The sequence below is a fragment of the Eucyclogobius newberryi genome, unplaced genomic scaffold, assembly GCF_026437365.1.
Source record: "Eucyclogobius newberryi isolate DKJ021-1_F unplaced genomic scaffold, fEucNew1.0.hap1 SCAF_3, whole genome shotgun sequence".
NCBI classification, from domain to species: Eukaryota; Metazoa; Chordata; class Actinopteri; order Gobiiformes; family Gobiidae; genus Eucyclogobius; species Eucyclogobius newberryi.
Genome location: NW_027315945.1, coordinates 7,595,529 through 7,739,707, shown reverse-complemented (window position 1 = coordinate 7,739,707; position 144,179 = coordinate 7,595,529).

The window sequence follows — 144,179 nt, the reverse complement described above, 5'->3', positions numbered from 1 at the left end:
TTTCTGTGCAAGAGGGGCTTGTACATCTGCACAACATGTCTTTTAAAGTTTGAACCTATCCTATTGCATTTTTGAGTTATAGCAGTTTTTACTGTTTTATTGCTCCAAAAGCCTTTTCAGCCCATGAACAGTTGTTTGTGAGTTTCGAAAAAAGTGCAAGAGCTATTCGAACCCTTTTTGCTGGACAAGTAGGACCTGTAAATCTACACAATATATAGTTTAAAGTTTGAGTCTATCATATTAGGTTTTGGATTTATAGCTGTTTTTGTGTCTATTGCTTCAAAAGCATTTTCAGATAATTTGTGTGTTCTGAAGAAACTACAAGAGATATCTAACCCATACTTTCTGTGCAAGAGGGGCTTGTACATCTGCACAACATGTCTTTTAAAGTTTGAACCTATCTTATTGCATTTTTGAGTTATAGCAGTTTTTACTGTTTTATTGCTCCAAAAGCCTTTTCAGCCCATGAACAGTTGTTTGTGAGTTTCGAAAAAAGTGCAAGAGCTATTCGAACCCTTTTTGCTGGGCAAGTAGGACCTGTAAATCTACACAATATATAGTTTAAAGTTTGTGTCTATCATATTAGGTTTTGGATTTATAGCTGTTTTTGTGTCTATTGCTTCAAAAGCATTTTCAGATAATTTGTGTGTTCTGAAGAAACTACAAGAGATATCTAACCCATACTTTCTGTGCAAGAGGGGCTTGTACATCTGCACAACATGTCTTTTAAAGTTTGAACCTATCTTATTGCATTTTTGAGTTATAGCAGTTTTTACTGTTTTATTGCTCCAAAAGCCTTTTCAGCCCATGAACAGTTGTTTGTGAGTTTCGAAAAAAGTGCAAGAGCTATTCGAACCCTTTTTGCTGGGCAAGTAGGACCTGTAAATCTACACAATATATAGTTTAAAGTTTGAGTCTATCATATTAGGTTTTGGATTTATAGCTGTTTTTGTGTCTATTGCTTCAAAAACATTTTCAGATAATTTGTGTGTTCTGAAGAAACTACAAGAGATATCTAGCCCATACTTTCTGTGCAAGAGGGGCTTGTACATCTGCACAACATGTCTTTTAAAGTTTGAACCTATCCTATTGCATTTTTGAGTTATAGCAGTTTTTACTGTTTTATTGCTCCAAAAGCCTTTTCAGCCCATGAACAGTTGTTTGTGAGTTTCGAAAAAAGTGCAAGAGCTATTCGAACCCTTTTTGCTGGGCAAGTAGGACCTGTAAATCTACACAATATATAGTTTAAAGTTTGAGTCTATAATATTAGGTTTTGGATTTATGGCTGTTTTTGTGTCTATTGCTTCAAAAGCATTTTCAGATAATTTGTGTTTTCTGAAGAAACTACAAGAGATATCAAACCCATACTTTCTGTGCAAGAGGGGCTTGTACATCTGCACAACATGTCTTTTAAAGTTTGAACCTATCTTATTGCATTTTTGAGTTATAGCAGTTTTTACTGTTTTATTGCTCCAAAAGCCTTTTCAGCCCATGAACAGTTGTTTGTGAGTTTCGAAAAAAGTGCAAGAGCTATTCGAACCCTTTTTGCTGGACAAGTAGGACCTGTAAATCTACACAATATATAGTTTAAAGTTTGAGTCTATCATATTAGGTTTTGGATTTATAGCTGTTTTTGTGTCTATTGCTTCAAAAACATTTTCAGATAATTTGTGTGTTCTGAAGAAACTACAAGAGATATCTAGCCCATACTTTCTGTGCAAGAGGGGCTTGTACATCTGCACAACATGTCTTTTAAAGTTTGAACCTATCCTATTGCATTTTTGAGTTATAGCAGTTTTTACTGTTTTATTGCTCCAAAAGCCTTTTCAGCCCATGAACAGTTGTTTGTGAGTTTCGAAAAAAGTGCAAGAGCTATTCGAACCCTTTTTGCTGGGCAAGTAGGACCTGTAAATCTACACAATATATAGTTTAAAGTTTGAGTCTATAATATTAGGTTTTGGATTTATGGCTGTTTTTGTGTCTATTGCTTCAAAAGCATTTTCAGATAATTTGTGTTTTCTGAAGAAACTACAAGAGATATCAAACCCATACTTTCTGTGCAAGAGGGGCTTGTACATCTGCACAACATGTCTTTTAAAGTTTGAACCTATCTTATTGCATTTTTGAGTTATAGCAGTTTTTACTGTTTTATTGCTCCAAAAGCCTTTTCAGCCCATGAACAGTTGTTTGTGAGTTTCGAAAAAAGTGCAAGAGCTATTCGAACCCTTTTTGCTGGGCAAGTAGGGCCTGTAAATCTACACAATATATAGTTTAAAGTTTGAGTCTATCATATTAGGTTTTGGATTTATAGCTGTTTTTGTGTCTATTGCTTCAAAAGCATTTTCAGATAATTTGTGTGTTCTGAAGAAACTATAAGAGATATCTAGCCCATACTTTCTGTGCAAGAGGGGCTTGTACATCTGCACAACATGTCTTTTAAAGTTTGAACCTATCCTATTGCATTTTTGAGTTATAGCAGTTTTTACTGTTTTATTGCTCCAAAAGCCTTTTCAGCCCATGAACAGTTGTTTGTGAGTTTCGAAAAAAGTGAAAGAGCTATTCGAACCCTTTTTGCTGGGCAAGTAGGACCTGTAAATCTACACAATATATAGTTTAAAGTTTGAGTCTATCATATTAGGTTTTGGATTTATGGCTGTTTTTGTGTCTATTGCTTCAAAAGCATTTTCAGATAATTTGTGTTTTCTGAAGAAACTACAAGAGATATCAAACCCATACTTTCTGTGCAAGAGGGGCTTGTACATCTGCACAACATGTCTTTTAAAGTTTGAACCTATCTTATTGCATTTTTGAGTTATAGCAGTTTTTACTGTTTTATTGCTCCAAAAGCCTTTTCAGCCCATGAACAGTTGTTTGTGAGTTTCGAAAAAAGGGCAAGAGCTATTCGAACCCTTTTTGCTGGGCAAGTAGGACCTGTAAATCTACACAATATATAGTTTAAAGTTTGAGTCTATCATATTAGGTTTTGGATTTATGGCTGTTTTTGTGTCTATTGCTTCAAAAGCATTTTCAGATAATTTGTGTTTTCTGAAGAAACTACAAGAGATATCAAACCCATACTTTCTGTGCAAGAGGGGCTTGTACATCTGCACAACATGTCTTTTAAAGTTTGAACCTATCTTATTGCATTTTTGAGTTATAGCAGTTTTTACTGTTTTATTGCTCCAAAAGCCTTTTCAGCCCATGAACAGTTGTTTGTGAGTTTCGAAAAAAGTGAAAGAGCTATTCGAACCCTTTTTGCTGGGCAAGTAGGACCTGTAAATCTACACAATATATAGTTTAAAGTTTGAGTCTATCATATTAGGTTTTGGATTTATAGCTGTTTTTGTGTCTATTGCTTCAAAAGCATTTTCAGATAATTTGTGTTTTCTGAAGAAACTACAAGAGATATCTAGCCCATACTTTCTGTGCAAGAGGGGCTTGTACATCTGCACAACATGTCTTTTAAAGTTTGAACCTATCTTATTGCATTTTTGAGTTATAGCAGTTTTTACTGTTTTATTGCTCCAAAAGCCTTTTCAGCCCATGAACAGTTGTTTGTGAGTTTCGAAAAAAGTGCAAGAGCTATTCGAACCCTTTTTGCTGGGCAAGTAGGACCTGTAAATCTACACAATATATAGTTTAAAGTTTGAGTCTATCATATTAGGTTTTGGATTTATAGCTGTTTTGTGTCTATTGCTTCAAAAGCATTTTCAGATAATTTGTGTGTTCTGAAGAAACTACAAGAGATATCTAACCCATACTTTCTGTGCAAGAGGGGCTTGTACATCTGCACAACATGTCTTTTAAAGTTTGAACCTATCTTATTGCATTTTTGAGTTATAGCAGTTTTTACTGTTTTATTGCTCCAAAAGCCTTTTCAGCCCATGAACAGTTGTTTGTGAGTTTCGAAAAAAGTGCAAGAGCTATTCGAACCCTTTTTGCTGGACAAGTAGGACCTGTAAATCTACACAATATATAGTTTAAAGTTTGAGTCTATCATATTAGGTTTTGAATTTATAGCTGTTTTTGTGTCTATTGCTTCAAAAGCATTTTCAGATAATTTGTGTGTTCTGAAGAAACTACAAGAGATATGTAACCCATACTTTCTGTGCAAGAGGGGCTTGTACATCTGCACAACATGTCTTTTAAAGTTTGAACCTATCCTATTGCATTTTTGAGTTATAGCAGTTTTTACTGTTTTATTGCTCCAAAAGCCTTTTCAGCCCATGAACAGTTGTTTGTGAGTTTCGAAAAAAGTGCAAGAGCTATTCGAACCCTTTTTGCTGGACAAGTAGGACCTGTAAATCTACACAATATATAGTTTAAAGTTTGAGTCTATCATATTAGGTTTTGGATTTATAGCTGTTTTTGTGTCTATTGCTTCAAAAGCATTTTCAGATAATTTGTGTGTTCTGAAGAAACTACAAGAGATATCTAACCCATACTTTCTGTGCAAGAGGGGCTTGTACATCTGCACAACATGTCTTTTAAAGTTTGAACCTATCTTATTGCATTTTTGAGTTATAGCAGTTTTTACTGTTTTATTGCTCCAAAAGCCTTTTCAGCCCATGAACAGTTGTTTGTGAGTTTCGAAAAAAGTGCAAGAGCTATTCGAACCCTTTTTGCTGGACAAGTAGGACCTGTAAATCTACACAATATATAGTTTAAAGTTTGAGTCTATCATATTAGGTTTTGGATTTATAGCTGTTTTTGTGTCTATTGCTTCAAAAGCATTTTCAGATAATTTGTGTTTTCTGAAGAAACTACAAGAGATATCAAACCCATACTTTCTGTGCAAGAGGGGCTTGTACATCTGCACAACATGTCTTTTAAAGTTTGAACCTATCTTATTGCATTTTTGAGTTATAGCAGTTTTTACTGTTTTATTGCTCCAAAAGCCTTTTCAGCCCATGAACAGTTGTTTGTGAGTTTCGAAAAAAGTGCAAGAGCTATTCGAACCCTTTTTGCTGGGCAAGTAGGACCTGTAAATCTACACAATATATAGTTTAAAGTTTGAGTCTATCATATTAGGTTTTGGATTTATAGCTGTTTTTGTGTCTATTGCTTCAAAAACATTTTCAGATAATTTGTGTGTTCTGAAGAAACTACAAGAGATATCTAGCCCATACTTTCTGTGCAAGAGGGGCTTGTACATCTGCACAACATGTCTTTTAAAGTTTGAACCTATCCTATTGCATTTTTGAGTTATAGCAGTTTTTACTGTTTTATTGCTCCAAAAGCCTTTTCAGCCCATGAACAGTTGTTTGTGAGTTTCGAAAAAAGTGCAAGAGCTATTCGAACCCTTTTTGCTGGGCAAGTAGGACCTGTAAATCTACACAATATATAGTTTAAAGTTTGAGTCTATAATATTAGGTTTTGGATTTATGGCTGTTTTTGTGTCTATTGCTTCAAAAGCATTTTCAGATAATTTGTGTTTTCTGAAGAAACTACAAGAGATATCAAACCCATACTTTCTGTGCAAGAGGGGCTTGTACATCTGCACAACATGTCTTTTAAAGTTTGAACCCATCTTATTGCATTTTTGAGTTATAGCAGTTTTTACTGTTTTATTGCTCCAAAAGCCTTTTCAGCCCATGAACAGTTGTTTGTGAGTTTCGAAAAAAGTGAAAGAGCTATTCGAACCCTTTTTGCTGGGCAAGTAGGACCTGTAAATCTACACAATATATAGTTTAAAGTTTGAGTCTATCATATTAGGTTTTGGATTTATAGCTGTTTTTGTGTCTATTGCTTCAAAAGCATTTTCAGATAATTTGTGTTTTCTGAAGAAACTACAAGAGATATCTAGCCCATACTTTCTGTGCAAGAGGGGCTTGTACATCTGCACAACATGTCTTTTAAAGTTTGAACCTATCTTATTGCATTTTTGAGTTATAGCAGTTTTTACTGTTTTATTGCTCCAAAAGCCTTTTCAGCCCATGAACAGTTGTTTGTGAGTTTCGAAAAAAGTGCAAGAGCTATTCGAACCCTTTTTGCTGGGCAAGTAGGACCTGTAAATCTACACAATATATAGTTTAAAGTTTGAGTCTATCATATTAGGTTTTGGATTTATAGCTGTTTTGTGTCTATTGCTTCAAAAGCATTTTCAGATAATTTGTGTGTTCTGAAGAAACTACAAGAGATATCTAACCCATACTTTCTGTGCAAGAGGGGCTTGTACATCTGCACAACATGTCTTTTAAAGTTTGAACCTATCTTATTGCATTTTTGAGTTATAGCAGTTTTTACTGTTTTATTGCTCCAAAAGCCTTTTCAGCCCATGAACAGTTGTTTGTGAGTTTCGAAAAAAGTGCAAGAGCTATTCGAACCCTTTTTGCTGGACAAGTAGGACCTGTAAATCTACACAATATATAGTTTAAAGTTTGAGTCTATCATATTAGGTTTTGAATTTATAGCTGTTTTTGTGTCTATTGCTTCAAAAGCATTTTCAGATAATTTGTGTGTTCTGAAGAAACTACAAGAGATATGTAACCCATACTTTCTGTGCAAGAGGGGCTTGTACATCTGCACAACATGTCTTTTAAAGTTTGAACCTATCCTATTGCATTTTTGAGTTATAGCAGTTTTTACTGTTTTATTGCTCCAAAAGCCTTTTCAGCCCATGAACAGTTGTTTGTGAGTTTCGAAAAAAGTGCAAGAGCTATTCGAACCCTTTTTGCTGGACAAGTAGGACCTGTAAATCTACACAATATATAGTTTAAAGTTTGAGTCTATCATATTAGGTTTTGGATTTATAGCTGTTTTTGTGTCTATTGCTTCAAAAGCATTTTCAGATAATTTGTGTGTTCTGAAGAAACTACAAGAGATATCTAACCCATACTTTCTGTGCAAGAGGGGCTTGTACATCTGCACAACATGTCTTTTAAAGTTTGAACCTATCTTATTGCATTTTTGAGTTATAGCAGTTTTTACTGTTTTATTGCTCCAAAAGCCTTTTCAGCCCATGAACAGTTGTTTGTGAGTTTCGAAAAAAGTGCAAGAGCTATTCGAACCCTTTTTGCTGGACAAGTAGGACCTGTAAATCTACACAATATATAGTTTAAAGTTTGAGTCTATCATATTAGGTTTTGGATTTATAGCTGTTTTTGTGTCTATTGCTTCAAAAGCATTTTCAGATAATTTGTGTTTTCTGAAGAAACTACAAGAGATATCAAACCCATACTTTCTGTGCAAGAGGGGCTTGTACATCTGCACAACATGTCTTTTAAAGTTTGAACCTATCTTATTGCATTTTTGAGTTATAGCAGTTTTTACTGTTTTATTGCTCCAAAAGCCTTTTCAGCCCATGAACAGTTGTTTGTGAGTTTCGAAAAAAGTGCAAGAGCTATTCGAACCCTTTTTGCTGGGCAAGTAGGACCTGTAAATCTACACAATATATAGTTTAAAGTTTGAGTCTATCATATTAGGTTTTGGATTTATAGCTGTTTTTGTGTCTATTGCTTCAAAAACATTTTCAGATAATTTGTGTGTTCTGAAGAAACTACAAGAGATATCTAGCCCATACTTTCTGTGCAAGAGGGGCTTGTACATCTGCACAACATGTCTTTTAAAGTTTGAACCTATCCTATTGCATTTTTGAGTTATAGCAGTTTTTACTGTTTTATTGCTCCAAAAGCCTTTTCAGCCCATGAACAGTTGTTTGTGAGTTTCGAAAAAAGTGCAAGAGCTATTCGAACCCTTTTTGCTGGGCAAGTAGGACCTGTAAATCTACACAATATATAGTTTAAAGTTTGAGTCTATAATATTAGGTTTTGGATTTATGGCTGTTTTTGTGTCTATTGCTTCAAAAGCATTTTCAGATAATTTGTGTTTTCTGAAGAAACTACAAGAGATATCAAACCCATACTTTCTGTGCAAGAGGGGCTTGTACATCTGCACAACATGTCTTTTAAAGTTTGAACCCATCTTATTGCATTTTTGAGTTATAGCAGTTTTTACTGTTTTATTGCTCCAAAAGCCTTTTCAGCCCATGAACAGTTTTTTGTGAGTTTCGAAAAAAGTGCAAGAGCTATTCGAACCCTTTTTGCTGGGCAAGTAGGACCTGTAAATCTACACAATATATAGTTTAAAGTTTGAGTCTATCATATTAGGTTTTGGATTTATAGCTGTTTTTGTGTCTATTGCTTCAAAAGCATTTTCAGATAATTTGTGTGTTCTGAAGAAACTATAAGAGATATCTAGCCCATACTTTCTGTGCAAGAGGGGCTTGTACATCTGCACAACATGTCTTTTAAAGTTTGAACCTATCCTATTGCATTTTTGAGTTATAGCAGTTTTTACTGTTTTATTGCTCCAAAAGCCTTTTCAGCCCATGAACAGTTGTTTGTGAGTTTCGAAAAAAGTGAAAGAGCTATTCGAACCCTTTTTGCTGGGCAAGTAGGACCTGTAAATCTACACAATATATAGTTTAAAGTTTGAGTCTATCATATTAGGTTTTGGATTTATGGCTGTTTTTGTGTCTATTGCTTCAAAAGCATTTTCAGATAATTTGTGTTTTCTGAAGAAACTACAAGAGATATCAAACCCATACTTTTTGTGCAAGAGGGGCTTGTACATCTGCACAACATGTCTTTTAAAGTTTGAACCTATCTTATTGCATTTTTGAGTTATAGCAGTTTTTACTGTTTTATTGCTCCAAAAGCCTTTTCAGCCCATGAACAGTTGTTTGTGAGTTTCGAAAAAAGGGCAAGAGCTATTCGAACCCTTTTTGCTGGGCAAGTAGGACCTGTAAATCTACACAATATATAGTTTAAAGTTTGAGTCTATCATATTAGGTTTTGGATTTATGGCTGTTTTTGTGTCTATTGCTTCAAAAGCATTTTCAGATAATTTGTGTTTTCTGAAGAAACTACAAGAGATATCAAACCCATACTTTCTGTGCAAGAGGGGCTTGTACATCTGCACAACATGTCTTTTAAAGTTTGAACCTATCTTATTGCATTTTTGAGTTATAGCAGTTTTTACTGTTTTATTGCTCCAAAAGCCTTTTCAGCCCATGAACAGTTGTTTGTGAGTTTCGAAAAAAGTGCAAGAGCTATTCGAACCCTTTTTGCTGGGCAAGTAGGACCTGTAAATCTACACAATATATAGTTTAAAGTTTGAGTCTATCATATTAGGTTTTGGATTTATAGCTGTTTTTGTGTCTATTGCTTCAAAAGCATTTTCAGATAATTTGTGTGTTCTGAAGAAACTACAAGAGATATCTAACCCATACTTTCTGTGCAAGAGGGGCTTGTACATCTGCACAACATGTCTTTTAAAGTTTGAACCTATCTTATTGCATTTTTGAGTTATAGCAGTTTTTACTGTTTTATTGCTCCAAAAGCCTTTTCAGCCCATGAACAGTTGTTTGTGAGTTTCGAAAAAAGTGCAAGAGCTATTTGAACCCTTTTTGCTGGACAAGTAGGACCTGTAAATCTACACAATATATAGTTTAAAGTTTGAGTCTATCATATTAGGTTTTGGATTTATAGCTGTTTTTTGTGTCTATTGCTTCAAAAGCATTTTCAGATAATTTGTGTGTTCTGAAGAAACTACAAGAGATATGTAACCCATACTTTCTGTGCAAGAGGGGCTTGTACATCTGCACAACATGTCTTTTAAAGTTTGAACCTATCTTATTGCATTTTTGAGTTCTAGCAGTTTTTACTGTTTTATTGCTCCAAAAGCCTTTTCAGCCCATGAACAGTTGTTTGTGAGTTTCGAAAAAAGTGCAAGAGCTATTCGAACCCTTTTTGCTGGACAAGTAGGACCTGTAAATCTACACAATATATAGTTTAAAGTTTGAGTCTATCATATTAGGTTTTGGATTTATAGCTGTTTTTGTGTCTATTGCTTCAAAAGCATTTTCAGATAATTTGTGTGTTCTGAAGAAACTACAAGAGATATGTAACCCATACTTTCTGTGCAAGAGGGGCTTGTACATCTGCACAACATGTCTTTTAAAGTTTGAACCTATCCTATTGCATTTTTGAGTTATAGCAGTTTTTACTGTTTTATTGCTCCAAAAGCCTTTTCAGCCCATGAACAGTTGTTTGTGAGTTTCGAAAAAAGTGCAAGAGCTATTCGAACCCTTTTTGCTGGACAAGTAGGACCTGTAAATCTACACAATATATAGTTTAAAGTTTGAGTCTATCATATTAGGTTTTGGATTTATAGCTGTTTTTGTGTCTATTGCTTCAAAAGCATTTTCAGATAATTTGTGTGTTCTGAAGAAACTACAAGAGATATCTAACCCATACTTTCTGTGCAAGAGGGGCTTGTACATCTGCACAACATGTCTTTTAAAGTTTGAACCTATCTTATTGCATTTTTGAGTTATAGCAGTTTTTACTGTTTTATTGCTCCAAAAGCCTTTTCAGCCCATGAACAGTTGTTTGTGAGTTTCGAAAAAAGTGCAAGAGCTGTTCGAACCCTTTTTGCTGGACAAGTAGGACCTGTAAATCTACACAATATATAGTTTAAAGTTTGAGTCTATCATATTAGGTTTTGGATTTATAGCTGTTTTTGTGTCTATTGCTTCAAAAGCATTTTCAGATAATTTGTGTTTTCTGAAGAAACTACAAGAGATATCAAACCCATACTTTCTGTGCAAGAGGGGCTTGTACATCTGCACAACATGTCTTTTAAAGTTTGAACCTATCTTATTGCATTTTTGAGTTATAGCAGTTTTTACTGTTTTATTGCTCCAAAAGCCTTTTCAGCCCATGAACAGTTGTTTGTGAGTTTCGAAAAAAGTGCAAGAGCTATTCGAACCCTTTTTGCTGGGCAAGTAGGACCTGTAAATCTACACAATATATAGTTTAAAGTTTGAGTCTATCATATTAGGTTTTGGATTTATAGCTGTTTTTGTGTCTATTGCTTCAAAAACATTTTCAGATAATTTGTGTGTTCTGAAGAAACTACAAGAGATATCTAGCCCATACTTTCTGTGCAAGAGGGGCTTGTACATCTGCACAACATGTCTTTTAAAGTTTGAACCTATCCTATTGCATTTTTGAGTTATAGCAGTTTTTACTGTTTTATTGCTCCAAAAGCCTTTTCAGCCCATGAACAGTTGTTTGTGAGTTTCGAAAAAAGTGCAAGAGCTATTCGAACCCTTTTTGCTGGGCAAGTAGGACCTGTAAATCTACACAATATATAGTTTAAAGTTTGAGTCTATAATATTAGGTTTTGGATTTATGGCTGTTTTTGTGTCTATTGCTTCAAAAGCATTTTCAGATAATTTGTGTTTTCTGAAGAAACTACAAGAGATATCAAACCCATACTTTCTGTGCAAGAGGGGCTTGTACATCTGCACAACATGTCTTTTAAAGTTTGAACCTATCTTATTGCATTTTTGAGTTATAGCAGTTTTTACTGTTTTATTGCTCCAAAAGCCTTTTCAGCCCATGAACAGTTTTTTGTGAGTTTCGAAAAAAGTGCAAGAGCTAATCGAACCCTTTTTGCTGGGCAAGTAGGACCTGTAAATCTACACAATATATAGTTTAAAGTTTGAGTCTATCATATTAGGTTTTGGATTTATAGCTGTTTTTGTGTCTATTGCTTCAAAAGCATTTTCAGATAATTTGTGTGTTCTGAAGAAACTACAAGAGATATGTAACCCATACTTTCTGTGCAAGAGGGGCTTGTACATCTGCACAACATGTCTTTTAAAGTTTGAACCTATCCTATTGCATTTTTGAGTTATAGCAGTTTTTACTGTTTTATTGCTCCGAAAGCCTTTTCAGCCCATGAACAGTTGTTTGTGAGTTTCGAAAAAAGTGCAAGAGCTATTCGAACCCTTTTTGCTGGACAAGTAGGACCTGTAAATCTACACAATATATAGTTTAAAGTTTGAGTCTATCATATTAGGTTTTGGATTTATAGCTGTTTTTGTGTCTATTGCTTCAAAAGCATTTTCAGATAATTTGTGTGTTCTGAAGAAACTACAAGAGATATCTAACCCATACTTTCTGTGCAAGAGGGGCTTGTACATCTGCACAACATGTCTTTTAAAGTTTGAACCTATCTTATTGCATTTTTGAGTTATAGCAGTTTTTACTGTTTTATTGCTCCAAAAGCCTTTTCAGCCCATGAACAGTTGTTTGTGAGTTTCGAAAAAAGTGCAAGAGCTATTCGAACCCTTTTTGCTGGACAAGTAGGACCTGTAAATCTACACAATATATAGTTTAAAGTTTGAGTCTATCATATTAGGTTTTGGATTTATAGCTGTTTTTGTGTCTATTGCTTCAAAAGCATTTTCAGATAATTTGTGTTTTCTGAAGAAACTACAAGAGATATCAAACCCATACTTTCTGTGCAAGAGGGGCTTGTACATCTGCACAACATGTATTTTAAAGTTTGAACCTATCTTATTGCATTTTTGAGTTATAGCAGTTTTTACTGTTTTATTGCTCCAAAAGCCTTTTCAGCCCATGAACAGTTGTTTGTGAGTTTCGAAAAAAGTGCAAGAGCTATTCGAACCCTTTTTGCTGGGCAAGTAGGACCTGTAAATCTACACAATATATAGTTTAAAGTTTGAGTCTATCATATTAGGTTTTGGATTTATAGCTGTTTTTGTGTCTATTGCTTCAAAAACATTTTCAGATAATTTGTGTGTTCTGAAGAAACTACAAGAGATATCTAGCCCATACTTTCTGTGCAAGAGGGGCTTGTACATCTGCACAACATGTCTTTTAAAGTTTGAACCTATCCTATTGCATTTTTGAGTTATAGCAGTTTTTACTGTTTTATTGCTCCAAAAGCCTTTTCAGCCCATGAACAGTTGTTTGTGAGTTTCGAAAAAAGTGCAAGAGCTATTCGAACCCTTTTTGCTGGGCAAGTAGGACCTGTAAATCTACACAATATATAGTTTAAAGTTTGAGTCTATAATATTAGGTTTTGGATTTATGGCTGTTTTTGTGTCTATTGCTTCAAAAGCATTTTCAGATAATTTGTGTTTTCTGAAGAAACTACAAGAGATATCAAACCCATACTTTCTGTGCAAGAGGGGCTTGTACATCTGCACAACATGTCTTTTAAAGTTTGAACCTATCTTATTGCATTTTTGAGTTATAGCAGTTTTTACTGTTTTATTGCTCCAAAAGCCTTTTCAGCCCATGAACAGTTTTTTGTGAGTTTCGAAAAAAGTGCAAGAGCTAATCGAACCCTTTTTGCTGGGCAAGTAGGACCTGTAAATCTACACAATATATAGTTTAAAGTTTGAGTCTATCATATTAGGTTTTGGATTTATAGCTGTTTTTGTGTCTATTGCTTCAAAAGCATTTTCAGATAATTTGTGTTTTCTGAAGAAACTACAAGAGATATCTAGCCCATACTTTCTGTGCAAGAGGGGCTTGTACATCTGCACAACATGTCTTTTAAAGTTTGAACCTATCTTATTGCATTTTTGAGTTATAGCAGTTTTTACTGTTTTATTGCTCCAAAAGCCTTTTCAGCCCATGAACAGTTGTTTGTGAGTTTCGAAAAAAGTGCAAGAGCTATTCGAACCCTTTTTGCTGGGCAAGTAGGACCTGTAAATCTACACAATATATAGTTTAAAGTTTGAGTCTATCATATTAGGTTTTGGATTTATAGCTGTTTTTGTGTCTATTGCTTCAAAAGCATTTTCAGATAATTTGTGTGTTCTGAAGAAACTACAAGAGATATCTAACCCATACTTTCTGTGCAAGAGGTGCTTGTACATCTGCACAACATGTCTTTTAAAGTTTGAACCTATCTTATTGCATTTTTGAGTTATAGCAGTTTTTACTGTTTTATTGCTCCAAAAGCCTTTTCAGCCCATGAACAGTTGTTTGTGAGTTTCGAAAAAAGTGCAAGAGCTATTCGAACCCTTTTTGCTGGACAAGTTGGACCTGTAAATCTACACAATATATAGTTTAAAGTTTGAGTCTATCATATTAGGTTTTGGATTTATAGCTGTTTTTGTGTCTATTGCTTCAAAAGCATTTTCAGATAATTTGTGTGTTCTGAAGAAACTACAAGAGATATGTAACCCATACTTTCTGTGCAAGAGGGGCTTGTACATCTGCACAACATGTCTTTTAAAGTTTGAACCTATCTTATTGCATTTTTGAGTTATAGCAGTTTTTACTGTTTTATTGCTCCAAAAGCCTTTTCAGCCCATGAACAGTTGTTTGTGAGTTTCGAAAAAAGGGCAAGAGCTATTCGAACCCTTTTTGCTGGGCAAGTAGGACCTGTAAATCTACACAATATATAGTTTAAAGTTTGAGTCTATCATATTAGGTTTTGGATTTATGGCTGTTTTTGTGTCTATTGCTTCAAAAGCATTTTCAGATAATTTGTGTTTTCTGAAGAAACTACAAGAGATATCAAACCCATACTTTCTGTGCAAGAGGGGCTTGTACATCTGCACAACATGTCTTTTAAAGTTTGAACCTATCTTATTGCATTTTTGAGTTATAGCAGTTTTTACTGTTTTATTGCTCCAAAAGCCTTTTCAGCCCATGAACAGTTGTTTGTGAGTTTCGAAAAAAGGGCAAGAGCTATTCGAACCCTTTTTGCTGGGCAAGTAGGACCTGTAAATCTACACAATATATAGTTTAAAGTTTGAGTCTATCATATTAGGTTTTTGATTTATGGCTGTTTTTGTGTCTATTGCTTCAAAAGCATTTTCAGATAATTTGTGTTTTCTGAAGAAACTACAAGAGATATCAAACCCATACTTTCTGTGCAAGAGGGGCTTGTACATCTGCACAACATGTCTTTTAAAGTTTGAACCTATCTTATTGCATTTTTGAGTTATAGCAGTTTTTACTGTTTTATTGCTCCAAAAGCCTTTTCAGCCCATGAACAGTTGTTTGTGAGTTTCGAAAAAAGTGCAAGAGCTATTCGAACCCTTTTTGCTGGGCAAGTAGGACCTGTAAATCTACACAATATATAGTTTAAAGTTTGAGTCTATCATATTAGGTTTTGGATTTATAGCTGTTTTTGTGTCTATTGCTTCAAAAGCATTTTCAGATAATTTGTGTGTTCTGAAGAAACTACAAGAGATATGTAACCCATACTTTCTGTGCAAGAGGGGCTTGTACATCTGCACAACATGTCTTTTAAAGTTTGAACCTATCTTATTGCATTTTTGAGTTATAGCAGTTTTTACTGTTTTATTGCTCCAAAAGCCTTTTCAGCCCATGAACAGTTGTTTGTGAGTTTCGAAAAAAGTGCAAGAGCTATTCGAACCCTTTTTGCTGGACAAGTAGGACCTGTAAATCTACACAATATATAGTTTAAAGTTTGAGTCTATCATATTAGGTTTTGGATTTATAGCTGTTTTTGTGTCTCTTGCTTCAAAAGCATTTTCAGATAATTTGTGTGTTCTGAAGAAACTACAAGAGATATCTAACCCATACTTTCTGTGCAAGAGGGGCTTGTACATCTGCACAACATGTCTTTTAAAGTTTGAACCTATCTTATTGCATTTTTGAGTTATAGCAGTTTTTACTGTTTTATTGCTCCAAAAGCCTTTTCAGCCCATGAACAGTTGTTTGTGAGTTTCGAAAAAAGTGCAAGAGCTATTCGAACCCTTTTTGCTGGGCAAGTAGGACCTGTAAATCTACACAATATATAGTTTAAAGTTTGAGTCTATCATATTAGGTTTTGGATTTATAGCTGTTTTTGTGTCTATTGCTTCAAAAACATTTTCAGATAATTTGTGTGTTCTGAAGAAACTACAAGAGATATCTAGCCCATACTTTCTGTGCAAGAGGGGCTTGTACATCTGCACAACATGTCTTTTAAAGTTTGAACCTATCCTATTGCATTTTTGAGTTATAGCAGTTTTTACTGTTTTATTGCTCCAAAAGCCTTTTCAGCCCATGAACAGTTGTTTGTGAGTTTCGAAAAAAGTGCAAGAGCTATTCGAACCCTTTTTGCTGGGCAAGTAGGACCTGTAAATCTACACAATATATAGTTTAAAGTTTGAGTCTATAATATTAGGTTTTGGATTTATGGCTGTTTTTGTGTCTATTGCTTCAAAAGCATTTTCAGATAATTTGTGTTTTCTGAAGAAACTACAAGAGATATCAAACCCATACTTTCTGTGCAAGAGGGGCTTGTACATCTGCACAACATGTCTTTTAAAGTTTGAACCTATCTTATTGCATTTTTGAGTTATAGCAGTTTTTACTGTTTTATTGCTCCAAAAGCCTTTTCAGCCCATGAACAGTTTTTTGTGAGTTTCGAAAAAAGTGCAAGAGCTAATCGAACCCTTTTTGCTGGGCAAGTAGGACCTGTAAATCTACACAATATATAGTTTAAAGTTTGAGTCTATCATATTAGGTTTTGGATTTATAGCTGTTTTTGTGTCTATTGCTTCAAAAGCATTTTCAGATTATTTGTGTTTTCTGAAGAAACTACAAGAGATATCTAGCCCATACTTTCTGTGCAAGAGGGGCTTGTACATCTGCACAACATGTCTTTTAAAGTTTGAACCTATCTTATTGCATTTTTGAGTTATAGCAGTTTTTACTGTTTTATTGCTCCAAAAGCCTTTTCAGCCCATGAACAGTTGTTTGTGAGTTTCGAAAAAAGTGCAAGAGCTATTCGAACCCTTTTTGCTGGGCAAGTAGGACCTGTAAATCTACACAATATATAGTTTAAAGTTTGAGTCTATCATATTAGGTTTTGGATTTATAGCTGTTTTTGTGTCTATTGCTTCAAAAGCATTTTCAGATAATTTGTGTGTTCTGAAGAAACTACAAGAGATATCTAACCCATACTTTCTGTGCAAGAGGGGCTTGTACATCTGCACAACATGTCTTTTAAAGTTTGAACCTATCTTATTGCATTTTTGAGTTATAGCAGTTTTTACTGTTTTATTGCTCCAAAAGCCTTTTCAGCCCATGAACAGTTGTTTGTGAGTTTCGAAAAAAGGGCAAGAGCTATTCGAACCCTTTTTGCTGGACAAGTAGGACCTGTAAATCTACACAATATATAGTTTAAAGTTTGAGTCTATCATATTAGGTTTTGGATTTATAGCTGTTTTTGTGTCTATTGCTTCAAAAGCATTTTCAGATAATTTGTGTGTTCTGAAGAAACTACAAGAGATATGTAACCCATACTTTCTGTGCAAGAGGGGCTTGTACATCTGCACAACATGTCTTTTAAAGTTTGAACCTATCCTATTGCATTTTTGAGTTATAGCAGTTTTTACTGTTTTATTGCTCCAAAAGCCTTTTCAGCCCATGAACAGTTGTTTGTGAGTTTCGAAAAAAGTGCAAGAGCTATTCGAACCCTTTTTGCTGGACAAGTAGGACCTGTAAATCTACACAATATATAGTTTAAAGTTTGAGTCTATCATATTAGGTTTTGGATTTATAGCTGTTTTTGTGTCTATTGCTTCAAAAGCATTTTCAGATAATTTGTGTGTTCTGAAGAAACTACAAGAGATATCTAACCCATACTTTCTGTGCAAGAGGGGCTTGTACATCTGCACAACATGTCTTTTAAAGTTTGAACCTATCTTATTGCATTTTTGAGTTATAGCAGTTTTTACTGTTTTATTGCTCCAAAAGCCTTTTCAGCCCATGAACAGTTGTTTGTGAGTTTCGAAAAAAGTGCAAGAGCTATTCGAACCCTTTTTGCTGGACAAGTAGGACCTGTAAATCTACACAATATATAGTTTAAAGTTTGAGTCTATCATATTAGGTTTTGGATTTATAGCTGTTTTTGTGTCTATTGCTTCAAAAGCATTTTCAGATAATTTGTGTTTTCTGAAGAAACTACAAGAGATATCAAACCCATACTTTCTGTGCAAGAGGGGCTTGTACATCTGCACAACATGTCTTTTAAAGTTTGAACCTATCTTATTGCATTTTTGAGTTATAGCAGTTTTTACTGTTTTATTGCTCCAAAAGCCTTTTCAGCCCATGAACAGTTGTTTGTGAGTTTCGAAAAAAGTGCAAGAGCTATTCGAACCCTTTTTGCTGGGCAAGTAGGACCTGTAAATCTACACAATATATAGTTTAAAGTTTGAGTCTATCATATTAGGTTTTGGATTTATAGCTGTTTTTGTGTCTATTGCTTCAAAAACATTTTCAGATAATTTGTGTGTTCTGAAGAAACTACAAGAGATATCTAGCCCATACTTTCTGTGCAAGAGGGGCTTGTACATCTGCACAACATGTCTTTTAAAGTTTGAACCTATCCTATTGCATTTTTGAGTTATAGCAGTTTTTACTGTTTTATTGCTCCAAAAGCCTTTTCAGCCCATGAACAGTTGTTTGTGAGTTTCGAAAAAAGTGCAAGAGCTATTCGAACCCTTTTTGCTGGGCAAGTAGGACCTGTAAATCTACACAATATATAGTTTAAAGTTTGAGTCTATAATATTAGGTTTTGGATTTATGGCTGTTTTTGTGTCTATTGCTTCAAAAGCATTTTCAGATAATTTGTGTTTTCTGAAGAAACTACAAGAGATATCAAACCCATACTTTCTGTGCAAGAGGGGCTTGTACATCTGCACAACATGTCTTTTAAAGTTTGAACCTATCTTATTGCATTTTTGAGTTATAGCAGTTTTTACTGTTTTATTGCTCCAAAAGCCTTTTCAGCCCATGAACAGTTGTTTGTGAGTTTCGAAAAAAGTGCAAGAGCTATTCGAACCCTTTTTGCTGGGCAAGTAGGGCCTGTAAATCTACACAATATATAGTTTAAAGTTTGAGTCTATCATATTAGGTTTTGGATTTATAGCTGTTTTTGTGTCTATTGCTTCAAAAGCATTTTCAGATAATTTGTGTGTTCTGAAGAAACTACAAGAGATATCTAGCCCATACTTTCTGTGTAAGAGGGGCTTGTACATCTGCACAACATGTCTTTTAAAGTTTGAACCTATCTTATTGCATTTTTGAGTTATAGCAGTTTTTACTGTTTTATTGCTCCAAAAGCCTTTTCAGCCCATGAACAGTTGTTTGTGAGTTTCGAAAAAAGTGCAAGAGCTATTCGAACCCTTTTGGCTGGGCAAGTAGGACCTGTAAATCTACACAATATATAGTTTAAAGTTTGAGTCTATCATATTAGGTTTTGGATTTATGGCTGTTTTTGTGTCTATTGCTTCAAAAGCATTTTCAGATAATTTGTGTTTTCTGAAGAAACTACAAGAGATATCAAACCCATACTTTCTGTGCAAGAGGGGCTTGTAAATCTGCACAACATGTCTTTTAAAGTTTGAACCTATCTTATTGCATTTTTGAGTTATAGCAGTTTTTACTGTTTTATTGCTCCAAAAGCCTTTTCAGCCCATGAACAGTTGTTTGTGAGTTTCGAAAAAAGTGAAAGAGCTATTCGAACCCTTTTTGCTGGGCAAGTAGGACCTGTAAATCTACACAATATATAGTTTAAAGTTTGAGTCTATCATATTAGGTTTTGGATTTATAGCTGTTTTTGTGTCTATTGCTTCAAAAGCATTTTCAGATAATTTGTGTGTTCTGAAGAAACTATAAGAGATATCTAGCCCATACTTTCTGTGCAAGAGGGGCTTGTACATCTGCACAACATGTCTTTTAAAGTTTGAACCTATCTTATTGCATTTTTGAGTTATAGCAGTTTTTACTGTTTTATTGCTCCAAAAGCCTTTTCAGCCCATGAACAGTTGTTTGTGAGTTTCGAAAAAAGTGCAAGAGCTATTCGAACCCTTTTTGCTGGGCAAGTAGGACCTGTAAATCTACACAATATATAGTTTAAAGTTTGAGTCTATAATATTAGGTTTTGGATTTATGGCTGTTTTTGTGTCTATTGCTTCAAAAGCATTTTCAGATAATTTGTGTGTTCTGAAGAAACTACAAGAGATATCTAGCCCATACTTTCTGTGTAAGAGGGGCTTGTACATCTGCACAACATGTCTTTTAAAGTTTGAACCTATCTTATTGCATTTTTGAGTTATAGCAGTTTTTACTGTTTTATTGCTCCAAAAGCCTTTTCAGCCCATGAACAGTTGTTTGTGAGTTTCGAAAAAAGTGCAAGAGCTATTCGAACCCTTTTTGCTGGGCAAGTAGGACCTGTAAATCTACACAATATATAGTTTAAAGTTTGAGTCTATCATATTAGGTTTTGGATTTATGGCTGTTTTTGTGTCTATTGCTTCAAAAACATTTTCAGATAATTTTTGTGTTCTGAAGAAACTACAAGAGATATCTAGCCCATACTTTCTGTGCAAGAGGGGCTTGTACATCTGCACAACATGTCTTTTAAAGTTTGAACCTATCCTATTGCATTTTTGAGTTATAGCAGTTTTTACTGTTTTATTGCTCCAAAAGCCTTTTCAGCCCATGAACAGTTGTTTGTGAGTTTCGAAAAAAGTGCAAGAGCTATTCGAACCCTTTTTGCTGGGCAAGTAGGACCTGTAAATCTACACAATATATAGTTTAAAGTTTGAGTCTATAATATTAGGTTTTGGATTTATGGCTGTTTTTGTGTCTATTGCTTCAAAAGCATTTTCAGATAATTTGTGTTTTCTGAAGAAACTACAAGAGATATCAAACCCATACTTTCTGTGCAAGAGGGGCTTGTACATCTGCACAACATGTCTTTTAAAGTTTGAACCTATCTTATTGTATTTTTGAGTTATAGCAGTTTTTACTGTTTTATTGCTCCAAAAGCCTTTTCAGCCCATGAACAGTTGTTTGTGAGTTTCGAAAAAAGTGCAAGAGCTATTCGAACCCTTTTTGCTGGGCAAGTAGGGCCTGTAAATCTACACAATATATAGTTTAAAGTTTGAGTCTATCATATTAGGTTTTGGATTTATAGCTGTTTTTGTGTCTATTGCTTCAAAAGCATTTTCAGATAATTTGTGTGTTCTGAAGAAACTACAAGAGATATCTAGCCCATACTTTCTGTGCAAGAGGGGCTTGTACATCTGCACAACATGTCTTTTAAAGTTTGAACCTATCTTATTGCATTTTTGAGTTATAGCAGTTTTTACTGTTTTATTGCTCCAAAAGCCTTTTCAGCCCATGAACAGTTGTTTGTGAGTTTCGAAAAAAGTGCAAGAGCTATTCGAACCCTTTTTGCTGGGCAAGTAGGACCTGTAAATCTACACAATATATAGTTTAAAGTTTGAGTCTATCATATTAGGTTTTGGATTTATGGCTGTTTTTGTGTCTATTGCTTCAAAAGCATTTTCAGATAATTTGTGTTTTCTGAAGAAACTACAAGAGATATCAAACCCATACTTTCTGTGCAAGAGGGGCTTGTAAATCTGCACAACATGTCTTTTAAAGTTTGAACCTATCTTATTGCATTTTTGAGTTATAGCAGTTTTTACTGTTTTATTGCTCCAAAAGCCTTTTCAGCCCATGAACAGTTTTTTGTGAGTTTCGAAAAAAGTGCAAGAGCTATTCGAACCCTTTTTGCTGGGCAAGTAGGACCTGTAAATCTACACAATATATAGTTTAAAGTTTGAGTCTATCATATTAGGTTTTGGATTTATAGCTGTTTTTGTGTCTATTGCTTCAAAAGCATTTTCAGATAATTTGTGTGTTCTGAAGAAACTATAAGAGATATCTAGCCCATACTTTCTGTGCAAGAGGGGCTTGTACATCTGCACAACATGTCTTTTAAAGTTTGAACCTATCCTATTGCATTTTTGAGTTATAGCAGTTTTTACTGTTTTATTGCTCCAAAAGCCTTTTCAGCCCATGAACAGTTGTTTGTGAGTTTCGAAAAAAGTGAAAGAGCTATTCGAACCCTTTTTGCTGGGCAAGTAGGACCTGTAAATCTACACAATATATAGTTTAAAGTTTGAGTCTATCATATTAGGTTTTGGATTTATGGCTGTTTTTGTGTCTATTGCTTCAAAAGCATTTTCAGATAATTTGTGTTTTCTGAAGAAACTACAAGAGATATCAAACCCATACTTTCTGTGCAAGAGGGGCTTGTACATCTGCACAACATGTCTTTTAAAGTTTGAACCTATCTTATTGCATTTTTGAGTTATAGCAGTTTTTACTGTTTTATTGCTCCAAAAGCCTTTTCAGCCCATGAACAGTTGTTTGTGAGTTTCGAAAAAAGGGCAAGAGCTATTCGAACCCTTTTTGCTGGGCAAGTAGGACCTGTAAATCTACACAATATATAGTTTAAAGTTTGAGTCTATCATATTAGGTTTTGGATTTATGGCTGTTTTTGTGTCTATTGCTTCAAAAGCATTTTCAGATAATTTGTGTTTTCTGAAGAAACTACAAGAGATATCAAACCCATACTTTCTGTGCAAGAGGGGCTTGTACATCTGCACAACATGTCTTTTAAAGTTTGAACCTATCTTATTGCATTTTTGAGTTATAGCAGTTTTTACTGTTTTATTGCTCCAAAAGCCTTTTCAGCCCATGAACAGTTGTTTGTGAGTTTCGAAAAAAGTGCAAGAGCTATTCGAACCCTTTTTGCTGGGCAAGTAGGACCTGTAAATCTACACAATATATAGTTTAAAGTTTGAGTCTATCATATTAGGTTTTGGATTTATAGCTGTTTTTGTGTCTATTGCTTCAAAAGCATTTTCAGATAATTTGTGTTTTCTGAAGAAACTACAAGAGATATCTAGCCCATACTTTCTGTGCAAGAGGGGCTTGTACATCTGCACAACATGTCTTTTAAAGTTTGAACCTATCTTATTGCATTTTTGAGTTATAGCAGTTTTTACTGTTTAATTGCTCCAAAAGCCTTTTCAGCCCATGAACAGTTGTTTGTGAGTTTCGAAAAAAGTGCAAGAGCTATTCGAACCCTTTTTGCTGGGCAAGTAGGACCTGTAAATCTACACAATATATAGTTTAAAGTTTGAGTCTATCATATTAGGTTTTGGATTTATAGCTGTTTTTGTGTCTATTGCTTCAAAAGCATTTTCAGATAATTTGTGTGTTCTGAAGAAACTACAAGAGATATCTAACCCATACTTTCTGTGCAAGAGGGGCTTGTACATCTGCACAACATGTCTTTTAAAGTTTGAACCTATCTTATTGCATTTTTGAGTTATAGCTGTTTTTACTGTTTTATTGCTCCAAAAGCCTTTTCAGCCCATGAACAGTTGTTTGTGAGTTTCGAAAAAAGTGCAAGAGCTATTCGAACCCTTTTTGCTGGACAAGTAGGACCTGTAAATCTACACAATATATAGTTTAAAGTTTGAGTCTATCATATTAGGTTTTGGATTTATAGCTGTTTTTGTGTCTATTGCTTCAAAAGCATTTTCAGATAATTTGTGTGTTCTGAAGAAACTACAAGAGATATCTAGCCCATACTTTCTGTGCAAGAGGGGCTTGTACATCTGCACAACATGTCTTTTAAAGTTTGAACCTATCCTATTGCATTTTTGAGTTATAGCAGTTTTTACTGTTTTATTGCTCCAAAAGCCTTTTCAGCCCATGAACAGTTGTTTGTGAGTTTCGAAAAAAGTGCAAGAGCTATTCGAACCCTTTTTGCTGGGCAAGTAGGACCTGTAAATCTACACAATATATAGTTTAAAGTTTGAGTCTATAATATTAGGTTTTGGATTTATGGCTGTTTTTGTGTCTATTGCTTCAAAAGCATTTTCAGATAATTTGTGTTTTCTGAAGAAACTACAAGAGATATCAAACCCATACTTTCTGTGCAAGAGTGGCTTGTACATCTGCACAACATGTCTTTTAAAGTTTGAACCTATCTTATTGCATTTTTGAGTTATAGCAGTTTTTACTGTTTTATTGCTCCAAAAGCCTTTTCAGCCCATGAACAGTTGTTTGTGAGTTTCGAAAAAAGTGCAAGAGCTATTCGAACCCTTTTTGCTGGGCAAGTAGGGCCTGTAAATCTACACAATATATAGTTTAAAGTTTGAGTCTATCATATTAGGTTTTGGATTTATGGCTGTTTTTGTGTCTATTGCTTCAAAAGCATTTTCAGATAATTTGTGTTTTCTGAAGAAACTACAAGAGATATCAAACCCATACTTTCTGTGCAAGAGGGGCTTGTAAATCTGCACAACATGTCTTTTAAAGTTTGAACCTATCTTATTGCATTTTTGAGTTATAGCAGTTTTTACTGTTTTATTGCTCCAAAAGCCTTTTCAGCCCATGAACAGTTGTTTGTGAGTTTCGAAAAAAGTGCAAGAGCTATTCGAACCCTTTTTGCTGGGCAAGTAGGACCTGTAAATCTACACAATATATAGTTTAAAGTTTGAGTCTATCATATTAGGTTTTGGATTTATAGCTGTTTTTGTGTCTATTGCTTCAAAAACATTTTCAGATAATTTGTGTGTTCTGAAGAAACTACAAGAGATATCTAGCCCATAACTTCTGTGCAAGAGGGGCTTGTACATCTGCACAACATGTCTTTTAAAGTTTGAACCTATCCTATTGCATTTTTGAGTTATAGCAGTTTTTACTGTTTTATTGCTCCAAAAGCCTTTTCAGCCCATGAACAGTTGTTTGTGAGTTTCGAAAAAAGTGCAAGAGCTATTCGAACCCTTTTTGCTGGGCAAGTAGGACCTGTAAATCTACACAATATATAGTTTAAAGTTTGAGTCTATCATATTAGGTTTTGGATTTATAGCTGTTTTTGTGTCTATTGCTTCAAAAGCATTTTCAGATAATTTGTGTTTTCTGAAGAAACTACAAGAGATATCTAGCCCATACTTTCTGTGCAAGAGGGGCTTGTACATCTGCACAACATGTCTTTTAAAGTTTGAACCTATCTTATTGCATTTTTGAGTTATAGCAGTTTTTACTGTTTTATTGCTCCAAAAGCCTTTTCAGCCCATGAACAGTTGTTTGTGAGTTTCGAAAAAAGTGCAAGAGCTATTCGAACCCTTTTTGCTGGGCAAGTAGGACCTGTAAATCTACACAATATATAGTTTAAAGTTTGAGTCTATCATATTAGGTTTTGGATTTATAGCTGTTTTTGTGTCTATTGCTTCAAAAGCATTTTCAGATAATTTGTGTGTTCTGAAGAAACTACAAGAGATATCTAACCCATACTTTCTGTGCAAGAGGGGCTTGTACATCTGCACAACATGTCTTTTAAAGTTTGAACCTATCTTATTGCATTTTTGAGTTATAGCAGTTTTTACTGTTTTATTGCTCCAAAAGCCTTTTCAGCCCATGAACAGTTGTTTGTGAGTTTCGAAAAAAGTGCAAGAGCTATTCGAACCCTTTTTGCTGGACAAGTAGGACCTGTAAATCTACACAATATATAGTTTAAAGTTTGAGTCTATCATATTAGGTTTTGGATTTATAGCTGTTTTTGTGTCTATTGCTTCAAAAGCATTTTCAGATAATTTGTGTGTTCTGAAGAAACTACAAGAGATATCTAACCCATACTTTCTGTGCAAGAGGGGCTTGTACATCTGCACAACATGTCTTTTAAAGTTTGAACCTATCTTATTGCATTTTTGAGTTATAGCAGTTTTTACTGTTTTATTGCTCCAAAAGCCTTTTCAGCCCATGAACAGTTGTTTGTGAGTTTCGAAAAAAGTGCAAGAGCTATTCGAACCCTTTTTGCTGGACAAGTAGGACCTGTAAATCTACACAATATATAGTTTAAAGTTTGAGTCTATCATATTAGGTTTTGGATTTATAGCTGTTTTTGTGTCTATTGCTTCAAAAACATTTTCAGATAATTTGTGTGTTCTGAAGAAACTACAAGAGATATCTAGCCCATACTTTCTGTGCAAGAGGGGCTTGTACATCTGCACAACATGTCTTTTAAAGTTTGAACCTATCTTATTGCATTTTTGAGTTATAGCAGTTTTTACTGTTTTATTGCTCCAAAAGCCTTTTCAGCCCATGAACAGTTGTTTGTGAGTTTCGAAAAAAGTGCAAGAGCTATTCGAACCCTTTTTGCTGGGCAAGTAGGACCTGTAAATCTACACAATATATAGTTTAAAGTTTGAGTCTATCATATTAGGTTTTGGATTTATAGCTGTTTTTGTGTCTATTGCTTCAAAAGCATTTTCAGATAATTTGTGTGTTCTGAAGAAACTACAAGAGATATCTAACCCATACTTTCTGTGCAAGAGGGGCTTGTACATCTGCACAACATGTCTTTTAAAGTTTGAACCTATCTTATTGCATTTTTGAGTTATAGCAGTTTTTACTGTTTTATTGCTCCAAAAGCCTTTTCAGCCCATGAACAGTTGTTTGTGAGTTTCGAAAAAAGTGCAAGAGCTATTCGAACCCTTTTTGCTGGACAAGTAGGACCTGTAAATCTACACAATATATAGTTTAAAGTTTGAGTCTATCATATTAGGTTTTGGATTTATAGCTGTTTTTGTGTCTATTGCTTCAAAAGCATTTTCAGATAATTTGTGTGTTCTGAAGAAACTACAAGAGATATCTAACCCATACTTTCTGTGCAAGAGGGGCTTGTACATCTGCACAACATGTCTTTTAAAGTTTGAACCTATCTTATTGCATTTTTGAGTTATAGCAGTTTTTACTGTTTTATTGCTCCAAAAGCCTTTTCAGCCCATGAACAGTTGTTTGTGAGTTTCGAAAAAAGTGCAAGAGCTATTCGAACCCTTTTTGCTGGACAAGTAGGACCTGTAAATCTACACAATATATAGTTTAAAGTTTGAGTCTATCATATTAGGTTTTGGATTTATAGCTGTTTTTGTGTCTATTGCTTCAAAAACATTTTCAGATAATTTGTGTGTTCTGAAGAAACTACAAGAGATATCTAGCCCATACTTTCTGTGCAAGAGGGGCTTGTACATCTGCACAACATGTCTTTTAAAGTTTGAACCTATCCTATTGCATTTTTGAGTTATAGCAGTTTTTACTGTTTTATTGCTCCAAAAGCCTTTTCAGCCCATGAACAGTTGTTTGTGAGTTTCGAAAAAAGTGCAAGAGCTATTCGAACCCTTTTTGCTGGGCAAGTAGGACCTGTAAATCTACACAATATATAGTTTAAAGTTTGAGTCTATAATATTAGGTTTTGGATTTATGGCTGTTTTTGTGTCTATTGCTTCAAAAGCATTTTCAGATAATTTGTGTTTTCTGAAGAAACTACAAGAGATATCAAACCCATACTTTCTGTGCAAGAGGGGCTTGTACATCTGCACAACATGTCTTTTAAAGTTTGAACCTATCTTATTGCATTTTTGAGTTATAGCAGTTTTTACTGTTTTATTGCTCCAAAAGCCTTTTCAGCCCATGAACAGTTGTTTGTGAGTTTCGAAAAAAGTGCAAGAGCTATTTGAACCCTTTTTGCTGGGCAAGTAGGGCCTGTAAATCTACACAATATATAGTTTAAAGTTTGAGTCTATCATATTAGGTTTTGGATTTATAGCTGTTTTTGTGTCTATTGCTTCAAAAACATTTTCAGATAATTTTTGTGTTCTGAAGAAACTACAAGAGATATCTAGCCCATACTTTCTGTGCAAGAGGGGCTTGTACATCTGCACAACATGTCTTTTAAAGTTTGAACCTATCCTATTGCATTTTTGAGTTATAGCAGTTTTTACTGTTTTATTGCTCCAAAAGCCTTTTCAGCCCATGAACAGTTGTTTGTGAGTTTCGAAAAAAGTGCAAGAGCTATTCGAACCCTTTTTGCTGGGCAAGTAGGACCTGTAAATCTACACAATATATAGTTTAAAGTTTGAGTCTATAATATTAGGTTTTGGATTTATGGCTGTTTTTGTGTCTATTGCTTCAAAAGCATTTTCAGATAATTTGTGTTTTCTGAAGAAACTACAAGAGATATCAAACCCATACTTTCTGTGCAAGAGGGGCTTGTACATCTGCACAACATGTCTTTTAAAGTTTGAACCTATCTTATTGTATTTTTGAGTTATAGCAGTTTTTACTGTTTTATTGCTCCAAAAGCCTTTTCAGCCCATGAACAGTTGTTTGTGAGTTTCGAAAAAAGTGCAAGAGCTATTCGAACCCTTTTTGCTGGGCAAGTAGGGCCTGTAAATCTACACAATATATAGTTTAAAGTTTGAGTCTATCATATTAGGTTTTGGATTTATAGCTGTTTTTGTGTCTATTGCTTCAAAAGCATTTTCAGATAATTTGTGTGTTCTGAAGAAACTACAAGAGATATCTAGCCCATACTTTCTGTGCAAGAGGGGCTTGTACATCTGCACAACATGTCTTTTAAAGTTTGAACCTATCTTATTGCATTTTTGAGTTATAGCAGTTTTTACTGTTTTATTGCTCCAAAAGCCTTTTCAGCCCATGAACAGTTGTTTGTGAGTTTCGAAAAAAGTGCAAGAGCTATTCGAACCCTTTTTGCTGGGCAAGTAGGACCTGTAAATCTACACAATATATAGTTTAAAGTTTGAGTCTATCATATTAGGTTTTGGATTTATGGCTGTTTTTGTGTCTATTGCTTCAAAAGCATTTTCAGATAATTTGTGTTTTCTGAAGAAACTACAAGAGATATCAAACCCATACTTTCTGTGCAAGAGGGGCTTGTAAATCTGCACAACATGTCTTTTAAAGTTTGAACCTATCTTATTGCATTTTTGAGTTATAGCAGTTTTTACTGTTTTATTGCTCCAAAAGCCTTTTCAGCCCATGAACAGTTTTTTGTGAGTTTCGAAAAAAGTGCAAGAGCTATTCGAACCCTTTTTGCTGGGCAAGTAGGACCTGTAAATCTACACAATATATAGTTTAAAGTTTGAGTCTATCATATTAGGTTTTGGATTTATAGCTGTTTTTGTGTCTATTGCTTCAAAAGCATTTTCAGATAATTTGTGTGTTCTGAAGAAACTATAAGAGATATCTAGCCCATACTTTCTGTGCAAGAGGGGCTTGTACATCTGCACAACATGTCTTTTAAAGTTTGAACCTATCCTATTGCATTTTTGAGTTATAGCAGTTTTTACTGTTTTATTGCTCCAAAAGCCTTTTCAGCCCATGAACAGTTGTTTGTGAGTTTCGAAAAAAGTGAAAGAGCTATTCGAACCCTTTTTGCTGGGCAAGTAGGACCTGTAAATCTACACAATATATAGTTTAAAGTTTGAGTCTATCATATTAGGTTTTGGATTTATGGCTGTTTTTGTGTCTATTGCTTCAAAAGCATTTTCAGATAATTTGTGTTTTCTGAAGAAACTACAAGAGATATCAAACCCATACTTTCTGTGCAAGAGGGGCTTGTACATCTGCACAACATGTCTTTTAAAGTTTGAACCTATCTTATTGCATTTTTGAGTTATAGCAGTTTTTACTGTTTTATTGCTCCAAAAGCCTTTTCAGCCCATGAACAGTTGTTTGTGAGTTTCGAAAAAAGGGCAAGAGCTATTCGAACCCTTTTTGCTGGGCAAGTAGGACCTGTAAATCTACACAATATATAGTTTAAAGTTTGAGTCTATCATATTAGGTTTTGGATTTATGGCTGTTTTTGTGTCTATTGCTTCAAAAGCATTTTCAGATAATTTGTGTTTTCTGAAGAAACTACAAGAGATATCAAACCCATACTTTCTGTGCAAGAGGGGCTTGTACATCTGCACAACATGTCTTTTAAAGTTTGAACCTATCTTATTGCATTTTTGAGTTATAGCAGTTTTTACTGTTTTATTGCTCCAAAAGCCTTTTCAGCCCATGAACAGTTGTTTGTGAGTTTCGAAAAAAGTGCAAGAGCTATTCGAACCCTTTTTGCTGGGCAAGTAGGACCTGTAAATCTACACAATATATAGTTTAAAGTTTGAGTCTATCATATTAGGTTTTGGATTTATAGCTGTTTTTGTGTCTATTGCTTCAAAAGCATTTTCAGATAATTTGTGTTTTCTGAAGAAACTACAAGAGATATCTAGCCCATACTTTCTGTGCAAGAGGGGCTTGTACATCTGCACAACATGTCTTTTAAAGTTTGAACCTATCTTATTGCATTTTTGAGTTATAGCAGTTTTTACTGTTTAATTGCTCCAAAAGCCTTTTCAGCCCATGAACAGTTGTTTGTGAGTTTCGAAAAAAGTGCAAGAGCTATTCGAACCCTTTTTGCTGGGCAAGTAGGACCTGTAAATCTACACAATATATAGTTTAAAGTTTGAGTCTATCATATTAGGTTTTGGATTTATAGCTGTTTTTGTGTCTATTGCTTCAAAAGCATTTTCAGATAATTTGTGTGTTCTGAAGAAACTACAAGAGATATCTAACCCATACTTTCTGTGCAAGAGGGGCTTGTACATCTGCACAACATGTCTTTTAAAGTTTGAACCTATCTTATTGCATTTTTGAGTTATAGCTGTTTTTACTGTTTTATTGCTCCAAAAGCCTTTTCAGCCCATGAACAGTTGTTTGTGAGTTTCGAAAAAAGTGCAAGAGCTATTCGAACCCTTTTTGCTGGACAAGTAGGACCTGTAAATCTACACAATATATAGTTTAAAGTTTGAGTCTATCATATTAGGTTTTGGATTTATAGCTGTTTTTGTGTCTATTGCTTCAAAAGCATTTTCAGATAATTTGTGTGTTCTGAAGAAACTACAAGAGATATCTAGCCCATACTTTCTGTGCAAGAGGGGCTTGTACATCTGCACAACATGTCTTTTAAAGTTTGAACCTATCCTATTGCATTTTTGAGTTATAGCAGTTTTTACTGTTTTATTGCTCCAAAAGCCTTTTCAGCCCATGAACAGTTGTTTGTGAGTTTCGAAAAAAGTGCAAGAGCTATTCGAACCCTTTTTGCTGGGCAAGTAGGACCTGTAAATCTACACAATATATAGTTTAAAGTTTGAGTCTATAATATTAGGTTTTGGATTTATGGCTGTTTTTGTGTCTATTGCTTCAAAAGCATTTTCAGATAATTTGTGTTTTCTGAAGAAACTACAAGAGATATCAAACCCATACTTTCTGTGCAAGAGGGGCTTGTACATCTGCACAACATGTCTTTTAAAGTTTGAACCTATCTTATTGCATTTTTGAGTTATAGCAGTTTTTACTGTTTTATTGCTCCAAAAGCCTTTTCAGCCCATGAACAGTTGTTTGTGAGTTTCGAAAAAAGTGCAAGAGCTATTCGAACCCTTTTTGCTGGGCAAGTAGGGCCTGTAAATCTACACAATATATAGTTTAAAGTTTGAGTCTATCATATTAGGTTTTGGATTTATGGCTGTTTTTGTGTCTATTGCTTCAAAAGCATTTTCAGATAATTTGTGTTTTCTGAAGAAACTACAAGAGATATCAAACCCATACTTTCTGTGCAAGAGGGGCTTGTAAATCTGCACAACATGTCTTTTAAAGTTTGAACCTATCTTATTGCATTTTTGAGTTATAGCAGTTTTTACTGTTTTATTGCTCCAAAAGCCTTTTCAGCCCATGAACAGTTGTTTGTGAGTTTCGAAAAAAGTGCAAGAGCTATTCGAACCCTTTTTGCTGGGCAAGTAGGACCTGTAAATCTACACAATATATAGTTTAAAGTTTGAGTCTATCATATTAGGTTTTGGATTTATAGCTGTTTTTGTGTCTATTGCTTCAAAAACATTTTCAGATAATTTGTGTGTTCTGAAGAAACTACAAGAGATATCTAGCCCATACTTTCTGTGCAAGAGGGGCTTGTACATCTGCACAACATGTCTTTTAAAGTTTGAACCTATCCTATTGCATTTTTGAGTTATAGCAGTTTTTACTGTTTTATTGCTCCAAAAGCCTTTTCAGCCCATGAACAGTTGTTTGTGAGTTTCGAAAAAAGTGCAAGAGCTATTCGAACCCTTTTTGCTGGGCAAGTAGGACCTGTAAATCTACACAATATATAGTTTAAAGTTTGAGTCTATCATATTAGGTTTTGGATTTATAGCTGTTTTTGTGTCTATTGCTTCAAAAGCATTTTCAGATAATTTGTGTTTTCTGAAGAAACTACAAGAGATATCTAGCCCATACTTTCTGTGCAAGAGGGGCTTGTACATCTGCACAACATGTCTTTTAAAGTTTGAACCTATCTTATTGCATTTTTGAGTTATAGCAGTTTTTACTGTTTTATTGCTCCAAAAGCCTTTTCAGCCCATGAACAGTTGTTTGTGAGTTTCGAAAAAAGTGCAAGAGCTATTCGAACCCTTTTTGCTGGGCAAGTAGGACCTGTAAATCTACACAATATATAGTTTAAAGTTTGAGTCTATCATATTAGGTTTTGGATTTATAGCTGTTTTTGTGTCTATTGCTTCAAAAGCATTTTCAGATAATTTGTGTGTTCTGAAGAAACTACAAGAGATATCTAACCCATACTTTCTGTGCAAGAGGGGCTTGTACATCTGCACAACATGTCTTTTAAAGTTTGAACCTATCTTATTGCATTTTTGAGTTATAGCAGTTTTTACTGTTTTATTGCTCCAAAAGCCTTTTCAGCCCATGAACAGTTGTTTGTGAGTTTCGAAAAAAGTGCAAGAGCTATTCGAACCCTTTTTGCTGGACAAGTAGGACCTGTAAATCTACACAATATATAGTTTAAAGTTTGAGTCTATCATATTAGGTTTTGGATTTATAGCTGTTTTTGTGTCTATTGCTTCAAAAGCATTTTCAGATAATTTGTGTGTTCTGAAGAAACTACAAGAGATATCTAACCCATACTTTCTGTGCAAGAGGGGCTTGTACATCTGCACAACATGTCTTTTAAAGTTTGAACCTATCTTATTGCATTTTTGAGTTATAGCAGTTTTTACTGTTTTATTGCTCCAAAAGCCTTTTCAGCCCATGAACAGTTGTTTGTGAGTTTCGAAAAAAGTGCAAGAGCTATTCGAACCCTTTTTGCTGGACAAGTAGGACCTGTAAATCTACACAATATATAGTTTAAAGTTTGAGTCTATCATATTAGGTTTTGGATTTATAGCTGTTTTTGTGTCTATTGCTTCAAAAACATTTTCAGATAATTTGTGTGTTCTGAAGAAACTACAAGAGATATCTAGCCCATACTTTCTGTGCAAGAGGGGCTTGTACATCTGCACAACATGTCTTTTAAAGTTTGAACCTATCCTATTGCATTTTTGAGTTATAGCAGTTTTTACTGTTTTATTGCTCCAAAAGCCTTTTCAGCCCATGAACAGTTGTTTGTGAGTTTCGAAAAAAGTGCAAGAGCTATTCGAACCCTTTTTGCTGGGCAAGTAGGACCTGTAAATCTACACAATATATAGTTTAAAGTTTGAGTCTATAATATTAGGTTTTGGATTTATGGCTGTTTTTGTGTCTATTGCTTCAAAAGCATTTTCAGATAATTTGTGTTTTCTGAAGAAACTACAAGAGATATCAAACCCATACTTTCTGTGCAAGAGGGGCTTGTACATCTGCACAACATGTCTTTTAAAGTTTGAACCTATCTTATTGCATTTTTGAGTTATAGCAGTTTTTACTGTTTTATTGCTCCAAAAGCCTTTTCAGCCCATGAACAGTTGTTTGTGAGTTTCGAAAAAAGTGCAAGAGCTATTCGAACCCTTTTTGCTGGGCAAGTAGGGCCTGTAAATCTACACAATATATAGTTTAAAGTTTGAGTCTATCATATTAGGTTTTGGATTTATAGCTGTTTTTGTGTCTATTGCTTCAAAAGCATTTTCAGATAATTTGTGTGTTCTGAAGAAACTACAAGAGATATCTAGCCCATACTTTCTGTGCAAGAGGGGCTTGTACATCTGCACAACATGTCTTTTAAAGTTTGAACCTATCTTATTGCATTTTTGAGTTATAGCAGTTTTTACTGTTTTATTGCTCCAAAAGCCTTTTCAGCCCATGAACAGTTGTTTGTGAGTTTCGAAAAAAGTGCAAGAGCTATTCGAACCCTTTTTGCTGGGCAAGTAGGACCTGTAAATCTACACAATATATAGTTTAAAGTTTGAGTCTATCATATTAGGTTTTGGATTTATGGCTGTTTTTGTGTCTATTGCTTCAAAAGCATTTTCAGATAATTTGTGTTTTCTGAAGAAACTACAAGAGATATCAAACCCATACTTTCTGTGCAAGAGGGGCTTGTAAATCTGCACAACATGTCTTTTAAAGTTTGAACCTATCTTATTGCATTTTTGAGTTATAGCAGTTTTTACTGTTTTATTGCTCCAAAAGCCTTTTCAGCCCATGAACAGTTGTTTGTGAGTTTCGAAAAAAGTGCAAGAGCTATTCGAACCCTTTTTGCTGGGCAAGTAGGACCTGTAAATCTACACAATATATAGTTTAAAGTTTGAGTCTATAATATTAGGTTTTGGATTTATGGCTGTTTTTGTGTCTATTGCTTCAAAAGCATTTTCAGATAATTTGTGTTTTCTGAAGAAACTACAAGAGATATCAAACCCATACTTTCTGTGCAAGAGGGGCTTGTACATCTGCACAACATGTCTTTTAAAGTTTGAACCTATCTTATTGCATTTTTGAGTTATAGCAGTTTTTACTGTTTTATTGCTCCAAAAGCCTTTTCAGCCCATGAACAGTTGTTTGTGAGTTTCGAAAAAAGTGCAAGAGCTATTCGAACCCTTTTTGCTGGGCAAGTAGGGCCTGTAAATCTACACAATATATAGTTTAAAGTTTGAGTCTATCATATTAGGTTTTGGATTTATAGCTGTTTTTGTGTCTATTGCTTCAAAAGCATTTTCAGATAATTTGTGTGTTCTGAAGAAACTACAAGAGATATCTAGCCCATACTTTCTGTGCAAGAGGGGCTTTTACATCTGCACAACATGTCTTTTAAAGTTTGAACCTATCTTATTGCATTTTTGAGTTATAGCAGTTTTTACTGTTTTATTGCTCCAAAAGCCTTTTCAGCCCATGAACAGTTGTTTGTGAGTTTCGAAAAAAGTGCAAGAGCTATTCGAACCCTTTTTGCTGGGCAAGTAGGACCTGTAAATCTACACAATATATAGTTTAAAGTTTGAGTCTATCATATTAGGTTTTGGATTTATGGCTGTTTTTGTGTCTATTGCTTCAAAAGCATTTTCAGATAATTTGTGTTTTCTGAAGAAACTACAAGAGATATCAAACCCATACTTTCTGTGCAAGAGGGGCTTGTAAATCTGCACAACATGTCTTTTAAAGTTTGAACCTATCTTATTGCATTTTTGAGTTATAGCAGTTTTTACTGTTTTATTGCTCCAAAAGCCTTTTCAGCCCATGAACAGTTGTTTGTGAGTTTCGAAAAAAGTGCAAGAGCTATTCGAACCCTTTTTGCTGGGCAAGTAGGACCTGTAAATCTACACAATATATAGTTTAAAGTTTGAGTCTATCATATTAGGTTTTGGATTTATAGCTGTTTTTGTGTCTATTGCTTCAAAAGCATTTTCAGATAATTTGTGTGTTCTGAAGAAACTATAAGAGATATCTAGCCCATACTTTCTGTGCAAGAGGGGCTTGTACATCTGCACAACATGTCTTTTAAAGTTTGAACCTATCTTATTGCATTTTTGAGTTATAGCAGTTTTTACTGTTGTATTGCTCCAAAAGCCTTTTCAGCCCATGAACAGTTGTTTGTGAGTTTCGAAAAAAGTGCAAGAGCTATTCGAACCCTTTTTGCTGGGCAAGTAGGACCTGTAAATCTACACAATATATAGTTTAAAGTTTGAGTCTATCATATTAGGTTTTGGATTTATAGCTGTTTTTGTGTCTATTGCTTCAAAAACATTTTCAGATAATTTGTGTGTTCTGAAGAAACTACAAGAGATATCTAGCCCATACTTTCTGTGCAAGAGGGGCTTGTACATCTGCACAACATGTCTTTTAAAGTTTGAACCTATCCTATTGCATTTTTGAGTTATAGCAGTTTTTACTGTTTTATTGCTCCAAAAGCCTTTTCAGCCCATGAACAGTTGTTTGTGAGTTTCGAAAAAAGTGCAAGAGCTATTCGAACCCTTTTTGCTGGGCAAGTAGGACCTGTAAATCTACACAATATATAGTTTAAAGTTTGAGTCTATAATATTAGGTTTTGGATTTATGGCTGTTTTTGTGTCTATTGCTTCAAAAGCATTTTCAGATAATTTGTGTTTTCTGAAGAAACTACAAGAGATATCAAACCCATACTTTCTGTGCAAGAGGGGCTTGTACATCTGCACAACATGTCTTTTAAAGTTTGAACCTATCTTATTGCATTTTTGAGTTATAGCAGTTTTTACTGTTTTATTGCTCCAAAAGCCTTTTCAGCCCATGAACAGTTGTTTGTGAGTTTCGAAAAAAGTGCAAGAGCTATTCGAACCCTTTTTGCTGGGCAAGTAGGGCCTGTAAATCTACACAATATATAGTTTAAAGTTTGAGTCTATCATATTAGGTTTTGGATTTATAGCTGTTTTTGTGTCTATTGCTTCAAAAGCATTTTCAGATAATTTGTGTGTTCTGAAGAAACTACAAGAGATATCTAGCCCATACTTTCTGTGCAAGAGGGGCTTGTACATCTGCACAACATGTCTTTTAAAGTTTGAACCTATCTTATTGCATTTTTGAGTTATAGCAGTTTTTACTGTTTTATTGCTCCAAAAGCCTTTTCAGCCCATGAACAGTTGTTTGTGAGTTTCGAAAAAAGTGCAAGAGCTATTCGAACCCTTTTTGCTGGGCAAGTAGGACCTGTAAATCTACACAATATATAGTTTAAAGTTTGAGTCTATCATATTAGGTTTTGGATTTATAGCTGTTTTTGTGTCAATTGCTTCAAAAACATTTTCAGATAATTTGTGTGTTCTGAAGAAACTACAAGAGATATCTAGCCCATACTTTCTGTGCAAGAGGGGCTTGTACATCTGCACAACATGTCTTTTAAAGTTTGAACCTATCCTATTGCATTTTTGAGTTATAGCAGTTTTTACTGTTTTATTGCTCCAAAAGCCTTTTCAGCCCATGAACAGTTGTTTGTGAGTTTCGAAAAAAGTGCAAGAGCTATTCGAACCCTTTTTGCTGGGCAAGTAGGACCTGTAAATCTACACAATATATAGTTTAAAGTTTGAGTCTATAATATTAGGTTTTGGATTTATGGCTGTTTTTGTGTCTATTGCTTCAAAAGCATTTTCAGATAATTTGTGTTTTCTGAAGAAACTACAAGAGATATCAAACCCATACTTTCTGTGCAAGAGGGGCTTGTACATCTGCACAACATGTCTTTTAAAGTTTGAACCTATCTTATTGCATTTTTGAGTTATAGCAGTTTTTACTGTTTTATTGCTCCAAAAGCCTTTTCAGCCCATGAACAGTTGTTTGTGAGTTTCGAAAAAAGTGAAAGAGCTATTCGAACCCTTTTTGCTGGGCAAGTAGGACCTGTAAATCTACACAATATATAGTTTAAAGTTTGAGTCTATCATATTAGGTTTTGGATTTATGGCTGTTTTTGTGTCTATTGCTTCAAAAGCATTTTCAGATAATTTGTGTTTTCTGAAGAAACTACAAGAGATATCAAACCCATACTTTCTGTGCAAGAGGGGCTTGTACATCTGCACAACATGTCTTTTAAAGTTTGAACCTATCTTATTGCATTTTTGAGTTATAGCAGTTTTTACTGTTTTATTGCTCCAAAAGCCTTTTCAGCCCATGAACAGTTGTTTGTGAGTTTCGAAAAAAGTGCAAGAGCTATTCGAACCCTTTTTGCTGGGCAAGTAGGACCTGTAAATCTACACAATATATAGTTTAAAGTTTGAGTCTATCATATTAGGTTTTGGATTTATGGCTGTTTTTGTGTCTATTGCTTCAAAAGCATTTTCATATAATTTGTGTTTTCTGAAGAAACTACAAGAGATATCAAACCCATACTTTCTGTGCAAGAGGGGCTTGTACATCTGCACAACATGTCTTTTAAAGTTTGAACCTATCTTATTGCATTTTTGAGTTATAGCAGTTTTTACTGTTTTATTGCTCCAAAAGCCTTTTCAGCCCATGAACAGTTGTTTGTGAGTTTCGAAAAAAGTGCAAGAGCTATTCGAACCCTTTTTGCTGGACAAGTAGGACCTGTAAATCTACACAATATATAGTTTAAAGTTTGAGTCTATCATATTAGGTTTTGGATTTATAGCTGTTTTTGTGTCTATTGCTTCAAAAGCATTTTCAGATAATTTGTGTTTTCTGAAGAAACTACAAGAGATATCAAACCCATACTTTCTGTGCAAGAGGGGCTTGTACATCTGCACAACATGTCTTTTAAAGTTTGAACCTATCTTATTGCATTTTTGAGTTATAGCAGTTTTTACTGTTTTATTGCTCCAAAAGCCTTTTCAGCCCATGAACAGTTGTTTGTGAGTTTCGAAAAAAGTGCAAGAGCTATTCGAACCCTTTTTGCTGGGCAAGTAGGACCTGTAAATCTACACAATATATAGTTTAAAGTTTGAGTCTATCATATTAGGTTTTGGATTTATAGCTGTTTTTGTGTCTATTGCTTCAAAAACATTTTCAGATAATTTGTGTGTTCTGAAGAAACTACAAGAGATATCTAGCCCATACTTTCTGTGCAAGAGGGGCTTGTACATCTGCACAACATGTCTTTTAAAGTTTGAACCTATCCTATTGCATTTTTGAGTTATAGCAGTTTTTACTGTTTTATTGCTCCAAAAGCCTTTTCAGCCCATGAACAGTTGTTTGTGAGTTTCGAAAAAAGTGCAAGAGCTATTCGAACCCTTTTTGCTGGGCAAGTAGGACCTGTAAATCTACACAATATATAGTTTAAAGTTTGAGTCTATAATATTAGGTTTTGGATTTATGGCTGTTTTTGTGTCTATTGCTTCAAAAGCATTTTCAGATAATTTGTGTTTTCTGAAGAAACTACAAGAGATATCAAACCCATACTTTCTGTGCAAGAGGGGCTTGTACATCTGCACAACATGTCTTTTAAAGTTTGAACCTATCTTATTGCATTTTTGAGTTATAGCAGTTTTTACTGTTTTATTGCTCCAAAAGCCTTTTCAGCCCATGAACAGTTGTTTGTGAGTTTCGAAAAAAGTGCAAGAGCTATTCGAACCCTTTTTGCTGGGCAAGTAGGGCCTGTAAATCTACACAATATATAGTTTAAAGTTTGAGTCTATCATATTAGGTTTTGGATTTATAGCTGTTTTTGTGTCTATTGCTTCAAAAGCATTTTCAGATAATTTGTGTGTTCTGAAGAAACTACAAGAGATATCTAGCCCATACTTTCTGTGCAAGAGGGGCTTGTACATCTGCACAACATGTCTTTTAAAGTTTGAACCTATCTTATTGCATTTTTGAGTTATAGCAGTTTTTACTGTTTTATTGCTCCAAAAGCCTTTTCAGCCCATGAACAGTTGTTTGTGAGTTTCGAAAAAAGTGCAAGAGCTATTCGAACCCTTTTTGCTGGACAAGTAGGACCTGTAAATCTACACAATATATAGTTTAAAGTTTGAGTCTATCATATTAGGTTTTGGATTTATAGCTGTTTTTGTGTCTATTGCTTCAAAAGCATTTTCAGATAATTTGTGTGTTCTGAAGAAACTACAAGAGATATCTAACCCATACTTTCTGTGCAAGAGGGGCTTGTACATCTGCACAACATGTCTTTTAAAGTTTGAACCTATCCTATTGCATTTTTGAGTTATAGCAGTTTTTACTGTTTTATTGCTCCAAAAGCCTTTTCAGCCCATGAACAGTTGTTTGTGAGTTTCGAAAAAAGTGAAAGAGCTATTCGAACCCTTTTTGCTGGGCAAGTAGGACCTGTAAATCTACACAATATATAGTTTAAAGTTTGAGTCTATCATATTAGGTTTTGGATTTATGGCTGTTTTTGTGTCTATTGCTTCAAAAGCATTTTCAGATAATTTGTGTTTTCTGAAGAAACTACAAGAGATATCAAACCCATACTTTCTGTGCAAGAGGGGCTTGTACATCTGCACAACATGTCTTTTAAAGTTTGAACCTATCTTATTGCATTTTTGAGTTATAGCAGTTTTTACTGTTTTATTGCTCCAAAAGCCTTTTCAGCCCATGAACAGTTGTTTGTGAGTTTCGAAAAAAGTGCAAGAGCTATTCGAACCCTTTTTGCTGGGCAACTAGGACCTGTAAATCTACACAATATATAGTTTAAAGTTTGAGTCTATCATATTAGGTTTTGGATTTATGGCTGTTTTTGTGTCTATTGCTTCAAAAGCATTTTCAGATAATTTGTGTGTTCTGAAGAAACTACAAGAGATATGTAACCCATACTTTCTGTGCAAGAGGGGCTTGTACATCTGCACAACATGTCTTTTAAAGTTTGAACCTATCCTATTGCATTTTTGAGTTATAGCAGTTTTTACTGTTTTATTGCTCCAAAAGCCTTTTCAGCCCATGAACAGTTGTTTGTGAGTTTCGAAAAAAGTGCAAGAGCTATTCGAACCCTTTTTGCTGGACAAGTAGGACCTGTAAATCTACACAATATATAGTTTAAAGTTTGAGTCTATCATATTAGGTTTTGGATTTATAGCTGTTTTTGTGTCTATTGCTTCAAAAGCATTTTCAGATAATTTGTGTGTTCTGAAGAAACTACAAGAGATATCTAACCCATACTTTCTGTGCAAGAGGGGCTTGTACATCTGCACAACATGTCTTTTAAAGTTTGAACCTATCTTATTGCATTTTTGAGTTATAGCAGTTTTTACTGTTTTATTGCTCCAAAAGCCTTTTCAGCCCATGAACAGTTGTTTGTGAGTTTCGAAAAAAGTGCAAGAGCTATTCGAACCCTTTTTGCTGGACAAGTAGGACCTGTAAATCTACACAATATATAGTTTAAAGTTTGAGTCTATCATATTAGGTTTTGGATTTATAGCTGTTTTTGTGTCTATTGCTTCAAAAGCATTTTCAGATAATTTGTGTTTTCTGAAGAAACTACAAGAGATATCAAACCCATACTTTCTGTGCAAGAGGGGCTTGTACATCTGCACAACATGTCTTTTAAAGTTTGAACCTATCTTATTGCATTTTTGAGTTATAGCAGTTTTTACTGTTTTATTGCTCCAAAAGCCTTTTCAGCCCATGAACAGTTGTTTGTGAGTTTCGAAAAAAGTGCAAGAGCTATTCGAACCCTTTTTGCTGGGCAAGTAGGACCTGTAAATCTACACAATATATAGTGTAAAGTTTGAGTCTATCATATTAGGTTTTGGATTTATAGCTGTTTTTGTGTCTATTGCTTCAAAAACATTTTCAGATAATTTGTGTGTTCTGAAGAAACTACAAGAGATATCTAGCCCATACTTTCTGTGCAAGAGGGGCTTGTACATCTGCACAACATGTCTTTTAAAGTTTGAACCTATCCTATTGCATTTTTGAGTTATAGCAGTTTTTACTGTTTTATTGCTCCAAAAGCCTTTTCAGCCCATGAACAGTTGTTTGTGAGTTTCGAAAAAAGTGCAAGAGCTATTCGAACCCTTTTTGCTGGGCAAGTAGGACCTGTAAATCTACACAATATATAGTTTAAAGTTTGAGTCTATAATATTAGGTTTTGGATTTATGGCTGTTTTTGTGTCTATTGCTTCAAAAGCATTTTCAGATAATTTGTGTTTTCTGAAGAAACTACAAGAGATATCAAACCCATACTTTCTGTGCAAGAGGGGCTTGTACATCTGCACAACATGTCTTTTAAAGTTTGAACCTATCTTATTGCATTTTTGAGTTATAGCAGTTTTTACTGTTTTATTGCTCCAAAAGCCTTTTCAGCCCATGAACAGTTGTTTGTGAGTTTCGAAAAAAGTGCAAGAGCTATTCGAACCCTTTTTGCTGGGCAAGTAGGGCCTGTAAATCTACACAATATATAGTTTAAAGTTTGAGTCTATCATATTAGGTTTTGGATTTATAGCTGTTTTTGTGTCTATTGCTTCAAAAGCATTTTCAGATAATTTGTGTGTTCTGAAGAAACTACAAGAGATATCTAGCCCATACTTTCTGTGCAAGAGGGGCTTGTACATCTGCACAACATGTCTTTTAAAGTTTGAACCTATCTTATTGCATTTTTGAGTTATAGCAGTTTTTACTGTTTTATTGCTCCAAAAGCCTTTTCAGCCCATGAACAGTTGTTTGTGAGTTTCGAAAAAAGTGCAAGAGCTATTCGAACCCTTTTTGCTGGGCAAGTAGGACCTGTAAATCTACACAATATATAGTTTAAAGTTTGAGTCTATAATATTAGGTTTTGGATTTATGGCTGTTTTTGTGTCTATTGCTTCAAAAGCATTTTCAGATAATTTGTGTTTTCTGAAGAAACTACAAGAGATATCAAACCCATACTTTCTGTGCAAGAGGGGCTTGTACATCTGCACAACATGTCTTTTAAAGTTTGAACCTATCTTATTGCATTTTTGAGTTATAGCAGTTTTTACTGTTTTATTGCTCCAAAAGCCTTTTCAGCCCATGAACAGTTGTTTGTGAGTTTCGAAAAAAGTGCAAGAGCTATTCGAACCCTTTTTGCTGGGCAAGTAGGACCTGTAAATCTACACAATATATAGTTTAAAGTTTGAGTCTATCATATTAGGTTTTGGATTTATGGCTGTTTTTGTGTCTATTGCTTCAAAAGCATTTTCAGATAATTTGTGTGTTCTGAAGAAACTACAAGAGATATCTAACCCATACTTTCTGTGCAAGAGGGGCTTGTACATCTGCACAACATGTCTTTTAAAGTTTGAACCTATCTTATTGCATTTTTGAGTTATAGCAGTTTTTACTGTTTTATTGCTCTAAAAGCCTTTTCAGCCCATGAACAGTTGTTTGTGAGTTTCGAAAAAAGTGCAAGAGCTATTCGAACCCTTTTTGCTGGGCAAGTAGGACCTGTAAATCTACACAATATATAGTTTAAAGTTTGAGTCTATCATATTAGGTTTTGGATTTATGGCTGTTTTTGTGTCTATTGCTTCAAAAGTATTTTCAGATCATTTGTGTTTTCTGAAGAAACTACAAGAGATATCAAACCCATACTTTCTGTGCAAGAGGGGCTTGTACATCTGCACAACATGTCTTTCAAAGTTTGAACTTATCTTATTGCATTTTTGAGTTATAGCAGTTTTTACTGTTTTATTGCTCCAAAAGCCTTTTCAGCCCATGAACAGTTGTTTGTGAGTTTCGAAAAAAGTGCAAGAGCTATTCGAACCCTTTTTGATGGGCAAGTAGGACCTGTAAATCTACACAATATATAGTTTAAAGTTTGAGTCTATCATATTAGGTTTTGGATTTATGGCAGTTTTTGTGTCTATTGCTTCAAAAGCATTTTCAGATAATTTGTGTTTTCTGAAGAAACTACAAGCGATATCAAACCCATACTTTCTGTGCAAGAGGGGCTTGTACATCTGCACAACATGTATTTTAAAGTTTGAACCTTTCTTATTGCATTTTTGAGTTATAGCAGTTTTTACTGTTTTATTGCTCCAAAAGCCTTTTCAGCCCATGAACAGTTGTTTGTGAGTTTCGAAAAAAGTGCAAGAGCTATTCGAACCCTTTTTGCTGGGCAAGTAGGACCTGTAAATCTACACAATATATAGTTTAAAGTTTGAGTCTATCATATTAGGTTTTGGATTTATAGCTGTTTTTGTGTCTATTGCTTCAAAAGCATTTTCAGATAATTTGTGTGTTCTGAAGAAACTACAAGAGATATCTAGCCCATACTTTCTGTGCAAGAGGGGCTTGTACATCTGCACAACATGTCTTTTAAAGTTTGAACCTATCTTATTGCATTTTTGAGTTATAGCAGTTTTTACTGTTTTATTGCTCCAAAAGCCTTTTCAGCCCATGAACAGTTGTTTGTGAGTTTCGAAAAAAGTGCAAGAGCTATTCGAACCCTTTTTGCTGGGCAAGTAGGACCTGTAAATCTACACAATATATAGTTTAAAGTTTGAGTCTATAATATTAGGTTTTGGATTTATGGCTGTTTTTGTGTCTATTGCTTCAAAAGCATTTTCAGATAATTTGTGTTTTCTGAAGAAACTACAAGAGATATCAAACCCATACTTTCTGTGCAAGAGGGGCTTGTACATCTGCACAACATGTCTTTTAAAGTTTGAACCTATCTTATTGCATTTTTGAGTTATAGCAGTTTTTACTGTTTTATTGCTCCAAAAGCCTTTTCAGCCCATGAACAGTTGTTTGTGAGTTTCGAAAAAAGTGCAAGAGCTATTCGAACCCTTTTTGCTGGGCAAGTAGAGCCTGTAAATCTACACAATATATAGTTTAAAGTTTGAGTCTATCATATTAGGTTTTGGATTTATAGCTGTTTTTGTGTCTATTGCTTCAAAAGCATTTTCAGATAATTTGTGTGTTCTGAAGAAACTACAAGAGATATCTAGCCCATACTTTCTGTGCAAGAGGGGCTTGTACATCTGCACAACATGTCTTTTAAAGTTTGAACCTATCTTATTGCATTTTTGAGTTATAGCAGTTTTTACTGTTTTATTGCTCCAAAAGCCTTTTCAGCCCATGAACAGTTGTTTGTGAGTTTCGAAAAAAGTGCAAGAGCTATTCGAACCCTTTTTGCTGGGCAAGTAGGACCTGTAAATCTACACAATATATAGTTTAAAGTTTGAGTCTATCATATTAGGTTTTGGATTTATAGCTGTTTTTGTGTCTATTGCTTCAAAAGCATTTTCAGATAATTTGTGTGTTCTGAAGAAACTATAAGAGATATCTAGCCCATACTTTCTGTGCAAGAGGGGCTTGTACATCTGCACAACATGTCTTTTAAAGTTTGAACCTATCCTATTGCATTTTTGAGTTATAGCAGTTTTTACTGTTTTATTGCTCCAAAAGCCTTTTCAGCCCATGAACAGTTGTTTGTGAGTTTCGAAAAAAGTGAAAGAGCTATTCGAACCCTTTTTGCTGGGCAAGTAGGACCTGTAAATCTACACAATATATAGTTTAAAGTTTGAGTCTATCATATTAGGTTTTGGATTTATGGCTGTTTTTGTGTCTATTGCTTCAAAAGCATTTTCAGATAATTTGTGTTTTCTGAAGAAACTACAAGAGATATCAAACCCATACTTTCTGTGCAAGAGGGGCTTGTACATCTGCACAACATGTCTTTTAAAGTTTGAACCTATCTTATTGCATTTTTGAGTTATAGCAGTTTTTACTGTTTTATTGCTCCAAAAGCCTTTTCAGCCCATGAACAGTTGTTTGTGAGTTTCGAAAAAAGTGCAAGAGCTATTCGAACCCTTTTTGCTGGGCAAGTAGGACCTGTAAATCTACACAATATATAGTTTAAAGTTTGAGTCTATCATATTAGGTTTTGGATTTATGGCTGTTTTTGTGTCTATTGCTTCAAAAGCATTTTCATATAATTTGTGTTTTCTGAAGAAACTACAAGAGATATCAAACCCATACTTTCTGTGCAAGAGGGGCTTGTACATCTGCACAACATGTCTTTTAAAGTTTGAACCTATCTTATTGCATTTTTGAGTTATAGCAGTTTTTACTGTTTTATTGCTCCAAAAGCCTTTTCAGCCCATGAACAGTTGTTTGTGAGTTTCGAAAAAAGTGCAAGAGCTATTCGAACCCTTTTTGCTGGACAAGTAGGACCTGTAAATCTACACAATATATAGTTTAAAGTTTGAGTCTATCATATTAGGTTTTGGATTTATAGCTGTTTTTGTGTCTATTGCTTCAAAAGCATTTTCAGATAATTTGTGTTTTCTGAAGAAACTACAAGAGATATCAAACCCATACTTTCTGTGCAAGAGGGGCTTGTACATCTGCACAACATGTCTTTTAAAGTTTGAACCTATCTTATTGCATTTTTGAGTTATAGCAGTTTTTACTGTTTTATTGCTCCAAAAGCCTTTTCAGCCCATGAACAGTTGTTTGTGAGTTTCGAAAAAAGTGCAAGAGCTATTAGAACCCTTTTTGCTGGGCAAGTAGGACCTGTAAATCTACACAATATATAGTTTAAAGTTTGAGTCTATCATATTAGGTTTTGGATTTATAGCTGTTTTTGTGTCTATTGCTTCAAAAGCATTTTCAGATAATTTGTGTGTTCTGAAGAAACTACAAGAGATATCTAACCCATACTTTCTGTGCAAGAGGGGCTTGTACATCTGCACAACATGTCTTTTAAAGTTTGAACCTATCCTATTGCATTTTTGAGTTATAGCAGTTTTTACTGTTTTATTGCTCCAAAAGCCTTTTCAGCCCATGAACAGTTGTTTGTGAGTTTCGAAAAAAGTGAAAGAGCTATTCGAACCCTTTTTGCTGGGCAAGTAGGACCTGTAAATCTACACAATATATAGTTTAAAGTTTGAGTCTATCATATTAGGTTTTGGATTTATGGCTGTTTTTGTGTCTATTGCTTCAAAAGCATTTTCAGATAATTTGTGTTTTCTGAAGAAACTACAAGAGATATCAAACCCATACTTTCTGTGCAAGAGGGGCTTGTACATCTGCACAACATGTCTTTTAAAGTTTGAACCTATCTTATTGCATTTTTGAGTTATAGCAGTTTTTACTGTTTTATTGCTCCAAAAGCCTTTTCAGCCCATGAACAGTTGTTTGTGAGTTTCGAAAAAAGTGCAAGAGCTATTCGAACCCTTTTTGCTGGGCAACTAGGACCTGTAAATCTACACAATATATAGTTTAAAGTTTGAGTCTATCATATTAGGTTTTTGATTTATGGCTGTTTTTGTGTCTATTGCTTCAAAAGCATTTTCAGATAATTTGTGTGTTCTGAAGAAACTACAAGAGATATGTAACCCATACTTTCTGTGCAAGAGGGGCTTGTACATCTGCACAACATGTCTTTTAAAGTTTGAACCTATCCTATTGCATTTTTGAGTTATAGCAGTTTTTACTGTTTTATTGCTCCAAAAGCCTTTTCAGCCCATGAACAGTTGTTTGTGAGTTTCGAAAAAAGTGCAAGAGCTATTCGAACCCTTTTTGCTGGACAAGTAGGACCTGTAAATCTACACAATATATAGTTTAAAGTTTGAGTCTATCATATTAGGTTTTGGATTTATAGCTGTTTTTGTGTCTATTGCTTCAAAAGCATTTTCAGATAATTTGTGTGTTCTGAAGAAACTACAAGAGATATCTAACCCATACTTTCTGTGCAAGAGGGGCTTGTACATCTGCACAACATGTCTTTTAAAGTTTGAACCTATCTTATTGCATTTTTGAGTTATAGCAGTTTTTACTGTTTTATTGCTCCAAAAGCCTTTTCAGCCCATGAACAGTTGTTTGTGAGTTTCGAAAAAAGTGCAAGAGCTATTCGAACCCTTTTTGCTGGACAAGTAGGACCTGTAAATCTACACAATATATAGTTTAAAGTTTGAGTCTATCATATTAGGTTTTGGATTTATAGCTGTTTTTGTGTCTATTGCTTCAAAAGCATTTTCAGATAATTTGTGTTTTCTGAAGAAACTACAAGAGATATCAAACCCATACTTTCTGTGCAAGAGGGGCTTGTACATCTGCACAACATGTCTTTTAAAGTTTGAACCTATCTTATTGCATTTTTGAGTTATAGCAGTTTTTACTGTTTTATTGCTCCAAAAGCCTTTTCAGCCCATGAACAGTTGTTTGTGAGTTTCGAAAAAAGTGCAAGAGCTATTCGAACCCTTTTTGCTGGGCAAGTAGGACCTGTAAATCTACACAATATATAGTGTAAAGTTTGAGTCTATCATATTAGGTTTTGGATTTATAGCTGTTTTTGTGTCTATTGCTTCAAAAACATTTTCAGATAATTTGTGTGTTCTGAAGAAACTACAAGAGATATCTAGCCCATACTTTCTGTGCAAGAGGGGCTTGTACATCTGCACAACATGTCTTTTAAAGTTTGAACCTATCCTATTGCATTTTTGAGTTATAGCAGTTTTTACTGTTTTATTGCTCCAAAAGCCTTTTCAGCCCATGAACAGTTGTTTGTGAGTTTCGAAAAAAGTGCAAGAGCTATTCGAACCCTTTTTGCTGGGCAAGTAGGACCTGTAAATCTACACAATATATAGTTTAAAGTTTGAGTCTATAATATTAGGTTTTGGATTTATGGCTGTTTTTGTGTCTATTGCTTCAAAAGCATTTTCAGATAATTTGTGTTTTCTGAAGAAACTACAAGAGATATCAAACCCATACTTTCTGTGCAAGAGGGGCTTGTACATCTGCACAACATGTCTTTTAAAGTTTGAACCTATCTTATTGCATTTTTGAGTTATAGCAGTTTTTACTGTTTTATTGCTCCAAAAGCCTTTTCAGCCCATGAACAGTTGTTTGTGAGTTTCGAAAAAAGTGCAAGAGCTATTCGAACCCTTTTTGCTGGGCAAGTAGGGCCTGTAAATCTACACAATATATAGTTTAAAGTTTGAGTCTATCATATTAGGTTTTGGATTTATAGCTGTTTTTGTGTCTATTGCTTCAAAAGCATTTTCAGATAATTTGTGTGTTCTGAAGAAACTACAAGAGATATCTAGCCCATACTTTCTGTGCAAGAGGGGCTTGTACATCTGCACAACATGTCTTTTAAAGTTTGAACCTATCTTATTGCATTTTTGAGTTATAGCAGTTTTTACTGTTTTATTGCTCCAAAAGCCTTTTCAGCCCATGAACAGTTGTTTGTGAGTTTCGAAAAAAGTGCAAGAGCTATTCGAACCCTTTTTGCTGGGCAAGTAGGACCTGTAAATCTACACAATATATAGTTTAAAGTTTGAGTCTATAATATTAGGTTTTGGATTTATGGCTGTTTTTGTGTCTATTGCTTCAAAAGCATTTTCAGATAATTTGTGTTTTCTGAAGAAACTACAAGAGATATCAAACCCATACTTTCTGTGCAAGAGGGGCTTGTACATCTGCACAACATGTCTTTTAAAGTTTGAACCTATCTTATTGCATTTTTGAGTTATAGCAGTTTTTACTGTTTTATTGCTCCAAAAGCCTTTTCAGCCCATGAACAGTTGTTTGTGAGTTTCGAAAAAAGTGCAAGAGCTATTCGAACCCTTTTTGCTGGGCAAGTAGGGCCTGTAAATCTACACAATATATAGTTTAAAGTTTGAGTCTATCATATTAGGTTTTGGATTTATAGCTGTTTTTGTGTCTATTGCTTCAAAAGCATTTTCAGATAATTTGTGTGTTCTGAAGAAACTACAAGAGATATCTAGCCCATACTTTCTGTGCAAGAGGGGCTTGTACATCTGCACAACATGTCTTTTAAAGTTTGAACCTATCTTATTGCATTTTTGAGTTATAGCAGTTTTTACTGTTTTATTGCTCCAAAAGCCTTTTCAGCCCATGAACAGTTGTTTGTGAGTTTCGAAAAAAGTGCAAGAGCTATTCGAACCCTTTTTGCTGGGCAAGTAGGACCTGTAAATCTACACAATATATAGTTTAAAGTTTGAGTCTATAATATTAGGTTTTGGATTTATGGCTGTTTTTGTGTCTATTGCTTCAAAAGCATTTTCAGATAATTTGTGTTTTCTGAAGAAACTACAAGAGATATCAAACCCATACTTTCTGTGCAAGAGGGGCTTGTACATCTGCACAACATGTCTTTTAAAGTTTGAACCTATCTTATTGCATTTTTGAGTTATAGCAGTTTTTACTGTTTTATTGCTCCAAAAGCCTTTTCAGCCCATGAACAGTTGTTTGTGAGTTTCGAAAAAAGTGCAAGAGCTATTCGAACCCTTTTTGCTGGGCAAGTAGGACCTGTAAATCTACACAATATATAGTTTAAAGTTTGAGTCTATCATATTAGGTTTTGGATTTATGGCTGTTTTTGTGTCTATTGCTTCAAAAGCATTTTCAGATAATTTGTGTGTTCTGAAGAAACTACAAGAGATATCTAACCCATACTTTCTGTGCAAGAGGGGCTTGTACATCTGCACAACATGTCTTTTAAAGTTTGAACCTATCTTATTGCATTTTTGAGTTATAGCAGTTTTTACTGTTTTATTGCTCTAAAAGCCTTTTCAGCCCATGAACAGTTGTTTGTGAGTTTCGAAAAAAGTGCAAGAGCTATTCGAACCCTTTTTGCTGGGCAAGTAGGACCTGTAAATCTACACAATATATAGTTTAAAGTTTGAGTCTATCATATTAGGTTTTGGATTTATGGCTGTTTTTGTGTCTATTGCTTCAAAAGTATTTTCAGATCATTTGTGTTTTCTGAAGAAACTACAAGAGATATCAAACCCATACTTTCTGTGCAAGAGGGGCTTGTACATCTGCACAACATGTCTTTCAAAGTTTGAACTTATCTTATTGCATTTTTGAGTTATAGCAGTTTTTACTGTTTTATTGCTCCAAAAGCCTTTTCAGCCCATGAACAGTTGTTTGTGAGTTTCGAAAAAAGTGCAAGAGCTATTCGAACCCTTTTTGATGGGCAAGTAGGACCTGTAAATCTACACAATATATAGTTTAAAGTTTGAGTCTATCATATTAGGTTTTGGATTTATGGCAGTTTTTGTGTCTATTGCTTCAAAAGCATTTTCAGATAATTTGTGTTTTCTGAAGAAACTACAAGCGATATCAAACCCATACTTTCTGTGCAAGAGGGGCTTGTACATCTGCACAACATGTATTTTAAAGTTTGAACCTTTCTTATTGCATTTTTGAGTTATAGCAGTTTTTACTGTTTTATTGCTCCAAAAGCCTTTTCAGCCCATGAACAGTTGTTTGTGAGTTTCGAAAAAAGTGCAAGAGCTATTCGAACCCTTTTTGCTGGGCAAGTAGGACCTGTAAATCTACACAATATATAGTTTAAAGTTTGAGTCTATCATATTAGGTTTTGGATTTATAGCTGTTTTTGTGTCTATTGCTTCAAAAGCATTTTCAGATAATTTGTGTGTTCTGAAGAAACTACAAGAGATATCTAGCCCATACTTTCTGTGCAAGAGGGGCTTGTACATCTGCACAACATGTCTTTTAAAGTTTGAACCTATCTTATTGCATTTTTGAGTTATAGCAGTTTTTACTGTTTTATTGCTCCAAAAGCCTTTTCAGCCCATGAACAGTTGTTTGTGAGTTTCGAAAAAAGTGCAAGAGCTATTCGAACCCTTTTTGCTGGGCAAGTAGGACCTGTAAATCTACACAATATATAGTTTAAAGTTTGAGTCTATAATATTAGGTTTTGGATTTATGGCTGTTTTTGTGTCTATTGCTTCAAAAGCATTTTCAGATAATTTGTGTTTTCTGAAGAAACTACAAGAGATATCAAACCCATACTTTCTGTGCAAGAGGGGCTTGTACATCTGCACAACATGTCTTTTAAAGTTTGAACCTATCTTATTGCATTTTTGAGTTATAGCAGTTTTTACTGTTTTATTGCTCCAAAAGCCTTTTCAGCCCATGAACAGTTGTTTGTGAGTTTCGAAAAAAGTGCAAGAGCTATTCGAACCCTTTTTGCTGGGCAAGTAGGGCCTGTAAATCTACACAATATATAGTTTAAAGTTTGAGTCTATCATATTAGGTTTTGGATTTATAGCTGTTTTTGTGTCTATTGCTTCAAAAGCATTTTCAGATAATTTGTGTGTTCTGAAGAAACTACAAGAGATATCTAGCCCATACTTTCTGTGCAAGAGGGGCTTGTACATCTGCACAACATGTCTTTTAAAGTTTGAACCTATCTTATTGCATTTTTGAGTTATAGCAGTTTTTACTGTTTTATTGCTCCAAAAGCCTTTTCAGCCCATGAACAGTTGTTTGTGAGTTTCGAAAAAAGTGCAAGAGCTATTCGAACCCTTTTTGCTGGGCAAGTAGGACCTGTAAATCTACACAATATATAGTTTAAAGTTTGAGTCTATCATATTAGGTTTTGGATTTATAGCTGTTTTTGTGTCTATTGCTTCAAAAGCATTTTCAGATAATTTGTGTGTTCTGAAGAAACTATAAGAGATATCTAGCCCATACTTTCTGTGCAAGAGGGGCTTGTACATCTGCACAACATGTCTTTTAAAGTTTGAACCTATCCTATTGCATTTTTGAGTTATAGCAGTTTTTACTGTTTTATTGCTCCAAAAGCCTTTTCAGCCCATGAACAGTTGTTTGTGAGTTTCGAAAAAAGTGAAAGAGCTATTCGAACCCTTTTTGCTGGGCAAGTAGGACCTGTAAATCTACACAATATATAGTTTAAAGTTTGAGTCTATCATATTAGGTTTTGGATTTATGGCTGTTTTTGTGTCTATTGCTTCAAAAGCATTTTCAGATAATTTGTGTTTTCTGAAGAAACTACAAGAGATATCAAACCCATACTTTCTGTGCAAGAGGGGCTTGTACATCTGCACAACATGTCTTTTAAAGTTTGAACCTATCTTATTGCATTTTTGAGTTATAGCAGTTTTTACTGTTTTATTGCTCCAAAAGCCTTTTCAGCCCATGAACAGTTGTTTGTGAGTTTCGAAAAAAGTGCAAGAGCTATTCGAACCCTTTTTGCTGGGCAAGTAGGACCTGTAAATCTACACAATATATAGTTTAAAGTTTGAGTCTATCATATTAGGTTTTGGATTTATGGCTGTTTTTGTGTCTATTGCTTCAAAAGCATTTTCATATAATTTGTGTTTTCTGAAGAAACTACAAGAGATATCAAACCCATACTTTCTGTGCAAGAGGGGCTTGTACATCTGCACAACATGTCTTTTAAAGTTTGAACCTATCTTATTGCATTTTTGAGTTATAGCAGTTTTTACTGTTTTATTGCTCCAAAAGCCTTTTCAGCCCATGAACAGTTGTTTGTGAGTTTCGAAAAAAGTGCAAGAGCTATTCGAACCCTTTTTGCTGGACAAGTAGGACCTGTAAATCTACACAATATATAGTTTAAAGTTTGAGTCTATCATATTAGGTTTTGGATTTATAGCTGTTTTTGTGTCTATTGCTTCAAAAGCATTTTCAGATAATTTGTGTTTTCTGAAGAAACTACAAGAGATATCAAACCCATACTTTCTGTGCAAGAGGGGCTTGTACATCTGCACAACATGTCTTTTAAAGTTTGAACCTATCTTATTGCATTTTTGAGTTATAGCAGTTTTTACTGTTTTATTGCTCCAAAAGCCTTTTCAGCCCATGAACAGTTGTTTGTGAGTTTCGAAAAAAGTGCAAGAGCTATTAGAACCCTTTTTGCTGGGCAAGTAGGACCTGTAAATCTACACAATATATAGTTTAAAGTTTGAGTCTATCATATTAGGTTTTGGATTTATAGCTGTTTTTGTGTCTATTGCTTCAAAAGCATTTTCAGATAATTTGTGTGTTCTGAAGAAACTACAAGAGATATCTAACCCATACTTTCTGTGCAAGAGGGGCTTGTACATCTGCACAACATGTCTTTTAAAGTTTGAACCTATCCTATTGCATTTTTGAGTTATAGCAGTTTTTACTGTTTTATTGCTCCAAAAGCCTTTTCAGCCCATGAACAGTTGTTTGTGAGTTTCGAAAAAAGTTAAAGAGCTATTCGAACCCTTTTTGCTGGGCAAGTAGGACCTGTAAATCTACACAATATATAGTTTAAAGTTTGAGTCTATCATATTAGGTTTTGGATTTATGGCTGTTTTTGTGTCTATTGCTTCAAAAGCATTTTCAGATAATTTGTGTTTTCTGAAGAAACTACAAGAGATATCAAACCCATACTTTCTGTGCAAGAGGGGCTTGTACATCTGCACAACATGTCTTTTAAAGTTTGAACCTATCTTATTGCATTTTTGAGTTATAGCAGTTTTTACTGTTTTATTGCTCCAAAAGCCTTTTCAGCCCATGAACAGTTGTTTGTGAGTTTCGAAAAAAGTGCAAGAGCTATTCGAACCCTTTTTGCTGGGCAACTAGGACCTGTAAATCTACACAATATATAGTTTAAAGTTTGAGTCTATCATATTAGGTTTTGGATTTATGGCTGTTTTTGTGTCTATTGCTTCAAAAGCATTTTCAGATAATTTGTGTGTTCTGAAGAAACTACAAGAGATATGTAACCCATACTTTCTGTGCAAGAGGGGCTTGTACATCTGCACAACATGTCTTTTAAAGTTTGAACCTATCCTATTGCATTTTTGAGTTATAGCAGTTTTTACTGTTTTATTGCTCCAAAAGCCTTTTCAGCCCATGAACAGTTGTTTGTGAGTTTCGAAAAAAGTGCAAGAGCTATTCGAACCCTTTTTGCTGGACAAGTAGGACCTGTAAATCTACACAATATATAGTTTAAAGTTTGAGTCTATCATATTAGGTTTTGGATTTATAGCTGTTTTTGTGTCTATTGCTTCAAAAGCATTTTCAGATAATTTGTGTGTTCTGAAGAAACTACAAGAGATATCTAACCCATACTTTCTGTGCAAGAGGGGCTTGTACATCTGCACAACATGTCTTTTAAAGTTTGAACCTATCTTATTGCATTTTTGAGTTATAGCAGTTTTTACTGTTTTATTGCTCCAAAAGCCTTTTCAGCCCATGAACAGTTGTTTGTGAGTTTCGAAAAAAGTGCAAGAGCTATTCGAACCCTTTTTGCTGGACAAGTAGGACCTGTAAATCTACACAATATATAGTTTAAAGTTTGAGTCTATCATATTAGGTTTTGGATTTATAGCTGTTTTTGTGTCTATTGCTTCAAAAGCATTTTCAGATAATTTGTGTTTTCTGAAGAAACTACAAGAGATATCAAACCCATACTTTCTGTGCAAGAGGGGCTTGTACATCTGCACAACATGTCTTTTAAAGTTTGAACCTATCTTATTGCATTTTTGAGTTATAGCAGTTTTTACTGTTTTATTGCTCCAAAAGCCTTTTCAGCCCATGAACAGTTGTTTGTGAGTTTCGAAAAAAGTGCAAGAGCTATTCGAACCCTTTTTGCTGGGCAAGTAGGACCTGTAAATCTACACAATATATAGTGTAAAGTTTGAGTCTATCATATTAGGTTTTGGATTTATAGCTGTTTTTGTGTCTATTGCTTCAAAAACATTTTCAGATAATTTGTGTGTTCTGAAGAAACTACAAGAGATATCTAGCCCATACTTTCTGTGCAAGAGGGGCTTGTACATCTGCACAACATGTCTTTTAAAGTTTGAACCTATCCTATTGCATTTTTGAGTTATAGCAGTTTTTACTGTTTTATTGCTCCAAAAGCCTTTTCAGCCCATGAACAGTTGTTTGTGAGTTTCGAAAAAAGTGCAAGAGCTATTCGAACCCTTTTTGCTGGGCAAGTAGGACCTGTAAATCTACACAATATATAGTTTAAAGTTTGAGTCTATAATATTAGGTTTTGGATTTATGGCTGTTTTTGTGTCTATTGCTTCAAAAGCATTTTCAGATAATTTGTGTTTTCTGAAGAAACTACAAGAGATATCAAACCCATACTTTCTGTGCAAGAGGGGCTTGTACATCTGCACAACATGTCTTTTAAAGTTTGAACCTATCTTATTGCATTTTTGAGTTATAGCAGTTTTTACTGTTTTATTGCTCCAAAAGCCTTTTCAGCCCATGAACAGTTGTTTGTGAGTTTCGAAAAAAGTGCAAGAGCTATTCGAACCCTTTTTGCTGGGCAAGTAGGGCCTGTAAATCTACACAATATATAGTTTAAAGTTTGAGTCTATCATATTAGGTTTTGGATTTATAGCTGTTTTTGTGTCTATTGCTTCAAAAGCATTTTCAGATAATTTGTGTGTTCTGAAGAAACTACAAGAGATATCTAGCCCATACTTTCTGTGCAAGAGGGGCTTGTACATCTGCACAACATGTCTTTTAAAGTTTGAACCTATCTTATTGCATTTTTGAGTTATAGCAGTTTTTACTGTTTTATTGCTCCAAAAGCCTTTTCAGCCCATGAACAGTTGTTTGTGAGTTTCGAAAAAAGTGCAAGAGCTATTCGAACCCTTTTTGCTGGGCAAGTAGGACCTGTAAATCTACACAATATATAGTTTAAAGTTTGAGTCTATAATATTAGGTTTTGGATTTATGGCTGTTTTTGTGTCTATTGCTTCAAAAGCATTTTCAGATAATTTGTGTTTTCTGAAGAAACTACAAGAGATATCAAACCCATACTTTCTGTGCAAGAGGGGCTTGTACATCTGCACAACATGTCTTTTAAAGTTTGAACCTATCTTATTGCATTTTTGAGTTATAGCAGTTTTTACTGTTTTATTGCTCCAAAAGCCTTTTCAGCCCATGAACAGTTGTTTGTGAGTTTCGAAAAAAGTGCAAGAGCTATTCGAACCCTTTTTGCTGGGCAAGTAGGGCCTGTAAATCTACACAATATATAGTTTAAAGTTTGAGTCTATCATATTAGGTTTTGGATTTATAGCTGTTTTTGTGTCTATTGCTTCAAAAGCATTTTCAGATAATTTGTGTGTTCTGAAGAAACTACAAGAGATATCTAGCCCATACTTTCTGTGCAAGAGGGGCTTGTACATCTGCACAACATGTCTTTTAAAGTTTGAACCTATCTTATTGCATTTTTGAGTTATAGCAGTTTTTACTGTTTTATTGCTCCAAAAGCCTTTTCAGCCCATGAACAGTTGTTTGTGAGTTTCGAAAAAAGTGCAAGAGCTATTCGAACCCTTTTTGCTGGGCAAGTAGGACCTGTAAATCTACACAATATATAGTTTAAAGTTTGAGTCTATCATATTAGGTTTTGGATTTATAGCTGTTTTTGTGTCTATTGCTTCAAAAGCATTTTCAGATAATTTGTGTGTTCTGAAGAAACTATAAGAGATATCTAGCCCATACTTTCTGTGCAAGAGGGGCTTGTACATCTGCACAACATGTCTTTTAAAGTTTGAACCCCTATCCTATTGCATTTTTGAGTTATAGCAGTTTTTACTGTTTTATTGCTCCAAAAGCCTTTTCAGCCCATGAACAGTTGTTTGTGAGTTTCGAAAAAAGTGAAAGAGCTATTCGAACCCTTTTTGCTGGGCAAGTAGGACCTGTAAATCTACACAATATATAGTTTAAAGTTTGAGTCTATCATATTAGGTTTTGGATTTATGGCTGTTTTTGTGTCTATTGCTTCAAAAGCATTTTCAGATAATTTGTGTTTTCTGAAGAAACTACAAGAGATATCAAACCCATACTTTCTGTGCAAGAGGGGCTTGTACATCTGCACAACATGTCTTTTAAAGTTTGAACCTATCTTATTGCATTTTTGAGTTATAGCAGTTTTTACTGTTTTATTGCTCCAAAAGCCTTTTCAGCCCATGAACAGTTGTTTGTGAGTTTCGAAAAAAGTGCAAGAGCTATTCGAACCCTTTTTGCTGGGCAAGTAGGACCTGTAAATCTACACAATATATAGTTTAAAGTTTGAGTCTATCATATTAGGTTTTGGATTTATAGCTGTTTTTGTGTCTATTGCTTCAAAAGCATTTTCAGATAATTTGTGTGTTCTGAAGAAACTACAAGAGATATCTAGCCCATACTTTCTGTGCAAGAGGGGCTTGTACATCTGCACAACATGTCTTTTAAAGTTTGAACCTATCTTATTGCATTTTTGAGTTATAGCAGTTTTTACTGTTTTATTGCTCCAAAAGCCTTTTCAGCCCATGAACAGTTGTTTGTGAGTTTCGAAAAAAGTGCAAGAGCTATTCGAACCCTTTTTGCTGGACAAGTAGGACCTGTAAATCTACACAATATATAGTTTAAAGTTTGAGTCTATCATATTAGGTTTTGGATTTATAGCTGTTTTTGTGTCTATTGCTTCAAAAGCATTTTCAGATAATTTGTGTGTTCTGAAGAAACTATAAGAGATATCTAGCCCATACTTTCTGTGCAAGAGGGGCTTGTACATCTGCACAACATGTCTTTTAAAGTTTGAACCTATCCTATTGCATTTTTGAGTTATAGCAGTTTTTACTGTTTTATTGCTCCAAAAGCCTTTTCAGCCCATGAACAGTTGTTTGTGAGTTTCGAAAAAAGTGAAAGAGCTATTCGAACCCTTTTTGCTGGGCAAGTAGGACCTGTAAATCTACACAATATATAGTTTAAAGTTTGAGTCTATCATATTAGGTTTTGGATTTATGGCTGTTTTTGTGTCTATTGCTTCAAAAGCATTTTCAGATAATTTGTGTTTTCTGAAGAAACTACAAGAGATATCAAACCCATACTTTCTGTGCAAGAGGGGCTTGTACATCTGCACAACATGTCTTTTAAAGTTTGAACCTATCTTATTGCATTTTTGAGTTATAGCAGTTTTTACTGTTTTATTGCTCCAAAAGCCTTTTCAGCCCATGAACAGTTGTTTGTGAGTTTCGAAAAAAGTGCAAGAGCTATTCGAACCCTTTTTGCTGGGCAAGTAGGACCTGTAAATCTACACAATATATAGTTTAAAGTTTGAGTCTATCATATTAGGTTTTGGATTTATGGCTGTTTTTGTGTCTATTGCTTCAAAAGCATTTTCAGATAATTTGTGTGTTCTGAAGAAACTACAAGAGATATCTAACCCATACTTTCTGTGCAAGAGGGGCTTGTACATCTGCACAACATGTCTTTTAAAGTTTGAACCTATCTTATTGCATTTTTGAGTTATAGCAGTTTTTACTGTTTTATTGCTCCAAAAGCCTTTTCAGCCCATGAACAGTTGTTTGTGAGTTTCGAAAAAAGTGCAAGAGCTATTCGAACCCTTTTTGCTGGACAAGTAGGACCTGTAAATCTACACAATATATAGTTTAAAGTTTGAGTCTATCATATTAGGTTTTGGATTTATAGCTGTTTTTGTGTCTATTGCTTCAAAAGCATTTTCAGATAATTTGTGTGTTCTGAAGAAACTACAAGAGATATCTAACCCATACTTTCTGTGCAAGAGGGGCTTGTACATCTGCACAACATGTCTTTTAAAGTTTGAACCTATCCTATTGCATTTTTGAGTTATAGCAGTTTTTACTGTTTTATTGCTCCAAAAGCCTTTTCAGCCCATGAACAGTTGTTTGTGAGTTTCGAAAAAAGTGAAAGAGCTATTCGAACCCTTTTTGCTGGGCAAGTAGGACCTGTAAATCTACACAATATATAGTTTAAAGTTTGAGTCTATCATATTAGGTTTTGGATTTATAGCTGTTTTTGTGTCTATTGCTTCAAAAGCATTTTCAGATAATTTGTGTGTTCTGAAGAAACTATAAGAGATATCTAGCCCATACTTTCTGTGCAAGAGGGGCTTGTACATCTGCACAACATGTCTTTTAAAGTTTGAACCTATCCTATTGCATTTTTGAGTTATAGCAGTTTTTACTGTTTTATTGCTCCAAAAGCCTTTTCAGCCCATGAACAGTTGTTTGTGAGTTTCGAAAAAAGTGAAAGAGCTATTCGAACCCTTTTTGCTGGGCAAGTAGGACCTGTAAATCTACACAATATATAGTTTAAAGTTTGAGTCTATCATATTAGGTTTTGGATTTATGGCTGTTTTTGTGTCTATTGCTTCAAAAGCATTTTCAGATAATTTGTGTTTTCTGAAGAAACTACAAGAGATATCAAACCCATACTTTCTGTGCAAGAGGGGCTTGTACATCTGCACAACATGTCTTTTAAAGTTTGAACCTATCTTATTGCATTTTTGAGTTATAGCAGTTTTTACTGTTTTATTGCTCCAAAAGCCTTTTCAGCCCATGAACAGTTGTTTGTGAGTTTCGAAAAAAGTGCAAGAGCTATTCGAACCCTTTTTGCTGGGCAAGTAGGACCTGTAAATCTACACAATATATAGTTTAAAGTTTGAGTCTATCATATTAGGTTTTGGATTTATGGCTGTTTTTGTGTCTATTGCTTCAAAAGCATTTTCATATAATTTGTGTTTTCTGAAGAAACTACAAGAGATATCAAACCCATACTTTCTGTGCAAGAGGGGCTTGTACATCTGCACAACATGTCTTTTAAAGTTTGAACCTATCTTATTGCATTTTTGAGTTATAGCAGTTTTTACTGTTTTATTGCTCCAAAAGCCTTTTCAGCCCATGAACAGTTGTTTGTGAGTTTCGAAAAAAGTGCAAGAGCTATTCGAACCCTTTTTGCTGGACAAGTAGGACCTGTAAATCTACACAATATATAGTTTAAAGTTTGAGTCTATCATATTAGGTTTTGGATTTATAGCTGTTTTTGTGTCTATTGCTTCAAAAGCATTTTCAGATAATTTGTGTTTTCTGAAGAAACTACAAGAGATATCAAACCCATACTTTCTGTGCAAGAGGGGCTTGTACATCTGCACAACATGTCTTTTAAAGTTTGAACCTATCTTATTGCATTTTTGAGTTATAGCAGTTTTTACTGTTTTATTGCTCCAAAAGCCTTTTCAGCCCATGAACAGTTGTTTGTGAGTTTCGAAAAAAGTGCAAGAGCTATTCGAACCCTTTTTGCTGGGCAAGTAGGACCTGTAAATCTACACAATATATAGTTTAAAGTTTGAGTCTATCATATTAGGTTTTGGATTTATAGCTGTTTTTGTGTCTATTGCTTCAAAAGCATTTTCAGATAATTTGTGTGTTCTGAAGAAACTACAAGAGATATCTAACCCATACTTTCTGTGCAAGAGGGGCTTGTACATCTGCACAACATGTCTTTTAAAGTTTGAACCTATCCTATTGCATTTTTGAGTTATAGCAGTTTTTACTGTTTTATTGCTCCAAAAGCCTTTTCAGCCCATGAACAGTTGTTTGTGAGTTTCGAAAAAAGTGAAAGAGCTATTCGAACCCTTTTTGCTGGGCAAGTAGGACCTGTAAATCTACACAATATATAGTTTAAAGTTTGAGTCTATCATATTAGGTTTTGGATTTATGGCTGTTTTTGTGTCTATTGCTTCAAAAGCATTTTCAGATAATTTGTGTTTTCTGAAGAAACTACAAGAGATATCAAACCCATACTTTCTGTGCAAGAGGGGCTTGTACATCTGCACAACATGTCTTTTAAAGTTTGAACCTATCCTATTGCATTTTTGAGTTATAGCAGTTTTTACTGTTTTATTGCTCCAAAAGCCTTTTCAGCCCATGAACAGTTGTTTGTGAGTTTCGAAAAAAGTGCAAGAGCTATTCGAACCCTTTTTGCTGGGCAAGTAGGACCTGTAAATCTACACAATATATAGTTTAAAGTTTGAGTCTATAATATTAGGTTTTGGATTTATGGCTGTTTTTGTGTCTATTGCTTCAAAAGCATTTTCAGATAATTTGTGTTTTCTGAAGAAACTACAAGAGATATCAAACCCATACTTTCTGTGCAAGAGGGGCTTGTACATCTGCACAACATGTCTTTTAAAGTTTGAACCTATCTTATTGCATTTTTGAGTTATAGCAGTTTTTACTGTTTTATTGCTCCAAAAGCCTTTTCAGCCCATGAACAGTTGTTTGTGAGTTTCGAAAAAAGTGCAAGAGCTATTCGAACCCTTTTTGCTGGACAAGTAGGACCTGTAAATCTACACAATATATAGTTTAAAGTTTGAGTCTATCATATTAGGTTTTGGATTTATAGCTGTTTTTGTGTCTATTGCTTCAAAAGCATTTTCAGATAATTTGTGTTTTCTGAAGAAACTACAAGAGATATCAAACCCATACTTTCTGTGCAAGAGGGGCTTGTACATCTGCACAACATGTCTTTTAAAGTTTGAACCTATCTTATTGCATTTTTGAGTTATAGCAGTTTTTACTGTTTTATTGCTCCAAAAGCCTTTTCAGCCCATGAACAGTTGTTTGTGAGTTTCGAAAAAAGTGCAAGAGCTATTCGAACCCTTTTTGCTGGGCAAGTAGGACCTGTAAATCTACACAATATATAGTTTAAAGTTTGAGTCTATCATATTAGGTTTTGGATTTATAGCTGTTTTTGTGTCTATTGCTTCAAAAGCATTTTCAGATAATTTGTGTGTTCTGAAGAAACTACAAGAGATATCTAACCCATACTTTCTGTGCAAGAGGGGCTTGTACATCTGCACAACATGTCTTTTAAAGTTTGAACCTATCCTATTGCATTTTTGAGTTATAGCAGTTTTTACTGTTTTATTGCTCCAAAAGCCTTTTCAGCCCATGAACAGTTGTTTGTGAGTTTCGAAAAAAGTGCAAGAGCTATTCGAACCCTTTTTGCTGGGCAAGTAGGACCTGTAAATCTACACAATATATAGTTTAAAGTTTGAGTCTATAATATTAGGTTTTGGATTTATGGCTGTTTTTGTGTCTATTGCTTCAAAAGCATTTTCAGATAATTTGTGTTTTCTGAAGAAACTACAAGAGATATCAAACCCATACTTTCTGTGCAAGAGGGGCTTGTACATCTGCACAACATGTCTTTTAAAGTTTGAACCTATCCTATTGCATTTTTGAGTTATAGCAGTTTTTACTGTTTTATTGCTCCAAAAGCCTTTTCAGCCCATGAACAGTTGTTTGTGAGTTTCGAAAAAAGTGCAAGAGCTATTCGAACCCTTTTTGCTGGGCAAGTAGGACCTGTAAATCTACACAATATATAGTTTAAAGTTTGAGTCTATAATATTAGGTTTTGGATTTATGGCTGTTTTTGTGTCTATTGCTTCAAAAGCATTTTCAGATAATTTGTGTTTTCTGAAGAAACTACAAGAGATATCTAACCCATACTTTCTGTGCAAGAGGGGCTTGTACATCTGCACAACATGTCTTTTAAAGTTTGAACCTATCCTATTGCATTTTTGAGTTATAGCAGTTTTTACTGTTTTATTGCTCCAAAAGCCTTTTCAGCCCATGAACAGTTGTTTGTGAGTTTCGAAAAAAGTGCAAGAGCTATTCGAACCCTTTTTGCTGGGCAAGTAGGACCTGTAAATCTACACAATATATAGTTTAAAGTTTGAGTCTATAATATTAGGTTTTGGATTTATGGCTGTTTTTGTGTCTATTGCTTCAAAAGCATTTTCAGATAATTTGTGTTTTCTGAAGAAACTACAAGAGATATCAAACCCATACTTTCTGTGCAAGAGGGGCTTGTACATCTGCACAACATGTCTTTTAAAGTTTGAACCTATCTTATTGCATTTTTGAGTTATAGCAGTTTTTACTGTTTTATTGCTCCAAAAGCCTTTTCAGCCCATGAACAGTTGTTTGTGAGTTTCGAAAAAAGTGCAAGAGCTATTCGAACCCTTTTTGCTGGACAAGTAGGACCTGTAAATCTACACAATATATAGTTTAAAGTTTGAGTCTATCATATTAGGTTTTGGATTTATAGCTGTTTTTGTGTCTATTGCTTCAAAAGCATTTTCAGATAATTTGTGTTTTCTGAAGAAACTACAAGAGATATCAAACCCATACTTTCTGTGCAAGAGGGGCTTGTACATCTGCACAACATGTCTTTTAAAGTTTGAACCTATCTTATTGCATTTTTGAGTTATAGCAGTTTTTACTGTTTTATTGCTCCAAAAGCCTTTTCAGCCCATGAACAGTTGTTTGTGAGTTTCGAAAAAAGTGCAAGAGCTATTCGAACCCTTTTTGCTGGGCAAGTAGGACCTGTAAATCTACACAATATATAGTTTAAAGTTTGAGTCTATCATATTAGGTTTTGGATTTATAGCTGTTTTTGTGTCTATTGCTTCAAAAGCATTTTCAGATAATTTGTGTGTTCTGAAGAAACTACAAGAGATATCTAACCCATACTTTCTGTGCAAGAGGGGCTTGTACATCTGCACAACATGTCTTTTAAAGTTTGAACCTATCCTATTGCATTTTTGAGTTATAGCAGTTTTTACTGTTTTATTGCTCCAAAAGCCTTTTCAGCCCATGAACAGTTGTTTGTGAGTTTCGAAAAAAGTGCAAGAGCTATTCGAACCCTTTTTGCTGGGCAAGTAGGACCTGTAAATCTACACAATATATAGTTTAAAGTTTGAGTCTATAATATTAGGTTTTGGATTTATGGCTGTTTTTGTGTCTATTGCTTCAAAAGCATTTTCAGATAATTTGTGTTTTCTGAAGAAACTACAAGAGATATCAAACCCATACTTTCTGTGCAAGAGGGGCTTGTACATCTGCACAACATGTCTTTTAAAGTTTGAACCTATCCTATTGCATTTTTGAGTTATAGCAGTTTTTACTGTTTTATTGCTCCAAAAGCCTTTTCAGCCCATGAACAGTTGTTTGTGAGTTTCGAAAAAAGTGCAAGAGCTATTCGAACCCTTTTTGCTGGGCAAGTAGGACCTGTAAATCTACACAATATATAGTTTAAAGTTTGAGTCTATAATATTAGGTTTTGGATTTATGGCTGTTTTTGTGTCTATTGCTTCAAAAGCATTTTCAGATAATTTGTGTTTTCTGAAGAAACTACAAGAGATATCAAACCCATACTTTCTGTGCAAGAGGGGCTTGTACATCTGCACAACATGTCTTTTAAAGTTTGAACCTATCTTATTGCATTTTTGAGTTATAGCAGTTTTTACTGTTTTATTGCTCCAAAAGCCTTTTCAGCCCATGAACAGTTGTTTGTGAGTTTCGAAAAAAGTGCAAGAGCTATTCGAACCCTTTTTGCTGGGCAAGTAGGGCCTGTAAATCTACACAATATATAGTTTAAAGTTTGAGTCTATCATATTAGGTTTTGGATTTATAGCTGTTTTTGTGTCTATTGCTTCAAAAGCATTTTCAGATAATTTGTGTTTTCTGAAGAAACTACAAGAGATATCAAACCCATACTTTCTGTGCAAGAGGGGCTTGTACATCTGCACAACATGTCTTTTAAAGTTTGAACCTATCTTATTGCATTTTTGAGTTATAGCAGTTTTTACTGTTTTATTGCTCCAAAAGCCTTTTCAGCCCATGAACAGTTGTTTGTGAGTTTCGAAAAAAGTGCAAGAGCTATTCGAACCCTTTTTGCTGGGCAAGTAGGACCTGTAAATCTACACAATATATAGTGTAAAGTTTGAGTCTATCATATTAGGTTTTGGATTTATAGCTGTTTTTGTGTCTATTGCTTCAAAAACATTTTCAGATAATTTGTGTGTTCTGAAGAAACTACAAGAGATATCTAGCCCATACTTTCTGTGCAAGAGGGGCTTGTACATCTGCACAACATGTCTTTTAAAGTTTGAACCTATCCTATTGCATTTTTGAGTTATAGCAGTTTTTACTGTTTTATTGCTCCAAAAGCCTTTTCAGCCCATGAACAGTTGTTTGTGAGTTTCGAAAAAAGTGCAAGAGCTATTCGAACCCTTTTTGCTGGGCAAGTAGGACCTGTAAATCTACACAATATATAGTTTAAAGTTTGAGTCTATAATATTAGGTTTTGGATTTATGGCTGTTTTTGTGTCTATTGCTTCAAAAGCATTTTCAGATAATTTGTGTTTTCTGAAGAAACTACAAGAGATATCTAACCCATACTTTCTGTGCAAGAGGGGCTTGTACATCTGCACAACATGTCTTTTAAAGTTTGAACCTATCCTATTGCATTTTTGAGTTATAGCAGTTTTTACTGTTTTATTGCTCCAAAAGCCTTTTCAGCCCATGAACAGTTGTTTGTGAGTTTCGAAAAAAGTGAAAGAGCTATTCGAACCCTTTTTGCTGGGCAAGTAGGACCTGTAAATCTACACAATATATAGTTTAAAGTTTGAGTCTATCATATTAGGTTTTGGATTTATGGCTGTTTTTGTGTCTATTGCTTCAAAAGCATTTTCAGATAATTTGTGTTTTCTGAAGAAACTACAAGAGATATCAAACCCATACTTTCTGTGCAAGAGGGGCTTGTACATCTGCACAACATGTCTTTTAAAGTTTGAACCTATCCTATTGCATTTTTGAGTTATAGCAGTTTTTACTGTTTTATTGCTCCAAAAGCCTTTTCAGCCCATGAACAGTTGTTTGTGAGTTTCGAAAAAAGTGCAAGAGCTATTCGAACCCTTTTTGCTGGGCAAGTAGGACCTGTAAATCTACACAATATATAGTTTAAAGTTTGAGTCTATAATATTAGGTTTTGGATTTATGGCTGTTTTTGTGTCTATTGCTTCAAAAGCATTTTCAGATAATTTGTGTTTTCTGAAGAAACTACAAGAGATATCAAACCCATACTTTCTGTGCAAGAGGGGCTTGTACATCTGCACAACATGTCTTTTAAAGTTTGAACCTATCTTATTGCATTTTTGAGTTATAGCAGTTTTTACTGTTTTATTGCTCCAAAAGCCTTTTCAGCCCATGAACAGTTGTTTGTGAGTTTCGAAAAAAGTGCAAGAGCTATTCGAACCCTTTTTGCTGGGCAAGTAGGGCCTGTAAATCTACACAATATATAGTTTAAAGTTTGAGTCTATCATATTAGGTTTTGGATTTATAGCTGTTTTTGTGTCTATTGCTTCAAAAGCATTTTCAGATAATTTGTGTTTTCTGAAGAAACTACAAGAGATATCAAACCCATACTTTCTGTGCAAGAGGGGCTTGTACATCTGCACAACATGTCTTTTAAAGTTTGAACCTATCTTATTGCATTTTTGAGTTATAGCAGTTTTTACTGTTTTATTGCTCCAAAAGCCTTTTCAGCCCATGAACAGTTGTTTGTGAGTTTCGAAAAAAGTGCAAGAGCTATTCGAACCCTTTTTGCTGGGCAAGTAGGACCTGTAAATCTACACAATATATAGTGTAAAGTTTGAGTCTATCATATTAGGTTTTGGATTTATAGCTGTTTTTGTGTCTATTGCTTCAAAAACATTTTCAGATAATTTGTGTGTTCTGAAGAAACTACAAGAGATATCTAGCCCATACTTTCTGTGCAAGAGGGGCTTGTACATCTGCACAACATGTCTTTTAAAGTTTGAACCTATCCTATTGCATTTTTGAGTTATAGCAGTTTTTACTGTTTTATTGCTCCAAAAGCCTTTTCAGCCCATGAACAGTTGTTTGTGAGTTTCGAAAAAAGTGCAAGAGCTATTCGAACCCTTTTTGCTGGGCAAGTAGGACCTGTAAATCTACACAATATATAGTTTAAAGTTTGAGTCTATAATATTAGGTTTTGGATTTATGGCTGTTTTTGTGTCTATTGCTTCAAAAGCATTTTCAGATAATTTGTGTTTTCTGAAGAAACTACAAGAGATATCAAACCCATACTTTCTGTGCAAGAGGGGCTTGTACATCTGCACAACATGTCTTTTAAAGTTTGAACCTATCCTATTGCATTTTTGAGTTATAGCAGTTTTTACTGTTTTATTGCTCCAAAAGCCTTTTCAGCCCATGAACAGTTGTTTGTGAGTTTCGAAAAAAGTGAAAGAGCTATTCGAACCCTTTTTGCTGGGCAAGTAGGACCTGTAAATCTACACAATATATAGTTTAAAGTTTGAGTCTATCATATTAGGTTTTGGATTTATGGCTGTTTTTGTGTCTATTGCTTCAAAAGCATTTTCAGATAATTTGTGTTTTCTGAAGAAACTACAAGAGATATCAAACCCATACTTTCTGTGCAAGAGGGGCTTGTACATCTGCACAACATGTCTTTTAAAGTTTGAACCTATCCTATTGCATTTTTGAGTTATAGCAGTTTTTACTGTTTTATTGCTCCAAAAGCCTTTTCAGCCCATGAACAGTTGTTTGTGAGTTTCGAAAAAAGTGCAAGAGCTATTCGAACCCTTTTTGCTGGGCAAGTAGGACCTGTAAATCTACACAATATATAGTTTAAAGTTTGAGTCTATAATATTAGGTTTTGGATTTATGGCTGTTTTTGTGTCTATTGCTTCAAAAGCATTTTCAGATAATTTGTGTTTTCTGAAGAAACTACAAGAGATATCAAACCCATACTTTCTGTGCAAGAGGGGCTTGTACATCTGCACAACATGTCTTTTAAAGTTTGAACCTATCTTATTGCATTTTTGAGTTATAGCAGTTTTTACTGTTTTATTGCTCCAAAAGCCTTTTCAGCCCATGAACAGTTGTTTGTGAGTTTCGAAAAAAGTGCAAGAGCTATTCGAACCCTTTTTGCTGGACAAGTAGGACCTGTAAATCTACACAATATATAGTTTAAAGTTTGAGTCTATCATATTAGGTTTTGGATTTATAGCTGTTTTTGTGTCTATTGCTTCAAAAGCATTTTCAGATAATTTGTGTTTTCTGAAGAAACTACAAGAGATATCAAACCCATACTTTCTGTGCAAGAGGGGCTTGTACATCTGCACAACATGTCTTTTAAAGTTTGAACCTATCTTATTGCATTTTTGAGTTATAGCAGTTTTTACTGTTTTATTGCTCCAAAAGCCTTTTCAGCCCATGAACAGTTGTTTGTGAGTTTCGAAAAAAGTGCAAGAGCTATTCGAACCCTTTTTGCTGGGCAAGTAGGACCTGTAAATCTACACAATATATAGTTTAAAGTTTGAGTCTATCATATTAGGTTTTGGATTTATAGCTGTTTTTGTGTCTATTGCTTCAAAAGCATTTTCAGATAATTTGTGTGTTCTGAAGAAACTACAAGAGATATCTAACCCATACTTTCTGTGCAAGAGGGGCTTGTACATCTGCACAACATGTCTTTTAAAGTTTGAACCTATCCTATTGCATTTTTGAGTTATAGCAGTTTTTACTGTTTTATTGCTCCAAAAGCCTTTTCAGCCCATGAACAGTTGTTTGTGAGTTTCGAAAAAAGTGCAAGAGCTATTCGAACCCTTTTTGCTGGGCAAGTAGGACCTGTAAATCTACACAATATATAGTTTAAAGTTTGAGTCTATAATATTAGGTTTTGGATTTATGGCTGTTTTTGTGTCTATTGCTTCAAAAGCATTTTCAGATAATTTGTGTTTTCTGAAGAAACTACAAGAGATATCAAACCCATACTTTCTGTGCAAGAGGGGCTTGTACATCTGCACAACATGTCTTTTAAAGTTTGAACCTATCCTATTGCATTTTTGAGTTATAGCAGTTTTTACTGTTTTATTGCTCCAAAAGCCTTTTCAGCCCATGAACAGTTGTTTGTGAGTTTCGAAAAAAGTGCAAGAGCTATTCGAACCCTTTTTGCTGGGCAAGTAGGACCTGTAAATCTACACAATATATAGTTTAAAGTTTGAGTCTATAATATTAGGTTTTGGATTTATGGCTGTTTTTGTGTCTATTGCTTCAAAAGCATTTTCAGATAATTTGTGTTTTCTGAAGAAACTACAAGAGATATCAAACCCATACTTTCTGTGCAAGAGGGGCTTGTACATCTGCACAACATGTCTTTTAAAGTTTGAACCTATCTTATTGCATTTTTGAGTTATAGCAGTTTTTACTGTTTTATTGCTCCAAAAGCCTTTTCAGCCCATGAACAGTTGTTTGTGAGTTTCGAAAAAAGTGCAAGAGCTATTCGAACCCTTTTTGCTGGGCAAGTAGGGCCTGTAAATCTACACAATATATAGTTTAAAGTTTGAGTCTATCATATTAGGTTTTGGATTTATAGCTGTTTTTGTGTCTATTGCTTCAAAAGCATTTTCAGATAATTTGTGTTTTCTGAAGAAACTACAAGAGATATCAAACCCATACTTTCTGTGCAAGAGGGGCTTGTACATCTGCACAACATGTCTTTTAAAGTTTGAACCTATCTTATTGCATTTTTGAGTTATAGCAGTTTTTACTGTTTTATTGCTCCAAAAGCCTTTTCAGCCCATGAACAGTTGTTTGTGAGTTTCGAAAAAAGTGCAAGAGCTATTCGAACCCTTTTTGCTGGGCAAGTAGGACCTGTAAATCTACACAATATATAGTGTAAAGTTTGAGTCTATCATATTAGGTTTTGGATTTATAGCTGTTTTTGTGTCTATTGCTTCAAAAACATTTTCAGATAATTTGTGTGTTCTGAAGAAACTACAAGAGATATCTAGCCCATACTTTCTGTGCAAGAGGGGCTTGTACATCTGCACAACATGTCTTTTAAAGTTTGAACCTATCCTATTGCATTTTTGAGTTATAGCAGTTTTTACTGTTTTATTGCTCCAAAAGCCTTTTCAGCCCATGAACAGTTGTTTGTGAGTTTCGAAAAAAGTGCAAGAGCTATTCGAACCCTTTTTGCTGGGCAAGTAGGACCTGTAAATCTACACAATATATAGTTTAAAGTTTGAGTCTATAATATTAGGTTTTGGATTTATGGCTGTTTTTGTGTCTATTGCTTCAAAAGCATTTTCAGATAATTTGTGTTTTCTGAAGAAACTACAAGAGATATCTAACCCATACTTTCTGTGCAAGAGGGGCTTGTACATCTGCACAACATGTCTTTTAAAGTTTGAACCTATCCTATTGCATTTTTGAGTTATAGCAGTTTTTACTGTTTTATTGCTCCAAAAGCCTTTTCAGCCCATGAACAGTTGTTTGTGAGTTTCGAAAAAAGTGAAAGAGCTATTCGAACCCTTTTTGCTGGGCAAGTAGGACCTGTAAATCTACACAATATATAGTTTAAAGTTTGAGTCTATCATATTAGGTTTTGGATTTATGGCTGTTTTTGTGTCTATTGCTTCAAAAGCATTTTCAGATAATTTGTGTTTTCTGAAGAAACTACAAGAGATATCAAACCCATACTTTCTGTGCAAGAGGGGCTTGTACATCTGCACAACATGTCTTTTAAAGTTTGAACCTATCCTATTGCATTTTTGAGTTATAGCAGTTTTTACTGTTTTATTGCTCCAAAAGCCTTTTCAGCCCATGAACAGTTGTTTGTGAGTTTCGAAAAAAGTGCAAGAGCTATTCGAACCCTTTTTGCTGGGCAAGTAGGACCTGTAAATCTACACAATATATAGTTTAAAGTTTGAGTCTATAATATTAGGTTTTGGATTTATGGCTGTTTTTGTGTCTATTGCTTCAAAAGCATTTTCAGATAATTTGTGTTTTCTGAAGAAACTACAAGAGATATCAAACCCATACTTTCTGTGCAAGAGGGGCTTGTACATCTGCACAACATGTCTTTTAAAGTTTGAACCTATCTTATTGCATTTTTGAGTTATAGCAGTTTTTACTGTTTTATTGCTCCAAAAGCCTTTTCAGCCCATGAACAGTTGTTTGTGAGTTTCGAAAAAAGTGCAAGAGCTATTCGAACCCTTTTTGCTGGGCAAGTAGGGCCTGTAAATCTACACAATATATAGTTTAAAGTTTGAGTCTATCATATTAGGTTTTGGATTTATAGCTGTTTTTGTGTCTATTGCTTCAAAAGCATTTTCAGATAATTTGTGTTTTCTGAAGAAACTACAAGAGATATCAAACCCATACTTTCTGTGCAAGAGGGGCTTGTACATCTGCACAACATGTCTTTTAAAGTTTGAACCTATCTTATTGCATTTTTGAGTTATAGCAGTTTTTACTGTTTTATTGCTCCAAAAGCCTTTTCAGCCCATGAACAGTTGTTTGTGAGTTTCGAAAAAAGTGCAAGAGCTATTCGAACCCTTTTTGCTGGGCAAGTAGGACCTGTAAATCTACACAATATATAGTGTAAAGTTTGAGTCTATCATATTAGGTTTTGGATTTATAGCTGTTTTTGTGTCTATTGCTTCAAAAACATTTTCAGATAATTTGTGTGTTCTGAAGAAACTACAAGAGATATCTAGCCCATACTTTCTGTGCAAGAGGGGCTTGTACATCTGCACAACATGTCTTTTAAAGTTTGAACCTATCCTATTGCATTTTTGAGTTATAGCAGTTTTTACTGTTTTATTGCTCCAAAAGCCTTTTCAGCCCATGAACAGTTGTTTGTGAGTTTCGAAAAAAGTGCAAGAGCTATTCGAACCCTTTTTGCTGGGCAAGTAGGACCTGTAAATCTACACAATATATAGTTTAAAGTTTGAGTCTATAATATTAGGTTTTGGATTTATGGCTGTTTTTGTGTCTATTGCTTCAAAAGCATTTTCAGATAATTTGTGTTTTCTGAAGAAACTACAAGAGATATCAAACCCATACTTTCTGTGCAAGAGGGGCTTGTACATCTGCACAACATGTCTTTTAAAGTTTGAACCTATCTTATTGCATTTTTGAGTTATAGCAGTTTTTACTGTTTTATTGCTCCAAAAGCCTTTTCAGCCCATGAACAGTTGTTTGTGAGTTTCGAAAAAAGTGCAAGAGCTATTCGAACCCTTTTTGCTGGGCAAGTAGGGCCTGTAAATCTACACAATATATAGTTTAAAGTTTGAGTCTATCATATTAGGTTTTGGATTTATAGCTGTTTTTGTGTCTATTGCTTCAAAAGCATTTTCAGATAATTTGTGTGTTCTGAAGAAACTACAAGAGATATCTAGCCCATACTTTCTGTGCAAGAGGGGCTTGTACATCTGCACAACATGTCTTTTAAAGTTTGAACCTATCTTATTGCATTTTTGAGTTATAGCAGTTTTTACTGTTTTATTGCTCCAAAAGCCTTTTCAGCCCATGAACAGTTGTTTGTGAGTTTCGAAAAAAGTGCAAGAGCTATTCGAACCCTTTTTGCTGGGCAAGTAGGACCTGTAAATCTACACAATATATAGTTTAAAGTTTGAGTCTATAATATTAGGTTTTGGATTTATGGCTGTTTTTGTGTCTATTGCTTCAAAAGCATTTTCAGATAATTTGTGTTTTCTGAAAAAACTACAAGAGATATCAAACCCATACTTTCTGTGCAAGAGGGGCTTGTACATCTGCACAACATGACTTTTAAAGTTTGAACCTATCTTATTGCATTTTTGAGTTATAGCAGTTTTTACTGTTTTATTGCTCCAAAAGCCTTTTCAGCCCATGAACAGTTGTTTGTGAGTTTCGAAAAAAGTGCAAGAGCTATTCGAACCCTTTTTGCTGGGCAAGTAGGGCCTGTAAATCTACACAATATATAGTTTAAAGTTTGAGTCTATCATATTAGGTTTTGGATTTATAGCTGTTTTTGTGTCTATTGCTTCAAAAGCATTTTCAGATAATTTGTGTGTTCTGAAGAAACTACAAGAGATATCTAGCCCATACTTTCTGTGCAAGAGGGGCTTGTACATCTGCACAACATGTCTTTTAAAGTTTGAACCTATCTTATTGCATTTTTGAGTTATAGCAGTTTTTACTGTTTTATTGCTCCAAAAGCCTTTTCAGCCCATGAACAGTTGTTTGTGAGTTTCGAAAAAAGTGCAAGAGCTATTCGAACCCTTTTTGCTGGGCAAGTAGGACCTGTAAATCTACACAATATATAGTTTAAAGTTTGAGTCTATCATATTAGGTTTTGGATTTATAGCTGTTTTTGTGTCTATTGCTTCAAAAGCATTTTCAGATAATTTGTGTGTTCTGAAGAAACTACAAGAGATATCTAGCCCATACTTTCTGTGCAAGAGGGGCTTGTACATCTGCACAACATGTCTTTTAAAGTTTGAACCTATCTTATTGCATTTTTGAGTTATAGCAGTTTTTACTGTTTTATTGCTCCAAAAGCCTTTTCAGCCCATGAACAGTTGTTTGTGAGTTTCGAAAAAAGTGCAAGAGCTATTCGAACCCTTTTTGCTGGGCAAGTAGGACCTGTAAATCTACACAATATATAGTTTAAAGTTTGAGTCTATAATATTAGGTTTTGGATTTATGGCTGTTTTTGTGTCTATTGCTTCAAAAGCATTTTCAGATAATTTGTGTTTTCTGAAGAAACTACAAGAGATATCAAACCCATACTTTCTGTGCAAGAGGGGCTTGTACATCTGCACAACATGTCTTTTAAAGTTTGAACCTATCTTATTGCATTTTTGAGTTATAGCAGTTTTTACTGTTTTATTGCTCCAAAAGCCTTTTCAGCCCATGAACAGTTGTTTGTGAGTTTCGAAAAAAGTGCAAGAGCTATTCGAACCCTTTTTGCTGGGCAAGTAGGACCTGTAAATCTACACAATATATAGTTTAAAGTTTGAGTCTATCATATTAGGTTTTGGATTTATAGCTGTTTTTGTGTCTATTGCTTCAAAAGCATTTTCAGATAATTTGTGTGTTCTGAAGAAACTATAAGAGATATCTAGCCCATACTTTCTGTGCAAGAGGGGCTTGTACATCTGCACAACATGTCTTTTAAAGTTTGAACCTATCCTATTGCATTTTTGAGTTATAGCAGTTTTTACTGTTTTATTGCTCCAAAAGCCTTTTCAGCCCATGAACAGTTGTTTGTGAGTTTCGAAAAAAGTGCAAGAGCTATTCGAACCCTTTTTGCTGGGCAAGTAGGACCTGTAAATCTACACAATATATAGTTTAAAGTTTGAGTCTATAATATTAGGTTTTGGATTTATGGCTGTTTTTGTGTCTATTGCTTCAAAAGCATTTTCAGATAATTTGTGTTTTCTGAAGAAACTACAAGAGATATCAAACCCATACTTTCTGTGCAAGAGGGGCTTGTACATCTGCACAACATGTCTTTTAAAGTTTGAACCTATCTTATTGCATTTTTGAGTTATAGCAGTTTTTACTGTTTTATTGCTCCAAAAGCCTTTTCAGCCCATGAACAGTTGTTTGTGAGTTTCGAAAAAAGTGCAAGAGCTATTCGAACCCTTTTTGCTGGGCAAGTAGGGCCTGTAAATCTACACAATATATAGTTTAAAGTTTGAGTCTATCATATTAGGTTTTGGATTTATAGCTGTTTTTGTGTCTATTGCTTCAAAAGCATTTTCAGATAATTTGTGTGTTCTGAAGAAACTACAAGAGATATCTAGCCCATACTTTCTGTGCAAGAGGGGCTTGTACATCTGCACAACATGTCTTTTAAAGTTTGAACCTATCTTATTGCATTTTTGAGTTATAGCAGTTTTTACTGTTTTATTGCTCCAAAAGCCTTTTCAGCCCATGAACAGTTGTTTGTGAGTTTCGAAAAAAGTGCAAGAGCTATTCGAACCCTTTTTGCTGGGCAAGTAGGACCTGTAAATCTACACAATATATAGTTTAAAGTTTGAGTCTATCATATTAGGTTTTGGATTTATAGCTGTTTTTGTGTCTATTGCTTCAAAAGCATTTTCAGATAATTTGTGTGTTCTGAAGAAACTACAAGAGATATCTAGCCCATACTTTCTGTGCAAGAGGGGCTTGTACATCTGCACAACATGTCTTTTAAAGTTTGAACCTATCTTATTGCATTTTTGAGTTATAGCAGTTTTTACTGTTTTATTGCTCCAAAAGCCTTTTCAGCCCATGAACAGTTGTTTGTGAGTTTCGAAAAAAGTGCAAGAGCTATTCGAACCCTTTTTGCTGGGCAAGTAGGACCTGTAAATCTACACAATATATAGTTTAAAGTTTGAGTCTATAATATTAGGTTTTGGATTTATGGCTGTTTTTGTGTCTATTGCTTCAAAAGCATTTTCAGATAATTTGTGTTTTCTGAAGAAACTACAAGAGATATCAAACCCATACTTTCTGTGCAAGAGGGGCTTGTACATCTGCACAACATGTCTTTTAAAGTTTGAACCTATCTTATTGCATTTTTGAGTTATAGCAGTTTTTACTGTTTTATTGCTCCAAAAGCCTTTTCAGCCCATGAACAGTTGTTTGTGAGTTTCGAAAAAAGTGCAAGAGCTATTCGAACCCTTTTTGCTGGGCAAGTAGGACCTGTAAATCTACACAATATATAGTTTAAAGTTTGAGTCTATCATATTAGGTTTTGGATTTATAGCTGTTTTTGTGTCTATTGCTTCAAAAGCATTTTCAGATAATTTGTGTGTTCTGAAGAAACTATAAGAGATATCTAGCCCATACTTTCTGTGCAAGAGGGGCTTGTACATCTGCACAACATGTCTTTTAAAGTTTGAACCTATCCTATTGCATTTTTGAGTTATAGCAGTTTTTACTGTTTTATTGCTCCAAAAGCCTTTTCAGCCCATGAACAGTTGTTTGTGAGTTTCGAAAAAAGTGAAAGAGCTATTCGAACCCTTTTTGCTGGGCAAGTAGGACCTGTAAATCTACACAATATATAGTTTAAAGTTTGAGTCTATCATATTAGGTTTTGGATTTATGGCTGTTTTTGTGTCTATTGCTTCAAAAGCATTTTCAGATAATTTGTGTTTTCTGAAGAAACTACAAGAGATATCAAACCCATACTTTCTGTGCAAGAGGGGCTTGTACATCTGCACAACATGTCTTTTAAAGTTTGAACCTATCTTATTGCATTTTTGAGTTATAGCAGTTTTTACTGTTTTATTGCTCCAAAAGCCTTTTCAGCCCATGAACAGTTGTTTGTGAGTTTCGAAAAAAGTGCAAGAGCTATTCGAACCCTTTTTGCTGGGCAAGTAGGACCTGTAAATCTACACAATATATAGTTTAAAGTTTGAGTCTATCATATTAGGTTTTGGATTTATAGCTGTTTTTGTGTCTATTGCTTCAAAAGCATTTTCAGATAATTTGTGTGTTCTGAAGAAACTACAAGAGATATCTAGCCCATACTTTCTGTGCAAGAGGGGCTTGTACATCTGCACAACATGTCTTTTAAAGTTTGAACCTATCTTATTGCATTTTTGAGTTATAGCAGTTTTTACTGTTTTATTGCTCCAAAAGCCTTTTCAGCCCATGAACAGTTGTTTGTGAGTTTCGAAAAAAGTGCAAGAGCTATTCGAACCCTTTTTGCTGGACAAGTAGGACCTGTAAATCTACACAATATATAGTTTAAAGTTTGAGTCTATCATATTAGGTTTTGGATTTATAGCTGTTTTTGTGTCTATTGCTTCAAAAGCATTTTCAGATAATTTGTGTGTTCTGAAGAAACTATAAGAGATATCTAGCCCATACTTTCTGTGCAAGAGGGGCTTGTACATCTGCACAACATGTCTTTTAAAGTTTGAACCTATCCTATTGCATTTTTGAGTTATAGCAGTTTTTACTGTTTTATTGCTCCAAAAGCCTTTTCAGCCCATGAACAGTTGTTTGTGAGTTTCGAAAAAAGTGAAAGAGCTATTCGAACCCTTTTTGCTGGGCAAGTAGGACCTGTAAATCTACACAATATATAGTTTAAAGTTTGAGTCTATCATATTAGGTTTTGGATTTATGGCTGTTTTTGTGTCTATTGCTTCAAAAGCATTTTCAGATAATTTGTGTTTTCTGAAGAAACTACAAGAGATATCAAACCCATACTTTCTGTGCAAGAGGGGCTTGTACATCTGCACAACATGTCTTTTAAAGTTTGAACCTATCTTATTGCATTTTTGAGTTATAGCAGTTTTTACTGTTTTATTGCTCCAAAAGCCTTTTCAGCCCATGAACAGTTGTTTGTGAGTTTCGAAAAAAGTGCAAGAGCTATTCGAACCCTTTTTGCTGGGCAAGTAGGACCTGTAAATCTACACAATATATAGTTTAAAGTTTGAGTCTATCATATTAGGTTTTGGATTTATAGCTGTTTTTGTGTCTATTGCTTCAAAAGCATTTTCAGATAATTTGTGTGTTCTGAAGAAACTACAAGAGATATCTAGCCCATACTTTCTGTGCAAGAGGGGCTTGTACATCTGCACAACATGTCTTTTAAAGTTTGAACCTATCTTATTGCATTTTTGAGTTATAGCAGTTTTTACTGTTTTATTGCTCCAAAAGCCTTTTCAGCCCATGAACAGTTGTTTGTGAGTTTCGAAAAAAGTGCAAGAGCTATTCGAACCCTTTTTGCTGGACAAGTAGGACCTGTAAATCTACACAATATATAGTTTAAAGTTTGAGTCTATCATATTAGGTTTTGGATTTATAGCTGTTTTTGTGTCTATTGCTTCAAAAGCATTTTCAGATAATTTGTGTGTTCTGAAGAAACTACAAGAGATATCTAACCCATACTTTCTGTGCAAGAGGGGCTTGTACATCTGCACAACATGTCTTTTAAAGTTTGAACCTATCCTATTGCATTTTTGAGTTATAGCAGTTTTTACTGTTTTATTGCTCCAAAAGCCTTTTCAGCCCATGAACAGTTGTTTGTGAGTTTCGAAAAAAGTGAAAGAGCTATTCGAACCCTTTTTGCTGGGCAAGTAGGACCTGTAAATCTACACAATATATAGTTTAAAGTTTGAGTCTATCATATTAGGTTTTGGATTTATGGCTGTTTTTGTGTCTATTGCTTCAAAAGCATTTTCAGATAATTTGTGTTTTCTGAAGAAACTACAAGAGATATCAAACCCATACTTTCTGTGCAAGAGGGGCTTGTACATCTGCACAACATGTCTTTTAAAGTTTGAACCTATCTTATTGCATTTTTGAGTTATAGCAGTTTTTACTGTTTTATTGCTCCAAAAGCCTTTTCAGCTCATGAACAGTTGTTTGTGAGTTTCGAAAAAAGTGCAAGAGCTATTCGAACCCTTTTTGCTGGGCAACTAGGACCTGTAAATCTACACAATATATAGTTTAAAGTTTGAGTCTATCATATTAGGTTTTGGATTTATGGCTGTTTTTGTGTCTATTGCTTCAAAAGCATTTTCAGATAATTTGTGTGTTCTGAAGAAACTACAAGAGATATGTAACCCATACTTTCTGTGCAAGAGGGGCTTGTACATCTGCACAACATGTCTTTTAAAGTTTGAACCTATCCTATTGCATTTTTGAGTTATAGCAGTTTTTACTGTTTTATTGCTCCAAAAGCCTTTTCAGCCCATGAACAGTTGTTTGTGAGTTTCGAAAAAAGTGCAAGAGCTATTCGAACCCTTTTTGCTGGGCAAGTAGGACCTGTAAATCTACACAATATATAGTTTAAAGTTTGAGTCTATCATATTAGGTTTTGGATTTATAGCTGTTTTTGTGTCTATTGCTTCAAAAGCATTTTCAGATAATTTGTGTGTTCTGAAGAAACTATAAGAGATATCTAGCCCATACTTTCTGTGCAAGAGGGGCTTGTACATCTGCACAACATGTCTTTTAAAGTTTGAACCTATCCTATTGCATTTTTGAGTTATAGCAGTTTTTACTGTTTTATTGCTCCAAAAGCCTTTTCAGCCCATGAACAGTTGTTTGTGAGTTTCGAAAAAAGTGAAAGAGCTATTCGAACCCTTTTTGCTGGGCAAGTAGGACCTGTAAATCTACACAATATATAGTTTAAAGTTTGAGTCTATCATATTAGGTTTTGGATTTATGGCTGTTTTTGTGTCTATTGCTTCAAAAGCATTTTCAGATAATTTGTGTTTTCTGAAGAAACTACAAGAGATATCAAACCCATACTTTCTGTGCAAGAGGGGCTTGTACATCTGCACAACATGTCTTTTAAAGTTTGAACCTATCTTATTGCATTTTTGAGTTATAGCAGTTTTTACTGTTTTATTGCTCCAAAAGCCTTTTCAGCCCATGAACAGTTGTTTGTGAGTTTCGAAAAAAGTGCAAGAGCTATTCGAACCCTTTTTGCTGGGCAAGTAGGACCTGTAAATCTACACAATATATAGTTTAAAGTTTGAGTCTATCATATTAGGTTTTGGATTTATAGCTGTTTTTGTGTCTATTGCTTCAAAAGCATTTTCAGATAATTTGTGTGTTCTGAAGAAACTACAAGAGATATCTAGCCCATACTTTCTGTGCAAGAGGGGCTTGTACATCTGCACAACATGTCTTTTAAAGTTTGAACCTATCTTATTGCATTTTTGAGTTATAGCAGTTTTTACTGTTTTATTGCTCCAAAAGCCTTTTCAGCCCATGAACAGTTGTTTGTGAGTTTCGAAAAAAGTGCAAGAGCTATTCGAACCCTTTTTGCTGGACAAGTAGGACCTGTAAATCTACACAATATATAGTTTAAAGTTTGAGTCTATCATATTAGGTTTTGGATTTATAGCTGTTTTTGTGTCTATTGCTTCAAAAGCATTTTCAGATAATTTGTGTGTTCTGAAGAAACTATAAGAGATATCTAGCCCATACTTTCTGTGCAAGAGGGGCTTGTACATCTGCACAACATGTCTTTTAAAGTTTGAACCTATCCTATTGCATTTTTGAGTTATAGCAGTTTTTACTGTTTTATTGCTCCAAAAGCCTTTTCAGCCCATGAACAGTTGTTTGTGAGTTTCGAAAAAAGTGAAAGAGCTATTCGAACCCTTTTTGCTGGGCAAGTAGGACCTGTAAATCTACACAATATATAGTTTAAAGTTTGAGTCTATCATATTAGGTTTTGGATTTATGGCTGTTTTTGTGTCTATTGCTTCAAAAGCATTTTCAGATAATTTGTGTTTTCTGAAGAAACTACAAGAGATATCAAACCCATACTTTCTGTGCAAGAGGGGCTTGTACATCTGCACAACATGTCTTTTAAAGTTTGAACCTATCTTATTGCATTTTTGAGTTATAGCAGTTTTTACTGTTTTATTGCTCCAAAAGCCTTTTCAGCCCATGAACAGTTGTTTGTGAGTTTCGAAAAAAGTGCAAGAGCTATTCGAACCCTTTTTGCTGGGCAAGTAGGACCTGTAAATCTACACAATATATAGTTTAAAGTTTGAGTCTATCATATTAGGTTTTGGATTTATAGCTGTTTTTGTGTCTATTGCTTCAAAAGCATTTTCAGATAATTTGTGTGTTCTGAAGAAACTACAAGAGATATCTAGCCCATACTTTCTGTGCAAGAGGGGCTTGTACATCTGCACAACATGTCTTTTAAAGTTTGAACCTATCTTATTGCATTTTTGAGTTATAGCAGTTTTTACTGTTTTATTGCTCCAAAAGCCTTTTCAGCCCATGAACAGTTGTTTGTGAGTTTCGAAAAAAGTGCAAGAGCTATTCGAACCCTTTTTGCTGGACAAGTAGGACCTGTAAATCTACACAATATATAGTTTAAAGTTTGAGTCTATCATATTAGGTTTTGGATTTATAGCTGTTTTTGTGTCTATTGCTTCAAAAGCATTTTCAGATAATTTGTGTGTTCTGAAGAAACTACAAGAGATATCTAACCCATACTTTCTGTGCAAGAGGGGCTTGTACATCTGCACAACATGTCTTTTAAAGTTTGAACCTATCCTATTGCATTTTTGAGTTATAGCAGTTTTTACTGTTTTATTGCTCCAAAAGCCTTTTCAGCCCATGAACAGTTGTTTGTGAGTTTCGAAAAAAGTGAAAGAGCTATTCGAACCCTTTTTGCTGGGCAAGTAGGACCTGTAAATCTACACAATATATAGTTTAAAGTTTGAGTCTATCATATTAGGTTTTGGATTTATGGCTGTTTTTGTGTCTATTGCTTCAAAAGCATTTTCAGATAATTTGTGTTTTCTGAAGAAACTACAAGAGATATCAAACCCATACTTTCTGTGCAAGAGGGGCTTGTACATCTGCACAACATGTCTTTTAAAGTTTGAACCTATCTTATTGCATTTTTGAGTTATAGCAGTTTTTACTGTTTTATTGCTCCAAAAGCCTTTTCAGCTCATGAACAGTTGTTTGTGAGTTTCGAAAAAAGTGCAAGAGCTATTCGAACCCTTTTTGCTGGGCAACTAGGACCTGTAAATCTACACAATATATAGTTTAAAGTTTGAGTCTATCATATTAGGTTTTGGATTTATGGCTGTTTTTGTGTCTATTGCTTCAAAAGCATTTTCAGATAATTTGTGTGTTCTGAAGAAACTACAAGAGATATGTAACCCATACTTTCTGTGCAAGAGGGGCTTGTACATCTGCACAACATGTCTTTTAAAGTTTGAACCTATCCTATTGCATTTTTGAGTTATAGCAGTTTTTACTGTTTTATTGCTCCAAAAGCCTTTTCAGCCCATGAACAGTTGTTTGTGAGTTTCGAAAAAAGTGCAAGAGCTATTCGAACCCTTTTTGCTGGACAAGTAGGACCTGTAAATCTACACAATATATAGTTTAAAGTTTGAGTCTATCATATTAGGTTTTGGATTTATAGCTGTTTTTGTGTCTATTGCTTCAAAAGCATTTTCAGATAATTTGTGTGTTCTGAAGAAACTACAAGAGATATCTAACCCATACTTTCTGTGCAAGAGGGGCTTGTACATCTGCACAACATGTCTTTTAAAGTTTGAACCTATCTTATTGCATTTTTGAGTTATAGCAGTTTTTACTGTTTTATTGCTCCAAAAGCCTTTTCAGCCCATGAACAGTTGTTTGTGAGTTTCGAAAAAAGTGCAAGAGCTATTCGAACCCTTTTTGCTGGACAAGTAGGACCTGTAAATCTACACAATATATAGTTTAAAGTTTGAGTCTATCATATTAGGTTTTGGATTTATAGCTGTTTTTGTGTCTATTGCTTCAAAAGCATTTTCAGATAATTTGTGTTTTCTGAAGAAACTACAAGAGATATCAAACCCATACTTTCTGTGCAAGAGGGGCTTGTACATCTGCACAACATGTCTTTTAAAGTTTGAACCTATCTTATTGCATTTTTGAGTTATAGCAGTTTTTACTGTTTTATTGCTCCAAAAGCCTTTTCAGCCCATGAACAGTTGTTTGTGAGTTTCGAAAAAAGTGCAAGAGCTATTCGAACCCTTTTTGCTGGGCAAGTAGGACCTGTAAATCTACACAATATATAGTGTAAAGTTTGAGTCTATCATATTAGGTTTTGGATTTATAGCTGTTTTTGTGTCTATTGCTTCAAAAACATTTTCAGATAATTTGTGTGTTCTGAAGAAACTACAAGAGATATCTAGCCCATACTTTCTGTGCAAGAGGGGCTTGTACATCTGCACAACATGTCTTTTAAAGTTTGAACCTATCCTATTGCATTTTTGAGTTATAGCAGTTTTTACTGTTTTATTGCTCCAAAAGCCTTTTCAGCCCATGAACAGTTGTTTGTGAGTTTCGAAAAAAGTGCAAGAGCTATTCGAACCCTTTTTGCTGGGCAAGTAGGACCTGTAAATCTACACAATATATAGTTTAAAGTTTGAGTCTATAATATTAGGTTTTGGATTTATGGCTGTTTTTGTGTCTATTGCTTCAAAAGCATTTTCAGATAATTTGTGTTTTCTGAAGAAACTACAAGAGATATCAAACCCATACTTTCTGTGCAAGAGGGGCTTGTACATCTGCACAACATGTCTTTTAAAGTTTGAACCTATCTTATTGCATTTTTGAGTTATAGCAGTTTTTACTGTTTTATTGCTCCAAAAGCCTTTTCAGCCCATGAACAGTTGTTTGTGAGTTTCGAAAAAAGTGCAAGAGCTATTCGAACCCTTTTTGCTGGGCAAGTAGGGCCTGTAAATCTACACAATATATAGTTTAAAGTTTGAGTCTATCATATTAGGTTTTGGATTTATAGCTGTTTTTGTGTCTATTGCTTCAAAAGCATTTTCAGATAATTTGTGTGTTCTGAAGAAACTACAAGAGATATCTAGCCCATACTTTCTGTGCAAGAGGGGCTTGTACATCTGCACAACATGTCTTTTAAAGTTTGAACCTATCTTATTGCATTTTTGAGTTATAGCAGTTTTTACTGTTTTATTGCTCCAAAAGCCTTTTCAGCCCATGAACAGTTGTTTGTGAGTTTCGAAAAAAGTGCAAGAGCTATTCGAACCCTTTTTGCTGGGCAAGTAGGACCTGTAAATCTACACAATATATAGTTTAAAGTTTGAGTCTATAATATTAGGTTTTGGATTTATGGCTGTTTTTGTGTCTATTGCTTCAAAAGCATTTTCAGATAATTTGTGTTTTCTGAAGAAACTACAAGAGATATCAAACCCATACTTTCTGTGCAAGAGGGGCTTGTACATCTGCACAACATGTCTTTTAAAGTTTGAACCTATCTTATTGCATTTTTGAGTTATAGCAGTTTTTACTGTTTTATTGCTCCAAAAGCCTTTTCAGCCCATGAACAGTTGTTTGTGAGTTTCGAAAAAAGTGCAAGAGCTATTCGAACCCTTTTTGCTGGGCAAGTAGGGCCTGTAAATCTACACAATATATAGTTTAAAGTTTGAGTCTATCATATTAGGTTTTGGATTTATAGCTGTTTTTGTGTCTATTGCTTCAAAAGCATTTTCAGATAATTTGTGTGTTCTGAAGAAACTACAAGAGATATCTAGCCCATACTTTCTGTGCAAGAGGGGCTTGTACATCTGCACAACATGTCTTTTAAAGTTTGAACCTATCTTATTGCATTTTTGAGTTATAGCAGTTTTTACTGTTTTATTGCTCCAAAAGCCTTTTCAGCCCATGAACAGTTGTTTGTGAGTTTCGAAAAAAGTGCAAGAGCTATTCGAACCCTTTTTGCTGGGCAAGTAGGACCTGTAAATCTACACAATATATAGTTTAAAGTTTGAGTCTATCATATTAGGTTTTGGATTTATAGCTGTTTTTGTGTCTATTGCTTCAAAAGCATTTTCAGATAATTTGTGTGTTCTGAAGAAACTACAAGAGATATCTAGCCCATACTTTCTGTGCAAGAGGGGCTTGTACATCTGCACAACATGTCTTTTAAAGTTTGAACCTATCTTATTGCATTTTTGAGTTATAGCAGTTTTTACTGTTTTATTGCTCCAAAAGCCTTTTCAGCCCATGAACAGTTGTTTGTGAGTTTCGAAAAAAGTGCAAGAGCTATTCGAACCCTTTTTGCTGGGCAAGTAGGACCTGTAAATCTACACAATATATAGTTTAAAGTTTGAGTCTATAATATTAGGTTTTGGATTTATGGCTGTTTTTGTGTCTATTGCTTCAAAAGCATTTTCAGATAATTTGTGTTTTCTGAAGAAACTACAAGAGATATCAAACCCATACTTTCTGTGCAAGAGGGGCTTGTACATCTGCACAACATGTCTTTTAAAGTTTGAACCTATCTTATTGCATTTTTGAGTTATAGCAGTTTTTACTGTTTTATTGCTCCAAAAGCCTTTTCAGCCCATGAACAGTTGTTTGTGAGTTTCGAAAAAAGTGCAAGAGCTATTCGAACCCTTTTTGCTGGGCAAGTAGGGCCTGTAAATCTACACAATATATAGTTTAAAGTTTGAGTCTATCATATTAGGTTTTGGATTTATAGCTGTTTTTGTGTCTATTGCTTCAAAAGCATTTTCAGATAATTTGTGTGTTCTGAAGAAACTACAAGAGATATCTAGCCCATACTTTCTGTGCAAGAGGGGCTTGTACATCTGCACAACATGTCTTTTAAAGTTTGAACCTATCTTATTGCATTTTTGAGTTATAGCAGTTTTTACTGTTTTATTGCTCCAAAAGCCTTTTCAGCCCATGAACAGTTGTTTGTGAGTTTCGAAAAAAGTGCAAGAGCTATTCGAACCCTTTTTGCTGGGCAAGTAGGACCTGTAAATCTACACAATATATAGTTTAAAGTTTGAGTCTATCATATTAGGTTTTGGATTTATAGCTGTTTTTGTGTCTATTGCTTCAAAAGCATTTTCAGATAATTTGTGTGTTCTGAAGAAACTATAAGAGATATCTAGCCCATACTTTCTGTGCAAGAGGGGCTTGTACATCTGCACAACATGTCTTTTAAAGTTTGAACCTATCCTATTGCATTTTTGAGTTATAGCAGTTTTTACTGTTTTATTGCTCCAAAAGCCTTTTCAGCCCATGAACAGTTGTTTGTGAGTTTCGAAAAAAGTGAAAGAGCTATTCGAACCCTTTTTGCTGGGCAAGTAGGACCTGTAAATCTACACAATATATAGTTTAAAGTTTGAGTCTATCATATTAGGTTTTGGATTTATGGCTGTTTTTGTGTCTATTGCTTCAAAAGCATTTTCAGATAATTTGTGTTTTCTGAAGAAACTACAAGAGATATCAAACCCATACTTTCTGTGCAAGAGGGGCTTGTACATCTGCACAACATGTCTTTTAAAGTTTGAACCTATCTTATTGCATTTTTGAGTTATAGCAGTTTTTACTGTTTTATTGCTCCAAAAGCCTTTTCAGCCCATGAACAGTTGTTTGTGAGTTTCGAAAAAAGTGCAAGAGCTATTCGAACCCTTTTTGCTGGGCAAGTAGGACCTGTAAATCTACACAATATATAGTTTAAAGTTTGAGTCTATCATATTAGGTTTTGGATTTATGGCTGTTTTTGTGTCTATTGCTTCAAAAGCATTTTCAGATAATTTGTGTTTTCTGAAGAAACTACAAGAGATATCAAACCCATACTTTCTGTGCAAGAGGGGCTTGTACATCTGCACAACATGTCTTTTAAAGTTTGAACCTATCTTATTGCATTTTTGAGTTATAGCAGTTTTTACTGTTTTATTGCTCCAAAAGCCTTTTCAGCCCATGAACAGTTGTTTGTGAGTTTCGAAAAAAGTGCAAGAGCTATTCGAACCCTTTTTGCTGGACAAGTAGGACCTGTAAATCTACACAATATATAGTTTAAAGTTTGAGTCTATCATATTAGGTTTTGGATTTATAGCTGTTTTTGTGTCTATTGCTTCAAAAGCATTTTCAGATAATTTGTGTTTTCTGAAGAAACTACAAGAGATATCAAACCCATACTTTCTGTGCAAGAGGGGCTTGTACATCTGCACAACATGTCTTTTAAAGTTTGAACCTATCTTATTGCATTTTTGAGTTATAGCAGTTTTTACTGTTTTATTGCTCCAAAAGCCTTTTCAGCCCATGAACAGTTGTTTGTGAGTTTCGAAAAAAGTGCAAGAGCTATTCGAACCCTTTTTGCTGGGCAAGTAGGACCTGTAAATCTACACAATATATAGTTTAAAGTTTGAGTCTATCATATTAGGTTTTGGATTTATAGCTGTTTTTGTGTCTATTGCTTCAAAAGCATTTTCAGATAATTTGTGTTTTCTGAAGAAACTACAAGAGATATCAAACCCATACTTTCTGTGCAAGAGGGGCTTGTACATCTGCACAACATGTCTTTTAAAGTTTGAACCTATCCTATTGCATTTTTGAGTTATAGCAGTTTTTACTGTTTTATTGCTCCAAAAGCCTTTTCAGCCCATGAACAGTTGTTTGTGAGTTTCGAAAAAAGTGCAAGAGCTATTCGAACCCTTTTTGCTGGACAAGTAGGACCTGTAAATCTACACAATATATAGTTTAAAGTTTGAGTCTATAATATTAGGTTTTGGATTTATGGCTGTTTTTGTGTCTATTGCTTCAAAAGCATTTTCAGATAATTTGTGTTTTCTGAAGAAACTACAAGAGATATCAAACCCATACTTTCTGTGCAAGAGGGGCTTGTACATCTGCACAACATGTCTTTTAAAGTTTGAACCTATCTTATTGCATTTTTGAGTTATAGCAGTTTTTACTGTTTTATTGCTCCAAAAGCCTTTTCAGCCCATGAACAGTTGTTTGTGAGTTTCGAAAAAAGTGCAAGAGCTATTCGAACCCTTTTTGCTGGGCAAGTAGGGCCTGTAAATCTACACAATATATAGTTTAAAGTTTGAGTCTATCATATTAGGTTTTGGATTTATAGCTGTTTTTGTGTCTATTGCTTCAAAAGCATTTTCAGATAATTTGTGTGTTCTGAAGAAACTACAAGAGATATCTAGCCCATACTTTCTGTGCAAGAGGGGCTTGTACATCTGCACAACATGTCTTTTAAAGTTTGAACCTATCTTATTGCATTTTTGAGTTATAGCAGTTTTTACTGTTTTATTGCTCCAAAAGCCTTTTCAGCCCATGAACAGTTGTTTGTGAGTTTCGAAAAAAGTGCAAGAGCTATTCGAACCCTTTTTGCTGGGCAAGTAGGACCTGTAAATCTACACAATATATAGTTTAAAGTTTGAGTCTATCATATTAGGTTTTGGATTTATAGCTGTTTTTGTGTCTATTGCTTCAAAAGCATTTTCAGATAATTTGTGTGTTCTGAAGAAACTATAAGAGATATCTAGCCCATACTTTCTGTGCAAGAGGGGCTTGTACATCTGCACAACATGTCTTTTAAAGTTTGAACCTATCCTATTGCATTTTTGAGTTATAGCAGTTTTTACTGTTTTATTGCTCCAAAAGCCTTTTCAGCCCATGAACAGTTGTTTGTGAGTTTCGAAAAAAGTGCAAGAGCTATTCGAACCCTTTTTGCTGGGCAAGTAGGACCTGTAAATCTACACAATATATAGTTTAAAGTTTGAGTCTATCATATTAGGTTTTGGATTTATAGCTGTTTTTGTGTCTATTGCTTCAAAAGCATTTTCAGATAATTTGTGTGTTCTGAAGAAACTACAAGAGATATCTAGCCCATACTTTCTGTGCAAGAGGGGCTTGTACATCTGCACAACATGTCTTTTAAAGTTTGAACCTATCTTATTGCATTTTTGAGTTATAGCAGTTTTTACTGTTTTATTGCTCCAAAAGCCTTTTCAGCCCATGAACAGTTGTTTGTGAGTTTCGAAAAAAGTGCAAGAGCTATTCGAACCCTTTTTGCTGGGCAAGTAGGACCTGTAAATCTACACAATATATAGTTTAAAGTTTGAGTCTATCATATTAGGTTTTGGATTTATGGCTGTTTTTGTGTCTATTGCTTCAAAAGCATTTTCAGATAATTTGTGTGTTCTGAAGAAACTACAAGAGATATGTAACCCATACTTTCTGTGCAAGAGGGGCTTGTACATCTGCACAACATGTCTTTTAAAGTTTGAACCTATCCTATTGCATTTTTGAGTTATAGCAGTTTTTACTGTTTTATTGCTCCAAAAGCCTTTTCAGCCCATGAACAGTTGTTTGTGAGTTTCGAAAAAAGTGCAAGAGCTATTCGAACCCTTTTTGCTGGACAAGTAGGACCTGTAAATCTACACAATATATAGTTTAAAGTTTGAGTCTATCATATTAGGTTTTGGATTTATAGCTGTTTTTGTGTCTATTGCTTCAAAAGCATTTTCAGATAATTTGTGTTTTCTGAAGAAACTACAAGAGATATCAAACCCATACTTTCTGTGCAAGAGGGGCTTGTACATCTGCACAACATGTCTTTTAAAGTTTGAACCTATCTTATTGCATTTTTGAGTTATAGCAGTTTTTACTGTTTTATTGCTCCAAAAGCCTTTTCAGCCCATGAACAGTTGTTTGTGAGTTTCGAAAAAAGTGCAAGAGCTATTCGAACCCTTTTTGCTGGGCAAGTAGGGCCTGTAAATCTACACAATATATAGTTTAAAGTTTGAGTCTATCATATTAGGTTTTGGATTTATAGCTGTTTTTGTGTCTATTGCTTCAAAAGCATTTTCAGATAATTTGTGTTTTCTGAAGAAACTACAAGAGATATCAAACCCATACTTTCTGTGCAAGAGGGGCTTGTACATCTGCACAACATGTCTTTTAAAGTTTGAACCTATCTTATTGCATTTTTGAGTTATAGCAGTTTTTACTGTTTTATTGCTCCAAAAGCCTTTTCAGCCCATGAACAGTTGTTTGTGAGTTTCGAAAAAAGTGCAAGAGCTATTCGAACCCTTTTTGCTGGGCAAGTAGGACCTGTAAATCTACACAATATATAGTGTAAAGTTTGAGTCTATCATATTAGGTTTTGGATTTATAGCTGTTTTTGTGTCTATTGCTTCAAAAACATTTTCAGATAATTTGTGTGTTCTGAAGAAACTACAAGAGATATCTAGCCCATACTTTCTGTGCAAGAGGGGCTTGTACATCTGCACAACATGTCTTTTAAAGTTTGAACCTATCCTATTGCATTTTTGAGTTATAGCAGTTTTTACTGTTTTATTGCTCCAAAAGCCTTTTCAGCCCATGAACAGTTGTTTGTGAGTTTCGAAAAAAGTGCAAGAGCTATTCGAACCCTTTTTGCTGGGCAAGTAGGACCTGTAAATCTACACAATATATAGTTTAAAGTTTGAGTCTATAATATTAGGTTTTGGATTTATGGCTGTTTTTGTGTCTATTGCTTCAAAAGCATTTTCAGATAATTTGTGTTTTCTGAAGAAACTACAAGAGATATCAAACCCATACTTTCTGTGCAAGAGGGGCTTGTACATCTGCACAACATGTCTTTTAAAGTTTGAACCTATCTTATTGCATTTTTGAGTTATAGCAGTTTTTACTGTTTTATTGCTCCAAAAGCCTTTTCAGCCCATGAACAGTTGTTTGTGAGTTTCGAAAAAAGTGCAAGAGCTATTCGAACCCTTTTTGCTGGGCAAGTAGGGCCTGTAAATCTACACAATATATAGTTTAAAGTTTGAGTCTATCATATTAGGTTTTGGATTTATAGCTGTTTTTGTGTCTATTGCTTCAAAAGCATTTTCAGATAATTTGTGTGTTCTGAAGAAACTACAAGAGATATCTAGCCCATACTTTCTGTGCAAGAGGGGCTTGTACATCTGCACAACATGTCTTTTAAAGTTTGAACCTATCTTATTGCATTTTTGAGTTATAGCAGTTTTTACTGTTTTATTGCTCCAAAAGCCTTTTCAGCCCATGAACAGTTGTTTGTGAGTTTCGAAAAAAGTGCAAGAGCTATTCGAACCCTTTTTGCTGGGAAAGTAGGACCTGTAAATCTACACAATATATAGTTTAAAGTTTGAGTCTATAATATTAGGTTTTGGATTTATGGCTGTTTTTGTGTCTATTGCTTCAAAAGCATTTTCAGATAATTTGTGTTTTCTGAAGAAACTACAAGAGATATCAAACCCATACTTTCTGTGCAAGAGGGGCTTGTACATCTGCACAACATGTCTTTTAAAGTTTGAACCTATCTTATTGCATTTTTGAGTTATAGCAGTTTTTACTGTTTTATTGCTCCAAAAGCCTTTTCAGCCCATGAACAGTTGTTTGTGAGTTTCGAAAAAAGTGCAAGAGCTATTCGAACCCTTTTTGCTGGGCAAGTAGGGCCTGTAAATCTACACAATATATAGTTTAAAGTTTGAGTCTATCATATTAGGTTTTGGATTTATAGCTGTTTTTGTGTCTATTGCTTCAAAAGCATTTTCAGATAATTTGTGTGTTCTGAAGAAACTACAAGAGATATCTAGCCCATACTTTCTGTGCAAGAGGGGCTTGTACATCTGCACAACATGTCTTTTAAAGTTTGAACCTATCTTATTGCATTTTTGAGTTATAGCAGTTTTTACTGTTTTATTGCTCCAAAAGCCTTTTCAGCCCATGAACAGTTGTTTGTGAGTTTCGAAAAAAGTGCAAGAGCTATTCGAACCCTTTTTGCTGGGCAAGTAGGACCTGTAAATCTACACAATATATAGTTTAAAGTTTGAGTCTATCATATTAGGTTTTGGATTTATAGCTGTTTTTGTGTCTATTGCTTCAAAAGCATTTTCAGATAATTTGTGTGTTCTGAAGAAACTATAAGAGATATCTAGCCCATACTTTCTGTGCAAGAGGGGCTTGTACATCTGCACAACATGTCTTTTAAAGTTTGAACCTATCCTATTGCATTTTTGAGTTATAGCAGTTTTTACTGTTTTATTGCTCCAAAAGCCTTTTCAGCCCATGAACAGTTGTTTGTGAGTTTCGAAAAAAGTGCAAGAGCTATTCGAACCCTTTTTGCTGGGCAAGTAGGACCTGTAAATCTACACAATATATAGTTTAAAGTTTGAGTCTATCATATTAGGTTTTGGATTTATAGCTGTTTTTGTGTATATTGCTTCAAAAGCATTTTCAGATAATTTGTGTGTTCTGAAGAAACTACAAGAGATATCTAGCCCATACTTTCTGTGCAAGAGGGGCTTGTACATCTGCACAACATGTCTTTTAAAGTTTGAACCTATCTTATTGCATTTTTGAGTTATAGCAGTTTTTACTGTTTTATTGCTCCAAAAGCCTTTTCAGCCCATGAACAGTTGTTTGTGAGTTTCGAAAAAAGTGCAAGAGCTATTCGAACCCTTTTTGCTGGGCAAGTAGGACCTGTAAATCTACACAATATATAGTTTAAAGTTTGAGTCTATCATATTAGGTTTTGGATTTATGGCTGTTTTTGTGTCTATTGCTTCAAAAGCATTTTCAGATAATTTGTGTGTTCTGAAGAAACTACAAGAGATATGTAACCCATACTTTCTGTGCAAGAGGGGCTTGTACATCTGCACAACATGTCTTTTAAAGTTTGAACCTATCCTATTGCATTTTTGAGTTATAGCAGTTTTTACTGTTTTATTGCTCCAAAAGCCTTTTCAGCCCATGAACAGTTGTTTGTGAGTTTCGAAAAAAGTGCAAGAGCTATTCGAACCCTTTTTGCTGGACAAGTAGGACCTGTAAATCTACACAATATATAGTTTAAAGTTTGAGTCTATCATATTAGGTTTTGGATTTATAGCTGTTTTTGTGTCTATTGCTTCAAAAGCATTTTCAGATAATTTGTGTTTTCTGAAGAAACTACAAGAGATATCAAACCCATACTTTCTGTGCAAGAGGGGCTTGTACATCTGCACAACATGTCTTTTAAAGTTTGAACCTATCTTATTGCATTTTTGAGTTATAGCAGTTTTTACTGTTTTATTGCTCCAAAAGCCTTTTCAGCCCATGAACAGTTGTTTGTGAGTTTCGAAAAAAGTGCAAGAGCTATTCGAACCCTTTTTGCTGGGCAAGTAGGACCTGTAAATCTACACAATATATAGTTTAAAGTTTGAGTCTATAATATAAGGTTTTGGATTTATGGCTGTTTTTGTGTCTATTGCTTCAAAAGCATTTTCAGATAATTTGTGTTTTCTGAAGAAACTACAAGAGATATCAAACCCATACTTTCTGTGCAAGAGGGGCTTGTACATCTGCACAACATGTCTTTTAAAGTTTGAACCTATCTTATTGCATTTTTGAGTTATAGCAGTTTTTACTGTTTTATTGCTCCAAAAGCCTTTTCAGCCCATGAACAGTTGTTTGTGAGTTTCGAAAAAAGTGCAAGAGCTATTCGAACCCTTTTTGCTGGGCAAGTAGGGCCTGTAAATCTACACAATATATAGTTTAAAGTTTGAGTCTATCATATTAGGTTTTGGATTTATAGCTGTTTTTGTGTCTATTGCTTCAAAAGCATTTTCAGATAATTTGTGTGTTCTGAAGAAACTACAAGAGATATCTAGCCCATACTTTCTGTGCAAGAGGGGCTTGTACATCTGCACAACATGTCTTTTAAAGTTTGAACCTATCTTATTGCATTTTTGAGTTATAGCAGTTTTTACTGTTTTATTGCTCCAAAAGCCTTTTCAGCCCATGAACAGTTGTTTGTGAGTTTCGAAAAAAGTGCAAGAGCTATTCGAACCCTTTTTGCTGGGCAAGTAGGACCTGTAAATCTACACAATATATAGTTTAAAGTTTGAGTCTATCATATTAGGTTTTGGATTTATAGCTGTTTTTGTGTCAATTGCTTCAAAAACATTTTCAGATAATTTGTGTGTTCTGAAGAAACTACAAGAGATATCTAGCCCATACTTTCTGTGCAAGAGGGGCTTGTACATCTGCACAACATGTCTTTTAAAGTTTGAACCTATCCTATTGCATTTTTGAGTTATAGCAGTTTTTACTGTTTTATTGCTCCAAAAGCCTTTTCAGCCCATGAACAGTTGTTTGTGAGTTTCGAAAAAAGTGCAAGAGCTATTCGAACCCTTTTTGCTGGGCAAGTAGGACCTGTAAATCTACACAATATATAGTTTAAAGTTTGAGTCTATAATATTAGGTTTTGGATTTATGGCTGTTTTTGTGTCTATTGCTTCAAAAGCATTTTCAGATAATTTGTGTTTTCTGAAGAAACTACAAGAGATATCAAACCCATACTTTCTGTGCAAGAGGGGCTTGTACATCTGCACAACATGTCTTTTAAAGTTTGAACCTATCTTATTGCATTTTTGAGTTATAGCAGTTTTTACTGTTTTATTGCTCCAAAAGCCTTTTCAGCCCATGAACAGTTGTTTGTGAGTTTCGAAAAAAGTGAAAGAGCTATTCGAACCCTTTTTGCTGGGCAAGTAGGACCTGTAAATCTACACAATATATAGTTTAAAGTTTGAGTCTATCATATTAGGTTTTGGATTTATGGCTGTTTTTGTGTCTATTGCTTCAAAAGCATTTTCAGATAATTTGTGTTTTCTGAAGAAACTACAAGAGATATCAAACCCATACTTTCTGTGCAAGAGGGGCTTGTAAATCTGCACAACATGTCTTTTAAAGTTTGAACCTATCTTATTGCATTTTTGAGTTATAGCAGTTTTTACTGTTTTATTGCTCCAAAAGCCTTTTCAGCCCATGAACAGTTGTTTGTGAGTTTCGAAAAAAGTGCAAGAGCTATTCGAACCCTTTTTGCTGGGCAAGTAGGACCTGTAAATCTACACAATATATAGTTTAAAGTTTGAGTCTATCATATTAGGTTTTGGATTTATAGCTGTTTTTGTGTCTATTGCTTCAAAAGCATTTTCAGATAATTTGTGTGTTCTGAAGAAACTATAAGAGATATCTAGCCCATACTTTCTGTGCAAGAGGGGCTTGTACATCTGCACAACATGTCTTTTAAAGTTTGAACCTATCCTATTGCATTTTTGAGTTATAGCAGTTTTTACTGTTTTATTGCTCCAAAAGCCTTTTCAGCCCATGAACAGTTGTTTGTGAGTTTCGAAAAAAGTGAAAGAGCTATTCGAACCCTTTTTGCTGGGCAAGTAGGACCTGTAAATCTACACAATATATAGTTTAAAGTTTGAGTCTATCATATTAGGTTTTGGATTTATGGCTGTTTTTGTGTCTATTGCTTCAAAAGCATTTTCAGATAATTTGTGTTTTCTGAAGAAACTACAAGAGATATCAAACCCATACTTTCTGTGCAAGAGGGGCTTGTACATCTGCACAACATGTCTTTTAAAGTTTGAACCTATCTTATTGCATTTTTGAGTTATAGCAGTTTTTACTGTTTTATTGCTCCAAAAGCCTTTTCAGCCCATGAACAGTTGTTTGTGAGTTTCGAAAAAAGTGCAAGAGCTATTCGAACCCTTTTTGCTGGGCAAGTAGGACCTGTAAATCTACACAATATATAGTTTAAAGTTTGAGTCTATCATATTAGGTTTTGGATTTATGGCTGTTTTTGTGTCTATTGCTTCAAAAGCATTTTCAGATAATTTGTGTTTTCTGAAGAAACTACAAGAGATATCAAACCCATACTTTCTGTGCAAGAGGGGCTTGTACATCTGCACAACATGTCTTTTAAAGTTTGAACCTATCTTATTGCATTTTTGAGTTATAGCAGTTTTTACTGTTTTATTGCTCCAAAAGCCTTTTCAGCCCATGAACAGTTGTTTGTGAGTTTCGAAAAAAGTGCAAGAGCTATTCGAACCCTTTTTGCTGGGCAAGTAGGACCTGTAAATCTACACAATATATAGTTTAAAGTTTGAGTCTATCATATTAGGTTTTGGATTTATGGCTGTTTTTGTGTCTATTGCTTCAAAAGCATTTTCATATAATTTGTGTTTTCTGAAGAAACTACAAGAGATATCAAACCCATACTTTCTGTGCAAGAGGGGCTTGTACATCTGCACAACATGTCTTTTAAAGTTTGAACCTATCTTATTGCATTTTTGAGTTATAGCAGTTTTTACTGTTTTATTGCTCCAAAAGCCTTTTCAGCCCATGAACAGTTGTTTGTGAGTTTCGAAAAAAGTGCAAGAGCTATTCGAACCCTTTTTGCTGGGCAAGTAGGACCTGTAAATCTACACAATATATAGTTTAAAGTTTGAGTCTATCATATTAGGTTTTGGATTTATGGCTGTTTTTGTGTCTATTGCTTCAAAAGCATTTTCAGATAATTTGTGTTTTCTGAAGAAACTACAAGAGATATCAAACCCATACTTTCTGTGCAAGAGGGGCTTGTAAATCTGCACAACATGTCTTTTAAAGTTTGAACCTATCTTATTGCATTTTTGAGTTATAGCAGTTTTTACTGTTTTATTGCTCCAAAAGCCTTTTCAGCCCATGAACAGTTGTTTGTGAGTTTCGAAAAAAGTGCAAGAGCTATTCGAACCCTTTTTGCTGGGCAAGTAGGACCTGTAAATCTACACAATATATAGTTTAAAGTTTGAGTCTATCATATTAGGTTTTGGATTTATAGCTGTTTTTGTGTCTATTGCTTCAAAAGCATTTTCAGATAATTTGTGTGTTCTGAAGAAACTATAAGAGATATCTAGCCCATACTTTCTGTGCAAGAGGGGCTTGTACATCTGCACAACATGTCTTTTAAAGTTTGAACCTATCCTATTGCATTTTTGAGTTATAGCAGTTTTTACTGTTTTATTGCTCCAAAAGCCTTTTCAGCCCATGAACAGTTGTTTGTGAGTTTCGAAAAAAGTGAAAGAGCTATTCGAACCCTTTTTGCTGGGCAAGTAGGACCTGTAAATCTACACAATATATAGTTTAAAGTTTGAGTCTATCATATTAGGTTTTGGATTTATGGCTGTTTTTGTGTCTATTGCTTCAAAAGCATTTTCAGATAATTTGTGTTTTCTGAAGAAACTACAAGAGATATCAAACCCATACTTTCTGTGCAAGAGGGGCTTGTACATCTGCACAACATGTCTTTTAAAGTTTGAACCTATCTTATTGCATTTTTGAGTTATAGCAGTTTTTACTGTTTTATTGCTCCAAAAGCCTTTTCAGCCCATGAACAGTTGTTTGTGAGTTTCGAAAAAAGTGCAAGAGCTATTCGAACCCTTTTTGCTGGGCAAGTAGGACCTGTAAATCTACACAATATATAGTTTAAAGTTTGAGTCTATCATATTAGGTTTTGGATTTATGGCTGTTTTTGTGTCTATTGCTTCAAAAGCATTTTCAGATAATTTGTGTTTTCTGAAGAAACTACAAGAGATATCAAACCCATACTTTCTGTGCAAGAGGGGCTTGTACATCTGCACAACATGTCTTTTAAAGTTTGAACCTATCTTATTGCATTTTTGAGTTATAGCAGTTTTTACTGTTTTATTGCTCCAAAAGCCTTTTCAGCCCATGAACAGTTGTTTGTGAGTTTCGAAAAAAGTGCAAGAGCTATTCGAACCCTTTTTGCTGGGCAAGTAGGACCTGTAAATCTACACAATATATAGTTTAAAGTTTGAGTCTATCATATTAGGTTTTGGATTTATGGCTGTTTTTGTGTCTATTGCTTCAAAAGCATTTTCATATAATTTGTGTTTTCTGAAGAAACTACAAGAGATATCAAACCCATACTTTCTGTGCAAGAGGGGCTTGTACATCTGCACAACATGTCTTTTAAAGTTTGAACCTATCTTATTGCATTTTTGAGTTATAGCAGTTTTTACTGTTTTATTGCTCCAAAAGCCTTTTCAGCCCATGAAAAGTTGTTTGTGAGTTTCGAAAAAAGTGCAAGAGCTATTCGAACCCTTTTTGCTGGGCAAGTAGGACCTGTAAATCTACACAATATATAGTTTAAAGTTTGAGTCTATCATATTAGGTTTTGGATTTATAGCTGTTTTTGTGTCTATTGCTTCAAAAGCATTTTCAGATAATTTGTGTGTTCTGAAGAAACTACAAGAGATATCTAACCCATACTTTCTGTGCAAGAGGGGCTTGTACATCTGCACAACATGTCTTTTAAAGTTTGAACCTATCTTATTGCATTTTTGAGTTATAGCAGTTTTTACTGTTTTATTGCTCCAAAAGCCTTTTCAGCCCATGAACAGTTGTTTGTGAGTTTCGAAAAAAGTGCAAGAGCTATTCGAACCCTTTTTGCTGGACAAGTAGGACCTGTAAATCTACACAATATATAGTTTAAAGTTTGAGTCTATCATATTAGGTTTTGGATTTATAGCTGTTTTTGTGTCTATTGCTTCAAAAGCATTTTCAGATAATTTGTGTGTTCTGAAGAAACTACAAGAGATATCTAACCCATACTTTCTGTGCAAGAGGGGCTTGTACATCTGCACAACATGTCTTTTAAAGTTTGAACCTATCCTATTGCATTTTTGAGTTATAGCAGTTTTTACTGTTTTATTGCTCCAAAAGCCTTTTCAGCCCATGAACAGTTGTTTGTGAGTTTCGAAAAAAGTGAAAGAGCTATTCGAACCCTTTTTGCTGGGCAAGTAGGACCTGTAAATCTACACAATATATAGTTTAAAGTTTGAGTCTATCATATTAGGTTTTGGATTTATGGCTGTTTTTGTGTCTATTGCTTCAAAAGCATTTTCAGATAATTTGTGTTTTCTGAAGAAACTACAAGAGATATATATCAAACCCATACTTTCTGTGCAAGAGGGGCTTGTACATCTGCACAACATGTCTTTTAAAGTTTGAACCTATCTTATTGCATTTTTGAGTTATAGCAGTTTTTACTGTTTTATTGCTCCAAAAGCCTTTTCAGCCCATGAACAGTTGTTTGTGAGTTTCGAAAAAAGTGCAAGAGCTATTCGAACCCTTTTTGCTGGGCAACTATCCATCCATCCATCCATTTTCTACCGCTTGTTCCCTTTCGGGGTCGCGGGTGACTGGAGCCTATCCCAGTGACTTCGGGCCTTAGGCGGGGTACATCCTGGACAGTGGCCAACTTGTCGCAGGGCCAACACAGAGACACAGACATTACAGACAGTTCACGCTCACATTCATTCACTAGGGCCAATTTAGAGTCACCAATTTTACCTAACACATGCATGTGTTTGGACGGTGGGAGGAGCCGGAGAACCCGGAGAGAACCCACGGTAACACGAGGAGAACATGCAAACTCCACCCAGAGAGATCATGTGATGTTGGTCTGGTCCGGGAATCGAACCCATGATCTCCTTCTTGGGAGGCAAGAGCGCTAACCGCCTTTGCCACCGTGCACCCCGCTGGGCAACTAGGACCTGTAAATCTACACAATATATAGTTTAAAGTTTGAGTCTATCATATTAGGTTTTGGATTTATGGCTGTTTTTGTGTCTATTGCTTCAAAAGCATTTTCAGATAATTTGTGTGTTCTGAAGAAACTACAAGAGATATGTAACCCATACTTTCTGTGCAAGAGGGGCTTGTACATCTGCACAACATGTCTTTTAAAGTTTGAACCTATCTTATTGCATTTTTGAGTTATAGCAGTTTTTACTGTTTTATTGCTCCAAAAGCCTTTTCAGCCCATGAACAGTTGTTTGTGAGTTTCGAAAAAAGTGCAAGAGCTATTCGAACCCTTTTTGCTGGGCAAGTAGGACCTGTAAATCTACACAATATATAGTGTAAAGTTTGAGTCTATCATATTAGGTTTTGGATTTATAGCTGTTTTTGTGTCTATTGCTTCAAAAAACATTTTCAGATAATTTGTGTGTTCTGAAGAAACTACAAGAGATATCTAGCCCATACTTTCTGTGCAAGAGGGGCTTGTACATCTGCACAACATGTCTTTTAAAGTTTGAACCTATCCTATTGCATTTTTGAGTTATAGCAGTTTTTACTGTTTTATTGCTCCAAAAGCCTTTTCAGCCCATGAACAGTTGTTTGTGAGTTTCGAAAAAAGTGCAAGAGCTATTCGAACCCTTTTTGCTGGGCAAGTAGGACCTGTAAATCTACACAATATATAGTTTAAAGTTTGAGTCTATAATATTAGGTTTTGGATTTATGGCTGTTTTTGTGTCTATTGCTTCAAAAGCATTTTCAGATAATTTGTGTTTTCTGAAGAAACTACAAGAGATATCAAACCCATACTTTCTGTGCAAGAGGGGCTTGTACATCTGCACAACATGTCTTTTAAAGTTTGAACCTATCTTATTGCATTTTTGAGTTATAGCAGTTTTTACTGTTTTATTGCTCCAAAAGCCTTTTCAGCCCATGAACAGTTGTTTGTGAGTTTCGAAAAAAGTGCAAGAGCTATTCGAACCCTTTTTGCTGGGCAAGTAGGGCCTGTAAATCTACACAATATATAGTTTAAAGTTTGAGTCTATCATATTAGGTTTTGGATTTATAGCTGTTTTTGTGTCTATTGCTTCAAAAGCATTTTCAGATAATTTGTGTGTTCTGAAGAAACTACAAGAGATATCTAGCCCATACTTTCTGTGCAAGAGGGGCTTGTACATCTGCACAACATGTCTTTTAAAGTTTGAACCTATCTTATTGCATTTTTGAGTTATAGCAGTTTTTACTGTTTTATTGCTCCAAAAGCCTTTTCAGCCCATGAACAGTTGTTTGTGAGTTTCGAAAAAAGTGCAAGAGCTATTCGAACCCTTTTTGCTGGGCAAGTAGGACCTGTAAATCTACACAATATATAGTTTAAAGTTTGAGTCTATCATATTAGGTTTTGGATTTATAGCTGTTTTTGTGTCTATTGCTTCAAAAACATTTTCAGATAATTTGTGTGTTCTGAAGAAACTACAAGAGATATCTAGCCCATACTTTCTCTGCAAGAGGGGGTTGTACATCTGCACAACATGTCTTTTAAAGTTTGAACCTATCCTATTGCATTTTTGAGTTATAGCAGTTTTTACTGTTTTATTGCTCCAAAAGCCTTTTCAGCCCATGAACAGTTGTTTGTGAGTTTCGAAAAAAGTGCAAGAGCTATTCGAACCCTTTTTGCTGGGCAAGTAGGACCTGTAAATCTACACAATATATTGTTTAAAGTTTGAGTCTATCATATTAGGTTTTGGATTTATAGCTGTTTTTGTGTCTATTGCTTCAAAAGCATTTTCAGATCATTTGTGTGTTCTGAAGAAACTACAAGAGATATCTAGCCCATACTTTCTGTGCCAGAGGGGCTTGTACATCTGCACAACATGTCTTTTAAAGTTTGAACCTATCTTATTGCATTTTTGAGTTATAGCAGTTTTTACTGTTTTATTGCTCCAAAGGCCTTTTCAGCCCATGAACAGTTGTTTGTGAGTTTCGAAAAAAGTGCAAGAGCTATTCGAACCCTTTTTGCTGGGCAAGTAGGACCTGTAAATCTACACAATATATAGTTTAAAGTTTGAGTCTATCATATTAGGTTTTGGATTTATGGCTGTTTTTGTGTCTATTGCTTCAAAAGCATTTTCAGATAATTTGTGTTTTCTGAAGAAACTACAAGAGATATCAAACCCATACTTTCTGTGCAAGAGGGGCTTGTAAATCTGCACAACATGTCTTTTAAAGTTTGAACCTATCTTATTGCATTTTTGAGTTATAGCAGTTTTTACTGTTTTATTGCTCCAAAAGCCTTTTCAGCCCATGAACAGTTGTTTGTGAGTTTCGAAAAAAGTGCAAGAGCTATTCGAACCCTTTTTGCTGGGCAAGTAGGACCTGTAAATCTACACAATATATAGTTTAAAGTTTGAGTCTATCATATTAGGTTTTGGATTTATAGCTGTTTTTGTGTCTATTGCTTCAAAAGCATTTTCAGATAATTTGTGTGTTCTGAAGAAACTATAAGAGATATCTAGCCCATACTTTCTGTGCAAGAGGGGCTTGTACATCTGCACAACATGTCTTTTAAAGTTTGAACCTATCCTATTGCATTTTTGAGTTATAGCAGTTTTTACTGTTTTATTGCTCCAAAAGCCTTTTCAGCCCATGAACAGTTGTTTGTGAGTTTCGAAAAAAGTGAAAGAGCTATTCGAACCCTTTTTGCTGGGCAAGTAGGACCTGTAAATCTACACAATATATAGTTTAAAGTTTGAGTCTATCATATTAGGTTTTGGATTTATGGCTGTTTTTGTGTCTATTGCTTCAAAAGCATTTTCAGATAATTTGTGTTTTCTGAAGAAACTACAAGAGATATCAAACCCATACTTTCTGTGCAAGAGGGGCTTGTACATCTGCACAACATGTCTTTTAAAGTTTGAACCTATCTTATTGCATTTTTGAGTTATAGCAGTTTTTACTGTTTTATTGCTCCAAAAGCCTTTTCAGCCCATGAACAGTTGTTTGTGAGTTTCGAAAAAAGTGCAAGAGCTATTCGAACCCTTTTTGCTGGGCAAGTAGGACCTGTAAATCTACACAATATATAGTTTAAAGTTTGAGTCTATCATATTAGGTTTTGGATTTATGGCTGTTTTTGTGTCTATTGCTTCAAAAGCATTTTCAGATGATTTGTGTTTTCTGAAGAAACTACAAGAGATATCAAACCCATACTTTCTGTGCAAGAGGGGCTTGTAAATCTGCACAACATGTCTTTTAAAGTTTGAACCTATCTTATTGCATTTTTGAGTTATAGCAGTTTTTACTGTTTTATTGCTCCAAAAGCCTTTTCAGCCCATGAACAGTTGTTTGTGAGTTTCGAAAAAAGTGCAAGAGCTATTCGAACCCTTTTTGCTGGGCAAGTAGGACCTGTAAATCTACACAATATATAGTTTAAAGTTTGAGTCTATCATATTAGGTTTTGGATTTATGGCTGTTTTTGTGTCTATTGCTTCAAAAGCATTTTCAGATAATTTGTGTTTTCTGAAGAAACTACAAGAGATATCAAACCCATACTTTCTGTGCAAGAGGGGCTTGTACATCTGCAAAACATGTCTTTTAAAGTTTGAACCTATCTTATTGCATTTTTGAGTTATAGCCGTTTTTACTGTTTTATTGCTCCAAAAGCCTTTTCAGCCCATGAACAGTTGTTTGTGAGTTTCGAAAAAAGTGCAAGAGCTATTCGAACCCTTTTTGCTGGGCAAGTAGGGCCTGTAAATCTACACAATATATAGTTTAAAGTTTGAGTCTATCATATTAGGTTTTGGATTTATAGCTGTTTTTGTGTCTATTGCTTCAAAAACATTTTCAGATAATTTGTGTTTTCTGAAGAAACTACAAAAGACATCAAACCCATACTTTCTGTGCAAGAGGGGCTTATACATCTGCACAACATGTCTTTTAAAGTTTGAACCTATCTTATTGCATTTTTGAGTTATAGCAGTTTTTACTGTTTTATTGCTCCAAAAGCCTTTTCAGCCCATGAACAGTTGTTTGTGAGTTTCGAAAAAAGTGCAAGAGCTATTCGAACCCTTTTTGCTGGGCAAGTAGGACCTGCTGTAAATCTACACAATATATAGTTTAAAGTTTGAGTCTATCATATTAGGTTTTGGATTTATGGCTGTTTTTGTGTCTATTGCTTCAAAAGCATTTTCAGATAATTTGTGTGTTCTGAAGAAACTACAAGAGATATCAAACCCATACTTTCTGTGCAAGAGGGGCTTGTACATCTGCACAACATGTCTTTTAAAGTTTGAACCTATCTTATTGCATTTTTGAGTTATAGCAGTTTTTACTGTTTTATTGCTCCAAAAGCCTTTTCAGCCCATGAACAGTTGTTTGTGAGTTTCGAAAAAAGTGCAAGAGCTATTCGAACCCTTTTTGCTGGGCAAGTAGGACCTGTAAATCTACACAATATATAGTTTAAAGTTTGAGTCTATCATATTAGGTTTTGGATTTATGGCTGTTTTTGTGTCTATTGCTTCAAAAGCATTTTCAGATAATTTGTGTTTTCTGAAGAAACTACAAGAGATATCAAACCCATACTTTCTGTGCAAGAGGGGCTTGTACATCTGCACAACATGTCTTTTAAAGTTTGAACCTATCTTATTGCATTTTTGAGTTATAGCAGTTTTTACTGTTTTATTGCTCCAAAAGCCTTTTCAGCCCATGAACAGTTGTTTGTGAGTTTCGAAAAAAGTGCAAGAGCTATTCGAACCCTTTTTGCTGGGCAAGTAGGACCTGTAAATCTACACAATATATAGTTTAAAGTTTGAGTCTATCATATTGGGTTTTGGATTTATGGCTGTTTTTGTGTCTATTGCTTCAAAAGCATTTTCAGATAATTTGTGAGTTCTGAAGAAACTACAAGAGATATCTAACCCATACTTTCTGTGCAAGAGGGGCTTGTACATCTGCACAACATGTCTTTTAAAGTTTGAACCTATCTTATTGAATTTTTGAGTTATAGCAGTTTTTACTTTTTTATTGCTCCAAAAGCCTTTTCAGCCCATGAACAGTTGTTTTTGAGTTTCGAAAAAAGTGCAAGAGCTATTCGAACCCTTTTTGCTGGGCAAGTAGGACCTGTAAATCTACACAATATATAGTTTAAAGTTTGAGTCTATCATATTAGGTTTTGGATTTATGGCTGTTTTTGTGTCTATTGCTTCAAAAGCATTTTCAGATAATTTGTGTTTTCTGAAGAAACTACAAGAGATATCAAACCCATACTTTCTGTGCAAGAGGGGCTTGTACATCTGCACAACATGTCTTTTAAAGTTTGAACCTATCTTATTGCATTTTTGAGTTATAGCAGTTTTTACTGTTTTATTGCTCCAAAAGCCTTTTCAGCCCATGAACAGTTGTTTGTGAGTTTCGAAAAAAGTGCAAGAGCTATTCGAACCCTTTTTGCTGGGCAAGTAGGACCTGTAAATCTACACAATATATAGTTTAAAGTTTGAGTCTATCATATTGGGTTTTGGATTTATGGCTGTTTTTGTGTCTATTGCTTCAAAAGCATTTTCAGATAATTTGTGAGTTCTGAAGAAACTACAAGAGATATCTAACCCATACTTTCTGTGCAAGAGGGGCTTGTACATCTGCACAACATGTCTTTTAAAGTTTGAACCTATCTTATTGAATTTTTGAGTTATAGCAGTTTTTACTTTTTTATTGCTCCAAAAGCCTTTTCAGCCCATGAACAGTTGTTTTTGAGTTTCGAAAAAAGTGCAAGAGCTATTCGAACCCTTTTTGCTGGGCAAGTAGGACCTGTAAATCTACACAATATATAGTTTAAAGTTTGAGTCTATCATATTAGGTTTTGGATTTATGGCTGTTTTTGTGTCTATTGCTTCAAAAGCATTTTCAGATAATTTGTGTGTTCTGAAGAAACTACAAGAGATATCTAACCCATACTTTCTGTGCAAGAGGGGCTTGTACATCTGCACAACATGTCTTTTAAAGTTTGAACCTATCTTATTGCATTTTTGAGTTATAGCAGTTTTTACTGTTTTATTGCTCTAAAAGCCTTTTCAGCCCATGAACAGTTGTTTGTGAGTTTCGAAAAAAGTGCAAGAGCTATTCGAACCCTTTTTGCTGGGCAAGTAGGACCTGTAAATCTACACAATATATAGTTTAAAGTTTGAGTCTATCATATTAGGTTTTGGATTTATGGCTGTTTTTGTGTCTATTGCTTCAAAAGTATTTTCAGATCATTTGTGTTTTCTGAAGAAACTACAAGAGATATCAAACCCATACTTTCTGTGCAAGAGGGGCTTGTACATCTGCACAACATGTCTTTCAAAGTTTGAACTTATCTTATTGCATTTTTGAGTTATAGCAGTTTTTACTGTTTTATTGCTCCAAAAGCCTTTTCAGCCCATGAACAGTTGTTTGTGAGTTTCGAAAAAAGTGCAAGAGCTATTCGAACCCTTTTTGATGGGCAAGTAGGACCTGTAAATCTACACAATATATAGTTTAAAGTTTGAGTCTATCATATTAGGTTTTGGATTTATGGCTGTTTTTGTGTCTATTGCTTCAAAAGCATTTTCAGATAATTTGTGTTTTCTGAAGAAACTACAAGCGATATCAAACCCATACTTTCTGTGCAAGAGGGGCTTGTACATCTGCACAACATGTATTTTAAAGTTTGAACCTATCTTATTGCATTTTTGAGTTATAGCAGTTTTTACTGTTGTATTGCTCCAAAAGCCTTTTCAGCCCATGAACAGTTGTTTGTGAGTTTCGAAAAAAGTGCAAGAGCTATTCGAACCCTTTTTGCTGGGCAAGTAGGACCTGTAAATCTACACAATATATAGTTTAAAGTTTGAGTCTATCATATTAGGTTTTGGATTTATGGCTGTTTTTGTGTCTATTGCTTCAAAAGCATTTTCAGATAATTTGTGTTTTCTGAAGAAACTACAAGAGATATCAAACCTATACTTTCTGTGCAAGAGGGGCTTGTACATCTGCACAACATGTATTTTAAAGTTTGAACCTATCTTATTGCATTTTTGAGTCATAGCAGTTTTTACTGTTTTATTGCTCCAAAAGCCTTTTCAGCCCATGAACAGTTGTTTGTGAGTTTCGAAAAAAGTGCAAGAGCTATTCGAACCCTTTTTGCTGGGCAAGTAGGACCTGTAAATCTACACAATATATAGTTTAAAGTTTGAGTCTATCATATTAGGTTTTGGATTTATGGCTGTTTTTGTGTCTATTGCTTCAAAAGCATTTTCAGATAATTTGTGTTTTCTGAAGAAACTACAAGAGATATCAAACCCATACTTTCTGTGCAAGAGGGGCTTGTACATCTGCACAACATGTCTTTTAAAGTTTGAACCTATCTTATTGCATTTTTGAGTTATAGCAGTTTTTACTGTTTTATTGCTCCAAAAGCCTTTTCAGCCCATGAACAGTTGTTTGTGAGTTTCGAAAAAAGTTCAAGAGCTATTCGAACCCTTTTTGCTGGGCAAGTAGGACCTGTAAATCTACACAATATATAGTTTAAAGTTTGTGTCTATCATATTAGGTTTTGGATTTATAGCTGTTTTTGTGTCTATTGCTTCAAAAGCATTTTCAGATAATTTGTGTGTTCTGAAGAAACTACAAGCGATATCTAACCCATACTTTCTGTGCAAGAGGGGCTTGTACATCTGCACAACATGTCTTTTAAAGTTTGAACCTATCTTATTGCATTTTTGAGTTATAGCAGTTTTTACTGTTTTATTGCTCCAATAGCCTTTTCAGCCCGTGAACAGTTGTTTGTGAGTTTCGAAAAAAGTGCAAGAGCTATTCGAACCCTTTTTGCTGGGCAAGTAGGACCTGTAAATCTACACAATATATAGTTTAAAGTTTGAGTCTATCATATTAGGTTTTGGATTTATAGCTGTTTTTGTGTCTATTGCTTCAAAAGCATTTTCAGATAATTTGTGTATTCTGAAGAAACTACAAGAGATATCTAACCCATACTTTCTGTGCAAGAGGGGCTTGTACATCTGCACAACATGTCTTTTAAAGTTTGAACCTATCTTATTGCATTTTTGAGTTATAGCAGTTTTTACTGTTTTATTGCTCCAAAAGCCTTTTCAGCCCATGAACAGTTGTTTGTGAGTTTCGAAAAAAGTGCAAGAGCTATTCGAACCCTTTTTGCTGGGCAAGTAGGACCTGTAAATCTACACAATATATAGTTTAAAGTTTGAGTCTATCATATTAGGTTTTGGATTTATGGCTGTTTTTGTGTCTATTGCTTCAAAAGCATTTTCAGATAATTTGTGTTTTCTGAAGAAACTACATGAGATATCAAACCCATACTTTCTGTGCAAGAGGGGCTTGTAAATCTGCACAACATGTCTTTTAAAGTTTGAACCTATCTTATTGCATTTTTGAGTTATAGCAGTTTTTACTGTTTTATTGCTCCAAAAGCCTTTTCAGCCCATGAACAGTTGTTTGTGAGTTTCGAAAAAAGTGCAAGAGCTATTCGAACCCTTTTTGCTGGGCAAGTAGGACCTGTAAATCTACACAATATATAGTTTAAAGTTTGAGTCTATCATATTAGGTTTTGGATTTATAGCTGTTTTTGTGTCTATTGCTTCAAAAGCATTTTCAGATAATTTGTGTGTTCTGAAGAAACTACAAAAGATATCTATCCCATACTTTCTGTGCAAGAGGGGCTTGTACATCTGCACAACATGTCTTTTAAAGTTTGAACCTATATTATTGCATTTTTGAGTTATAGCAGTTTTTACTGTTTTATTGCTCCAAAAGCCTTTTCAGCCCATGAACAGTTGTTTGTGAGTTTCGAAAAAAGTGAAAGAGCTATTCGAACCCTTTTTGCTGGGCAAGTAGGACCTGTAAATCTACACAATATATAGTTTAAAGTTTGAGTCTATCATATTAGGTTTTGGATTTATGGCTGTTTTTGTGTCTATTGCTTCAAAAGCATTTTCAGATAATTTGTGTTTTCTGAAGAAACTACAAGAGATATCAAACCCATACTTTCTGTGCAAGAGGGGCTTGTACATCTGCACAACATGTCTTTTAAAGTTTGAACCTATCTTATTGCATTTTTGAGTTATAGCAGTTTTTACTGTTTTATTGCTCCAAAAGCCTTTTCAGCCCATGAACAGTTGTTTGTGAGTTTCGAAAAAAGTGCAAGAGCTATTCGAACCCTTTTTGCTGGGCAAGTAGGACCTGTAAATCTACACAATATATAGTTTAAAGTTTGAGTCTATCATATTAGGTTTTGGATTTATGGCTGTTTTTGTGTCTATTGCTTCAAAAGCATTTTCAGATAATTTGTGTTTTCTGAAGAAACTACAAGAGATATCAAACCCATACTTTCTGTGCAAGAGGGGCTTGTAAATCTGCACAACATGTCTTTTAAAGTTTGAACCTATCTTATTGCATTTTTGAGTTATAGCAGTTTTTACTGTTTTATTGCTCCAAAAGCCTTTTCAGCCCATGAACAGTTGTTTGTGAGTTTCGAAAAAAGTGCAAGAGCTATTCGAACCCTTTTTGCTGGGCAAGTAGGACCTGTAAATCTACACAAGATATAGTTTAAAGTTTGAGTCTATCATATTAGGTTTTGGATTTATGGCTGTTTTTGTGTCTATTGCTTCAAAAGCATTTTCAGATGATTTGTGTTTTCTGAAGAAACTACAAGAGATATCAAACCCATACTTTCTGTGCAAGAGGGGCTTGTAAATCTGCACAACATGTCTTTTAAAGTTTGAACCTATCTTATTGCATTTTTGAGTTATAGCAGTTTTTACTGTTTTATTGCTCCAAAAGCCTTTTCAGCCCATGAACAGTTGTTTGTGAGTTTCGAAAAAAGTGCAAGAGCTATTCGAACCCTTTTTGCTGGGCAAGTAGGACCTGTAAATCTACACAATATATAGTTTAAAGTTTGAGTCTATCATATTAGGTTTTGGATTTATGGCTGTTTTTGTGTCTATTGCTTCAAAAGCATTTTCAGATAATTTGTGTTTTCTGAAGAAACTACAAGAGATATCAAACCCATACTTTCTGTGCAAGAGGGGCTTGTAAATCTGCACAACATGTCTTTTAAAGTTTGAACCTATCTTATTGCATTTTTGAGTTATAGCAGTTTTTACTGTTTTATTGCTCCAAAAGCCTTTTCAGCCCATGAACAGTTGTTTGTGAGTTTCGAAAAAAGTGCAAGAGCTATTCGAACCCTTTTTGCTGGGCAAGTAGGACCTGTAAATCTACACAATATATAGTTTAAAGTTTGAGTCTATCATATGAGGTTTTGGATTTATAGCTGTTTTTGTGTCTATTGCTTCAAAAGCATTTTCAGATAATTTGTGTGTTCTGAAGAAACTATAAGAGATATCTAGCCCATACTTTCTGTGCAAGAGGGGCTTGTACATCTGCACAACATGTCTTTTAAAGTTTGAACCTATCCTATTGCATTTTTGAGTTATAGCAGTTTTTACTGTTTTATTGCTCCAAAAGCCTTTTCAGCCCATGAACAGTTGTTTGTGAGTTTCGAAAAAAGTGAAAGAGCTATTCGAACCCTTTTTGCTGGGCAAGTAGGACCTGTAAATCTACACAATATATAGTTTAAAGTTTGAGTCTATCATATTAGGTTTTGGATTTATGGCTGTTTTTGTGTCTATTGCTTCAAAAGCATTTTCAGATAATTTGTGTTTTCTGAAGAAACTACAAGAGATATCAAACCCATACTTTCTGTGCAAGAGGGGCTTGTACATCTGCACAACATGTCTTTTAAAGTTTGAACCTATCTTATTGCATTTTTGAGTTATAGCAGTTTTTACTGTTTTATTGCTCCAAAAGCCTTTTCAGCCCATGAACAGTTGTTTGTGAGTTTCGAAAAAAGTGCAAGAGCTATTCGAACCCTTTTTGCTGGGCAAGTAGGACCTGTAAATCTACACAATATATAGTTTAAAGTTTGAGTCTATCATATTAGGTTTTGGATTTATGGCTGTTTTTGTGTCTATTGCTTCAAAAGCATTTTCAGATAATTTGTGTTTTCTGAAGAAACTACAAGAGATATCAAACCCATACTTTCTGTGCAAGAGGGGCTTGTAAATCTGCACAACATGTCTTTTAAAGTTTGAACCTATCTTATTGCATTTTTGAGTTATAGCAGTTTTTACTGTTTTATTGCTCCAAAAGCCTTTTCAGCCCATGAACAGTTGTTTGTGAGTTTCGAAAAAAGTGCAAGAGCTATTCGAACCCTTTTTGCTGGGCAAGTAGGACCTGTAAATCTACACAATATATAGTTTAAAGTTTGAGTCTATCATATTAGGTTTTGGATTTATGGCTGTTTTTGTGTCTATTGCTTCAAAAGCATTTTCAGATGATTTGTGTTTTCTGAAGAAACTACAAGAGATATCAAACCCATACTTTCTGTGCAAGAGGGGCTTGTAAATCTGCACAACATGTCTTTTAAAGTTTGAACCTATCTTATTGCATTTTTGAGTTATAGCAGTTTTTACTGTTTTATTGCTCCAAAAGCCTTTTCAGCCCATGAACAGTTGTTTGTGAGTTTCGAAAAAAGTGCAAGAGCTATTCGAACCCTTTTTGCTGGGCAAGTAGGGCCTGTAAATCTACACAATATATAGTTTAAAGTTTGAGTCTATCATATTAGGTTTTGGATTTATAGCTGTTTTTGTGTCTATTGCTTCAAAAGCATTTTCAGATAATTTGTGTGTTCTGAAGAAACTACAAGAGATATCTAGCCCATACTTTCTGTGCAAGAGGGGCTTGTACATCTGCACAACATGTCTTTTAAAGTTTGAACCTATCTTATTGCATTTTTGAGTTATAGCAGTTTTTACTGTTTTATTGCTCCAAAAGCCTTTTCAGCCCATGAACAGTTGTTTGTGAGTTTCGAAAAAAGTGCAAGAGCTATTCGAACCCTTTTTGCTGGGCAAGTAGGACCTGTAAATCTACACAATATATAGTTTAAAGTTTGAGTCTATCATATTAGGTTTTGGATTTATGGCTGTTTTTGTGTCTATTGCTTCAAAAGCATTTTCAGATAATTTGTGTTTTCTGAAGAAACTACAAGAGATATCAAACCCATACTTTCTGTGCAAGAGGGGCTTGTAAATCTGCACAACATGTCTTTTAAAGTTTGAACCTATCTTATTGCATTTTTGAGTTATAGCAGTTTTTACTGTTTTATTGCTCCAAAAGCCTTTTCAGCCCATGAACAGTTGTTTGTGAGTTTCGAAAAAAGTGCAAGAGCTATTCGAACCCTTTTTGCTGGGCAAGTAGGACCTGTAAATCTACACAATATATAGTTTAAAGTTTGAGTCTATCATATTAGGTTTTGGATTTATAGCTGTTTTTGTGTCTATTGCTTCAAAAGCATTTTCAGATAATTTGTGTGTTCTGAAGAAACTATAAGAGATATCTAGCCCATACTTTCTGTGCAAGAGGGGCTTGTACATCTGCACAACATGTCTTTTAAAGTTTGAACCTATCCTATTGCATTTTTGAGTTATAGCAGTTTTTACTGTTTTATTGCTCCAAAAGCCTTTTCAGCCCATGAACAGTTGTTTGTGAGTTTCGAAAAAAGTGAAAGAGCTATTCGAACCCTTTTTGCTGGGCAAGTAGGACCTGTAAATCTACACAATATATAGTTTAAAGTTTGAGTCTATAATATTAGGTTTTGGATTTATGGCTGTTTTTGTGTCTATTGCTTCAAAAGCATTTTCAGATAATTTGTGTTTTCTGAAGAAACTACAAGAGATATCAAACCCATACTTTCTGTGCAAGAGGGGCTTGTACATCTGCACAACATGTCTTTTAAAGTTTGAACCTATCTTATTGCATTTTTGAGTTATAGCAGTTTTTACTGTTTTATTGCTCCAAAAGCCTTTTCAGCCCATGAACAGTTGTTTGTGAGTTTCGAAAAAAGTGCAAGAGCTATTCGAACCCTTTTTGCTGGGCAAGTAGGACCTGTAAATCTACACAATATATAGTTTAAAGTTTGAGTCTATCATATTAGGTTTTGGATTTATAGCTGTTTTTGTGTCTATTGCTTCAAAAGCATTTTCAGATAATTTGTGTGTTCTGAATAAACTACAAGAGATATCTAGCCCATACTTTCTGTGCAAGAGGGGCTTGTACATCTGCACAACATGTCTTTTAAAGTTTAAACCTATCTTATTGCATTTTTGAGTTATAGCAGTTTTTACTGTTTTATTGCTCCAAAAGCCTTTTCAGCCCATGAACAGTTGTTTGTGAGTTTCGAAAAAAGTGCAAGAGCTATTCGAACCCTTTTTGCTGGGCAAGTAGGACCTGTAAATCTACACAATATATAGTTTAAAGTTTGAGTCTACCATATTAGGTTTTGGATTTATGGCTGTTTTTGTGTCTATTGCTTCAAAAGCATTTTCAGATAATTTGTGTTTTCTGAAGAAACTACAAGAGATATAAACCCATACTTTCTGTGCAAGAGGGGCTTGTAAATCTGCACAACATGTCTTTTAAAGTTTGAACCTATCTTATTGCATTTTTGAGTTATATCAGTTTTTACTGTTTTATTGCTCCAAAAGCCTTTTCAGCCCATGAACAGTTGTTTGTGAGTTTCGAAAAAAGTGCAAGAGCTATTCGAACCCTTTTTGCTGGACAAGTAGGAACTGTAAATCTACACAATATATAGTTTAAAGTTTGAGTCTATCATATTAGGTTTTGGATTTATAGCTGTTTTTGTGTCTATTGCTTCAAAAACATTTTCAGATAATTTGTGTGTTCTGAAGAAACTACAAGAGATATCTAACCCATACTTTCTGTGCAAGAGGGGCTTGTACATCTGCACAACATGTCTTTTAAAGTTTGAACCTATCCTATTGCATTTTTGAGTTATAGCAGTTTTTACTGTTTTATTGCTCCAAAAGCCTTTTCAGCCCATGAACAGTTGTTTGTGAGTTTCGAAAAAAGTGAAAGAGCTATTCGAACCCTTTTTGCTGGGCAAGTAGGACCTGTAAATCTACACAATATATAGTTTAAAGTTTGAGTCTATCATATTAGGTTTTGGATTTATGGCTGTTTTTGTGTCTATTGCTTCAAAAGCATTTTCAGATAATTTGTGTTTTCTGAAGAAACTACAAGAGATATAAAACCTATACTTTCTGTGCAAGAGGGGCTTGTACATCTGCACAACATGTCTTTTAAAGTTTGAACCTATCTTATTGCATTTTTGAGTTATAGCAGTTTTTACTGTTTTATTGCTCCAAAAGCCTTTTCAGCCCATGAACAGTTGTTTGTGAGTTTCGAAAAAAGTGCAAGAGCTATTCGAACCCTTTTTGCTGGGCAAGTAGGACCTGTAAATCTACACAATATATAGTTTAAAGTTTGAGTCTATCATATTAGGTTTTGGATTTATGGCTGTTTTTGTGTCTATTGCTTCAAAAGCATTTTCAGATAATTTGTGTTTTCTGAAGAAACTACAAGAGATATCAAACCCATACTTTCTGTGCAAAAGGGGCTTGTAAATCTGCACAACATGTCTTTTAAAGTTTGAACCTATCTTATTGCATTTTTGAGTTATAGCAGTTTTTACTGTTTTATTGCTCCAAAAGCCTTTTCAGCCCATGAACAGTTGTTTGTGAGTTTCGAAAAAAGTGCAAGAGCTATTCGAACCCTTTTTGCTGGGCAAGTAGGACCTGTAAATCTACACAATATATAGTTTAAAGTTTGAGTCTATCATATTAGGTTTTGGATTTATGGCTGTTTTTGTGTCTATTGCTTCAAAAGCATTTTCAGATAATTTGTGTTTTCTGAAGAAACTACAAGAGATATCAAACCCATACTTTCTGTGCAAGAGGGGCTTGTACATCTGCACAACATGTCTTTTAAAGTTTGAACCTATCTTATTGCATTTTTGAGTTATAGCAGTTTTTACTGTTTTATTGCTCCAAAAGCCTTTTCAGCCCATGAACAGTTGTTTGTGAGTTTCGAAAAAAGTGCAAGAGCTATTCGAACCCTTTTTGCTGGGCAAGTAGGACCTGTAAATCTACACAATATATAGTTTAAAGTTTGAGTCTATCATATTAGGTTTTGGATTTATAGCTGTTTTTGTGTCTATTGCTTCAAAAGCATTTTCAGATAATTTGTGTGTTCTGAATAAACTACAAGAGATATCTAGCCCATACTTTCTGTGCAAGAGGGGCTTGTACATCTGCACAACATGTCTTTTAAAGTTTGAACCTATCTTATTGCATTTTTGAGTTATAGCAGTTTTTACTGTTTTATTGCTCCAAAAGCCTTTTCAGCCCATGAACAGTTGTTTGTGAGTTTCGAAAAAAGTGCAAGAGCTATTCGAACCCTTTTTGCTGGGCAAGTAGGACCTGTAAATCTACACAATATATAGTTTAAAGTTTGAGTCTACCATATTAGGTTTTGGATTTATGGCTGTTTTTGTGTCTATTGCTTCAAAAGCATTTTCAGATAATTTGTGTTTTCTGAAGAAACTACAAGAGATATAAACCCATACTTTCTGTGCAAGAGGGGCTTGTAAATCTGCACAACATGTCTTTTAAAGTTTGAACCTATCTTATTGCATTTTTGAGTTATATCAGTTTTTACTGTTTTATTGCTCCAAAAGCCTTTTCAGCCCATGAACAGTTGTTTGTGAGTTTCGAAAAAAGTGCAAGAGCTATTCGAACCCTTTTTGCTGGACAAGTAGGAACTGTAAATCTACACAATATATAGTTTAAAGTTTGAGTCTATCATATTAGGTTTTGGATTTATAGCTGTTTTTGTGTCTATTGCTTCAAAAACATTTTCAGATAATTTGTGTGTTCTGAAGAAACTACAAGAGATACCTAACCCATACTTTCTGTGCAAGAGGGGCTTGTACATCTGCACAACATGTCTTTTAAAGTTTGAACCTATCCTATTGCATTTTTGAGTTATAGCAGTTTTTACTGTTTTATTGCTCCAAAAGCCTTTTCAGCCCATGAACAGTTGTTTGTGAGTTTCGAAAAAAGTGAAAGAGCTATTCGAACCCTTTTTGCTGGGCAAGTAGGACCTGTAAATCTACACAATATATAGTTTAAAGTTTGAGTCTATCATATTAGGTTTTGGATTTATGGCTGTTTTTGTGTCTATTGCTTCAAAAGCATTTTCAGATAATTTGTGTTTTCTGAAGAAACTACAAGAGATATAAAACCTATACTTTCTGTGCAAGAGGGGCTTGTACATCTGCACAACATGTCTTTTAAAGTTTGAACCTATCTTATTGCATTTTTGAGTTATAGCAGTTTTTACTGTTTTATTGCTCCAAAAGCCTTTTCAGCCCATGAACAGTTGTTTGTGAGTTTCGAAAAAAGTGCAAGAGCTATTCGAACCCTTTTTGCTGGGCAAGTAGGACCTGTAAATCTACACAATATATAGTTTAAAGTTTGAGTCTATCATATTAGGTTTTGGATTTATGGCTGTTTTTGTGTCTATTGCTTCAAAAGCATTTTCAGATAATTTGTGTTTTCTGAAGAAACTACAAGAGATATCAAACCCATACTTTCTGTGCAAGAGGGGCTTGTACATCTGCACAACATGTCTTTTAAAGTTTGAACCTATCTTATTGCATTTTTGAGTTATAGCAGTTTTTACTGTTTTATTGCTCCAAAAGCCTTTTCAGCCCATGAACAGTTGTTTGTGAGTTTCGAAAAAAGTGCAAGAGCTATTCGAACCCTTTTTGCTGGGCAAGTAGGACCTGTAAATCTACACAATATATAGTTTAAAGTTTGAGTCTATCATATTAGGTTTTGGATTTATAGCTGTTTTTGTGTCTATTGCTTCAAAAACATTTTCAGATAATTTGTGTGTTCTGAAGAAACTACAAGAGATATCTAACCCATACTTTCTGTGCAAGAGGGGCTTGTACATCTGCACAACATGTCTTTTAAAGTTTGAACCTATCCTATTGCATTTTTGAGTTATAGCAGTTTTTACTGTTTTATTGCTCCAAAAGCCTTTTCAGCCCATGAACAGTTGTTTGTGAGTTTCGAAAAAAGTGAAAGAGCTATTCGAACCCTTTTTGCTGGGCAAGTAGGACCTGTAAATCTACACAATATGTAGTTTAAAGTTTGAGTCTATCATATTAGGTTTTGGATTTATAGCTGTTTTTGTGTCTATTGCTTCAAAAACATTTTCAGATAATTTGTGTGTTCTGAAGAAACTACAAGAGATATCTAGCCCATACTTTCTGTGCAAGAGGGGCTTGTACATCTGCACAACATGTCTTTTAAAGTTTGAACCTATCTTATTGCATTTTTGAGTTATAGCAGTTTTTACTGTTTTATTGCTCCAAAAGCCTTTTCAGCCCATGAACAGTTGTTTGTGAGTTTCGAAAAAAGTGCAAGAGCTATTCGAACCCTTTTTGCTGGGCAAGTAGGACCTGTAAATCTACACAATATATAGTTTAAAGTTTGAGTCTATCATATTAGGTTTTGGATTTATGGCTGTTTTTGTGTCTATTGCTTCAAAAGCATTTTCAGATAATTTGTGTTTTCTGAAGAAACTACAAGAGATATCAAACCCATACTTTCTGTGCAAGAGGGGCTTGTAAATCTGCACAACATGTCTTTTAAAGTCTGAACCTATCTTATTGCATTTTTGAGTTATAGCAGTTTTTACTGTTTTATTGCTCCAAAAGCCTTTTCAGCCCATGAACAGTTGTTTGTGAGTTTCGAAAAAAGTGCAAGAGCTATTCGAACCCTTTTTGCTGGGCAAGTAGGACCTGTAAATCTACACAATATATAGTTTAAAGTTTGAGTCTATCATATTAGGTTTTGGATTTATGGCTGTTTTTGTGTCTATTGCTTCAAAAGCATTTTCAGATAATTTGTGTTTTCTGAAGAAACTACAAGAGATATCAAACCCATACTTTCTGTGCAAGAGGGGCTTGTAAATCTGCACAACATGTCTTTTAAAGTCTGAACCTATCTTATTGCATTTTTGAGTTATAGCAGTTTTTACTGTTTTATTGCTCCAAAAGCCTTTTCAGCCCATGAACAGTTGTTTGTGAGTTTCGAAAAAAGTGCAAGAGCTATTCGAACCCTTTTTGCTGGGCAAGTAGGACCTGTAAATCTACACAATATATAGTTTAAAGTTTGAGTCTATCATATTAGGTTTTGGATTTATAGCTGTTTTTGTGTCTATTGCTTCAAAAGCATTTTCAGATAATTTGTGTGTTCTGAAGAAACTACAAAATATATCTAGCCCATACTTTCTGTGCAAGAGGGGCTTGTACATCTGCACAACATGTCTTTTAAAGTTTGAACCTATCTTATTGCATTTTTGAGTTATAGCAGTTTTTACTGTTTTATTGCTCCAAAAGCCTTTTCAGCCCATGAACAGTTGTTTGTGAGTTTCGAAAAAAGTGCAAGAGCTATTCGAACCCTTTTTGCTGGACAAGTAGTACCTGTAAATCTACACAATATATAGTTTAAAGTTTGAGTCTATCATATTAGGTTTTGGATTTATAGCTGTTTTTGTGTCTATTGCTTCAAAAACATTTTCAGATAATTTGTGTTTTCTTAAGAAACTACAAGAGATATCTAACCCATACTTTCTGTGCAAGAGGGGCTTGTACATCTGCACAACATGTCTTTTAAAGTTTGAACCTATCTTATTGCATTTTTGAGTTATAGCAGTTTTTACTGTTTTATTGCTCCAAAAGCCTTTTCAGCCCATGAACAGTTGTTTGTGAGTTTCGAAAAAAGTGCAAGAGCTATTCGAACCCTTTTTGCTGGAAAAGTAGTACCTGTAAATCTACACAATATATAGTTTAAAGTTTGAGTCTATCATATTAGGTTTTGGATTTATAGCTGTTTTTGTGTCTATTGCTTCAAAAACATTTTCAGATAATTTGTGTTTTCTTAAGAAACTACAAGAGATATCTAACCCATACTTTCTGTGCAAGAGGGGCTTGTACATCTGCACAACATGTCTTTTAAAGTTTGAACCTATCTTATTGCATTTTTGAGTTATAGCAGTTTTTACTGTTTTATTGCTCCAAAAGCCTTTTCAGCCCATGAACAGTTGTTTGTGAGTTTCGAAAAAAGTGCAAGAGCTATTCGAACCCTTTTTGCTGGGCAACTAGGACCTGTAAATCTACACAATATATAGTTTAAAGTTTGAGTCTATCATATTAGGTTTTGGATTTATAGCTGTTTTTGTGTCTATTGCTTCAAAAGCATTTTCAGATAATTTGTGTGTTCTGAAGAAACTACAAGAGATATCTAGCCCATACTTTCTGTGCAAGAGGGGCTTGCACATCTGCACAACATGTCTTTTAAAGTTTGAACCTATCTTATTGCATTTTTGAGTTATAGCAGTTTTTACTGTTTTATTGCTCCAAAAGCCTTTTCAGCCCATGAACAGTTGTTTGTGAGTTTCGAAAAAAGTGCAAGAGCTATTCGAACCCTTTTTGCTGGACAAGTAGGACCTGTAAATCTACACAATATATAGTTTAAAGTTTGAGTCTATCATATTAGGTTTTGGATTTATAGCTGTTTTTGTGTCTATTGCTTCAAAAACATTTTCAGATAATTTGTGTTTTCTTAAGAAACTACAAGAGATATCTAACCCATACTTTCTGTGCAAGAGGGGCTTGTACATCTGCACAACATGTCTTTTAAAGTTTGAACCTATCTTATTGCATTTTTGAGTTATAGCAGTTTTTACTGTTTTATTGCTCCAAAAGCCTTTTCAGCCCATGAACAGTTGTTTGTGAGTTTCGAAAAAAGTGCAAGAGCTATTCGAACCCTTATTGCTGGGCAAGTAGGACCTGTAAATCTACACAATATATAGATTAAAGTTTGAGTCTATCATATTAGGTTTTGGATTTATAGCTGTTTTTGTGTCTATTGCTTCAAAAGCATTTTCAGATAATTTGTGTGTTCTGAAGAAACTACAAGAGATATCAAACCCATACTTTCTGTGCAAAGGGGGCTTGTACATCTGCACAACATGTCTTTTAAAGTTTGAACCTATCTTATTGCATTTTTGAGTTATAGCAGTTTTTACTGTTTTATTGCTCCAAAAGCCTTTTCAGCCCATGAACAGTTGTTTGTGAGTTTCGAAAAAAGTGCAAGAGCTATTCGAACCCTTTTTGCTGGGCAAGTAGGACCTGTAAATCTACACAATATATAGTTTAAAGTTTGAGTCTATCATATTAGGTTTTGGATTTATGGCTGTTTTTGTGTCTATTGCTTCAAAAGCATTTTCAGATAATTTGTGTTTTCTGAAGAAACTACAAGAGATATCAAACCCATACTTTCTGTGCAAGAGGGGCTTGTACATCTGCACAACATGTCTTTTAAAGTTTGAACCTATCTTATTGCATTTTTGAGTTATAGCAGTTTTTACTGTTTTATTGCTCCAAAAGCCTTTTCAGCCCATGAACAGTTGTTTGTGAGTTTCGAAAAAAGTGCAAGAGCTATTCGAACCCTTTTTGCTGGGGAAGTAGGACCTGCTGTAAATCTACACAATATATAGTTTAAAGTTTGAGTCTATCATATTAGGTTTTGGATTTATGGCTGTTTTTGTGTCTATTGCTTCAAAAGCATTTTCAGATAATTTGTGTGTTCTGAAGAAACTACAAGAGATATCAAACCCATACTTTCTGTGCAAGAGGGGCTTGTACATCTGCACAACATGTCTTTTAAAGTTTGAACCTATCTTATTGCATTTTTGAGTTATAGCAGTTTTTACTGTTTTATTGCTCCAAAAGCCTTTTCAGCCCATGAACAGTTGTTTGTGAGTTTCGAAAAAAGTGCAAGAGCTATTCGAACCCTTTTTGCTGGGCAAGTAGGACCTGTAAATCTACACAATATATAGTTTAAAGTTTGAGTCTATCATATTAGGTTTTGGATTTATGGCTGTTTTTGTGTCTATTGCTTCAAAAGCATTTTCAGATAATTTGTGTTTTCTGAAGAAACTACAAGAGATATCAAACCCATACTTTCTGTGCAAGAGGGGCTTGTACATCTGCACAACATGTCTTTTAAAGTTTGAACCTATCTTATTGCATTTTTGAGTTATAGCAGTTTTTACTGTTTTATTGCTCCAAAAGCCTTTTCAGCCCATGAACAGTTGTTTGTGAGTTTCGAAAAAAGTGCAAGAGCTATTCGAACCCTTTTTGCTGGGCAAGTAGGACCTGTAAATCTACACAATATATAGTTTAAAGTTTGAGTCTATCATATTGGGTTTTGGATTTATGGCTGTTTTTGTGTCTATTGCTTCAAAAGCATTTTCAGATAATTTGTGAGTTCTGAAGAAACTACAAGAGATATCTAACCCATACTTTCTGTGCAAGAGGGGCTTGTACATCTGCACAACATGTCTTTTAAAGTTTGAACCTATCTTATTGAATTTTTGAGTTATAGCAGTTTTTACTTTTTTATTGCTCCAAAAGCCTTTTCAGCCCATGAACAGTTGTTTTTGAGTTTCGAAAAAAGTGCAAGAGCTATTCGAACCCTTTTTGCTGGGCAAGTAGGACCTGTAAATCTACACAATATATAGTTTAAAGTTTGAGTCTATCATATTAGGTTTTGGATTTATGGCTGTTTTTGTGTCTATTGCTTCAAAAGCATTTTCAGATAATTTGTGTGTTCTGAAGAAACTACAAGAGATATCTAGCCCATACTTTCTGTGCAAGAGGGGCTTGTACATCTGCACAACATGTCTTTTAAAGTTTGAACCTATCTTATTGCATTTTTGAGTTATAGCAGTTTTTACTGTTTTATTGCTCCAAAAGCCTTTTCAGCCCATGAACAGTTGTTTGTGAGTTTCGAAAAAAGTGCAAGAGCTATTCGAACCCTTTTTGCTGGGCAAGTAGGACCTGTAAATCTACACAATATATAGTTTAAAGTTTGAGTCTATCATATTAGGTTTTGGATTTATAGCTGTTTTTGTGTCTATTGCTTCAAAAACATTTTCAGATAATTTGTGTTTTCTGAAGAAACTACAAAAGACATCAAACCCATACTTTCTGTGCAAGAGGGGCTTATACATCTGCACAACATGTCTTTTAAAGTTTGAACCTATCTTATTGCATTTTTGAGTTATAGCAGTTTTTACTGTTTTATTGCTCCAAAAGCCTTTTCAGCCCATGAACAGTTGTTTGTGAGTTTCGAAAAAAGTGCAAGAGCTATTCGAACCCTTTTTGCTGGGCAAGTAGGACCTGCTGTAAATCTACACAATATATAGTTTAAAGTTTGAGTCTATCATATTAGGTTTTGGATTTATGGCTGTTTTTGTGTCTATTGCTTCAAAAGCATTTTCAGATAATTTGTGTGTTCTGAAGAAACTACAAGAGATATCAAACCCATACTTTCTGTGCAAGAGGGGCTTGTACATCTGCACAACATGTCTTTTAAAGTTTGAACCTATCTTATTGCATTTTTGAGTTATAGCAGTTTTTACTGTTTTATTGCTCCAAAAGCCTTTTCAGCCCATGAACAGTTGTTTGTGAGTTTCGAAAAAAGTGCAAGAGCTATTCGAACCCTTTTTGCTGGGCAAGTAGGACCTGTAAATCTACACAATATATAGTTTAAAGTTTGAGTCTATCATATTAGGTTTTGGATTTATGGCTGTTTTTGTGTCTATTGCTTCAAAAGCATTTTCAGATAATTTGTGTTTTCTGAAGAAACTACAAGAGATATCAAACCCATACTTTCTGTGCAAGAGGGGCTTGTACATCTGCACAACATGTCTTTTAAAGTTTGAACCTATCTTATTGCATTTTTGAGTTATAGCAGTTTTTACTGTTTTATTGCTCCAAAAGCCTTTTCAGCCCATGAACAGTTGTTTGTGAGTTTCGAAAAAAGTGCAAGAGCTATTCGAACCCTTTTTGCTGGGCAAGTAGGACCTGTAAATCTACACAATATATAGTTTAAAGTTTGAGTCTATCATATTGGGTTTTGGATTTATGGCTGTTTTTGTGTCTATTGCTTCAAAAGCATTTTCAGATAATTTGTGAGTTCTGAAGAAACTACAAGAGATATCTAACCCATACTTTCTGTGCAAGAGGGGCTTGTACATCTGCACAACATGTCTTTTAAAGTTTGAACCTATCTTATTGAATTTTTGAGTTATAGCAGTTTTTACTTTTTTATTGCTCCAAAAGCCTTTTCAGCCCATGAACAGTTGTTTTTGAGTTTCGAAAAAAGTGCAAGAGCTATTCGAACCCTTTTTGCTGGGCAAGTAGGACCTGTAAATCTACACAATATATAGTTTAAAGTTTGAGTCTATCATATTAGGTTTTGGATTTATGGCTGTTTTTGTGTCTATTGCTTCAAAAGCATTTTCAGATAATTTGTGTTTTCTGAAGAAACTACAAGAGATATCAAACCCATACTTTCTGTGCAAGAGGGGCTTGTACATCTGCACAACATGTCTTTTAAAGTTTGAACCTATCTTATTGCATTTTTGAGTTATAGCAGTTTTTACTGTTTTATTGCTCCAAAAGCCTTTTCAGCCCATGAACAGTTGTTTGTGAGTTTCGAAAAAAGTGCAAGAGCTATTCGAACCCTTTTTGCTGGGCAAGTAGGACCTGTAAATCTACACAATATATAGTTTAAAGTTTGAGTCTATCATATTGGGTTTTGGATTTATGGCTGTTTTTGTGTCTATTGCTTCAAAAGCATTTTCAGATAATTTGTGAGTTCTGAAGAAACTACAAGAGATATCTAACCCATACTTTCTGTGCAAGAGGGGCTTGTACATCTGCACAACATGTCTTTTAAAGTTTGAACCTATCTTATTGAATTTTTGAGTTATAGCAGTTTTTACTTTTTTATTGCTCCAAAAGCCTTTTCAGCCCATGAACAGTTGTTTTTGAGTTTCGAAAAAAGTGCAAGAGCTATTCGAACCCTTTTTGCTGGGCAAGTAGGACCTGTAAATCTACACAATATATAGTTTAAAGTTTGAGTCTATCATATTAGGTTTTGGATTTATGGCTGTTTTTGTGTCTATTGCTTCAAAAGCATTTTCAGATAATTTGTGTGTTCTGAAGAAACTACAAGAGATATCTAACCCATACTTTCTGTGCAAGAGGGGCTTGTACATCTGCACAACATGTCTTTTAAAGTTTGAACCTATCTTATTGCATTTTTGAGTTATAGCAGTTTTTACTGTTTTATTGCTCTAAAAGCCTTTTCAGCCCATGAACAGTTGTTTGTGAGTTTCGAAAAAAGTGCAAGAGCTATTCGAACCCTTTTTGCTGGGCAAGTAGGACCTGTAAATCTACACAATATATAGTTTAAAGTTTGAGTCTATCATATTAGGTTTTGGATTTATGGCTGTTTTTGTGTCTATTGCTTCAAAAGCATTTTCAGATAATTTGTGTTTTCTGAAGAAACTACAAGAGATATCAAACCTATACTTTCTGTGCAAGAGGGGCTTGTACATCTGCACAACATGTATTTTAAAGTTTGAACCTATCTTATTGCATTTTTGAGTCATAGCAGTTTTTACTGTTTTATTGCTCCAAAAGCCTTTTCAGCCCATGAACAGTTGTTTGTGAGTTTCGAAAAAAGTGCAAGAGCTATTCGAACCCTTTTTGCTGGGCAAGTAGGACCTGTAAATCTACACAATATATAGTTTAAAGTTTGAGTCTATCATATTAGGTTTTGGATTTATGGCTGTTTTTGTGTCTATTGCTTCAAAAGCATTTTCAGATAATTTGTGTTTTCTGAAGAAACTACAAGAGATATCAAACCCATACTTTCTGTGCAAGAGGGGCTTGTACATCTGCACAACATGTCTTTTAAAGTTTGAACCTATCTTATTGCATTTTTGAGTTATAGCAGTTTTTACTGTTTTATTGCTCCAAAAGCCTTTTCAGCCCATGAACAGTTGTTTGTGAGTTTCGAAAAAAGTGCAAGAGCTATTCGAACCCTTTTTGCTGGGCAAGTAGGACCTGTAAATCTACACAATATATAGTTTAAAGTTTGTGTCTATCATATTAGGTTTTGGATTTATAGCTGTTTTTGTGTCTATTGCTTCAAAAGCATTTTCAGATAATTTGTGTGTTCTGAAGAAACTACAAGAGATATGTAACCCATACTTTCTGTGCAAGAGGGGCTTGTACATCTGCACAACATGTCTTTTAAAGTTTGAACCTATCTTATTGCATTTTTGAGTTATAGCAGTTTTTACTGTTTTATTGCTCCAAAAGCCTTTTCAGCCCATGAACAGTTGTTTGTGAGTTTCGAAAAAAGTGCAAGAGCTATTCGAACCCTTTTTGCTGGACAAGTAGGACCTGTAAATCTACACAATATATAGTTTAAAGTTTGAGTCTATCATATTAGGTTTTGGATTTATAGCTGTTTTTGTGTCTATTGCTTCAAAAGCATTTTCAGATAATTTGTGTGTTCTGAAGAAACTACAAGAGATATCTAACCCATACTTTCTGTGCAAGAGGGGCTTGTACATCTGCACAACATGTCTTTTAAAGTTTGAACCTATCTTATTGCATTTTTGAGTTATAGCAGTTTTTACTGTTTTATTGCTCCAAAAGCCTTTTCAGCCCATGAACAGTTGTTTGTGAGTTTCAAAAAAAGTGCAAGAGCTATTCGAACCCTTTTTGCTGGACAAGTAGGACCTGTAAATCTACACAATATATAGTTTAAAGTTTGAGTCTATCATATTAGGTTTTGGATTTATAGCTGTTTTTGTGTCTATTGCTTCAAAAGCATTTTCAGATAATTTGTGTATTCTGAAGAAACTACAAGAGATATCTAACCCATACTTTCTGTGCAAGAGGGGCTTGTACATCTGCACAACATGTCTTTTAAAGTTTGAACCTATCTTATTGCATTTTTGAGTTATAGCAGTTTTTACTGTTTTATTGCTCCAAAAGCCTTTTCAGCCCATGAACAGTTGTTTGTGAGTTTCGAAAAAAGTGCAAGAGCTATTCGAACCCTTTTTGCTGGGCAAGTAGGACCTGTAAATCTACACAATATATAGTTTAAAGTTTGAGTCTATCATATTAGGTTTTGGATTTATAGCTGTTTTTGTGTCTATTGCTTCAAAAACATTTTCAGATAATTTGTGTTTTCTGAAGAAACTACAAAAGACATCAAACCCATACTTTCTGTGCAAGAGGGGCTTATACATCTGCACAACATGTCTTTTAAAGTTTGAACCTATCTTATTGCATTTTTGAGTTATAGCAGTTTTTACTGTTTTATTGCTCCAAAAGCCTTTTCAGCCCATGAACAGTTGTTTGTGAGTTTCGAAAAAAGTGCAAGAGCTATTCGAACCCTTTTTGCTGGGCAAGTAGGACCTGCTGTAAATCTACACAATATATAGTTTAAAGTTTGAGTCTATCATATTAGGTTTTGGATTTATGGCTGTTTTTGTGTCTATTGCTTCAAAAGCATTTTCAGATAATTTGTGTGTTCTGAAGAAACTACAAGAGATATCAAACCCATACTTTCTGTGCAAGAGGGGCTTGTACATCTGCACAACATGTCTTTTAAAGTTTGAACCTATCTTATTGCATTTTTGAGTTATAGCAGTTTTTACTGTTTTATTGCTCCAAAAGCCTTTTCAGCCCATGAACAGTTGTTTGTGAGTTTCGAAAAAAGTGCAAGAGCTATTCGAACCCTTTTTGCTGGGCAAGTAGGACCTGTAAATCTACACAATATATAGTTTAAAGTTTGAGTCTATCATATTAGGTTTTGGATTTATGGCTGTTTTTGTGTCTATTGCTTCAAAAGCATTTTCAGATAATTTGTGTTTTCTGAAGAAACTACAAGAGATATCAAACCCATACTTTCTGTGCAAGAGGGGCTTGTACATCTGCACAACATGTCTTTTAAAGTTTGAACCTATCTTATTGCATTTTTGAGTTATAGCAGTTTTTACTGTTTTATTGCTCCAAAAGCCTTTTCAGCCCATGAACAGTTGTTTGTGAGTTTCGAAAAAAGTGCAAGAGCTATTCGAACCCTTTTTGCTGGGCAAGTAGGACCTGTAAATCTACACAATATATAGTTTAAAGTTTGAGTCTATCATATTGGGTTTTGGATTTATGGCTGTTTTTGTGTCTATTGCTTCAAAAGCATTTTCAGATAATTTGTGAGTTCTGAAGAAACTACAAGAGATATCTAACCCATACTTTCTGTGCAAGAGGGGCTTGTACATCTGCACAACATGTCTTTTAAAGTTTGAACCTATCTTATTGAATTTTTGAGTTATAGCAGTTTTTACTTTTTTATTGCTCCAAAAGCCTTTTCAGCCCATGAACAGTTGTTTTTGAGTTTCGAAAAAAGTGCAAGAGCTATTCGAACCCTTTTTGCTGGGCAAGTAGGACCTGTAAATCTACACAATATATAGTTTAAAGTTTGAGTCTATCATATTAGGTTTTGGATTTATGGCTGTTTTTGTGTCTATTGCTTCAAAAGCATTTTCAGATAATTTGTGTTTTCTGAAGAAACTACAAGAGATATCAAACCCATACTTTCTGTGCAAGAGGGGCTTGTACATCTGCACAACATGTCTTTTAAAGTTTGAACCTATCTTATTGCATTTTTGAGTTATAGCAGTTTTTACTGTTTTATTGCTCCAAAAGCCTTTTCAGCCCATGAACAGTTGTTTGTGAGTTTCGAAAAAAGTGCAAGAGCTATTCGAACCCTTTTTGCTGGGCAAGTAGGACCTGTAAATCTACACAATATATAGTTTAAAGTTTGAGTCTATCATATTGGGTTTTGGATTTATGGCTGTTTTTGTGTCTATTGCTTCAAAAGCATTTTCAGATAATTTGTGAGTTCTGAAGAAACTACAAGAGATATCTAACCCATACTTTCTGTGCAAGAGGGGCTTGTACATCTGCACAACATGTCTTTTAAAGTTTGAACCTATCTTATTGAATTTTTGAGTTATAGCAGTTTTTACTTTTTTATTGCTCCAAAAGCCTTTTCAGCCCATGAACAGTTGTTTTTGAGTTTCGAAAAAAGTGCAAGAGCTATTCGAACCCTTTTTGCTGGGCAAGTAGGACCTGTAAATCTACACAATATATAGTTTAAAGTTTGAGTCTATCATATTAGGTTTTGGATTTATGGCTGTTTTTGTGTCTATTGCTTCAAAAGCATTTTCAGATAATTTGTGTGTTCTGAAGAAACTACAAGAGATATCTAACCCATACTTTCTGTGCAAGAGGGGCTTGTACATCTGCACAACATGTCTTTTAAAGTTTGAACCTATCTTATTGCATTTTTGAGTTATAGCAGTTTTTACTGTTTTATTGCTCTAAAAGCCTTTTCAGCCCATGAACAGTTGTTTGTGAGTTTCGAAAAAAGTGCAAGAGCTATTCGAACCCTTTTTGCTGGGCAAGTAGGACCTGTAAATCTACACAATATATAGTTTAAAGTTTGAGTCTATCATATTAGGTTTTGGATTTATGGCTGTTTTTGTGTCTATTGCTTCAAAAGTATTTTCAGATCATTTGTGTTTTCTGAAGAAACTACAAGAGATATCAAACCCATACTTTCTGTGCAAGAGGGACTTGTACATCTGCACAACATGTCTTTCAAAGTTTGAACTTATCTTATTGCATTTTTGAGTTATAGCAGTTTTTACTGTTTTATTGCTCCAAAAGCCTTTTCAGCCCATGAACAGTTGTTTGTGAGTTTCGAAAAAAGTGCAAGAGCTATTCGAACCCTTTTTGATGGGCAAGTAGGACCTGTAAATCTACACAATATATAGTTTAAAGTTTGAGTCTATCATATTAGGTTTTGGATTTATGGCTGTTTTTGTGTCTATTGCTTCAAAAGCATTTTCAGATAATTTGTGTTTTCTGAAGAAACTACAAGAGATATCAAACCCATACTTTCTGTGCAAGAGGGGCTTGTACATCTGCACAACATGTCTTTTAAAGTTTGAACCTATCTTATTGCATTTTTGAGTTATAGCAGTTTTTACTGTTTTATTGCTCCAAAAGCCTTTTCAGCCCATGAACAGTTGTTTGTGAGTTTCGAAAAAAGTGCAAGAGCTATTCGAACCCTTTTTGCTGGGCAAGTAGGACCTGTAAATCTACACAATATATAGTTTAAAGTTTGTGTCTATCATATTAGGTTTTGGATTTATAGCTGTTTTTGTGTCTATTGCTTCAAAAGCATTTTCAGATAATTTGTGTGTTCTGAAGAAACTACAAGAGATATCTAACCCATACTTTCTGTGCAAGAGGGGCTTGTACATCTGCACAACATGTCTTTTAAAGTTTGAACCTATCTTATTGCATTTTTGAGTTATAGCAGTTTTTACTGTTTTATTGCTCCAATAGCCTTTTCAGCCCGTGAACAGTTGTTTGTGAGTTTCGAAAAAAGTGCAAGAGCTATTCGAACCCTTTTTGCTGGGCAAGTAGGACCTGTAAATCTACACAATATATAGTTTAAAGTTTGAGTCTATCATATTAGGTTTTGGATTTATAGCTGTTTTTGTGTCTATTGCTTCAAAAGCATTTTCAGATAATTTGTGTATTCTGAAGAAACTACAAGAGATATCTAACCCATACTTTCTGTGCAAGAGGGGCTTGTACATCTGCACAACATGTCTTTTAAAGTTTGAACCTATCTTATTGCATTTTTGAGTTATAGCAGTTTTTACTGTTTTATTGCTCCAAAAGCCTTTTCAGCCCATGAACAGTTGTTTGTGAGTTTCGAAAAAAGTGCAAGAGCTATTCGAACCCTTTTTGCTGGGCAAGTAGGACCTGTAAATCTACACAATATATAGTTTAAAGTTTGAGTCTATCATATTAGGTTTTGGATTTATAGCTGTTTTTGTGTCTATTGCTTCAAAAACATTTTCAGATAATTTGTGTTTTCTGAAGAAACTACAAAAGACATCAAACCCATACTTTCTGTGCAAGAGGGGCTTATACATCTGCACAACATGTCTTTTAAAGTTTGAACCTATCTTATTGCATTTTTGAGTTATAGCAGTTTTTACTGTTTTATTGCTCCAAAAGCCTTTTCAGCCCATGAACAGTTGTTTGTGAGTTTCGAAAAAAGTGCAAGAGCTATTCGAACCCTTTTTGCTGGGCAAGTAGGACCTGCTGTAAATCTACACAATATATAGTTTAAAGTTTGAGTCTATCATATTAGGTTTTGGATTTATGGCTGTTTTTGTGTCTATTGCTTCAAAAGCATTTTCAGATAATTTGTGTGTTCTGAAGAAACTACAAGAGATATCAAACCCATACTTTCTGTGCAAGAGGGGCTTGTACATCTGCACAACATGTCTTTTAAAGTTTGAACCTATCTTATTGCATTTTTGAGTTATAGCAGTTTTTACTGTTTTATTGCTCCAAAAGCCTTTTCAGCCCATGAACAGTTGTTTGTGAGTTTCGAAAAAAGTGCAAGAGCTATTCGAACCCTTTTTGCTGGGCAAGTAGGACCTGTAAATCTACACAATATATAGTTTAAAGTTTGAGTCTATCATATTAGGTTTTGGATTTATGGCTGTTTTTGTGTCTATTGCTTCAAAAGCATTTTCAGATAATTTGTGTTTTCTGAAGAAACTACAAGAGATATCAAACCCATACTTTCTGTGCAAGAGGGGCTTGTACATCTGCACAACATGTCTTTTAAAGTTTGAACCTATCTTATTGCATTTTTGAGTTATAGCAGTTTTTACTGTTTTATTGCTCCAAAAGCCTTTTCAGCCCATGAACAGTTGTTTGTGAGTTTCGAAAAAAGTGCAAGAGCTATTCGAACCCTTTTTGCTGGGCAAGTAGGACCTGTAAATCTACACAATATATAGTTTAAAGTTTGAGTCTATCATATTGGGTTTTGGATTTATGGCTGTTTTTGTGTCTATTGCTTCAAAAGCATTTTCAGATAATTTGTGAGTTCTGAAGAAACTACAAGAGATATCTAACCCATACTTTCTGTGCAAGAGGGGCTTGTACATCTGCACAACATGTCTTTTAAAGTTTGAACCTATCTTATTGAATTTTTGAGTTATAGCAGTTTTTACTTTTTTATTGCTCCAAAAGCCTTTTCAGCCCATGAACAGTTGTTTTTGAGTTTCGAAAAAAGTGCAAGAGCTATTCGAACCCTTTTTGCTGGGCAAGTAGGACCTGTAAATCTACACAATATATAGTTTAAAGTTTGAGTCTATCATATTAGGTTTTGGATTTATGGCTGTTTTTGTGTCTATTGCTTCAAAAGCATTTTCAGATAATTTGTGTTTTCTGAAGAAACTACAAGAGATATCAAACCCATACTTTCTGTGCAAGAGGGGCTTGTACATCTGCACAACATGTCTTTTAAAGTTTGAACCTATCTTATTGCATTTTTGAGTTATAGCAGTTTTTACTGTTTTATTGCTCCAAAAGCCTTTTCAGCCCATGAACAGTTGTTTGTGAGTTTCGAAAAAAGTGCAAGAGCTATTCGAACCCTTTTTGCTGGGCAAGTAGGACCTGTAAATCTACACAATATATAGTTTAAAGTTTGAGTCTATCATATTGGGTTTTGGATTTATGGCTGTTTTTGTGTCTATTGCTTCAAAAGCATTTTCAGATAATTTGTGAGTTCTGAAGAAACTACAAGAGATATCTAACCCATACTTTCTGTGCAAGAGGGGCTTGTACATCTGCACAACATGTCTTTTAAAGTTTGAACCTATCTTATTGAATTTTTGAGTTATAGCAGTTTTTACTTTTTTATTGCTCCAAAAGCCTTTTCAGCCCATGAACAGTTGTTTTTGAGTTTCGAAAAAAGTGCAAGAGCTATTCGAACCCTTTTTGCTGGGCAAGTAGGACCTGTAAATCTACACAATATATAGTTTAAAGTTTGAGTCTATCATATTAGGTTTTGGATTTATGGCTGTTTTTGTGTCTATTGCTTCAAAAGCATTTTCAGATAATTTGTGTGTTCTGAAGAAACTACAAGAGATATCTAACCCATACTTTCTGTGCAAGAGGGGCTTGTACATCTGCACAACATGTCTTTTAAAGTTTGAACCTATCTTATTGCATTTTTGAGTTATAGCAGTTTTTACTGTTTTATTGCTCTAAAAGCCTTTTCAGCCCATGAACAGTTGTTTGTGAGTTTCGAAAAAAGTGCAAGAGCTATTCGAACCCTTTTTGCTGGGCAAGTAGGACCTGTAAATCTACACAATATATAGTTTAAAGTTTGAGTCTATCATATTAGGTTTTGGATTTATGGCTGTTTTTGTGTCTATTGCTTCAAAAGTATTTTCAGATCATTTGTGTTTTCTGAAGAAACTACAAGAGATATCAAACCCATACTTTCTGTGCAAGAGGGACTTGTACATCTGCACAACATGTCTTTCAAAGTTTGAACTTATCTTATTGCATTTTTGAGTTATAGCAGTTTTTACTGTTTTATTGCTCCAAAAGCCTTTTCAGCCCATGAACAGTTGTTTGTGAGTTTCGAAAAAAGTGCAAGAGCTATTCGAACCCTTTTTGATGGGCAAGTAGGACCTGTAAATCTACACAATATATAGTTTAAAGTTTGAGTCTATCATATTAGGTTTTGGATTTATGGCTGTTTTTGTGTCTATTGCTTCAAAAGCATTTTCAGATAATTTGTGTTTTCTGAAGAAACTACAAGCGATATCAAACCCATACTTTCTGTGCAAGAGGGGCTTGTACATCTGCACAACATGTATTTTAAAGTTTGAACCTATCTTATTGCATTTTTGAGTTATAGCAGTTTTTACTGTTGTATTGCTCCAAAAGCCTTTTCAGCCCATGAACAGTTGTTTGTGAGTTTCGAAAAAAGTGCAAGAGCTATTCGAACCCTTTTTGCTGGGCAAGTAGGACCTGTAAATCTACACAATATATAGTTTAAAGTTTGAGTCTATCATATTAGGTTTTGGATTTATGGCTGTTTTTGTGTCTATTGCTTCAAAAGCATTTTCAGATAATTTGTGTTTTCTGAAGAAACTACAAGAGATATCAAACCCATACTTTCTGTGCAAGAGGGGCTTGTACATCTGCACAACATGTCTTTTAAAGTTTGAACCTATCTTATTGCATTTTTGAGTTATAGCAGTTTTTACTGTTTTATTGCTCCAAAAGCCTTTTCAGCCCATGAACAGTTGTTTGTGAGTTTCGAAAAAAGTGCAAGAGCTATTCGAACCCTTTTTGCTGGGCAAGTAGGACCTGTAAATCTACACAATATATAGTTTAAAGTTTGTGTCTATCATATTAGGTTTTGGATTTATAGCTGTTTTTGTGTCTATTGCTTCAAAAGCATTTTCAGATAATTTGTGTGTTCTGAAGAAACTACAAGAGATATCTAACCCATACTTTCTGTGCAAGAGGGGCTTGTACATCTGCACAACATGTCTTTTAAAGTTTGAACCTATCTTATTGCATTTTTGAGTTATAGCAGTTTTTACTGTTTTATTGCTCCAATAGCCTTTTCAGCCCGTGAACAGTTGTTTGTGAGTTTCGAAAAAAGTGCAAAAGCTATTCGAACCCTTTTTGCTGGGCAAGTAGGACCTGTAAATCTACACAATATATAGTTTAAAGTTTGAGTCTATCATATTAGGTTTTGGATTTATAGCTGTTTTTGTGTCTATTGCTTCAAAAGCATTTTCAGATAATTTGTGTATTCTGAAGAAACTACAAGAGATATCTAACCCATACTTTCTGTGCAAGAGGGGCTTGTACATCTGCACAACATGTCTTTTAAAGTTTGAACCTATCTTATTGCATTTTTGAGTTATAGCAGTTTTTACTGTTTTATTGCTCCAAACGCCTTTTCAGCCCATGAACAGTTTGTGAGTTTCGAAAAAAGTGCAAGAGCTATTCGAATCCTTTTTGCTGGGCAAGTAGGACCTGTAAATCTACACAATATATAGTTTAAAGTTTGAGTCTATCATATTAAGTTTTGGATTTATAGCTGTTTTTGTGTCTATTGCTTCAAAAGCATTTTCAGATAATTTGTGTGTTCTGAAGAAACTACAAGAGATATCTAACCCATACTTTCTGTGCAAGAGGGGCTTGTACATCTGCACAACATGTCTTTTAAAGTTTGAACCTATCTTATTGCATTTTTGAGTTATAGCAGTTTTTACTGTTTTATTGCTCCAAAAGCCTTTTCAGCCCATGAACAGTTGTTTGTGAGTTTCGAAAAAAGTGCAAGAGCTATTCGAACCCTTTTTGCTGGGCAAGTAGGACCTGTAAATCTACACAATATATAGTTTAAAGTTTGAGTCTATCATATTAGGTTTTGGATTTATGGCTGTTTTTGTGTCTATTGCTTCAAAAGTATTTTCAGATCATTTGTGTTTTCTGAAGAAACTACAAGAGATATCAAACCCATACTTTCTGTGCAAGAGGGGCTTGTACATCTGCACAACATGTCTTTCAAAGTTTGAACTTATCTTATTGCATTTTTGAGTTATAGCAGTTTTTACTGTTTTATTGCTCCAAAAGCCTTTTCAGCCCATGAACAGTTGTTTGTGAGTTTCGAAAAAAGTGCAAGAGCTATTCGAACCCTTTTTGCTGGACAAGTAGGACCTGTAAATCTACACAATATATAGTTTAAAGTTTGAGTCTATCATATTAGGTTTTGGATTTATGGCTGTTTTTGTGTCTATTGCTTCAAAAGCATTTTCAGATAATTTGTGTTTTCTGAAGAAACTACAAGCGATATCAAACCCATACTTTCTGTGCAAGAGGGGCTTGTACATCTGCACAACATGTATTTTAAAGTTTGAACCTATCTTATTGCATTTTTGAGTTATAGCAGTTTTTACTGTTGTATTGCTCCAAAAGCCTTTTCAGCCCATGAACAGTTGTTTGTGAGTTTCGAAAAAAGTGCAAGAGCTATTCGAACCCTTTTTGCTGGGCAAGTAGGACCTGTAAATCTACACAATATATAGTTTAAAGTTTGAGTCTATCATATTAGGTTTTGGATTTATGGCTGTTTCTGTGTCTATTGCTTCAAAAGCATTTTCAGATAATTTGTGTTTTCTGAAGAAACTACAAGAGATATCAAACCTATACTTTCTGTGCAAGAGGGGCTTGTACATCTGCACAACATGTATTTTAAAGTTTGAACCTATCTTATTGCATTTTTGAGTCATAGCAGTTTTTACTGTTTTATTGCTCCAAAAGCCTTTTCAGCCCATGAACAGTTGTTTGTGAGTTTCGAAAAAAGTGCAAGAGCTATTCGAACCCTTTTTGCTGGGCAAGTAGGACCTGTAAATCTACACAATATATAGTTTAAAGTTTGAGTCTATCATATTAGGTTTTGGATTTATGGCTGTTTTTGTGTCTATTGCTTCAAAAGCATTTTCAGATAATTTGTGTTTTCTGAAGAAACTACAAGAGATATCAAACCCATACTTTCTGTGCAAGAGGGGCTTGTACATCTGCACAACATGTCTTTTAAAGTTTGAACCTATCTTATTGCATTTTTGAGTTATAGCAGTTTTTACTGTTTTATTGCTCCAAAAGCCTTTTCAGCCCATGAACAGTTGTTTGTGAGTTTCGAAAAAAGTGCAAGAGCTATTCGAACCCTTTTTGCTGGGCAAGTAGGACCTGTAAATCTACACAATATATAGTTTAAAGTTTGAGTCTATCATATTAGGTTTTGGATTTATAGCTGTTTTTGTGTCTATTGCTTCAAAAGCATTTTCAGATAATTTGTGTATTCTGAAGAAACTACAAGAGATATCTAACCCATACTTTCTGTGCAAGAGGGGCTTGTACATCTGCACAACATGCCTTTTAAAGTTTGAACCTATCTTATTGCATTTTTGAGTTATAGCAGTTTTTACTGTTTTATTGCTCCAAAAGCCTTTTCAGCCCATGAACAGTTTGTGAGTTTCTAAAAAAGTGCAAGAGCTATTCGAATCCTTTTTGCTGGGCAAGTAGGACGTGTAAATCTACACAATATATAGTTTAAAGTTTGAGTCTATCATATTAAGTTTTGGATTTATAGCTGTTTTTGTGTCTATTGCTTCAAAAGCATTTTCAGATAATTTGTGTTTTCTGAAGAAACTACAAGCGATATCAAACCCATACTTTCTGTGCAAGAGGGGCTTGTACATCTGCACAACATGTATTTTAAAGTTTGAACCTATCTTATTGCATTTTTGAGTTATAGCAGTTTTTACTGTTTTATTGCTCCAAAAGCCTTTTCAGCCCATGAACAGTTGTTTGTGAGTTTCGAAAAAAGTGCAAGATCTATTCGAACCCTTTTTGCTGGGCAAGTAGGACCTGTAAATCTACACAATATATAGTTTAAAGTTTGAGTCTATCATATTAGGTTTTGGATTTATGGCTGTTTTTGTGTCTATTGCTTCAAAAGCATTTTCAGATAATTTGTGTTTTCTGAAGAAACTACAAGAGATATCAAACCTATACTTTCTGTGCAAGAGGGGCTTGTACATCTGCACAACATGTATTTTAAAGTTTGAACCTATCTTATTGCATTTTTGAGTTATAGCAGTTTTTACTGTTTTATTGCTCCAAAAGCCTTTTCAGCCCATGAACAGTTGTTTGTGAGTTTCGAAAAAAGTGCAAGAGCTATTCGAATCCTTTTTGCTGGGCAAGTAGGACCTGTAAATCTACACAATATATAGTTTAAAGTTTGAGTCTATCATATTAGGTTTTGGATTTATAGCTGTTTTTGTGTCTATTGCTTCAAAAGCATTTTCAGATAATTTGTGTGTTCTGAAGAAACTACAAGAGATATCTAACCCATACTTTCTGTGCAAGAGGGGCTTGTACATCTGCAAAACATGTCTTTTAAAGTTTGAACCTATCTTATTGCATTTTTGAGTCATAGCAGTTTTTACTGTTGTATTGCTCCAAAAGCCTTTTCAGCCCATGAACAGTTGTTTGTGAGTTTCGAAAAAAGTGCAAGAGCTATTCGAACCCTTTTTGCTGGGCAAGTAGGACCTGTAAATCTACACAATATATAGTTTAAAGTTTGAGTCTATCATATTAAGTTTTGGATTTATAGCTGTTTTTGTGTCTATTGCTTCAAAAGCATTTTCAGATAATTTGTGTTTTCTGAAGAAACTACAAGCGATATCAAACCCATACTTTCTGTGCAAGAGGGGCTTGTACATCTGCACAACATGTATTTTAAAGTTTGAACCTATCTTATTGCATTTTTGAGTTATAGCAGTTTTTACTGTTTTATTGCTCCAAAAGCCTTTTCAGCCCATGAACAGTTGTTTGTAAGTTTCGAAAAAAGTGCAAGATCTATTCGAACCCTTTTTGCTGGGCAAGTAGGACCTGTAAATCTACACAATATATAGTTTAAAGTTTGAGTCTATCATATTAGGTTTTGGATTTATGGCTGTTTTTGTGTCTATTGCTTCAAAAGCATTTTCAGATAATTTGTGTTTTCTGAAGAAACTACAAGAGATATCAAACCTATACTTTCTGTGCAAGAGGGGCTTGTACATCTGCACAACATGTATTTTAAAGTTTGAACCTATCTTATTGCATTTTTGAGTTATAGCAGTTTTTACTGTTTTATTGCTCCAAAAGCCTTTTCAGCCCATGAACAGTTGTTTGTGAGTTTCGAAAAAAGTGCAAGAGCTATTCGAATCCTTTTTGCTGGGCAAGTAGGACCTGTAAATCTACACAATATATAGTTTAAAGTTTGAGTCTATCATATTAGGTTTTGGATTTATAGCTGTTTTTGTGTCTATTGCTTCAAAAGCATTTTCAGATAATTTGTGTGTTCTGAAGAAACTACAAGAGATATCTAACCCATACTTTCTGTGCAAGAGGGGCTTGTACATCTGCAAAACATGTCTTTTAAAGTTTGAACCTATCTTATTGCATTTTTGAGTCATAGCAGTTTTTACTGTTTTATTGCTCCAAAAGCCTTTTCAGCCCATGAACAGTTGTTTGTGAGTTTCGAAAAAAGTGCAAGAGCTATTCGAACCCTTTTTGCTGGGCAAGTAGGACCTGTAAATCTACACAATATATAGTTTAAAGTTTGAGTCTATCATATTAGGTTTTGGATTTATGGCTGTTTTTGTGTCTATTGCTTCAAAAGCATTTTCAGATAATTTGTGTTTTCTGAAGAAACTACAAGAGATATCAAACCCATACTTTCTGTGCAAGAGGGGCTTGTACATCTGCACAACATGTCTTTTAAAGTTTGAACCTATCTTATTGCATTTTTGAGTTATAGCAGTTTTTACTGTTTTATTGCTCCAAAAGCCTTTTCAGCCCATGAACAGTTGTTTGTGAGTTTCGAAAAAAGTGCAAGAGCTATTCGAACCCTTTTTGCTGGGCAAGTAGGACCTGTAAATCTACACAATATATAGTTTAAAGTTTGTGTCTATCATATTAGGTTTTGGATTTATAGCTGTTTTTGTGTCTATTGCTTCAAAAGCATTTTCAGATAATTTGTGTGTTCTGAAGAAACTACAAGAGATATCTAACCCATACTTTCTGTGCAAGAGGGGCTTGTACATCTGCACAACATATATTTTAAAGTTTGAACCTATCTTATTGCATTTTTGAGTTATAGCAGTTTTTACTGTTATATTGCTCCAAAAGCCTTTTCAGCCCATGAACAGTTGTTTGTGAGTTTCGAAAAAAGTGCAAGAGCTATTCGAACCCTTTTTGCTGGGCAAGTAGGACCTGTAAATCTACACAATATATAGTTTAAAGTTTGAGTCTATAATATTAGGTTTTGGATTTATAGCTGTTTTTGTGTCTATTGCTTCAAAAGCATTTTCAGATAATTTGTGTATTCTGAAGAAACTACAAGAGATATCTAACCCATACTTTCTGTGCAAGAGGGGCTTGTACATCTGCACAACATGTCTTTTAAAGTTTGAACCTATCTTATTGCATTTTTGAGTTATAGCAGTTTTTACTGTTTTATTGCTCCAAAAGCCTTTTCAGCCCATGAACAGTTGTTTGTGAGTTTCAAAAAAAGTGCAAGAGCTATTCGAACCCTTTTTGCTGGGCAAGTAGGACCTGTAAATCTACACAATATATAGTTTAAAGTTTGAGTCTATCATATTAGGTTTTGGATTTATGGCTGTTTTTGTGTCTATTGCTTCAAAAGCATTTTCAGATCATTTGTGTATTCTGAAGAAACTACAAGAGATATCTAACCCATACTTTCTGTGCAAGAGGGGCTTGTACATCTGCACAACATGTCTTTTAAAGTTTGAACCTATCTTATTGCATTTTTGAGTTATAGCAGTTTTTACTGTTTTATTGCTCCAAAAGCCTTTTCAGCCCATGAACAGTTGTTTGTGAGTTTCGAAAAAAGTGCAAGAGCTATTCGAACCCTTTTTGCTGGGCAAGTAGGACCTGTAAATCTACACAATATATAGTTTAAAATTTGAGTCTATCATATTAAGTTTTGGATTTATAGCTGTTTTTGTGTCTATTGCTTCAAAAGCATTTTCAGATAATTTGTGTGTTCTGAAGAAACTACAAGAGATATCTAACCCATACTTTCTGTGCAAGAGGGGCTTGTACATCTGCACAACATGTCTTTTAAAGTTTGAACCTATCTTATTGCATTTTTGAGTTATAGCAGTTTTTACTGTTTTATTGCTCCTATAGCCTTTTCAGCCCGTGAACAGTTGTTTGTGAGTTTCGAAAAAAGTGCAAGAGCTATTCGAACCCTTTTTGCTGGGCAAGTAGGACCTGTAAATCTACACAATATATAGTTTAAAGTTTGAGTCTATCATATTAGGTTTTGGATTTATAGCTGTTTTTGTGTCTATTGCTTCAAAAGCATTTTCAGATAATTTGTGTATTCTGAAGAAACTACAAGAGATATCTAACCCATACTTTCTGTGCAAGAGGGGCTTGTACATCTGCACAACATGTCTTTTAAAGTTTGAACCTATCTTATTGCATTTTTGAGTTATAGCAGTTTTTACTGTTTTATTGCTCCAAAAGCCTTTTCAGCCCATGAACAGTTGTTTGTGAGTTTCGAAAAAAGTGCAAGAGCTATTCGAACCCTTTTTGCTGGGCAAGTAGGACCTGCTGTAAATCTACACAATATATAGTTTAAAGTTTGAGTCTATCATATTAGGTTTTGGATTTATGGCTGTTTTTGTGTCTATTGCTTCAAAAGCATTTTCAGATAATTTGTGTGTTCTGAAGAAACTACAAGAGATATCAAACCCATACTTTCTGTGCAAGAGGGGCTTGTACATCTGCACAACATGTCTTTTAAAGTTTGAACCTATCTTATTGCATTTTTGAGTTATAGCAGTTTTTACTGTTTTATTGCTCCAAAAGCCTTTTCAGCCCATGAACAGTTGTTTGTGAGTTTCGAAAAAAGTGCAAGAGCTATTCGAACCCTTTTTGCTGGGCAAGTAGGACCTGTAAATCTACACAATATATAGTTTAAAGTTTGAGTCTATCATATTAGGTTTTGGATTTATGGCTGTTTTTGTGTCTATTGCTTCAAAAGCATTTTCAGATAATTTGTGTTTTCTGAAGAAACTACAAGAGATATCAAACCCATACTTTCTGTGCAAGAGGGGCTTGTACATCTGCACAACATGTCTTTTAAAGTTTGAACCTATCTTATTGCATTTTTGAGTTATAGCAGTTTTTACTGTTTTATTGCTCCAAAAGCCTTTTCAGCCCATGAACAGTTGTTTGTGAGTTTCGAAAAAAGTGCAAGAGCTATTCGAACCCTTTTTGCTGGGCAAGTAGGACCTGTAAATCTACACAATATATAGTTTAAAGTTTGAGTCTATCATATTGGGTTTTGGATTTATGGCTGTTTTTGTGTCTATTGCTTCAAAAGCATTTTCAGATAATTTGTGAGTTCTGAAGAAACTACAAGAGATATCTAACCCATACTTTCTGTGCAAGAGGGGCTTGTACATCTGCACAACATGTCTTTTAAAGTTTGAACCTATCTTATTGAATTTTTGAGTTATAGCAGTTTTTACTTTTTTATTGCTCCAAAAGCCTTTTCAGCCCATGAACAGTTGTTTTTGAGTTTCGAAAAAAGTGCAAGAGCTATTCGAACCCTTTTTGCTGGGCAAGTAGGACCTGTAAATCTACACAATATATAGTTTAAAGTTTGAGTCTATCATATTAGGTTTTGGATTTATGGCTGTTTTTGTGTCTATTGCTTCAAAAGCATTTTCAGATAATTTGTGTTTTCTGAAGAAACTACAAGAGATATCAAACCCATACTTTCTGTGCAAGAGGGGCTTGTACATCTGCACAACATGTCTTTTAAAGTTTGAACCTATCTTATTGCATTTTTGAGTTATAGCAGTTTTTACTGTTTTATTGCTCCAAAAGCCTTTTCAGCCCATGAACAGTTGTTTGTGAGTTTCGAAAAAAGTGCAAGAGCTATTCGAACCCTTTTTGCTGGGCAAGTAGGACCTGTAAATCTACACAATATATAGTTTAAAGTTTGAGTCTATCATATTGGGTTTTGGATTTATGGCTGTTTTTGTGTCTATTGCTTCAAAAGCATTTTCAGATAATTTGTGAGTTCTGAAGAAACTACAAGAGATATCTAACCCATACTTTCTGTGCAAGAGGGGCTTGTACATCTGCACAACATGTCTTTTAAAGTTTGAACCTATCTTATTGAATTTTTGAGTTATAGCAGTTTTTACTTTTTTATTGCTCCAAAAGCCTTTTCAGCCCATGAACAGTTGTTTTTGAGTTTCGAAAAAAGTGCAAGAGCTATTCGAACCCTTTTTGCTGGGCAAGTAGGACCTGTAAATCTACACAATATATAGTTTAAAGTTTGAGTCTATCATATTAGGTTTTGGATTTATGGCTGTTTTTGTGTCTATTGCTTCAAAAGCATTTTCAGATAATTTGTGTGTTCTGAAGAAACTACAAGAGATATCTAACCCATACTTTCTGTGCAAGAGGGGCTTGTACATCTGCACAACATGTCTTTTAAAGTTTGAACCTATCTTATTGCATTTTTGAGTTATAGCAGTTTTTACTGTTTTATTGCTCTAAAAGCCTTTTCAGCCCATGAACAGTTGTTTGTGAGTTTCGAAAAAAGTGCAAGAGCTATTCGAACCCTTTTTGCTGGGCAAGTAGGACCTGTAAATCTACACAATATATAGTTTAAAGTTTGAGTCTATCATATTAGGTTTTGGATTTATGGCTGTTTTTGTGTCTATTGCTTCAAAAGTATTTTCAGATCATTTGTGTTTTCTGAAGAAACTACAAGAGATATCAAACCCATACTTTCTGTGCAAGAGGGACTTGTACATCTGCACAACATGTCTTTCAAAGTTTGAACTTATCTTATTGCATTTTTGAGTTATAGCAGTTTTTACTGTTTTATTGCTCCAAAAGCCTTTTCAGCCCATGAACAGTTGTTTGTGAGTTTCGAAAAAAGTGCAAGAGCTATTCGAACCCTTTTTGATGGGCAAGTAGGACCTGTAAATCTACACAATATATAGTTTAAAGTTTGAGTCTATCATATTAGGTTTTGGATTTATGGCTGTTTTTGTGTCTATTGCTTCAAAAGCATTTTCAGATAATTTGTGTTTTCTGAAGAAACTACAAGAGATATCAAACCCATACTTTCTGTGCAAGAGGGGCTTGTACATCTGCACAACATGTCTTTTAAAGTTTGAACCTATCTTATTGCATTTTTGAGTTATAGCAGTTTTTACTGTTTTATTGCTCCAAAAGCCTTTTCAGCCCATGAACAGTTGTTTGTGAGTTTCGAAAAAAGTGCAAGAGCTATTCGAACCCTTTTTGCTGGGCAAGTAGGACCTGTAAATCTACACAATATATAGTTTAAAGTTTGTGTCTATCATATTAGGTTTTGGATTTATAGCTGTTTTTGTGTCTATTGCTTCAAAAGCATTTTCAGATAATTTGTGTGTTCTGAAGAAACTACAAGAGATATCTAACCCATACTTTCTGTGCAAGAGGGGCTTGTACATCTGCACAACATGTCTTTTAAAGTTTGAACCTATCTTATTGCATTTTTGAGTTATAGCAGTTTTTACTGTTTTATTGCTCCAATAGCCTTTTCAGCCCGTGAACAGTTGTTTGTGAGTTTCGAAAAAAGTGCAAGAGCTATTCGAACCCTTTTTGCTGGGCAAGTAGGACCTGTAAATCTACACAATATATAGTTTAAAGTTTGAGTCTATCATATTAGGTTTTGGATTTATAGCTGTTTTTGTGTCTATTGCTTCAAAAGCATTTTCAGATAATTTGTGTATTCTGAAGAAACTACAAGAGATATCTAACCCATACTTTCTGTGCAAGAGGGGCTTGTACATCTGCACAACATGTCTTTTAAAGTTTGAACCTATCTTATTGCATTTTTGAGTTATAGCAGTTTTTACTGTTTTATTGCTCCAAAAGCCTTTTCAGCCCATGAACAGTTGTTTGTGAGTTTCGAAAAAAGTGCAAGAGCTATTCGAACCCTTTTTGCTGGGCAAGTAGGACCTGTAAATCTACACAATATATAGTTTAAAGTTTGAGTCTATCATATTAGGTTTTGGATTTATAGCTGTTTTTGTGTCTATTGCTTCAAAAACATTTTCAGATAATTTGTGTTTTCTGAAGAAACTACAAAAGACATCAAACCCATACTTTCTGTGCAAGAGGGGCTTATACATCTGCACAACATGTCTTTTAAAGTTTGAACCTATCTTATTGCATTTTTGAGTTATAGCAGTTTTTACTGTTTTATTGCTCCAAAAGCCTTTTCAGCCCATGAACAGTTGTTTGTGAGTTTCGAAAAAAGTGCAAGAGCTATTCGAACCCTTTTTGCTGGGCAAGTAGGACCTGCTGTAAATCTACACAATATATAGTTTAAAGTTTGTGTCTATCATATTAGGTTTTGGATTTATGGCTGTTTTTGTGTCTATTGCTTCAAAAGCATTTTCAGATAATTTGTGTGTTCTGAAGAAACTACAAGAGATATCAAACCCATACTTTCTGTGCAAGAGGGGCTTGTACATCTGCACAACATGTCTTTTAAAGTTTGAACCTATCTTATTGCATTTTTGAGTTATAGCAGTTTTTACTGTTTTATTGCTCCAAAAGCCTTTTCAGCCCATGAACAGTTGTTTGTGAGTTTCGAAAAAAGTGCAAGAGCTATTCGAACCCTTTTTGCTGGGCAAGTAGGACCTGTAAATCTACACAATATATAGTTTAAAGTTTGAGTCTATCATATTAGGTTTTGGATTTATGGCTGTTTTTGTGTCTATTGCTTCAAAAGCATTTTCAGATAATTTGTGTTTTCTGAAGAAACTACAAGAGATATCAAACCCATACTTTCTGTGCAAGAGGGGCTTGTACATCTGCACAACATGTCTTTTAAAGTTTGAACCTATCTTATTGCATTTTTGAGTTATAGCAGTTTTTACTGTTTTATTGCTCCAAAAGCCTTTTCAGCCCATGAACAGTTGTTTGTGAGTTTCGAAAAAAGTGCAAGAGCTATTCGAACCCTTTTTGCTGGGCAAGTAGGACCTGTAAATCTACACAATATATAGTTTAAAGTTTGAGTCTATCATATTGGGTTTTGGATTTATGGCTGTTTTTGTGTCTATTGCTTCAAAAGCATTTTCAGATAATTTGTGAGTTCTGAAGAAACTACAAGAGATATCTAACCCATACTTTCTGTGCAAGAGGGGCTTGTACATCTGCACAACATGTCTTTTAAAGTTTGAACCTATCTTATTGAATTTTTGAGTTATAGCAGTTTTTACTTTTTTATTGCTCCAAAAGCCTTTTCAGCCCATGAACAGTTGTTTTTGAGTTTCGAAAAAAGTGCAAGAGCTATTCGAACCCTTTTTGCTGGGCAAGTAGGACCTGTAAATCTACACAATATATAGTTTAAAGTTTGAGTCTATCATATTAGGTTTTGGATTTATCGCTGTTTTTGTGTCTATTGCTTCAAAAGCATTTTCAGATAATTTGTGTTTTCTGAAGAAACTACAAGAGATATCAAACCCATACTTTCTGTGCAAGAGGGGCTTGTACATCTGCACAACATGTCTTTTAAAGTTTGAACCTATCTTATTGCATTTTTGAGTTATAGCAGTTTTTACTGTTTTATTGCTCCAAAAGCCTTTTCAGCCCATGAACAGTTGTTTGTGAGTTTCGAAAAAAGTGCAAGAGCTATTCGAACCCTTTTTGCTGGGCAAGTAGGACCTGTAAATCTACACAATATATAGTTTAAAGTTTGAGTCTATCATATTGGGTTTTGGATTTATGGCTGTTTTTGTGTCTATTGCTTCAAAAGCATTTTCAGATAATTTGTGAGTTCTGAAGAAACTACAAGAGATATCTAACCCATACTTTCTGTGCAAGAGGGGCTTGTACATCTGCACAACATGTCTTTTAAAGTTTGAACCTATCTTATTGAATTTTTGAGTTATAGCAGTTTTTACTTTTTTATTGCTCCAAAAGCCTTTTCAGCCCATGAACAGTTGTTTTTGAGTTTCGAAAAAAGTGCAAGAGCTATTCGAACCCTTTTTGCTGGGCAAGTAGGACCTGTAAATCTACACAATATATAGTTTAAAGTTTGAGTCTATCATATTAGGTTTTGGATTTATGGCTGTTTTTGTGTCTATTGCTTCAAAAGCATTTTCAGATAATTTGTGTGTTCTGAAGAAACTACAAGAGATATCTAACCCATACTTTCTGTGCAAGAGGGGCTTGTACATCTGCACAACATGTCTTTTAAAGTTTGAACCTATCTTATTGCATTTTTGAGTTATAGCAGTTTTTACTGTTTTATTGCTCTAAAAGCCTTTTCAGCCCATGAACAGTTGTTTGTGAGTTTCGAAAAAAGTGCAAGAGCTATTCGAACCCTTTTTGCTGGGCAAGTAGGACCTGTAAATCTACACAATATATAGTTTAAAGTTTGAGTCTATCATATTAGGTTTTGGATTTATGGCTGTTTTTGTGTCTATTGCTTCAAAAGTATTTTCAGATCATTTGTGTTTTCTGAAGAAACTACAAGAGATATCAAACCCATACTTTCTGTGCAAGAGGGACTTGTACATCTGCACAACATGTCTTTCAAAGTTTGAACTTATCTTATTGCATTTTTGAGTTATAGCAGTTTTTACTGTTTTATTGCTCCAAAAGCCTTTT